Raw genomic sequence first — 144,179 nt, 5'->3', positions numbered from 1 at the left:
GGGCATCTTTGGAGAGAAGGATCTTTACTTCTAAGGACCATGGTTGCCTTGGGCTGGTACAGAAATCCAAAACATACTGTACAACATTTTTTAGCCTACTTCTTTAGTTAAGCTAAATTAGCCACATTGTATGAGTATCTTTAGCCCAGACTGTTCTGATTTCCGATGGCATGCTACCACCTGGATAAAACTTTCATCTAAATTGTAAGGACTAGATCTTGCCATTTTTATGGAGCACATGCATTCACTACTGGGAGGTCAAGGTTTTAGAAGGCCCAGAGGGAGAAATTAGGCCACTAGCTTAATGGCAATGGTTCCCTGTTGTACCTTGGTATTAACACCTGAAATATGTGTGCTATATTTTTGCAGATTATCCCCGAGAATGGAGAGTGGGAACACTTGAAAAATGTACAGTGTTTGGCCCTGTTACCAAATCTGGACATGTGTGGCCATATTAACTACAAGGAGCTCTAATGTGCATATGTTTAAAGGCCTCATTCATGAACAGACCATAACACAGATACATCTTGATTCCTTAACTGAAATTCATAATCATATTTCTGTAAATGTTACTAGTGTGTTTTTAAGTAATTTTAATTCAGTGTTTCTTTATTCCCCATGTAACCCTACTGAGTAAGGAGTGCCACCATCTTGGATTTGAGATACGGACTTGTTAGGCCAACATAGGATCAAAGGGTCTACTGGACATCAAACAGTAAAATCAAAGGCACTATCTGTTTGATTCATTTCGGTCCATATGTGTTGATGTTTTTGGTTTTGGAGTTGTCTTATAATGCATAATATACTGTAAAGGTATTGAGCTTGTCAAAGTAGAATAATAGACAGATAATATATATAGACAAAGAGATATATTTTATTGGATAGAGATAGATAGGGAGATAATATTAGATAGAGAGATAGATAGATAGATAGATAGATAGATAGATAGATAGATAGATAGATAGATAGATAGATAGATAGATAGATAGATAGATAGAGGAAAATATGGACTTGGAAGAGAGAGAATGTATTGATAGATAGCATTATTTGGTGCCCCCTAGTATTGGCTCCATAACAAATTGGCAAAAGAGCATATAGTATTCTGCATTGTTTAGCCCATACAGCCAAATAAAGCAAATAAACTAAATGTGCTGTGGGCTTGTGGTCCTGAATGTTTAAAATGCAAGGACATTGTAATGGGTCGACCTAGTGCTGCAAGTTAAATATTGGTATTTGCACCTGTGTCCATATAGGTTGAGGCATAACAAAAGAGGCAGCAGAGACAGTGGTTGCTGGGGGCCCAGTGGGAGTTACTTACTGATGCTCAGTTTAGGAATATGAGATTAAGACATTTCAGTTCCAGATGGGGTAAACTCTCATTATCACAGTGCATATGGAATATCTGTATCGTTCATGATACATTACTTTTAATAGGATCTGCCATTTTCTCCCTATCACAATCCAATCCACTTGTTTTCCATGAAATTTGACACTTTCATTGGCAGATACCAAACATTCCTTCCTTGCATTCCTACACTTATGCATGAATAGGATCTACTTTTTGGCTTATCTGGCATTCCCCATGCTTTCATTCTCCATGTCAAATCACTGTGCATAGAACAGTCCCTGTATGAATAACTACAATATGAAAACAAAATTGGGCTTCTGTATATGTTATATGTTATCTCTCAGAGATTCTCTTTCCAGATACAGTACGGCAGCTCCCACTCATAGGTGTAAATTGCATATATGCAGAGATGGCATGTTCAGTGAGTGCACAGCCAATTTGTCTCAGAGGTGTTAAGAAGAAAAATATAAATCCTACTTAAAGATGGGGCCAGTGTCAAAACTAGAAGATACTATACACCACAGCTGGAAATAAGATATTTTTCATAATATATATCTGAACTATCAATCAATGCCCCACTTGGCCCCTATACTTCTGGGCCCCCAGCAGTAGCTGGATCTGCTTCCTTTATGGTTACTCCCCTGAATATGGTATATGACAAGGTAAAACCTTATCTGGATCTTCAGATACAAGTTATGAATCACCTTTAATAGTAGGACTCTAGTACAGGTATGGGATCTGTTATCCAGAATGCTCAGGACCTGGGGGTTTCCGGATAACGGATCTTTCTGTAATTTTGGTCTTCATGCCTTAAGTCTACTAGAAATTCATTTAAACATTGAATAAACCCAATAGGCTTGTTTTGCTTCCAATAAGGATTAATTATATCTTAGTTGAGATCAAGTACAAGCTACTGTTTTATTACTACAGAGAAAAAGGAAATCATTTTTAAAAATTTGGATTATTTGGATAAAATGGAGTCTATGGGAGACAGACATTCCGTAATTCGGAGCTTTCTGGATATCGGGTTTCCAGATAAGGGATCCTATACTTGTATTGGTATAATATAGGTTGTATTTTGAGAACCCGAGACTGAGCCATATTATCCAATAAAGTTATAGCTAGCCCCAGTGGGTCATCAAATTGGTTGCGTTTGATGGTGATGCAATGTCATTGGTGTAACATAGGATGCCTTTTGAGAACCCAAGCCATATTGCCTATTCCAGTTATAGCTAGCTCTACAGGGTCATCAAACACCAGTTGTTGATTGCCCATAATGGGGATGTCATGCAACTGGTATAATGTAGGGCTTCTTTTGAAAAGCCCAGACTAAATCATCCAGACAATTAACTATATGGACAGTTCTGTTTGCACATCACCCTGTTTGCCTTTTCTGGGGGTCACAGTGCCTGGGCTAAATGGCTGACTTATTGGTTCTAGATCACGTATGTTCTTTTATTTCTACAGCCTGGGACTGTGGATTGTAAGGCAGGTTTACAGGCTCCACAAATAGCAAGATGTGTATTGAGCACTTTTCACAGTGTGGTGTTCCAATCGCTGGATTTTCGCTTCTCTGCTTGTCATGCAAACAAGCCATCAGGAATGTGAAAAAGGCCCTTGTGTAGTTTGTGTATTGGGGGCTACTGGCTGCATTTATCTTGTCAGACAGGAGATTAAATAGGCTGAACAAACTGAAATATGGCAGGGAAACAGCTTGGGGATATATTTGTGTTTAGATCTGGCTGCTGCTGCTGCATTCCTCTTTATCAGCTCGCTGTCTTTTCCTGAGATATCCTCTCCACTGTCCTGTCATCGCTGCTCCTGGGACACACTGAAAAGTCTGGCCTGGGATTCAAAATAATCCCTGGCAATTCAATACCAAAATAATAATAATAACATATAGCTGATTGTAAATGTACCCAACATCACAGGGGCTCATTAAAATAAGAAAAATCTCCTTTTTCTTTCTTGGGCCCAGAACATTCCTTTTCTATATAATTGTATTTATACATAAGGGTGTGAGCTGACATATAGTTTCCCTTACAAAATACAATATGGGGGCATATCATACTGTATCCACAAAACACTCATTACTCATCTCCATTTATACACATGGGAGGAGGTTATTGTAATGCCCCTTATTCTAAATAAAAACAAATCTGTCATAGAAATGATAGCAATAGCACTCCTTGTGGTCACACATAAGTGTATGATGTGGCAGCTGGTGGTGAATGCTTCAGAGATGACTTTATATAATTATTATTCTATAATATAGTGTAGACCTATACTACAACACTCCATCATTGAAAATAAATGTATATATATATAATGTAAGGATATTTTAAGTCTCTGACGAGTTCCATTAACTTATAAAAGCACAATGAGTGCTTTTACACAGGCTATGGAATGCAGAGTTGACTTTATTATATATATATGAAAACGGGACAAATTAACATTTCAGTGATTTTTGTGACAAAAATGACATCACTATTATAACTGATGACATCACTAAGCAGGATATAAGGATACTATTTACAGAATATTCATGGCTCTTGTGTATCTTATATAGAGAGAGAGAGAGAGAGAGAGGAGAGAGAGAAAGAGTGCACTGACAAATCCCCTTAATTATTATATGAGAACAGAAAGAGGAATGTTTGTTGACATTTTATAACATTAACAAATGCCCACGCAGTGGCTATTGAAGATCTAAGGCATCTGCCTGTCTGTTTGGTCTCATTAGGGCTGATTCTCTAATGTGTATTAATGTTGATCTGACACTAATGTAAGGGAACACCCGGTGCATTGAATAGACACAGACACCTTTACAAGCAGCACCAGCAGGGGTCACACCTCACATGCATGGTGCTATTCCCAACATCCCCTTTAATGTAATACAGTATAATTCCACACTTCTGCATTTCAACCCAACTTTCAAATTCTGCTAATATATTCTCATAACATAGTGATGCTATCACAGGTTTTTAGCAGTTTCCATTTGAGCTTCAAATACTATGTAAAAATAGAGAAAGATGTATGTTTCTTTCTATTTTTATTATAGGGGCTGCTGTATTGTTCACCTATAGTATGTATATTTGCATTTATACATAAATACTGTATGGTGGAATCAACTTAAGTAGTACAATATGAACATAGCTTGTTATTAGTATAAAACTGTACTTAGTGGATGCAGCCCAGTCTATTTGCATAGTCATAAACTTATGACTGTAAGGGACCCAGTTGTGCCTTGATTTAAGAGCAATTTTAACTTAAGTTTTCAACATACTGTAAACCTTTCCAAAGTTAGTCTTAAGCTGGCCATAGACGCAAACTTGCGACCGTACAAATCATTGTACGCAGGACTGGACTGGGATTCAAAATAGGCCCTGCCATTCCTAGTACACAGAGGCCCAAACAGACCCCAACAGCCCACTTAATAGTCACTTTCTATGGCATCTTACAGCAGCCCCTCTGGCATTTGCCAGAACCCACAGATTGCCAGTCCGGGCCTGATTGTACGATCGGACTTTCCCATCTCCCGACCTGCCACTAACCATTCCGATCAAATAAAGCACAAGACCAAAGCCAGTGACAGTCTCCCACTGAAAATCGTACGATCGGCAATACATGCAGAGAAATTACCTGCAGCCGATAGAAATCTTTTAACCTGTCCGATCAACCAAACGACCGATCTCCGCTGGACGAAAAATGTCGGGACTCTCCACACACGGTCCGAAAATTGTACGAATCCTCGATTCGTACGATCAGATCTTTGCGTCTATGGCCAGCTTAAGGGTAGAACTACACAGGTGTTTCAACATCCGTTACCTTCCATTCCGACGCGAGGAAGCGCAGGTGTCATGTCAGATGTGCCGAATCTAAGCTAAGTAATAGAAATGTCGGACATTGTTGCAGCGTGCATCCGACACGACTGCCGGATGAAGACGCAACATGCAGCATTCACATGCAATAGTCATGTCAGATGCACGCTGTGACAACGTCCAACATTCCTATTACCTTAGATTTGGCGCATCCGACGTGATTATATAAACTAACTCTCAGTGGCACAACAAGAGTTGGGGTGGGGATCTTAGAATTATAGTATAACAACAATTAAAGGGTAATAGTTCTACTGTGTCTAAATAATGGGGTCCTATAGAGTCTGCTTTGTATAAGACGCTGCCTGGCAAGTTATGCCAGTTCTCATTTCGACACCTGAATTGCATTTAATGCTCTTGAATAACAAAGATTTTCTAATGGGGTATTCACTCATTTATCCCTACTTGGCATTTCAAAAAGATATGCAAATAGCTTCACTCACAGCACTGTCTCACATTTGCAGTCCTGACATGGCAAGTGAAAATGTACAAACCATAAGATTTAATGAAGCAAGGTTCCAGGATGTCCACCTGTAGTGTGGGGAATGGCTGCTATATAGTTGTGTTCAGCATAATAGCAGTCTGACATCACTAACCTGATCAATCACTGTTTTTAGTAGAAATTATATTTCTACTAGTGATAGGCAAATTCATTCGCAGTGAATTTCCGCACTTCGCCACTTGCAAATTTTTTATAGAAACTGCTGCAAAAATTTGCCATGGAAAAATTCACTGCAACAGGACAAGTTGCGTGTATAAAAATTGTCATAAGTAAAAAAAAAATTGACGCCCATTGACTTTTTGGACAAAAGTCGCGCATTTAAAAATTGTCTTGCACATAAAAATTTTTTGTGTCAAAATGATTTTGACGCTCATTTACTAAAATGCATTTGGACAAAAAAATTGCGTGTGTGAAAATTGTCACGTGTGTAAAAAATGCCGCACGTCAAAATTATTTTGACGCTCATTGACTTTAATGCGATTCGCAAATTTTTCGCTGTTTTCCAATTTTTTTCAGAGTTTTGCGAATTTTTCGCCAAAATCGAAACAGGATAGATTCGCGCATCACTAATTTCTACATGGCAAATAATTTACTAGTAAGTGTAGTAGATTAATAGAAATCCAACAGTTATGACATGCTGCTTATTCTGTGTCACGGAATCATTAATTGACGTTTGTTCCAAATAATAGCAGTGTTCAAAACAATAATAGCTTGTTCCAAATAATAATAGCTTGTTCCAAATAATAGCAGTGTGGAGTTCAATTAGTGAGCTCGTTCATTCTGTGATAAAACAGGTGTCAATTCTGGCCCTTATTTAAGGAAGGAAGGAGCAAATGTGCTGCTGCTTATAGTGTATTTCTCTCTCCATGGGGTATATTTATCAAAGAGTGAAGTTAATAGTGAAGTTCCGCCACTAGAGTGAAATGCCGCCACTCCCCATTCATTTCTATGGTATTTTTAAAGGCGTATTCATCAAAGGGTGAACTATCACTTTCACCCATTGATAAATACGCCTTTCAAAATCCCATAGAAATGAATTGAGAGCTGCGGAATTTCACTCTAGTGGCGGAACTTCACTCTTTGATAAATTTACCCCCATCACTGAGGAAGGGACATGTGTTCCCGAAACGTTTGATCGTGATTGCAGTGTCTGAAAGCACTATGGAATAATTTTGGGATCACCCCTGTTGCTGCATTTAAAGGTATTGGCATCCTTTCTTATTGCATTAATTACTGGCGTGTGGCTTTGCCAGGGCCATTACCTAACTCCCCATAAACACAGAACTCTTTGAATTGTGCAACATTTTATGGACTGATGAAAACAAGATTGTTCTTTTTGGGTCTAGGGGCCGCAGACAGTTTGTCAGACGACCCCCAAACACTGAATTCAAGTCACATTACAGAGTGAAGCCGGGGACACAAGTATCATGATATGGGGATGTTTCTCATACTATGGTGTTGGGCCTATTTATCACATACCAGGGATCATGGATCAGTTTCAATACATCAAAATACTTGAAGAGGTCATGTTGCCTTATGCCGAAGAAGAAATGCCCTTGAAATGGGGGTTTCAACAAGACAACGACTCCAAACACACCAGTAAATGAGCAACATCTTGGTTTCAGACCAACAAGATTAACTTTATGCAGTGAAAAAGGTTGGCACAAACTGGATCACTCTCCACGATGTAGTTAAAAAATGTATTTATTTAGAACAACAACATCCCAAATGCCTTACGCGTTTCGTGCCTTTTGGGCACTTAATCATAGGCTAGCATATGATTAAGTGCCCAAAAGGCACGAAACGCGTAAGGCATTTGGTATGTTGTTGTTCTAAATAAATACATTTTTAACTACATCGTGGAGAGTGATCCAGTTTGTGCCAACCTTTTTCATTTGATATTCTGTCACAGTGCCTTCCTGAGCTGAAGGCTTAAGGTGTGAGCACCTGGATCCCCCAATGCATTGGGTAAGTTAAACCCTCAAAAAATTTACAATTTGGAGCTTGAAGCACTATACAAATTATTTATGTATAACTTTATGCAGTGGCCCAATCCCCAGACCTTAATCCAATAGAAAACTTGTGGGTGACATAAAAATGGTGTTTCTGAGGCAAAATTAAGAAATGCAGAAGAATGGAGTTGGTGGACTCCATGTAACACAGATGTGCAGCAGTTCTCAGAAACACTGGTTATACAACTAAATATTAGTTCAGTGATTCAAAGGAAAGCAAAATCTTAAAACATGTTTCAGTTTATACAGTGAATGTTTGAGTTTGTAAAGAAGAATGCAGACATTGCTATTTTCAGCCTAATATTCATTTTCTTCACTTTCCGTAAAGGAATAACAAAAATTTGATAAATTTTTCTTCATGTTTTGATTTGGAATAGAATTTGAAGTGTTCCCAATGCATTTGTGTGTATGGAAATAAAAGCTATTTTAAGGATTTTGAGCTTTATTCACTTTTTTAAAACACACTGATATTATTCTGAGCACAACTGTATGCACTTTCTGTAATGGTAGCCCCCCCCTACCAACACTCTACATAGTTAAGTCCTGTTAACAAGCCATTGGCAGCTGCTTGAACTAAACTACGTACAGAATTTGGGGGGGGGGGGGTTCAGGTACAACAATATTGATTTTAGGTACCCCCCCCCCAAAGAACAGAGATCAAAAATACTCCATTTGAACATTATTTTTTAAAAAGAGTCATAAACATATTTCAAGCAGTGAAGGCAAAATTACTGTCATAACAAATAAGAATCTACCATATCCAAAGCTTTTAGATGAAACCAAATATCTGGTCCTCCACAAATGAAAAAAAATCCTTATTTTGTATATTAAATGTAAATAAATAAAAGTTATTTTTTGTAAACTTTTCCTTTTGAGCAACTCTGAAAGTAAAAATGATTCTGACAGGAAAGTGGCCTAGTCATGATTACAAGATGGCTGACAGGAAATTGCACAAGGTTTCACTACTTGCTCAGGGCCTGTATATTTTATATAAGAGCTGGGGGAGGGGCTCAAGGGAGAACAAATGCTGTCTCTTTTTGGGGTCCAACTGGAAGAATGAATAATATAGATGTGAGAATTGACTCAGCAAAGCTGTTTGATTTATTTGTACTTGGTGACATTTGTGGATATATGTGCAGAACAATAAACTATACTTGTCTATAGTTTATATTTGGTGCTTTTAGTTTAACATTGTAAACTAGCAACATGGATTCATAATATGTAGTTGTGAATAAGCGATAGAATAGTGATATACTAATTCATATGTAATGTCAACTCCAGTGTTTGCTGCAGGAGAAATAATAATCTGGCAATGAGGCTATTACAGCGTCGGACTGGGATCCCAGGGGCCCACCAGAAAACCTTAGACTGTGGGCCCACTTTCCAAACTATTATTCCTGCTCTCTTCACTCAACTTCTTTATTCTAATAGTCTTTTATCTCTACATATTATACTCTATTCTTCCATTATGAAGCCCGTTAAAGAAACAGGAAATTACCATAACATAGGCCAAATGGTTAGAAGCACCTGGGCCCACTGACACCTGGGCCCACCGGGAGTTTTCCTGGTATTCCTGTGGGCCAGTCTGAGACTGAGCTATTATACCTATTGCTACTATAGGCACAATCTCTCCCTACTATACCTGCTATCCCACAGTCACACTCCCTTCCCAGAGACTAGTATCCCACTGTTACTATAGGCACCATCTCTCCCTACTATACTTGCTATCCCACAGTCACAGTCCCTTCCCAGAGACTATTATCCACTGTTACTATAGGCACCATCTCTCCCTACTATACCTGCTATCTCACAGTCACAGTCCCTTCCCAGAGACTATTATCCCACTGTTACTATAGGCACCATCTCTCCCTACTATACCTGCTATCCCACAGTCACACTCCCTTCCCAGAGACTATTATCCCACTGTTACTATAGGCACCATCTCTCCCTACTATACCTGCTATCCCACAGCCACACTCCCTTCCCAGAGACTATTATCCACTGTTACTATAGGCACCATCTCTCCCTACTATACCTGCTATCCCACAGTCACACTCCCTTCCCAGAGACAATTATCCCACTGTTACTATAGGCACCATCTCTCTCTACTAACCTGCTATCCCACAGTCACACTCCCTTCCCAGAGACTATTATCCACTGTTACTATAGGCACCATCTCTCCCTACTATACCTGCTATCCCACAGTCACACTCCCTTCCCAGAGACTATTATCCCACTGTTACTATAGGCACCATCTCTCCCTACTATACCTGCTATCCCACAGTCACACTCCCTTCCCAGAGACTATTATCCATTGTTACTATAGGCACCATCTCTCCCTACTATATCTGCTATCCCACAGTCACACTCCCTTCCCAGAGACTATTATCCACTGTTACTATAGGCACCATCTCTCCCTACTATACCTGCTATCCCACAGTCACACTCCCTTCCCAGAGACTATTATCCCACCGCTACTATGGGCACCATCTCTCCCTACTTTATGCACCATTTCTCCGTAAGTAACTGAGACAGTGCTAAAGTTGCACACAGTAGTATAACCTGACATTACTAAGCCCCAAAGCAGGTCTGGACTGAGAATTAAAATAAGCCCTGGCATTTTAGGTACACATAGGCCTTAATCAACCCACACAAGCCCACTAAATACTGACTTTCTATGGCACCTTATAGCAGCCCCTCTGGCATTTGCCAGAACCCACAGATTGCCAGTCCGGCAGATGGCTTTACACTCTTGCTTTTCTTTTTGTTACATCTCCAGTTGTAATATTGGTCTACAAGTTGTAAATTGCAAGCACCTTTATAGCCAGTTGCTGTGATTTACTGTATATTCAGTAGCAAAGAGAGATGGAACAGAAGTGCACAGAACGATGTGGATTGTAACTGTAATCTAGTTACACGGAGGAAGTGAGCAGCCAGTGGAATAATCTGTTTACTTGTCAGGAGTCCAGGCTGTTGAACTGTGAAATCCAGATCTCAGTCTGTGCTGAGTCTAGTCATTAAGGAGGCTTATTTATGTGCACTGTGGGGGGCAACTAGCGACATGGGGACAACGGCCCTTATGGAATATGTTCGTGTTTACAGGTGTACAGAAGGTTAGAGAGCTACTAATTATATATTGTACTGTACTGGTACGTGGTATGTCTCTGTTCCTACAGGAGAGGTTTGCAGACTTTTTGTACTCGGGCCCCTCTTTGTTCTCTAAAATTTGTAGTAGCCTAAGCTAGATAGATGTCTAACAGAACAGAACTTTGCTACTTTTCAGCTCTCTAACTCTGAGTTAGTCAGCGACTTTAAGGGGGGGGCCACAAGGGACATAACTGTTCAGTAAGTTTGTAATTGATCCTCAGCATTCAGCTCCGATTCAAAAGCAACAGATATGACCCATGTAGCCCCCTTCAAGTCTCTGATTGGTTACTGCCTGGTCACCAAGGTAACCAGTCAGTGGAAACCAAGAGAGCTGAAAAGCAGGAAGTAGTATTCTGTTCTGTTATGTTAAACATCCCGTCACTCCAGCCTTTATACAATACATTTTTGGCTAACTAACTATATTAGAAACATTTTTTTATTTTGCACAGCCTATTTATTTACCCAGTTTTAATTTTTATAGTGAGCAATTCTTTAAAAGGTGCCTTTAAGTACTGGCGAATTTTAAGGAACTTAAGGCTCTATCAAAGTAGAACTTGGTCAGATTCTTTAAAACTTGCTATATCTGAACTGTCTACCTCAAATAAAATGGTTCAATTAGTTTTAATTTTGTTAAAACTTTTTCTCTTGTTTCTACAGTAATTTCACTTATGCCGCAGACTTGTGGAAATCTCTCTGCTTGCTATATTAGGCAAACTTTAGTGGCACAAGCGGTGTTGGACTTGGATGCCAGGGGCCACCTTAGATTGTGGGTCCATTTTCCACTTATTATTCCTCCTCTTCTCATTCAACCTCTTTATTCTCCTAGTTTTATATCTACTTATTATACTCTATTCTTCCATTATTAAGCCTCTTTTTTCCCCATAAAGAAATAGGGAATGGCAGTGAAATAGGCCAAATGGTTAAAAGCAAGAGTCCCACTGATATCTGGGCCCACCGGGAGTTTTACTGGTATCCCACTAGGCCAGTCGAACACTGGGCACAGGTGCTAGAGTACTAAGCATAAAATGCCACCTCTTCATACTTAATTCAAGAAGTACATGTACTCATGGTCTTGCTGTTCTTTGCACCTTTGTTATTTAAGAAAAATCTGGGATCTTACAACCTTCTTTGGTTTCAATGGTTAGTGCCATCAGGCAAAGAACAATGTTCAATGTTTTTAGTGCAGATATATAGACAGATATATCGACTGGAACATACTGATGTCCTGTTGTATTCACTGTTATCTGAAATAGACTATACCGAGTGCAAACCAAGCAGGCATACGTTTTGCATTGGCTGAAGGAATACTTGTAATGGTGTTTGCTTTCCTGTGTGTCCCAGGTCATACCTGCAAACAAGATGCACATACTAATGAGTGTTTTCTTGAAGAATTAAGGGAGGAAGGAAGAGCTTAGACCTGAGACTAGTTCAAATGTAATGCCAGGACAAGCAGGGGGAACTGGGGTTTGAAATAAACATAAATATCTCCTTAACCTTCCTGGTGCTGGAATGAACTGTATAGGGTACACATAGTAGTGTGGGGGGCACCCCTGTGGGACAGAAGCCTATGTCAATAGTTACCGAAATGCAAGTTAGGGCTCCTATTCACACACGCACCTAGGTTATTTCCCGTGGCTCGGCAGGGAAGCGTCCCAATACAGAGAAAGGCCACCTGCATCCCAATGAATGACCCAGGTCTAGTGCAACCCTTGCTCCTCAATTTATAAATGGCTAATCCCCCTGCTGTGGGAAAGTAACAGGAACACATGGGGGCTGCTGCTCACAAACTTAGGGAAACAATACCATTTTTTGCACCTGCTGCTCCACTCTAGTTTTTATAGATGATAATAATGCCCCCATATCTCAGCCTGCTTTGTGAGTGTGCAGGTAAGTAGCAGCTATGCACAAATGTTAGCTCCAGTCGAGTATAGCAGAACTACCCTGCAGGTTGTTTCTATGACTGAAGCTTTATTCCAGGTGTGCCCTGCAATATGCATTGTTTAGTTTTTTCTAGTGTTCTTATTGTGCCTTCTCCAAGACTGCAACTGATAACTATAACTGAGTGTCAGGTTCACCTTTAAGTTACCCTTTAGGAAGTTATAGAATGGCTAATTCTGAGCAACTTTTCAGTTGGCCTTCATCTTTTATAGCTTTTTAATTATTTTGCCTTTTTCTTCTGACTCTTTACAACCTCATCTTACTATTCGGGTTCTCTCCTATTCATATTTCAGTTTCTTATTCAAATCAATGCATGGTTGCATGTATTAAAAAAGAATCCCCAAGGGCCTTAGGAATTGAACAGCAAATTGAGTATAATTAAGAGGAAATTGTTATATTCATAATCTTTTAATTCTTTTACAATACAAGTCTAGCCAGAAAAATAGGGTTGTCTATTTTTCTCTATTATATAGTTCAACTATACCCAGAGTGGTTTTATATAGGGGACACTTACCCTGGCAATCAAGAAACTGATCAACCCTAAGGGTGGTGGCAGACGGGGAGATAAGTCGCCCAACGACAAATCTCCTCTACTGCGGGCGACTAATCTTCCCACATTACCTTCCTGCTGGCAAGAATACCAATCACCGGCAGGATCGCTTTGGATTTCCAAAATCACCCGAAGTTTTTCCAAATCACGCCTCAACTTTGGGTGACTTCTGAAATGATATCCCTCTGTGTAGATTGAATGATTTTTGTTGAGAGCATAAGGCAACAGTAGAAAATAATTCACTGCCTTTTTATTTCTTTGTAACCCCAAAAGACCAAAATGAATATGATCTTCAATCCAAAATTCCCGGCAAGCTATAATAGCATTTAGCAGACATGAGACTGTGGGATGTCCATACCTATTTTTTCCCTTTCTCCTGGTGTATCTAATTGATATAGATAAGGCCTGCGCTGGTAAATAATAAGAAGGCAGTGTTAATTAACCTCATGATGCCTGTTTACGTAACACAATGTTATCAGCACTGAAGTGATTAACTAAAAAAATCAGAGCAGATCATTTGCACGGGGGCGATAACAAGCCTTAAATAAACCAAACGAGAGGAACAGTAATTGCCCCTATGCAGTTAATCCCAATGAGTGGTGACTTAAACAATCAACACGTGCCTCTTTAAACAAGATCCAAGTATACAGAGTCCTTCATATAGAGGTGCTGCAGGGGGGTGCTCTGACTGGGAAGCACTTAGATAAATTCATACACAACTTGCATACTAATAGACTGCATACAAAACCATTTGCTGTATGCTCAATGGCCTGTGCAATGCTGGATTTTGTGGGCAAGCTTTCCTAGGCCTAGTTGTCCTAGTGCCTGCCCATATACCCTCCTCCCCGCAACTACGCATGCACGCCTGCACCGGAGCAGTGCTCCCCAGAAAGTGGCTGGGCGGCATGCCTCCCCTAATATTTTGCTGCCCTAGTCCCGGGCCTTTGTAGCCTCACCACAAATCCGGGCCTGGGCCTGTGTGTTCATAAGAAGCCCGTTCCAGAGAAGAACAAAGAAGCCCTTTCCAGAGAAGAATGAAGAAGCCTGTTCCAGAGAAGAACGAGAAAGCCCATTCCAGAGAAGAATGAATAAGCCCGTTCCAGAGAAGAACGAAGAAGCCCGTTCCACAGAAGAACGAGGAAGCCTGTTCCAGAGAAGAATGAAGAAGCCAGTTCCAGAGAAGAATGAAGAAGCCAGTTCCAGAGAAGAACGAGGAAGCCCGTTCCAGAGAAGAACAAGGAAGCCCGTTCCAGAGAAGAACGAAGAAGCCTGTTCCAAAGAAGATCAAAAAAGCCCATTCCAGAAAAGAACGAGGAAGCCTGTTCCAAAGAATAACAAAGAAGTCTGTTCCAGAGAAGAACAAGGAAGCCCGTTCCAAAGAAGAACGAAGAAGCCCGTTCCAGAGAAGAATGAAGAAGCCCATTCCAGAGAAGAACGAGGAAGCCCGTTCCAGAGAAGAACGTAGAAACCTGTTCCTCAGAAGAACAAAGAAGCCCATTCCAAAGAAGATTGAAGAAGCCTGTTCCAGAAAAGAACAAAGAAGACCGCTTAAGAAAAGAAAGTTGTGATGGAAAAGAACAAAGAAGCAGCAATGGAGAAGAATGAAGAAGCTGGTTCCAGAGAAGAACGAAGAAGCCCATTCCAGAGAAGAATGAAGAAGCCGCAACAGTAGGGACCCAGGCCACCAGTGTTTTTTAACTTTGGGGGGGAGACCTGGCTTCGGGAAGGGCGGGGCCCAGAAAATATTGTTGTATTGGGCCCCGTGATTTCTGATGGCAGTCCTGCATGCATGATTTGGGGAGCTGAGGGCAAACCACAGGGGAGCTCAGGGCGAAAAGCTATTTTTTCTTATAGGACCTGTACTCACACAGACGCATGTACATGCCAAATGCATCATGTTGCATGCATTGGTGTCGGTACAGCCCTGTAAGAATGAATAGATTGCACTTTGTCCTGCAGTGGATCACATTAAAGCTGACCGTAGGGAAGCACAGTTACAAACGCTCCTTAGTATGAGCCCTACTAGAGTTGTGTGCTCATAGGCTGGATGCACACTAATTGGTTGCATACATACTCATTTTCTGCATGCATGCTCATTTGCTGGGTGTATACTCATTGACTGCATGCATGCTTATAGATTGATTGCATACTTATTGGCTGCATTCATACTCACTGGCTGCTGTGTAACGGCATAAATATGATGCATTAACCACATCATTGTGCTCCGGAAGAATCGTCGAAGTCAAAACACCACATGTGCCATAGCTAGGGTTGCCACCTTTTCTGAAAAAAATACCGTCCTTCCTATATATTTATATTTTTTCCCTATTGATAACATTAGAATCAACCATAATTTTTACCTGCTAGGCCAGTAAAATACCAGCCAGGTGGCAACCCTAACCATAGCCCTTATATCTGCAGAGGGCCGAGTGACATAGATCACCAAACTCCAGGATGTTACTAGAGTGGGACTTGATTACCCATAACCCACACTGTAAACCTATACCCAGACTGTATAATCCTGAGTACCCACCACCAACTTAAACTAAATTACATTTTACCTTTAAACCCCAAAGGTTTTTGAAAGGTATTCTGTCATGATTTTTTTATGGTGTAGGTTTTATTTCTAAATTACACTGCAAACGATCCATTCGCTCAACCATGTCAAATTTAATTCCTAACCCAACAAGTGTATATTTGTTGTTGTAATATTGGTGTGTAGGTGCATCTCAGGTCATTTTGCCTGGTCATGTACTTTCAGAAAGAGCCTGCACTTTAGGGTGTAACTGCTTTCTGGCAGGCTGTTGTTTCTCCTACTCAATGTAACTGAAGGTGTTGCAATGGGACCTGGATTTTACTATTGAGTCCTGTTCTTAGATCTACCAGTGAGCTATTACCTGGTTACCTTCCCATTGTTCTGTTGTTAGGCTGCAGGGGGGGAGAAGAAAGGGCGTGATATCACTCCAACTTGCAGTACAGCAGTAAAGAGTGATTGAAGTTTATCAGAGCACAAGTCACATAACTGGGGGCAGCTGGGAAACTGACAATATGTCTAGCCCCGTGTCAAATTTTAAAATTAGATATAAAAAAAATCTGTTTGCTCTTTTGAAAAATGTATTTCAGTGCAGAATTCTGCTGGAGCAGCACTATTAACTGATTCATTTTGAAAAAAAAAAACATGTTTTCCCATGACAGTATCCCTTTAATGTCTGTTTTCCTCATTTAATTTGCTGGTCCACTATTTTTTTATCTTACTGCTTAAATATCCCCTTCGCTCTATGCTCTCAGTCATCCCTCCATATATGCACTGGTCATTGCACTTTATAATCTGCTCCAGCCCACCATCTCTCCATTTCTCTACCCCTTGTTGAACGATGATTTTTTTTTGATACGCGCAAAAAACGCATTCACTAATAGATTTCATTATATTCTATAATATTCTATTATATTTAACTGTGAGTGCATTTGTTTAGACACAGTGTGCTGCATCTTCTTGAGCTTGACGCACGTTCAGCAATCAATAGAATAGAGAGTTGCATTTGGAGCGGGGAAAAAAAAGCTTAGCTGAGTCAAAAAAAAGCGTTTAAACACGTTTTTTTGCGCTTAGCATGCGTTTGAAAAATGCATAAGCAAACACCCACGTGTGAATCTGGCCATAGACGTGCAGATATAACTTCAATATCGGACGAATGATCGTACGTCACAATCTCCCGACCTGCCACTAACCATTCAGATGAAATAAAATAGTAAAAGAACAGATCAGCGGATGTTCTGCCCCTGACAGCAATCGTATAAAAGGTGTGTCCGACAAAAGCTGGTGACAGTCCCCCATTGATATTGTCAGCTAGGCAATGCAGATATATTTTTTGCATAATGCAACTTGTTACTGAAGCAATTGGAGACTTCAGCACCACCTCACAGCAGCCTTATGGGGTGAAACAGCACCACCTAGAGCACTTACTGGTGTACTACATTCATACAGAACAGTGCTGTCCAACTGTTTCTATATGGTGGGATAGTTATTCACTACATGACCTGCTCAGAAGCAAAATTATAATAAAAAAAAAAAAAATAGGCCAAATCTGCCCCATGGATCTGGGGACATCTAGCCAGACAGCTCTTACATGTCTCTCTTGTCTGTGCCAGGAAAGCCTTCTGTGCAACCAGAATCAGAATTTTCCATATTTATGGGCTTTAAATAAGTGTTTATTGGATATTCTCCCATGATTTTGGGCAACTTATTCTCCCATGATTTTGGGCAACTTTGAATTAGACCACATTGCTGGGGGAGGCCATGATTTCTGCCTTACACATGGACTAATACGCTTAGTTAAGCAGTGTAGTTAACCTGGTGTATTTTATGCAACAGGACAGGGGTCCCCAACCTTTTTTTGGCCCGGGGACCAAAAAAAGAGGCAATTTTTTCCCAAGGACCGGGGGGGGGGGCAGGTCGGGAGGGTCGTTGTTCAATTTGGGTGCACCGGCATCAAATTCGGCGCACCGCGTTCATTATTCGGCGGCCCAGTTCTGGGCCACAGCCCAGTGGTTGGGGACCCCTGCAACAGGAGACAGCCCAGGGCAAAGTCAGCAACTTTATATACAGTAGAGCCCCAATGTGTTTAAGCGATGTAAAATTTTGGAAAATGGAAAATAAAGGAAATGTGTTATGCATTATGTATTGATGGGACCAGAACCAGTGTAAAATTAGGTTTGCCAGGCTATTGGTTAGCCATGAGCTATTTCATATTTGGTGAGTGGGTCATTATGAAACAAGCATGTAGTACAAAGAGATCTTGGGCATCCTGGTGACCACACAAATCTCCTAGAAGCCAGTATGCATACTTGTAGGCCTCCCTTTGGATTGTACACCTGCGCACATCATACTGAAGATTATTTTTAAAGGGGAAGTAAAGCTTACAAAGAAATAGGCTGTACATAATGTGTTAGGTTTCTTTAACAGCCTGACGCCCACACAGCTGTTTACAAGGGTAGATCTGTGCCTCTGCTCAGCTAAAATGATCTCAAATGCATTAATATGGCAACCAAAACCTGAAAAATGTGCAAGGAAACGACTTTTTGAATGGATAGAAGAATAGCCAAAATGGCAAAGACTCAGCCAATGATCCGCTCCAGGAATATGAAAGAAGGAGTAAAGTTACCTGTGATACTGTTACAATCAGAAGGTGACTATGTGAAGCTGAGCTATCGGCAAGAAGCCTCCGCAAAGTCTCATTGTTAAAAAAAAAAAATAAGACGTGCTGAAGAGTCATTCTATTACTAAATTCAGAAAAAGCAAAGAGGATTCTGGAATAAATAATGAATCAGTTACTATAGGCTAAAAAAACTTTATTCAGCATTGCTGTAAAAAAAAAAAACGGGGTGATCTTCAATCACCCCAGGAGGGCATTAAAGTCTTTAGAATCACTTCATTTCTTTTTTCCTTTGGCAGGTTTAGCAAACAATGATGGATCGATCTGGTCTCTGGCAAGTCCACGAACAGAAAAGAGCCTTGCTGCCCGCTCTTGCAGGGTTCCACCACATTTCAGGCCAAGGGCCACCAGCTCCAGTTTTAGCTTCTCCAATCCCAGGGCTTCAAGCTCTGCCACAGTCTTATACGCCACGAGGTCTATAGGCGAAGGCTCCTGTAGAGAGAGAAGTGCAAATATCACTTACAAACATCCTATTGTGATGTTCAGAACGGCTTGCTTCTTGTGATCAAAAGGGTCAATTATCTTTAATTCAACTTTTAAATATGTTACAGAATGACCAATTTAAGCAATTTTTCAGTTATAGTTTTTTAATGATTTTTTTTCTTCTGACTCTTTCCAGCGTTTAAAGGACAACTAAACCCTAAAAATTAATATGATTAAAAATGTCATTTTATTAACTGAACTTAATGCACCAGCCTAAAGTTTCAGCTTGTCAATATCAGCAATGATCCAGGACTTCAAACTTGTCACCATCTTGGAAAGTGTCTGTGACACTCACATGCTCAGTGGGCTCTGAGCAGCGGTTGAGAAGCTAAGCTTAGGGCTCGTCACTAATTATCCAGCAGAAAATGAGCTTCCCTGGCTGTAATATAAGCTGATGCTACAGGTTTGCTGATTATTAAATTCTGATGCTAATTGCACTGGTTTCTGTGCTGCCATGTAGTAATTATCTGTATTAATTACTAATCAGCCTTATATTGTGACATTTCTATTCTATGTGTACTGTATATTGTGAGTGGGTCCCTAAACTCAGTAAGTGACAGCAGCACAGAGCATGTGCAGTGATTCAGCAGAAAAGAAGATGGGGAGCTACTGGGGCATCTTTGGAGACACTGTGGTTGCCTTGGGCTGGTACAGAGGCCTAAAACATAACGTACAACATTTCTAGCTACTTCTTTAGTTTAACTTTCCTTGTCCTTTAATATCTATCAAAAATGACAATGTATATAGTGCATGCAGGCTCTTCTGTGTTTCATGAGTGCACTGCACACACCACACTACAGTTACTTACTGTGTTTGATGACTGCTGAAGTTCAGACTTGGGTTCCAGAAGAGTGGGAGATGCAAATTTGTGCCCATCATCAAGTATCTGTTCATTCTGTCCTGTATTGGCTGCGCTGGTTACACTCTTACATTTACTGTTAGTGACAGTTGTTGGGTTTTCTTCTGATCCATCTGAGATGTTCGGCGTTTCTGCATTTTGTTCGGACTCTGCAGGACAGGTTTGTGGCTCCTGAATGTGTTCAGTGCCCTTTGAGCTGGATTGCAACTGTGGAACATGGAGTGATCCAGCAGAACTGGAGGGGCCCTCCAGGATGTTGTCTGATTCACTGCCACTGGTTTGCCCTTTGAGCATTTGGTGTGATCCAGCAGAACTGGCTTCCTCTAATCCATCTGAGCTGCTAGAAGACTCAGGGCTACCAAGTCTCTCATTAATGTTCTCATGGTGTTTAGAGCCAGAGGACGATGAGCAAGGAGATTCATCAAGGTCACTATCACTGCCAGAATCAGAGCTAGAAGAGGCTTCTAATCCTTCCAGTCCTGTCCTATAAAAAGTTCATAGACGGCATGTTAGATCCAAAATGACCTAGAGAACTTGCTTTTAGTAGCCTGTAATGGTTCAGACATCTTAACTTTTTTCTCCCCACAACCGCAGGTGAATGACAAACTTCTATACCTATCCCTATTTAAAGGGGTGGTTCACCTTTAAAGAGATACTGTCATGGGAAAAACATTTTTTTCCCAAAATGAATCAGTTAATAGTGCTGCTCCAGCAGAATTCTGCACTGAAATCCATTTCTCAAAAGAGCAAACAGATTTTTTTATATTCAATTTTGAAATCTGACATGGGGCTAGACATATTGTCAATTTCCCAGCTGTCCCTGGTCATGTGACTTGTGCTCTGATAAACTTCAATCACTCTTTACTGCTGTACTGCAAGTTGGAGTGATATCACCCCCTCCCTTTTTCCCCCCAGCAGCCAAACAAAAGAACAATGGGAAGATAACCAGATAGCAGCTCCCTAACACAAGATAACAGCTGCCTGGTAGATCTAAGAACAGCACTCAATAGTAAAAACCCATGTCCCACTGAGACACATTCAGTTACATTGAGAAGGAAAAACAGCAGCCTGTCAGAAAGCATTTTTCTCCTAAAGTGCAGGCACAAGTCACATGACTGGGGGCAGCTGGGAAACTGACAATATGTCTAGCCCCATGTCAAATTTCAAAATTAAATACAAAAAAAAAATCTGTTTGCTCTTTTGAGAAATGGATTTCAGTGCAGAATTCTGCTGGAGTAGCACTATTAACTGATGTGTTTTGAAAAAAACATGTTTTCCGATGACAGGATCCCTTTAAGTTAACTTTTAATATGTTATAGAATGGCCAGCTTTTCAATTGGTCTTCATTATTTTTAGTTTTTGAATTATTTGTATTCGTCTGCTGACTCTTTCCAGCTGACCCCATCTAAACACAGTTGCTGTCTAAGGCTACAAATGACTAGTTATTGCTACTTTATATTACTCATCTTTCTATTCAGGCCTCCCCTATTCATATGCCAGTGTCCTATTCAAATCAGTGCATGGTTGCTAGGGTAATTTGGACCCTAGCAACCAGATTACTGAAATTACAAACTGAAGAGCTGCTACATAAAAAGCTAAATAACAAAAACTTTCAACAATAAAAAATTAAAACCAATTGCAAATAGTTTTAGAACATCACTCTCTGCATCATACTAAAAGTTAATTTGAAGGTGAACAACCCCTATAAACACTGCCTCACCTCATGTTTACTGTAAGGGGGCCTAAACAATCTTAAAACCCTGCCCTCGATGGATTTAGACAGTTGCTTATTCTTCCATATTCTAATAGCACTAGATTCCCAAAATGAACCGCTGTTTAGCTGATTTGGGAGTTTGCACCTATGTCTTGAATTAGGCACCAGTTACTACAGTGTACAATACTGTAGCTTAATATATACATGAGAAGGTATATACAAATACAACTTGAAATCTAGACAGTACAAGGGACATAGTACCTACCAAAAGCATTTCTTTTTGCTAGATGTTCCTTTGCTAGCATACATGTCCTTCTTTCGTTTCCGGGTATCATCTGACTCAGCAGAAACCACGTCGCTAGAAGAGGCCTGTAGCCCTAAACATACAAAAAAACAACACAGATTTCAGTTATAAGTAACCTACCAGCAGAAACACGTTAAATTGGCAAGTCTGCACTTGGATCACACCTGCCCACTTTGTTGTACAATACTTGTGGCTTAAGCACAACAAATACTACTTATCACTAACAGTAAAGGTTGAAAAAGCAACTTATTCCTAGTAAAAGAAAGTGGTCTATGCAGCCATTAGTCTTAGCATTGGACAGAAGTATCTTTCTTGTTGGTATAGCTTCTGGAAATTTCAGGAGTTTGCTGCTGCGATTGCCTATACACATAATGGCCCTACTATAAGAAGGGATGCACCGAATCCAGGATTTGGTTCGGGATTCAGCTTTTTCAGCAAGATTCGGCCGAACCAAATTAGGGGTGGGGAGTGTAATCGCGTGACTTTTTGTCACAAAACAAGAAAGTAAAAAATGTTTCCCCCTTTCCACCCCTAATTTGCATATGCAAATTATGATTCACAAAGGATTCAGGGGTTCGGCCGAATCCAAAATATTGGATTGGGTGCATCCCTAACTATAAGTAAAGCCACATGGGGCGTCTAGTGTCACCTACCTTTAATGACAGCTTCTTCCAGTCTCTCGGACATGTCATGGCATTGTTTGTGGTATTCTGGATCAGTGAAGTAATGCTTTGGTTCTGCCAGCTTACGCTGTAACCTTTCCAGGCGTCGTTGCTCTTTTTCTGCTTCACGATCTGCTTGTTTCTTTGTCCATTCTGCCATCCTGCAGTCAGAATAGGATAGAATTATCATCCTGCCATAATATACCAGTTATTCACCATGGGCATTTACCCACCAAAAAGCCAATCCATTCCTAGGGAAGGTGGTTTCTCAGGTAGATCAGCACTTTTCTACACAGTGTACTTTCTCCCAGACATGAACTATATCCCATAAATGTATGTGGCATCCTTAGGTGTCCACCAATTTACCCAGAGAGAAGATTATTTACAGTATAAACACAGAACAGAATGGACAATCTTCGAAATAATGTCTGACTCGGTTTATGACCGCCACAGGCATCATGCAAAAATTATCAGTGGTCAAAATATAGGTGCCCTGTCTGTATAGAGAATCCATAAAAAAAAGCCAATGCATGTTCTCCCACAAACTAAGACTAAAAAGAGCAAGGATATGCTGGGAGAATGTCCCTTTAAGAGGTTAAAGGTCATCTACAGCACCATCAAAAAATAATCAGTTGAAGCTTCAGTTTGGAAAATTGCTAGCAACTTCATACTGGTCTACAGAATTGACGACTGAGGTTTGGTACCTCTTTCTACTTGATCACTGGTGTGTGCCTTTACATTTCAACTACTTTCAATCAGTGGCGAGCATGTACCCATTGTTGGAGTTTCACAGATACAAACGCCAGCTGGTCAGTTCTGGGGGTGCTACAAGGTAATGTGAATACACCCACAAGAGATTCGATCTCAGAGCAGCAAACATGACAGGAGGAAGCAGATCCACTTACTGAGCCTGAAATATGCACCACCTAAACTGTGGTCAGTCTGGAACTCTGCTTCATATGTGGTGGGACTGCCCACTGTCACAGCTCATTTGGAAATCTGTGTTTACTATTATAACGGTTGGTCTTGAATTAGACATCCCCTACGAACCACAAGTGTCGTTGCTACTGATGTTCCTGGACCATGTGCCTAAGTTTACGAAAAAGTTACTTTTTCACCTATTTAACACTACCACTAGCTTGATTGCCAAATTTTGGAGACCTGGAGCACCAATTTCAATTGACCACATATTATCAGCAATGGATGTAAGAGCAGATATGGAATTAATGGCGGCGCATAATGAAAATCGAGTCTCCACTTATGATACCATTTGGCAACCGTGGGTAACTTACAGAGGAAAAAGTACTCAATAGGCTTGGAGAACCCACAGTCTGGACACTTTTCTATTTGCTTTTTTATGGCCCTCTCTCTCATCTCTCAACTTGTATCAAAACAAGAATCTCACTTAAAGCTGAAGCAGATTCCACTACATGGTGTGGTTGATCCTTTTCCCTTCCCCCCCCCCTTTTTTTTGGGAAACCTTCTGTATGTTTGTTTGTTTTTTTTATTTCTCGTACTTACAGTTTTGCTGTATTTGGGATATGTGTTATTGCACATGTTTATTCCTGATACTGCTGTTTAACAGAATGTTTCGTTCAGCTACTATGGTGACCTTGATTATGGTGTGAAAGGTACAACGTCTGTACAATATTATATTCTGTGTTGTTGTAAACATATTTGACTGATATCAATAAAGAAGTTAAAAAAAAAAATATGCACCACCTCTGCTGTGCAGCCAAGAGCACTTTGGGCAACCAAGGTAGATTTTAAAGTAATGGCACCCAAAGGTTTTTCTCTGCCGGCCAATTTCAACTGGTAGAGAAATGACGGTAACCGCCGTGCTTAAGAAAGAATGCAGAGAGAAGTTGAGAATAAAGTACTTACGCTTTCTCATGGTTCACGTCTCGAAGTCGCCTCCCACTGAGATCACGACAAGCTTCACGGTTTGTGGTCTTTTCAATCTGAGCACCAAGTGCTCTGAGCATAGAACCAAAGCCTACAACCCAAAAACACAACTGCAATTACATTTTGACAAGCAAAGGCAGCGTTCAAATTTGCAGTCATATGCCGGCTGGAAGCAGCACAAGTAAAAGTTACCAGCAACTTGCTACTCATTCTGGAACATATCACAATATTATTTTCCATATTTGTGCCCTAGTTACCCTCCGTCAGACGCTCAGGAACAATATAAACAAATTTATTCTTAAGCTGGACATACATCTAGATTTGATTTGCCTGACCATTTGGGCAGATATTATGTGGTCATGCACATACATCATTACTCACATGTTATCTGTCTAGTCCATCTGCTCCTGCAAATTTGATGCTCAAAAGAATATTAATAAGCTTTTACTTACCCCCTTTTCCCCCACACAGTCGGGGCTCGATGCTGTAGGTGTGTCCATCCTGCAGTTTCTCTTCAAGGTCAGCCAGGCGTCCATTACACTTGACATAAAAGTCAGTCAGTGGTATGGCCTAGAAAGAGACCATAATTAGTTTCAGTTAATGGACTAATAGAAATAGTATAAGTTGCCTGGGTGCAGTATCAATCATATCAATACACATTCAGCAAGTAGGATCCGCACTCTCAGGTCTTAAAAAAAATATAAACATTTTATTGTTACATATGAGACTGACTTCTCAAAGTGTCTAATCAATTGTGAAAATATATATATATATATATATATATATATATATATATATATATATATATATATATATATATATATATATATATATATATAAAAAAGTTGGCGGGAAAATAAGACACAATAAAGCTGACGTATTAACATCATCACCGAAATGCGACTATGTTTTACATATCACTCATTAAAAACATATCAGTGTGAAAAAATATATGCATAACGTAACATCAATTGCAGCTACTGATATTCTCCACATTTAAACATTACACACATTCAACTGTTAAAAACACGATAATTTGCAAGTTTGTTTCACTACAGTAGTTTAGCTGTCATCCACTGCTACCCTATAACAATAATAAACTATGTTGCAAAAATGTATTTGCATATGCAAATTTGGATTCGGTTCGGTATTCGGCCAAATATTTCGCTAAGGATTTGGGGGTTCGGCCGAATCCAAAATAGTGGATTCGGTGGATCCCTACTTGTCAACTCTAATAACAAGGTTAGAGATATCTATATATCTATCTATATATCTATATATATCTATATATATATATATCTATCTATATCTATCTGTATATCTATCTATCTATATATGTATATCTATATATCTATATATCTATATAATACACAAAAGCCATGAATATCCTGTAAATTATATCTTTATAAACGGTGAGTTCTGATGTCATCAGTTATAAACGGTGAGTTCTGATGTCATTTCTGTCACATGACTCACTGAAACTTGTGTATTATAATAAATAAAGTACCCCCAGTTGTAAAATATGAGGATATTAGAAGTTACCTCGGAGTTCCATGACCTGTATAAAAACACTCGGCCTTCGGCCTCGTACTTTTATATGGTCATGAAACTCCTTGGTAACTTATAATATCCTTATATTTTACAAAAGGGGGTACTTTATTCACTATATATATATATATATATATATATATATATATACACACACACACACAAAGACTGGGGTAACAGTCACCCTGCTATAGTTCCAGGGGTACCCAGGGTACAATGACCACTCACCCCAAATCTCCCCCTAACTGACCTTCAGGTTGGGCCCCCTTAGCTCATAACAAGGTTACAGATATATAGAAACATTGGGGTAACAGTCACCCTGCTATAGTTCCAGGGGTACCCAGGGTACAAATAAGCACTCACCCCAAATCTCCCCCTAACTGACCTTCAGGCTGGGCCCCCTTAGCTCATAACAAGGTTACAGAAAAACAAACACGTCAGTGTGGGGCCTTGCAGGCAGCTAACACAACACATTCTCCTCTTTTACTTAGAAGTACCTGACAAACACTTACCGTCCCCTCCTGGTAAAGCAAATCCAACGCCACGGCCCCCGGAGCCACCCTGACCAACTGCAATCTGCCACTGAGCGCATCCCTCACCCACACCGACGCCATATTGTGCTGCGAAGAATTCAGTCTATAGCTCCGCCCAAGATCCTATCCAGAAACCAGGAAGGGCTTGACGTAAAGCGTTCTCAGAATCCCTCAATCGCCATCTTTGTTACTGGACAAATATTGACCACGTCCAAAACAAAAAGAACATTGGTTAGACATTTTATAATTTAAAGAAAGTAAGCAGGGGTAAACGATAACACTGTATCTGGCCACGTGAAAATATTTAAAATTCAGAGTTACCAAATCTGGTCAAGGCAACATACATTTACGAACCTGGTTAGTATCAGTAAAAAGTTTGAACGATTTAGAGACAGCTATTTCTTCATTTGTTTCCGAAAGAAACGTCCAACATGAGGGCTAGTCGCTTCCTGCCCGTATTAAAGATGGCCGTCCAGCTTCCTGAAAGTTGTTTTACTCTGCGTACGTTATCTGGTCCCGCTCTGGTTGTGACGTTTGAGTAGCTGATTGGTTCTGAGCCGTGGTGGGGAGGGGCAGCGTCTGTTATTGTAATGAGAGGGAAAGAAGGGCTGGAGGGATGTAATGAATGCCCTGGTGCATTGTGGCCGACTAGCTGAAACCGGCCTGTTAATGGCCGTTGTGAGGGTGGGTTCTGTGAGGAGAGAGAGGCTGGAGTGAGGTCATGTCAGGGCAGAGCTGGGCAGGAGAATGCAGGAAATAGGGGGGAGTCTCCTGTCAGGGCTGAGTGTTCAGAGGGCTGGTTATTATAGGGAGGGAGAATGTAGTGTAAGTGCGTGTGGGGGAGGAGAGGGAATGAGAACTTTAGCCAGAGGGAGAGCAGCTGGGGTAGGAAAGAGACAGACAGGAGGAGGGATGAGTGAGGTGCAGGTGCTGCTGTGTGGGGAGAGAGAGGCATATTCCTGGCTGCAATACTAAAAACTCTCCAGAAAGGGCATGTTCTCACTAGTCACCAATAAATATTATTCTGTTGTGTGTGTGGCACCCATTGTGCACACTGTTAAAGCCCAGACTGAATTTATACACACTTAAAGGAACAATAACACAGAAAAATTAAGTGTTTTTGAAGTAATGATAATATACTGTTGCCCATGCACTGGTAAAACTGGTGTGCTTGGTTCAGAAACACTACCATAGTTTATATAAACAAGCTGCTGTGTAGCCATGGGGGCAGCCATTCAAGCACAGGATACACAGTAGATAACAGATAAGTACTACTATAGTTTATATAAACAAGCTGCTGTGTAGCCATGGGGGCAGCCATTCAAGCACAGGATTCACAGTAGATAACAGATAAGTACTACTATAGTTTATATAAACAAGCTACTGTGTAGTCATGGGGGCAGCCATTCAAGCACAGGATTCACAGTAGATAACAGATAAGTACTACTATAGTTTATATAAACAAGCTACTGTGTAGTCATGGGGGCAGCCATTCAAGCACAGGATACACAGTAGATAACAGATAAGTACTACTATAGTTTATATAAACAAGCTGCTGTGTAGCCATGGGGGCAGCCATTCAAGCACAGGATACACAGTAGATAACAGATAAGTACTACTATAGTTTATATAAACAAGCTGCTGTGTAGCCATGGGGGCAGCCATTCAAACACAGGATACACAGTAGATAACAGATAAGTACTACTATAGTTTATATAAACAAACTGCTGTGTAGCCATGGGGGCAGCCATTCAAGCACAGGATACACAGTAGATAACAGATAAGTACTACTATAGTTTATATAAACAAGCTGCTGTATAGCCATGGGGGCAGCCATTCAAACACAGGATACACAGTAGATAACAGATAAGTACTACTATAGTTTATATAAACAAGCTGCTGTGTAGCCATGGGGGCAGCCATTCAAGCACAGGATACACAGTAGATAGATAAGTACTACTATAGTTTATATAAACAAGCTGCTGTGTAGCCATGGGGGCAGCCATTCAAGCACAGGATACACAGTAGATAGATAAGTACTACTACTATAGTTTATATAAACTAACTGCTGTGTAGCCATGGGGGCAGCCATTCAAAGTTGAAAAAGGAGAACAGCATAGGATACACAGCAGGTTTGCAATATACAATTCAGTACTTATCTGTAATTTACTATGTGTCCTGTAGTGATGTGCGGGTCGGGCGGGTTCGTGGTCGACCTCGCAATGCTCCTCGCGCTGGTGGGCGGGTGCGGGTGCGGGTTGAGCTCTTCTCCTACTCTCCCCACCCGCCACCTTCAAATGCTGGCATCCAACTTCCGGGTTCCGGTTTTATAGTATTGCGTCTGCTCGCCCCGCCCCTTTTGTGACGTCATAGCGAGCGGTCGTCGCGGGTCTATAAAAGGACCCCCGGAAGCGGGTGCAGGCTTGGGCGGTTATTAGCAGGGCGGGTTAGGGTCGGGTGCAGGTCAGGGAAACCAGTGGCGTAACTAGTTGTTACTGGGCCCCATAGCAAATTCAATTTAGGGCCCCAAAATATTTATAAGTTGGCCTATTTTACCAAGATATATTAAAATTGCTAATTAATTACGGTCTCACTGGGCCCCCTACACTCCTGGGCCCCCCTGCATCCGCAGGGTCTGCTTCCTCTATAGTTACGCCCCTGAGGGAAACCCTGACCCGCACATCACTAGTGTCCTGTGCTTGAATGGCTGCCCCCATTTCTACACAGCAGCTTGTTTATATAAACTATAGTAGTAATTATCTGTTATCTACTGTGTATCCTGTGCTTGAATGGCTGCCCCCATTTCTACACAGCAGCTTGTTTATATAAACTATAGTAGTAATTATCTGTTATCTACTGTGTATCCTGTGCTTGAATGACTGCCCCCATTTCTACACAGCAGCTTGTTTATATAAACTATAGTAGTGTTTTTTGAAGCAACCACACCAGTTTTACCATTGGAGGGCAACACTATATTATATTGTCATTCCTTTAAACTACATTCATGTTTTGGTGTTACCGTTCCTTTAAAATACATTCAAAGGCATAACTATAGGTGGGGTAGATGGTTGGCATATTTTTTTTTAGGAGATATGGTGGCCCTACCCCTGGATATTGTTCAACTGCCAAGAGGGTGTGTGTTATGGGATGCTGGGAGTTGTAAATCTTGAGGAAAGCTGTTGGTGGCAATGCCCCAGCTGGAATTTACACTTTAATTTTAACCTGAGACCCCACAAATTTTAAGGAGGGCATGTAAAAGCCAATAAACACTGCTTACATGGCCAGACTAATCTGGCAATTTACTGGCCTTGTATGGAGCCCTCCTTATTATGCCCTGCCTGATATCTGGCTGAAAATCGGCCACGTCTGTCAGGCAAGTTTGATAATCCAGATGGCGATGGAGCATCGATCCCACATTGATTTGTTCCTTTTCTCGGCAGGTCTCCCTTGGCCTTCCTTATGATCTGATTGCAGAAAGATTATTACACGTTATAGATGATAATTCACACTGAGTGTAAATACGCTCACAGTCCTGTGATTATGAATGCAAATAGGGAAGGCAATAACACTGTAAAGTTCTATTAATGGATGAATTTTAACTGCCCAGGTATAAAGCGGCATGGTGACCCTCATATACAGAGAGGGAAAGAGAGAGAGAGGTGCAAATTTGGAACAATGTCGTAGCCATAGCAACCAATCATGGATCCTTTCGTAGTCTGACAGCGCTAGATGCTTACTGATTACGGCAGTTGTTAGAAGTAACTAAAAATCATTTTAGAGACTGCCATTTGTTCTGCACATAACTGAATGTTCCCCGTGCTACCCCTAGCAGCCACAGGGAGCTTGTCATTCACTTGGTTCTGATTATCAGTATTCTAATGTGCCCTGCCGCTACATTTACTTACGGCTTTCTTTTCTGTTTGTTTGTGTGTGTCTCCCATTCGGAAAAGCTCACACTTTTAAATGCAGTGGCACATGGGGCAAAAAAACACTGTTTTTTTTAATTATCTTGAAACTACCCTCATTGACTTTAAAGCAGAAGGAAAGGTTAAAACTAAGTAAACCTTATCAGAAAGGTCCACCTAAATACACCAGTAAACCCTCAAAGTAATGCTGCTGCTGAGTCCTCTGTCAAAAGAAACACATTATTTCTTTCCTTCTATTGTGTACTCATGGGCTTCTGTATCAGACTTCCTGTTTTCAGCATAAACCTCGAGGGCTAGGGCTTGAGCATGCTCAGTTTGCTCCTCTCCCTCTCTGCTGTAATCTGAGCCCAGAGCTATAAGTGAGCAGGGAGAGATTCAGGCAGGAAGTGATGTCACACCAAGCTAATACTGCAGCTGCTATCCTAAACAAACATAGATCTTCTAGAGCTTTTTACTCAGGTATGGTAAAACATTCTACAGAATAAATATAGCATTCTAGCTTGCACTTGTTTCCATGTTGAAACCTGCCGTACAGGTCCACCAGCAATCTTGTCCTTCTCCAGGGTTGGTAATGGGTCAGCCGAATGTTTAGCCCAAAGACTTCCTGACTCTTGCATTGTGCGAGGTAAGTGTAAAGGTTACAGCTATGGAGAATTCATGGGTTTCTGTTTCTAATGTCAGGGAGGGCTGGCCACCTTAGGAGACAGTCAATCCCAGCTTGAGGGTCCAGTGGCCCCTCCTCGAGGGGGGGGGGTAATTTAACGATAGGTTACCCTGGTAGTCTAGTGGCCGGCAGGGACGCCCTTCACATGCCTCTTTCCCTTTCCAGCGCTGGCTCTCCTATGGCGCGCTCGGCACACATTTTCTGGTTTTACTCACCGGCGTGACCATTCCTTGAACTCTGCCTGCACCGACCCGGCCTGTCTGACTATTCTTCAACTCTGCTTGTGCTGACCCGGCCTGCCTGACCATGCTTTACCATTTGGCCTGTCTTCTGAGCTGTGTTGCCTTCCATCCTATCTCCTTGGTTAAAAGATCATGCCCCTTTGCTCGTCCAGAACCCTTTGCTTGGCTCCTCTCTTATTAAGACCTGGCAGCATCCAATTAGCGGAGAGCTCCTCCCGAAGTGAAAGGCGGCTGTTAAAGGCAGAAACAAGAGCCAAGACCAGGGAGCCTATCACTGGTTCTGGATTTAGGGTGCCAAACGTAACAATAAGCCCCCTGATCAAGTGGTGCACATGTAGTCTTCTCCCTCTCTTTCTGTGAACTGACTTATCCATTCATGCAAGGGGGAATCACGTGACTGTGCCGTTAATCCCTCCTGCCATTAAGAAGAGCTGCCAGCAGAGCATAATGTATGTTAGTAGATCAGGGCTGGCTACAAGCCATGCTCGCTGCAAGTCATTTGGAACTGCAGTGAAACTGACAGATCAGAACACATGAAGATATCTCGGCAAAGATGACTGCATTTTGTTCCCCATGATTTGATGTGTTTCACGCATGCTGTGCCCATGTGTGTTTTATTCCCTGGCACCTAGGTGGCAGAAAAAATGGTGGGGCTTCGTAAACAATAGTGGTGTTATTTATTGGCTCTTCTGTCTGGTACACAAAAGTCACCTATTCTTGTGCCAGGGGCACCTGCAAAGAATAAATCTGGCCCTTCATGACCTGTGCTCACCCCATGTTTGCAGATCTTGTGGCACAGGCCTGAGGGGAAAGAAAGTCACTGTTGTATTAAGTGTTTTCTGTATCCTTACTGGGCCCAATGCCAAAGCTTTGTGGTCTTCTTCCCCGATCATTATACCATTGAAGAGCCATAGTTTAGACAAAATTGAAAAAAAGTGATACAGCTGCCATACTGTTTAGAACTATGGTTAGCATCTTGCCATTCTACATCCACTCTCCCCTAAGGGAAATGTCACACCTGGAGATTCGGGGAAATTTAGTCACCCGGCGACTAATCGCCTCTTCTTTGGGGTGTTCTCCCCGAACTGCTTCCCCCGGTCTTCCGCCTGCTACAATGAAAAAACCGCCTGCGGCATGGCACTCGCTGCGCTTCGTTTTCCGAAGTCGCCCGAAGTCGCCCGAAGTTTCCAAGTTTGGATCAAACGATCGGATTACAAAGAAGCAAATGGACACCATTGGGTCGTAGGACCGCATCAAATATCTGATCGGTCCTCGATCACAGGAAAAATCAAACCTGCCCGATCGATATCTGGACGATTTTTGGCCTGAATTTGATTGGGGGGGACATGTTGGAACCCCACACATGGATGCAAGATGCCAAATTGGTCTAAAGGAACAATATCAGCAGCTTTAAGTTGCCCATGTATGGCCACCTTTAGTCAAGGTTGGACTGGAGGCTTGGGGCCCACTGGGGCTACTGGTGCCGCGTATGTGTACTCTGGTATGCGTACGCGCGTCAGTGCGCTAGTGCGCACGCGTGAAATGTTCATTTTGCCGGGTATGTGTACGCATGCGTGAAATTTTTATTTTGCTGCGACCCCCGACATAGAGGGGTAGCGCACCACTGGGAAGCAGATCTGGGCTGGCGGGACCCACAAGAGCCTGGGCCCACCAGGTTTTTTCCTGGTGTCCTGCCGGCCAAGTCCTACACTGCCTTTAGTTCTTATCCTGTTGAACAGAGATAACAATTGGAAACTGCACAATGCTTTGCATTTTATGTTGCAACTTTGTATCTGAAAATGTTGATTAATTTCGCAAATTAAATTGATTATTTAAAGCACTTTTTGCTGCAAGAAATGTGGATTTGCAAAATGCCACATTAACAGCTTATTAGAAGACATTTATTTTGCAATAACCTTTATGACCTGGTTGTATATAAGTCAATGGGAGAAGTCCCGAAGATATCCTGATCTGTGCTGGGTTTCTTGCAATAATCTGAAGATTTTGAGGTTTTCGGGCGGAAAATCAAAAAAATTTATACGATTCAAATTTTCGTATGAGTTTTTTCCCGCACGGGAAATTTTCGGGAAAATGTATTGATTAAAAAAGGGGAAATAACCCGCACGGATTAGGTCGGGGTAGATTTCAGAAAATAATGAGAGATTTTGTCTGCACGTGATGCATGATTTCATCAAGCACATTTCGGCGCAAAAATTCGCTATATAAGGACGCCAGAGTATTCAGCCATTGCCCCATTATAGGTTCAACTGTTGTGTTCCTGGGTGTGACTATTGTTATTTTATTGACCTTGCCTGTACCTCCATTACAAAACTTCACTGCCTGAACCGACCTTTTCCTGGATTGACGGCTCTTCTTCTTGACCCCTTCTGTACCATCAACTGTATTTTTATCTGCAAAGCTTCCTCCTTGGTCTGCAACTGCAAACTGCGCCTTTGGGCCCTGACACATCTAGTTTAGCCATAAGGTTAATACACACAGTGGATATTGACCTATGAATAAACACAAGCCCATAATCCACTCCTATGATGAGAATCAGCCCCTTCCTTGTCTGCCCTCAGAACCATTGCGTTGGCCCAGGTGCAGGTACAGAAAGCCTTAATCTTCTTACCTACAGCAGGTCTTCTGGGCCATACTATGTGCAGGGTTCCTGGCTGCCTCCCCTATTTGGACCCCCTAATTAAAACACTATCTGTTGTTTTTAATATGAATTCTCTGAGGGAGTTGAGCGGAAATCTGTTCTTGGCAAGAGATACACAGGATCATATTACCATTCTCTGGTCCCTAAGGGTCTCTGAGCTAGGTTTAGAGGCATTACGGATTCTCTGAAAAAACATGGATAAGTATAGTTTATTGTTATAATTAGATGCGTTTTCATATATAGTTATAATACTTTATTTTAAAGAAAAAAATATATAGCTGACCTTACATAATCTCTATTCATGGATGCCTTTGCCTTAGATAATTTATCGTTTTTGGCATGTTGTTTTGTTAATGAAATTCAGGAAGTATATAATTATAAATGCACAATATGGACACAAGAAGCAGAATGAAGCAATAGCCAGTTAGGTAATCTTCAGGGATAGGCAGGTGGAAGCATTGATATTTGGCAGACTGATGGAATCTTGTGGTTTCCAGGATATTAATGAAACAATAAAAACCTTGTAACCCTGTCAGCAGCTCCTGTATAGGATTACAAATGGAGTCCTCAGTTGCTGCATAAGGGCAGAGACACACGGTCAGATTCAGGGAGATTAGTCGCCCGGCGACAAATCTCCTCTTCTTCAAATTGCCTAATCTCCCCGAACTGCCTTCCCCCGAAACTTCAGGCAACTTCAGAAAACGAAGCACTCCGAGTGCCATCCCACTTGGGATTTACATTCTAGCCACAAGGAAGGCAGGGGAAAGCAGTTCGGGGTCGGAGATTACTCACCCCGAAGAAGAGGAGATTTGTTGCCGGATGACTAATCTTCCCAAATCTGAGCGTGTGTCTCTGTCCTTAGGGTTATGGCACTGTAGATGTTTTGATATCAGTAAAAGGGAGAAATGACAGTAGAAAGTTTGTTTTGTATGATTTTTAGTATGTGGATGCTGGCCCGACTATCCAAGTGATAACAATGCTCAATAGTTATTGGCTGGTTCATGAACCAGGCAGGTTTGCAAGAAAAATAGATGAAATCTGAAAATATCTGAGTATTTTCTGAAAATTACTCCAACCAAATCCGCACAGGTGTTCCCCTTATTTATCAAAACATTTTTCCGCAATTCCCTGTTTGGGAAAAAATAGAAAAAAAATGTAATCGTACAAATTTTTTCCTGACTTTTTGCCAAAAACCAAAAAATCTTCGGATTTATTGCACAAAACCCAGAGCAGGTCTGGATATGTTCAGGACTTCTCCCGCTGAGTTGGAGTACTTTTTCATTTGGACTTTTAACACCCTCTGGGTTTAATAAATTCTGAAAAATTTTATTTTTACCACTAAAAATTTGAATTATATAGAAAAACTCAAATTTTTCAAGTTTTTGGCATTCGGACTCTAATTAATAACCGCCCATAGTATTCAGGCTTCCAAAGTTGTCCGCAACAGCTCTCCATTTACTGGCCTTGTCCCAGAAGCACACCAAAATTATTGCTGTGTGAAAATAGGTGATTTATTTAGCCATAAGCATTCATAAAAAAGGCAACGTTTCGGACCCCTCCAGGCCCTTATCAAGCCCAGTGTGTCTGTGGCTCTGCACGTAGTCAGTGTGCTCTTAGTTGGCTTCTATTGCATTATCTAGGACTAGTCTTGTGATATATTAGAGATAACTGTCCATCAAAAAATAGACTCTGATACAAAGCCCTACATGTAGAGAGACAGGTTGTGGGAGAATTAGTGACGGATAGCAATTATTTTAGAAAAGGTTAAGAATTTTTGAAGGGGTTGTTCATCTTCCAACTTTTTTTTCAGTTCACTTGTTTTTGGATAGTTCATCAGAAAGACACTTTTCAACTACTTATTTTCGATTTCTGATCGTTTGTCTGATATTGAATTTTTCCTGTTAACATTTTCACCTTCTTATGCCTTTCTGAAACAGCTCTGGGAGGGGGGTCACCAACTCTGTACCTGTTACAATTTGATAAATGTCTGATCTTTGTCCCTGCTGAGCTGAATCTCTGAGTTTTATTCAAGGCAGCTGATAGAATTGATACAATAGTTGCTGATATTCCAAAGATACTGCTGAGAAATGTATCAACTAATGGAGCAAATTGTAACAGTTCAGAGTCTGCACCTGAATTACTGAGCTGCCAAACTGAAACACCAGAGACACAAACATTAAACTTTAATTAAATTTGAGAGAAAGGGTTAAAAACATCTTTATTTAAGTCTTTATTTCTGGTTAACGATCTGAAAACAACTCAACTGAAAAAAATATTTGGAAGGTAAACAACCCCTTTAGGGGTTTAAGAAGTTTAAGATTTTTTTTCCATGGCATAAAGCTCAAACTGAAATTTTTTTTCATGATAGTTTCCCTTTAAAATCAAGTGATATGAATGATGTATAATCTCTTGTAAGGTGCTGTGGAAATGTGTTAGTGCTAAAAAATATCAGGAAACAAAAAATAATATACTTTAAATCTCTCTGTCACTTCATGCTGTAAGCTGTCATCAGTGTTCTAGTCCCACCAGTTGCGTTAATAAAATATACTTTCCTTTTCCCTGTAAGCTTCTATCAGTGGTTTAGTCCCACCCACTGCTTCTATTGCACACTCCTTGCCCTTCCCCGTCAGCTTCCATCAGAGTGTTCTAATCCAGCCCACTGCTTCAGTTACAGACCCTGCTCCCTTCTCTGTAAACTTCCATCAGAGTGTTCTAGCCCCACCCATTGCTTCAGTTGCACACTCCTTGCCCCTCCCCTGTCAGCTTCCATCAGAGTGTTCTAATCCAGCCCACTGCTTCAGTTACAGACCCTGCTCCCTTATTTGTAAACTTCCATCAGAGTGTTCTAGCCCCACCCATTGCTTCAGTTGCACACTCCCTGCCCCTCCCCTGTCAGCTTCCATCAGAGTGTTCTAGTCCAGCCCACTGCTTCAGTTACAGACCCTGTCCCCTTCTCTGTAAACTTCCATCAGAGTATTCTAGTCCTACCTATTGCTTCAGTTACACACTCCTTGCCCCTTCTCTGTCAGCTTCCATCAGAGTGTTCTAGTCCAGCCCACTGCTTCAGTTACAGACCCTGCCCCTTCTTTGTAAACTTCCATCAGAGTGTTCTAGCCCCACCCATTGCTTCTATTGCACACTCCCTGCCCCTCCCCTGTCAGCTTCCATCAGAGTGTTCTAGTCCAGCCCACTGCTTTAGTAACAGACCCTGCCCCCTTCTCTGTAAACTTCTACTCCAGTTCAATGCTTTGTTGTTGTTGTTATTATTATCATCCTTTATTTAGTCTTTACAGTGCTTCACAGAACCTGCTATGATGGTGACCATGCAACCTGCAGTCATACTGCTGTGGCAGTGGGTGAGCTGGAATGGAATTGCATGTGCAACCTGGTATGAGACAATTTAATTAAGATGAGAAAAAGTTGCCCAGCCAGTTAATAAGAGTCATACATTTGTTCTTCCTCCACCCATTCTGATGCAACGTTTCAGTGAGTAAATAAACAAGTGTTCCTAAAATTCTAGTATGGGCTGTTGGACTGTATTGTTACCTCTGAACTGGGAATTGTTATATGGTTGTATGTGGGGCAAGATGCAGCAGCTTGGATGATGATTTTAAAGGGATCCTGTCATCGGAAAACATGTTTTTTTTCAAAACACATCAGTTAATAGTGCTACTCCAGCAGAATTCTGCACTGAAATCCATTTCTCGAAAGAGAAAACAGATTTTTTATATTCAATTTTGAAATCTGACATGGGGCTAGACATTTTGTCAATTTCCCAGCTGCCCCAAGTCATGTGACGTGTGCCTGCACTTTAAGAGAGAAATGCTTTCTGGCAGGCTGCTGTTTTTCCTTCTCAATGTAACTGAATGTGTCTCAGTGGGACATGGGTTTTTACTATTGAGTGTTGTTCTTATATCTACCAGGCAGCTGTTATCTTGTGTTAGTGAGCTGTTATCTGGTTACCTTCCCATTGTTCTTTTGTTTGGCTGCTGGGGGGAAAAGGGAGGGGGGTGATATCACTCCAACTTGCAGTACAGCAGTAAAGAGTGATTGAAGTTTATCAGAGCACAAGTCACATGACTTGGGGCAGCTGGGAAATTGACAATATGTCTAGCCCCATGTCAGATTTCAAAATTGAATATAAAAAAATCTATTTGCTCTTTTGAGAAATGGATTTCAGTGCAGAATTCTGCTGGAGCAGCACTATTAACTGATTCATTTTGAAAAAATATTTTTTTCCCATGACAGTATCCCTTTAAGCAAACTCCCAGCCAAGAAGTAGGCAGGGCCCCTTGATTTCTAATGGCTTCCTGACTGACATCATGGAGATGTGAGGCCATAAAATAAAGCCTAGGGCCACAGGTGCAAGCACTATTGCTGGCCATACACCTAAAGATCAGCAAACAGCTGTGGTTAGAAAAGCATTTTCTAACCTGCCTGTTAGGTGGATGGCCAATTTTGGACAGTCAGTATAACAGGCCATTAGGAGGGTCCCATAAATGAGCCAATAAGCATCTGACTCTGTCTGAAGGGACAACTGCCCATGTGTTTTCATAATACATTAATGCTTAACTGGAAATGTATTCTTATTTAAATACATTTTATTTCACATTAGCACTGATTTGGTAAAGAAAAATCACAATTTGAACATGATTAATTCCCTTTAAGTTAACTGTTAGTATATTGTACAATGGCCAGTTCTAAGCAGCTTTTCACTTGGTCTTCATTATTTATGTTATATAGATTTTAATTATTTGCCTTTTTCTTCTGACTTTTTTCAGCTTTCAAAAGGGGATCCCTGATCCAATCTAAATACACATGCTCTGTAAGGTTAGAATCAGGGCTGGATTTACATAATGGGCGCCCCTAGGCCCACTGCCGTCCGTCTCCCCTGTCCCCTCCCCTTTATTCATGCAAATTTTCATCATCGGGAATTTAAGAAATGATTGTATCTCCAGCACACCCCAGTGTTCTTGAACCAATGAGGATGTGGTTGGGCAGCATGCTGCCCCCCTAAAATCCTGCCGCCCTAGGCCCGGGCCTTGATGGCCTTTCCACAAATCTGGGCCTGGCTATAATTTTATTTTTATTGCTACTTTTTATTACTCATCTTTCTATTCAGGTCCTATTAATATTCCAGTTTCTTATTTAAATGACTGCTAGGGTAATTTGAACCCTAGCAACCAGATTGCTGAAATCGTAAACTGGAGAGCTGCAGAATAAAAAAACTAAATTAACTAAACTTAAAAACCACAAATAATAAAAAATGGAAACTAATTGCAAATTGTCTCAAAATATCACTCTCTACATCATACTAACCCCTATAAGCATTCCACATGTTGCACAATTGCAACTCCCAGGATTTGTGCTCTACTCATGCTGGGATACTTTCTGTTTTTTAGAATCTGGAGTGCTAGGAGAAAACTCCTGGAATCCTTTGCTGGAAAACAGAACCATGATAGTCTGATATCTGTAGCCCAGAGTAACTTGCCCCCATTCTTTCTCAAGGTCGTTGTGCTATTAAAATAGGAGATATGCAGCGGCGCTGCCTTTATGTCTGAGAATAACACACCTCAATGCACTTTATGCAAGTTGCAGTTAGTTTAAGCATCCTTAATTAAAGCAATAAAGACATTAAAGTGAGGCTTCAGTTACCTGTCAGACGTAAATCTCAGCCTGCGTGTCATGACTTTCAATATCATTTTGTTGCACTTTCCTTGTACTTTTGAACAATAATTCAGTTAAGGCCAAGGATAATTATGAAAAGAAGACAAATGTTGCCCTGTAGCTACAGGATTCCCTGTATAGTGCAAGGTGGTCTTTCCACTAACTCCTTCTACATTCATATTCCAAAGTGTTGGATCAACATTTAGGCATCACCAGCAGGGCCGCTACCAGGGGGGCAATTGTTCCAGGCCTGATGACCTCTATATGTTGAGGGGGGCCAGCCGTGATGCGTTTCCTGGATTGGTCGGGGCCCCTTGAACTGCCTAAGTAATAGCTGATTTGCACCGGAGAAGGATCCTAGTTGTGCCAAAGGAGCTGAGTTGAGCCGAAGTAGGAGCCGAGTTACACTGAAGAAGGAGCCGAGGTGTGCCGAAGTTGGAGCCGTGTTGTGGCGAAGTAGGAGCCGTGTTGTGATGAAGAAAGAGCTGAGTTGCGGCAAAGTAAGAGCCGAGTTGGAGCCATGTAGCACCGAAGTAGAAGCCAAGCCATGCTGAACACCAATTTTTTTTTTTTAAACCTTTGGGAACTCATTTCTTTTAACATGGGGGGGCCCTGACCACAAATGTTTTTTATTTTTAACTTGGGGGGGCCTGGTGTTTTTTTTTTTTAACTTGGGGGGGGGCTGTGGCCACAAATGTTTTATTTTAACTTGGGGGGGCTGGTCACTAAGGTTTTTTTTTTACTTGTACCGGTCCCTGGTCACCAATGTTTTTTGGTGGGGGCCCACAAAATGTTGTTGTACGGAGCCCCGCAAATTGTGATGGTGGCCCTGATCACCAGTGGCACTTTATTTAAGTCAGTGCTGGTTTGCATGGGGCTTATAGTATATGTCAACCCAGGGCCACCATTAGAAATTACAGGGCCCCTTACAACAAAACAAGCCCCTGCCCAAACCACACATACATCAGAACTAAAAATGGTAACCCCCCCACACACGTTACAAAAAGCCATTGATGGTCAGGGCCCCCTTATTAGTTAAAAAAACAGTGGCGCCAGGGTCCCCCATAAAAGTTTTTTTTAAAAAATTGGGGGTCAGGGCCCCTCTAAAATTTAAAAAAAAAAGAATTGAAGACCAGCGCCCACCTATAAGTTAAAAAAAAAACGATTGGTGCCAGGGCCCCCCATAAGTTAAAAAAAAGTTGGTGCCAGGGCCCCCATGAATGTTTTTTTTTAAAAAAAACATTGGCGTCAGGGCCCCCCTTATGAGTTTCAAAAAACATTGGGACTCCAGAGAATATTTAAAAAAAAAAAAAAAACATTGATGGGGCTATAGAATAATACATTGGTGGCCAGGGATTTAAAAAAATAAAACACACACATTGGTGTTCAGTAGAACTGAACTCTTGACTTCAACTTTGGCTCCTTTTGTGTCTTTTTGCGACTTTGTGACTTCAAGTTCGGCTCTTTTTCTTGACTTCAGGTCTTTTGGTGGCTTCGGGACTTCAAGTTCGGCTCTTTTCGTGACTTCGGGTCTTTTGCAGCTTCGGGACTTTGGCTTTTCAGCTCTTTGGGACTTCGGCTGTTTGGGACTTCTATTTTGGATTAGCAACCGTTTTTCTAATATTGGTTTAAAGGGTATTTTTTCACATTTTTATTTTTTTCTGAAGCAGCTCTGGGAGGGGGATCACTGACTCTGTAACTGTTCTAAATTGATACATTTAGTCGAAATTATTTCTTATCTTTGTCCCTGCTGAGCAGAATCCCTGAGTTTCATTAAAGGCAGCTGGCAGTATTGATACAGTATTGATACAATAGTTGCTAATATTCCACAGATACTGCTGAGAAATGTATCAATTAAATGTAGTAAATTGTACTGTAACACTTGCTAAAAAACAATTCAGAATCTGCACTTGGATCCCTGAGCTGCCAGACTGAAAGACAGGACAGGAAAATAAAACTTTTTTTTTTTCTTCAAAAGTTTAAAGGAAAGTAATTGAAAAAATAATTTATTTCTTTTGAACAATCTGAAAACAATCGAACTGAAAAATATTGTTTGGAAAGTGAACAACTCCTTTAAGCAAATGCTGCTTTTAAAAGCACTAACATTGTTGCTTAGAATTATGTTTTCTTTTATTAAGCACATTTTTATTTGGGGTTTGACTTGCCCTTTAGTCAGGTAAGTCAAGGCATTTGAATTCCCATAGTCCTATCAGAACAAAATGAAGTACCAAATGCCCTTCCCCATCCCATGCCTTTGGCAGAGCTGAAGGTTCCCAAGTGATCCCAGTCTAACAGCACCAGTGCTTCTTATAGACTTTCACATTTCCCCTCAAAAAATAATTGGGAACCAGTTGCTGGCAGGTAAGGATGTTTTTTTATTTCATGTACTTGCGTACAACAATCACAAAACTCCAACACAACAGCCCAGTCTATTAATGCAGCAAGCCCAGGATGTATAGGGGCCCAGGATGTATAGGGGCCCAGGATGTATAGGGGCCCAGGATGTATAGGGGCCCAGGATGTGTAGGGGCCCAGGATGTATAGGGGCCCAGGATGTGTAGGGGCCCAGGATGTGTAGGGGCCCAGGATGTATAGGGGGCCCAGGATGTGTAGGGTCCCAGGATGTATAGGGGCCCCAGGATGTGTAGGGGCCCCAGGATGTGTAGGGGCCCAGGATGTGTAGGGGCCCAGGATGTGTAGGGGCCCAGGATGTATAGGGGCCCCAGGATGTATAGGGCCCAGGATGTATAGTGGCCCAGGATGTATAGGGGCCCCAGGATGTATAGGGCCCAGGATGTATAGGGGGCCCAGGATGTATAGGGGGCCCAGGATGTGTAGTGGCCCAGGATGTGTAGGGGCCCAGGATGTGTAGGGGGCCCAGGATGTATAGGGGGCCCAGGATGTATAGGGGCCCAGGATGTGTAGGGGGCCCAGGATGTATAGGGGGCCCAGGATGTATAGGGGCCCAGGATGTGTAGGGGCCATGAGGCCCTAAATAATAAATAATTTCAACATATACTGGTAAGAAAAGGACACACTTTTTGGTTATGTTGGGGGCCCTAAAACTAATTTGCTGGGGGGCCCAGTAACATTTAGTTATGCCACTGCCTCCAGTAACCCACAGCACAGACAGCCCAGAGTCCACAGCACAGATAACTGAGCAGCACCTCAAATAGACCAGCAGCCCAACACAGGCTTCTCAGCAGCACCCCAGTATGGACAGCTCAGCAGCACCTCAATACAAGCAGCCCAGCACCCCAGCAAGTCCAGCCACCCAGTCAGTCCCAGCAGAGACAACTCAGCTCCCCAGTACAGTTCCAGTGGAGGCATCCCAGCAGCACCCCCAGAGAGACAAGCCAGTACACCCCGATCACAAGCAGCAGCAGTGAGGAGAGTGAGTATGTGAGCGTGTCTTTGTGTTTGTACACAGAGCCCTGGGCCCACCCCCCATTGTTCCTGATTGGCTGAGGCGCAGAGAGGCGGTGCTTATGGGACCCGCCAGTGGCGGCCATTTTCCGATTGTGTGTGAAGCAGCAGCCAGTATTCTGTGTTTCCAGCCAGCCGGGACTCGGTAAGTTTTTATCTGGGGGCTCCTGGAGCCAAACCTACCGGAAACCCCCCAAACCCACCCGGGGGCCCCGCACAATTACCCAGGACTCTGCTCGGCCTCCATCTAGCGCCTCCCACAAACTTTCCTGGCCGGGAATAGTTGTAGAGCGCCGGGTATGTGTCTCCTGTTCTGCCTCACACACACCGAGCTGCCTTGTCTGACTCTGTCCTCTTCTTCCTACCCCGGGCCCCTTCACTCGGTCACATCCCGCCCAACTGCCTCCCCTCACCCCCGGGGGTAACACCAACCGGCCCCTCACACCCCGGGGCAACTACATGGCCGGACACGAGCGGCTTTGGGGAAGGGGAAAGTGGCCAAAAACGGCTGCAAATGCCCCGGGGCTGAGCCCTGCTCTCCAGTTGTTGCTTTTGCTTCACCATCTTGTTTCGGTCTCCATGTTCCTCCCCCGTGACTGCAGCAACTCTCTGACTGACTGACTGGCCGGGGCAATTGGGGCACCTGTGACTGGGGGCGCTGCTCGGAGCTCTCACTTACCCCTTATAGTGTTAGGGACCCCCTTACTTTTATTGGGGAGCCCCCTGTCCCCCCACGTGGGGTCACATTGCTGCAGTGTTAGTGGAAGTCCCAGGGAATATCAGTCTGGGGCAGGAGTGCAGAGTCAGGCTGTGATCACCCCTCCCCCCATCCCTAGTCTTGGTACTTACCTACTCCTCAACCCCCCAGATACCCCTTTCACTGTTTTGGGGTGTCCCACCTCCCACGTGGGCTGCAGTGTATAAAGAATAGAGATGAATGGACTGGGGGCAGGAATCCAATGTCAGCCTGTAATTAACCCCCTCATCCCTGGCCTTGGCACCTGCCTCTCCAAGCCCTGGTACCCCTTCACTTTATTGGGGAGCCCCCCACCCCCCCAATGCAAACACACACATGGGGCAAATAGCTGCCTTGTTACGGTACGTCATATTGTCTGTCAGACTGGGGCAGACTCGAGCTGTAATTACCCCTCTCATTCATGGCTAAGTACTTACCACTACCCCCAATAATCCTACAGTCCCCCCTTTACTGTACTGGGGTGTCACTGCCCCCCCCCCCACATGGAGCAGCAGCTGTAATGTTAGTGTTGGGGGCAGGAAGCCAGTGTCTGGGTCTACTTACCCTCATGTGACACTTTTGACTTATTCACGCTCACACTACTGACACCCCCAAAATATTGGGGTACCTGTTCCCTATGTGGGCTAAATGGCAGCATTGTTACTGTGTAAATTATAGTGGTGAGTGTCTGTTGGATTATTATAAACTACTGGGGCTCCCAGGGCTTCTCACTCACCTGTACCCCTCTGTCTGACCCCCTTATATTGGGGTAGATTGCCCCCCCGTTCCACAGGTGGGGTACAAAAGAACTTGACATTGAGTCTGTAGTGTGTGTCTAACAGTCTGTTGTGAGGCAAAGTCAGGCTACTCCTCCCCCTTATACTTTGGACTATACTTGTATGATGTCACAGCTACCCCCCTCACTACTATTGGGGTACAATACACCCCCAAACCCAACACATAGGGCAGGTGTCTGTATAACACAGGGATCCGTAGTCTGTAACAGTCAAGGGACAAGAGGGCAGTTTTTTGTCTGTCTATTCCCCTTTATTCTTGGCACTCCATGTGATGGGCACACGGGGGACCCCCAGTTTTAGTGCACCCCTAGTCTTTTCATGGAGCATCCTCTGTTTGGGGCAGAAGGCTGCACAGTGTGTCCTGTAGACATACACATATATATATTCATATTTAGCCCATAGTAGTGGGGTCAGTTAGGGGAAGAGTAAGCAAGCCCTGTGACTGTAGGGGGGCCCAGGAGGTAATGGGGCCCCAGGAACCCCTAATTCATATACAATTTCAATCAATATTGGTAAAAAAAAAAAGTAAACAAAGTAGACATTTTGGGTACCTAAAAAATAACTTGCTGTGGGGCCCATTTATTTCTAGTTACACCACTGGTTAGGGGCTACATGTGTACCTCTTAACTGCACTGTGACCCCACTTTTTGAAATGCTCCCCTCCAAAAAAAAAAAGAACCTTTTACGTTGCACTTTATTTACTGGGGTGCTGTATGATGATGTTCCAGGTATGAGTTTAACAGGACAGGTAGTGGGTGCTGCTTTTATTTCACTCCCAGATTATTCGATTTGGTTGTTTGGGGAAGGGGGGGGAGTACCAGGAGACCCCCCCCAATTCTGATGATGGTATCTCCCAGCGCTTCATTTCCCTTATACTAAAAGAGAGAGAGAAGTGCTGCTCGGTGTGAAGCTTTCTCCCATGACACTGAGGGTCCCTGTAGCGAGGAGCTGACTCCAGCCTGAGGCATGAGGGTCCTGCTTGTTTCAGGGGGAGGAGCGATGGGTGACCCCGTTCTTCTTCAGGGGGCGGGGCTACTGGGGAATCAGCGAGTGGAGGCGCAGGCAGCGAGCGGCACGGTTTGAAATCAGCGAGTGTAATTAGTGTGAATGGAATCTGCCAGCCTGTGCGATCCGATTAACTCTTCTCTTCCCTGTCTGTCCCCTCTCGTTACCCCTCACCCTCCGCCACCGGGCAGATCTAGAGGACACGTCCGATTAAAGGGAAATGGCCCGTACAAAGCAGACCGCCCGTAAGTCCACCGGAGGGAAGGCTCCCAGGAAGCAGCTGGCCACCAAGGCCGCCAGGAAGAGCGCGCCCTCTACTGGAGGGGTGAAGAAACCTCATCGTTACAGGTACCGGCGGCACAAGGGAGGGGGAGGGTGCACTTACGCGCATGCGCAGTGGAATAAACATGTTTTAATGAGATTTTCTAATGCAGGAGCAGCTATTCTCTGTTAACTCATTCACTGCCGCATGGAAATAGCACAGACAGACCTGTATTCCTACATGCTGATCATTATCTTGATTTTTTTTTATAATTTAATTTTATATTGGCATTTTATGTGCTCTGGGGTATTTTAAGCCTTTTTAAAGCTATTTGCCCCAAAGCAGTGAGCGCAGATTGCAGGGATTGGCCCTGCCCTGAGCAATGCAAAGCTGATAGGAATGTGTCTCAGTGCAAGTCTGTTGCTTCTGTTTCCATTGCATTATTTAAGTGCATTGCAAATCAGAGAGTTTTTACCCCCCTCCCTTCATTTAAAAAAGAAAATAAAAAAAATAAAAAAAGAATAAAACTGCTTGGTTCAGTTTGTGAGATGATTTTTTTCCCATTTGAGCAGCCAGTGAGTTTTAGATATTATGTTACAGTTTATGTCTGGGGAATGTATATACGCTTTGCTCCAAGGTCCCCTCAGTCCGACATATTTGGCACCGTTCCCACCGGCTCCAGGATCATTTTGTGCTTTACTGAGCCGCTCCCATAAACAAACACTAGAGGGCATCAGAGTAGCGTTATCTGTCTGCTGTTTAACTCTATTGCTGCTGGAACGGCAATGTGGGACCTGCAGCTGTTCAACTAGAAGACTCACAACCCTTTGTCATGGCATCTGGAAATGCTTTGATTCTGAATGTGCCTTTCCCAAAGAGAATATGATTTCTTTAGTTTCTTGAACGAAGTTGGTGAGATTAAGTAACATTTATTTCCCGTTATGGCCTTACTTTGGTCCAGCACACCATGTTCTAATAACTCAGTAGCCCAAATAGATCTGTATTAGCCTTGTATTGATTCACATGTGCTGCGATCATGAAGCATTGAAGGGCTTTAGTCCAGCCATGGAAACATCTAAATGTCAAATGGAAGGAGTTTAGATTTAACTATTGCTCTTGCCTGAATCTATTAAAGGGGTTCTTCACCTTTGAGATAACTTTTAGTATGATGTAGAGCGTGATATTCTGAGACAATTTGCAATTTGTTTTCATTTTTTATTATTTAAGGTTTTTGAGTTATTTAGCTTTTTATTTAGCAGCTCTTCAATTTGCATCTGGTAACTAGTCCAAATTACCCTAGCAACCATGCATTGATTTGAATAAGAGACTGGAATATGAATAGGAGAGGCCTGAATAGAAGGACCAGTAATACAAAGTAACAATACATTTGTAGCCTTGCAGAGCATTTGATTTTTAGAAGTGGTCAGCGACACCCATTTGAAAGCTGCAAAGAGTCAGAAGAAAAAGGCAAATAACTATAAAACTAAAAAAAAAAGAAATAATGAAAAACAATTGAAAAGTTGCTTAGAGTTGGCAATGCTATAACATAATAAAAGTTACCTTAAAGGTGAACCATCCCTTTAAGCCTAGCGTTGGATGAGTCACCTTCTTGCAATGTTTATATACCAGTGTGTCCTTTTGGGAGCCTGCTTGCCTGTATCCATACCAACTAGTGTTACCTTAATCATAGCAGCCTATGACTAAGGGAGTCCCTTAACTCCCTTAATTTCCACTAACTGTGCATGTATCTCATTTGATTCACTATCCTAAAAAGAAAGTTCAAAACAGAAAGTTTGTGTGTGCAAAATAAAAATGTTTCTAATATAGTTAATTAGCCACAAATGTAATGTATAAATAGAGATCATAAGGGCTCTTACTCACGAGCGTTTTTACCTGCGTTCCGTTTTTCGGCGTTCAGCTGCAGGGGAGCGCAGGAATAGACGCATTTCATTATTTCAAATGGGGCTGTACTCACACAGGCGCATGTAGGCGCCGAACGCAGGTTGAGACGCAACATGCTGCATTTTTCCTGCGTTCGGCGCCTACACGCGCCTGTGTGAGTACAGCCCCATTTGAAATAATGAAATGCGTCTATTCCTGCGCTCCCCTGCGGCTGAACGCCGAAAAACGGAACGCAGGGGAGCGCAGGTAAAAACGCTCGTGAGTAAGAGCCCTAATAGCCAGAACCCAACTTTTTGCTTTGCGACTCATGTTGGTTACTAATCGGTAACCATTCAGTGATTTGTGGGGGACATATGGGTCAGAACCATTTGCTTTTAAATCTGACCTACATGGTGAGGATCAGAATCCAACTAACTGAATGGTTATGTCCCACTTAAATTTGCTGGCTAAGTTAGAGAGATGTAAAGCAGGAAAGTTGGATTATGTTATATTAGGAATCTGGTCACTCCAACCTTTATATTTTTGGCAAATTATATTAGAAACATTTTTTTTATTTTGCACAGCCTATCTTTTTACCTATTATTATTATTATTTTTTTTTTTTTAACCTTGAATTGTTCCTTTAAGCCAGTGATCCCCATCCAGTAGCTCGTGAGCAGCATGTTACTCACCAACCCTTTGGCTGTTGCTCTCAGCGGCCTAAAAGCAGGTGCTTATTTTTAAATTCCAGGCTTGGTAGCAAGTTTTGGTTGTATAAAAACCAGGTGTTTCTCCTTTAGGCTGTCAGTCCACATAGGGGATACCAAACAGCCAATCCGTGCCCTTATTTGGCACCTCCAGGGACTTTTTTCATGTTTGTGTTGCTCTCCAACTCTTTTTACATTTTACTGTGGCTCACAGGTATAAAACGTTGGGGACCCCTGCTTTAAGCTAAGGGGAATTGCTCAAGTTTTAGTGATGTGATGTTAGCCTCAGTCCTAGGCTGTACTAAGGCATCATGGAGGAACTTCAAGTAGACATAGACCTAATGATATTATCTGGATTTAGGGTCTAGATCAGGGATCCCTAACCTATATTCAAATGTAAAAAGAGTTTGGAAGCAAAAAAAGTATGAAAAAAGTTCACAAGACTGCTAAATAAGGCCATTGATTGACTTTTTGGCAGCAGCATGTGGATTGGCATCCTCCAGAAGGCTCTGTTTAGTAGTGCACAAGCCATTTTATGCCTTAAAAAGTTGTCTACAAGTCAGGAATTCAAAAACAAACTCCTGCTTTGAGCTCCTGGGAGCAACATCTAATGCATTGGTAAGTAAGTGTTGCTCACAAGCCACTGGCTGGGGATCACTGGTGTAGATGAACCACTAGATATTATCGGATAACACAAACGATTGTAAGACTGATATAGAATATAGAACAATTATAAGTTTGCTTTGTTGGAAATGGGAACCCTCAGTACACTGGCATGTATAGATCCCATTTGGGAACAGTAAGGAACATCGTTCTTTGTTACTTGCACTGATTCACTATACATATAATTTGTTTGAGCCAAAACTGTACCTATGATGAGAATGCTGCCCCCCCCCTCCAAAAAAAAAAAGAACTCTCCGAAAACTGTATCTAATAGTAGTGCAAGGATCTACAATCTAGATCAATTATTTTAAAAATTTTCTAGGTGTGTTTATCAAAGATATAATTGTTAGTTTTTAAACTATTTAGTGGCATTCTAGTTCACAGTCCCAACCCCAGTGGCGCTTACAAGGTACTGCTCTCATTATCAGAAGCCTATCCGTAGTATGGGAGGAAACCTAATCCCATATAAATCCATATCATACGCTATATACGTCGGCAGCCATGAGATCTTTATAGTTTATATAAACAAATGGGAGCTAGTAGTTTTTAGTGCACTTTGACACCGCATTTTGATTGTGGTTTATGTATGCAGCTATATCAGTGAGACCCTTCTGCTCCTGTTTGTAGGTTTATGTTATAATTATCATAAAGACGCAATAATCTTTACCAGGTCGTCTGTTTTTTTTTCCCCCCAAGGCCGGGTACTGTGGCTCTGCGTGAAATCAGACGTTACCAGAAATCCACTGAGCTTCTGATTCGCAAGCTTCCCTTCCAGCGTCTGGTCCGTGAAATCGCTCAGGACTTCAAGACAGATTTGCGCTTTCAGAGCGCTGCTATTGGTGCTTTGCAGGTAACGTGTCTCATGTTCAGATTATTCCGTCTGCTACAGCACTGAATTTTTACCCTTTCTGCCATCATTCCTGATGGCAACATTTCTTCAACTTTGACAAGCATTTATGTATTGGTGTGTAAAGGCCTTAGAGCAGACATTCAGTATCATAGCTTCAGTGTTAGCTGGATTGGACGACAGACTCGTTTAGTCTTACTGCCTTTATAGGGAAGTGGATGGCAGAGTGTAGAATGTGTGCTAATTTTCAATTAAAAGTATAGATTTAAAGTTAAACTATTAAGATTAACTTAACTTGACGCACTTAAAGGAGTAATTTTGTGTAAGAAATAAGACCGTACCAGTGCATTACACTCATAATATTTAGATATAGAAGAATTGTGTTAAAAAAATGTTTCAGACTGAATATTGAATATTTCTGCAAAAAACCCTAATAATGCCTCCCTTCTCTTCCACTTCCTGATCCCTGAATTCCCAGGCTGCGCGGGGGAGCTGTCGGCTCTCTGCTCACTGCACTGCAGGACAGGAACCAATCAGCAGCTAGCAGGACCTGATAGGGAACTCAAGCCTGTTTGTGCTTGTGTGACAGGGCTGTGATTGGCTGTACCCCCTCCTTCTGTGCTTCTGGCAGAGACTGTTAGGACACGCCAACCCCTCATTTGAGACATGGACCAGAGAACATCTATAGGGAATTCCAATAAAGGGGCTATTATTAAAGATAATATAAATTTTTAGCAACACCATATATTATAATTGCCTACAAAATTAGGGGTTTTTCATTTATCCTAGCTGTCTTTATTAGTCACTATTGGTTTCCAACTATAAAAATGTTACATGTTGTTAACCAGGGTTTTCTTGGTTAAAAATTAAACATCCTATGTTACCCAGGTTTTAATTGCTGTTTGCCAAATAATCTGCATTAGCATTCCATTAACAAGTTGTAGTGGGACCTGCTACGAAAAGCTTACAATCTAAAAGGCATAAAAAAATGTCACTGTGCAGAAAATTTTAAATTTTTACTTTTACTCGTACATATTTCTATATCCTACTGTGTTCACTGGCAAAGTTTGTCAAGCTCAAATAACCACTTAAGGGTGGCATTTGGGAAAGGGGAGGGGAAATGTAATTTTATGTCATCCTTTTAGATTTTAAAATTGCTTGATATGATTTCTGCTGGCTGTTATGGCTCCGTACATAAAATAAAGTTCTCTGAACAGCAACGTTCTATTATAGTATCTGTACGACATTTGTAAAAAGCTGAATGGGAAATAATGTCCACTAGATGGCGTTTGAACTGAAAACTGTAGTAATTGATTTATAGTGAGAAATAGTGTCAGCCATGAATTTCTCTTAGGATACAGGGAGACCTCGACTTACATACAACTTACACACTTACAGACGGGGGCTGTTATAGTAACATACTGTGGTTTGCTTAACTTTTAATAGCATTTACGTTTAATAAACCACCGGCCCCAATCCCTTCTGCTGTGTGTTGTCTACTACAGAGCACAGAAAGGTAAAAATAAATACAATGTTAAGACAAGAAGAACTCAAGCTTGACTAAAGAAGTAGCTAGAAATGCTGTACATTTTGTTTTGGGTTTCTGTACCAGCCCAAGACAACCACAACCCTTTAGCAGTAAAGATCTGTGTCTCCAAAGATGCCCCAGTAGCTCCCCATCTTCTTTTCTGCTGATTCACTGCACATGCTCTGTGCTGCTGTCACTTACTGAGCTTAGGGACTCGCTCACAATATACAGTACACATAGAATAGAAATGTCACAGTATAAGGCTGATTACATTACTAATTAATACAGATAATTACTACATGGCAGCACAGAAACCAGTGCAATTAGCATCAGAATTTAATAATCAGCAAACCTGTAGCATCAGCTTATATTACAGCCAGGGAAGCTCATTTTCTGCTGGATAATTAGTGACGAGCCCTAAGCTTAGCTTCTCAACAGCCAATCAGAGCCCACTGAGCATGTGATTGTCACAGACACTTTCCAAGATGGTGACCCCCTGTGACAAGTTTAAAGTCCTGGATCATTGCTGCTATTGACAAGCTGAAACTTATATAAAATGACATTTTTAGCCCCATTAATTTTTAGGGTTTAGATCTCCTTTAATAAGTGTATATGTTTCAACGTACATACAAATTAGAACAAACCTAAAGACCCTATCTTGTACGTAACCTGGGGATTGCCTGTACTGATGCAGGCACTGGAAACTCTGGCTTCTTGTGACCAAATTATAACCGTTGCTTTTTCGTTTTTATCAAGCAGTAACATTGCAGGGGGTGCCAACTCGGCAAACCAATCTATCTTTAATTACTGAGAAAAGTGAGTATTTATGTTTAAGGATGAAGTATGCTTGTTTTACATTTGCTAATGTTCTCCTCCTTTCCTGTTTGTAGGAGGCCAGCGAGGCCTACCTGGTGGGTCTGTTTGAAGACACCAATCTGTGTGCTATCCATGCCAAACGTGTGACAATTATGCCAAAAGACATCCAGCTAGCACGTCGCATACGCGGAGAGCGCGCTTAAACTCACCCGTGAGAAAAACTTGTCATCTTCAAACCTTAATAAAAAAAAAAAAAGATTTAAATCTCTTCTTCCTGTTATTGGTAGTTACGAGCGTTAGATATTTTTTTTCATGGGGTTAAAAGGTACCTAAATATATGGTTGTGAATGGAGATTTAGGGGACGGAATCAGGTTTGGGGCAATTTTCTTCCATTTTCATTTGTGTGTGACTTTTCAGTATAAGTGCAAGGGCGTGTCATAATTAAAATGCAGTACAAACGAGGGGTGGGGGAAGGAATCATCCGGAGAACAAGATTCAACTGTTACTAATGAATTACAAATGAAATCTGTTCAATGTTTATGGACAATACCAGCATTTGGGGTTTTTTTTTTTTTTTTTTAAACAAGTAAATTTCTTATTGATGGCAACTAAATGGTGTTTGTAGCATTTTTACCACATAGACAATTCCATCCATTCACAGTACTTTTTTTTTTTTTTCTAACTGAGTTGTCCGACATGCAAGTTCATGTTTTTAATGTTGTCTGTCTTCTGTGCTGTTCCTGTAAGTTTGCTATTAAAATACATTAAACAACTCCTTGATTTTGGCTTTTATTTAAACCCCACAATTCGGCAGATTATAGGATAAGTAAACCAAAATGAAAAATGGTGCTATTATAAGCCCTTTTGCAATGTACATTCACTATTTATTTTTTAATTCTAAAATATTAAAGGATACATGTACTGTTAGGATGAATGAATTTTATTACAACAGCGACACCTGCTGGTCATTTTCCCACCAGTCTGACCACCGAGTAGTCAAGGAAGTTTTCAGGAGAAAGAAAGAGGCTGCTCTAATGTGCTTCTGGTTAGGAAAGATGTGAGATAATAAAAATTCAAATTAAAAAAAAAAAAAACAAGCAAAGAATAAGCTGTAGCCAATGTAAACAAAGTAATCAAGGAAGCAAAGCAGCAAAAATAATTAAGTCATCACAAGGATATTGTTCTTTCTCTATTCTTACTTACCCGTTTTTCTTTTCTTTCTGTTTCTACCTCAGTTGCATCTGAGGAAATGCTAACCTGTAAAATAATAGGAATTAAAATTTTAAAAAGGAAAAAAAAAAAAAGGAAAGATGTGAGAGATTTGTTTTTTTTTTCCTAAGCAGAAGAACATCAGAGCAGCCTCTTCCTTTCTCCTGACAACTTCCTTGACTACTTGGTGGTCAGACTGGTGGGAAACTGACCAGCAAGTGGCTCTGCTTTAACAAACTTATTTAATTAACGGTATATGTAACCATTAATATAATACACAAAAGCTATCAATATCTTGTAAATTATATCCTTATAAACGGTGAGTTCTGATGTAATTTCTGTCACACGACTCACTTAAATTTGTGTATTATAATAAAGTACCCCCAGTTGCAAAATATGAGGATATTAGAAGTTACCTCGGAGTTTCATGACCTTTATATGGTCATGAAACTCCTCGGTTACTTATAATATCCTTATATTTTACAAGAGAGGGTACTTTATTCACTATATCTTGGAATTTAAATAAATAAATAATGAATGTAATTGCAAAAGTGCTTCTAATAGCACCCTCGTTCATTTTACATTACTTATTTTTAATGTTTACTTATCCTTAATACCATTTGTCCATCTATGTAAATGGCCAGAGGGTTACATTTGAAGTTTTTCAAAAATTCAATTAAGAAATGTTTGTTAATGATTTCCAGCCTATTATCAGTAGCATGCTGGAATACATGGACATATCGCTGAGGACTGTCCTTTCCAATAGGTCATCATCCACCAGTATCAATCTATGTATCTTATATTTCTGAACAAAGTTGCCGAAACGATGGTTACCCTTTGCAGATATGTGGTCTAAGGGCAGTGACACACCAGGAGATTAATCGCTAGCGATAAATCGCTGCTTCTCTGGGCAACTAGTCTCCTGCACTCTCCAGTAAAAAGCTTTCCCATAGGCAATAATGTGAATTGCTGGTGGTAAAACCCATGTGCCCTTTTGCAGTTTACATTTGTTTTCTATTTCTGAGCTATTCGTTTTTTTTAGACTGCTGATACCAGGAGTTTTGCTTAAGTGAGAAGTCACCAACCCAAGGCTTAACTGAAGGTCAAAGTGTCCGTGACCCTCTCTATGTACTCTCTGTATTCAAGGAGATAAAAGCTTGTTATTAGCAGTCTACAACTGGTAATATCTCTGAAACCACTAAATATAGAAAACTAAATGGCAAGCTCTCATAAGTTTACAATATCTCATTTTCAGTTCAAGATTTAAATCGCCTTTAAGATAACTTTAATTATAGTATACATACTTTAGGGATTCAGCCGAATCCTTCATGAAAGATTCAGATGAATGCCTAAAAATCCTAATTTGCACATTTAAATTAGGGGTGGGAAAGGAAAACTTTTTTTTTTTTTCCTGTGATTTCCCTCCCTGCTTCTAATTTACATATGCACATTAGGATTCGGTTCAGCCCAGCACAATGATTCGGCTCGAATCTGAATCCTCCTGAAAAAGGCAGAATCCCAAACCGAATCCTGCATGCCTAAAATATTAAAAAAATTCCTATTCTTTGCAGCGTTTCCATTTGTTTTATTTTTATTCTGTATTGTAATTAAACTGGTTGCCTCTTTTTAGCTTTAGGTTAAAATGCCATCTGACTGTCACTGACCTCTCTCTAGTTGGGCACTCTTCTGTTCATGTTTGTCTGTCGTATAATCTTTGGCCTGGTAGCTATGGTAAATTATACCCTAGCAACAAGATATCTGAAATTACAAACTGCTAGAAAAATGTTACATCAAAAACCTGTAGATTGTTTAATATCTGTGTCTATTTTTCGAGATGAAAATATACAGTGTTGATAGAAACAATATCTTGGGCCCCCAATGTCCGCTAATTAGTGATGCACCGAATCCAGGATTTGGTTCTGGTTTCGGACAGGATTCGGCCTTTTTCAGCAGGTTTCGGCTGAATCCTTCTGCCTGGCGCAACTGAATGCTAATTTGCATATTCAAATTAGGGACGGGGTGGGAAATTGCTTGCCTTTTTCACAAAACAAGGAATTAAAAAATGTATTCCCCTTCTCATCCCTTACTTGCATATATGAGGATTTGGCTCGGTATTCGGCCGAATCTTTCCCAAAGGATTCGGGGGTTCAGCCGAATCTAAATTAATGGATTTTGGTGCATCCCTATCGCTTGCATTCATTTTATTGGTATTCTGAATGTACTAACAATTCAGCAGGAACGGCCCCATCAGTTTGCTCATAGGCTGTACAGTAAGATACCAATGTAGGTTGTCTCCTTTACTACCTCCATGTTGTCTATGGGAGTTTTGCATTCAAGCAGTATGACACCAGGTTATTATACCAATATTAATCCAGGAGTGACAAGTACAAGGTAAAAATAGATATGGGGAAGGCCAAAGGAGGAGACATTGTTTGGAGGTGTCAATCATCATGTTGCTAAATTACACAATCAGGATTTCGCACCATGGGGTAATGAATAGTCTTAACATTTTCTGCTTCTCTAGTAATCCATAGCAACCAATCACAGGGTAACATTTATGGGTCAGCTGTTTAAAGACACATAATTGGCTGCTGTGGGTTACTAGATGTGGGCAAATGTTGAACCTTTTATTCCATTACCTCACACATACTTAAATATTCAATGTTACACAAAATCCGATAGGTGATTGTAACTGGGCACAGCCAATACTTACTTAAAAATTTGGCTTTTTTTTGGTAGAATGATTTACACTCAAACAGTTGCCTCTTCACCTGCTACAGACTCCTTTCATTATCCCCATTTCCTTTTGTTCACTCAGTTCCAATGTTCCTATCCTCCTTGTCCCCTTACCCATCTCTGTGCCCTCTTGTCTCCCTCCTTTTTCAACATCTCTGTTCTCTTTCGTCTATCTTCCTGTCCATTTATCCAACTCTGTGCCCTTTCATCCTTCTCCCTGTCCCCATACCAATCTTTGTGCCTTCTCCTCTTCCTCCCCATCCCTCGCCCATCTCTGTGCCCTCTCATCTTTCGTCCTGTCCATTCACCCAACTATGTGCCCTCTCATCTCCCTTTATTTTAAACACCTCTGTGCTCTTTCGTCTACCTTCCTGTCCATTTACCCAACTCTGTGCCCTTTCATTCTTCTCCCTGTCCCCTCACCAAACTCTGTGCCCTCTCATCTTTCGTCCTGTCCATTCACCCAACGATGTGCCCTCACCAATCTCTGTGCCCTCTCATCTTTCTCCCTGTCCATTTACCCAACTCTGTGCCCTCTCATCTTTCTCCCTGTCCATTTACCCAACTCTGTGCCCTTTCATTCTTCTCCCTGTCCCTCACCCATCTCTGTGCCCTCTCATCTTTCTTCCTGTCCATTCACCCAACTCTGTGCCTTCTCCAATCTCTGTGCCCTCTTGTCTTTCTTTCTGTCCATTTACCCAACTCTGTGCCCTTTCATCCTTCTCCCTGCCCCCTCACCAATCTCTGTGCCTCTCCTCTTTCTCCCTGTCCCTCATCCATCTCTGTGCCCTCTCCTCTCACACTTCTCTCATCTCTTTCATTATCTGTGGGTTTTTTTCTACTTCTACTCTCTGCTTGAGAGAGAGAGAAAGTGTCATTTCTTTGGGCACTGGTTGATGTAGAGCTGAGGGCACAGACTACTTGACCCACATGTGGGCCTTTAGCTATGGCAGAAATGGCCTGAGACCGGGAACTCTTAATAAGGGACTGACCTCTGAAAATGATGGATTAAAATATGAGTCCCCCTATGTGAGGAGAAGCCAAGCCAGTAGTGTTACAGTGCGGTGTGTTTATTCCGGCCAAGCTTGTTTTCTGTGCGGTCCCGTTACAATTGCAGTTAATAGGGAACAAATAACAAGGAGCTGATAAATTGCAACAAAACTGCAACAATGGGACTGGGAACAAACAAGGTAACGACCAAATAATTACTTTTTATAGAGCACTGGACAAATCAACTTCATTACCATCCGGCCAACAAACATCTTATAACATTGACCTCTATTCGGGGGCGGGGACTTGTAGTGAGGGCGTCATCGGAGCGGACAGCGCGGGGAATGGATCGTCGCGTTCTGCGTGACGTCACTGCGGGTAAGTGCGGCTGCGCGACAGCTGATGTGTGAGGGTGGAGGAATTGAGTTCCCGCCTGTCGGGTCAATTTTACGCCGTAGCCCTGGGTGTGGAGGCCTTAGTGCCAGTCTGACATACGGGAGAGGAGTTTAGGGTGCGTAATAAAGGCTTTACCAATGTAAGATGCTACTTTATGCGCTAATATACACATTGGGCGGATTATAGGCCTAGTGATGCAAACCAACTGTTGCTATGGTCAGCTGCACTGGGACACATTTATATTGATAGTTTGCCTTAAAATAACTTAGTATTTTTACTTTGGCATCAGATGGTGCTCTAGTCTGTTTGCTGTATTAAAGCAACACTAACACCACAAAATAAAATTGCTTCTAAGGAATGACAGTATCTGTTGTGCTGCACTGGTAAAACTGCTGTGTTTGCTTCAGTATACTGTTTTATCCTGTGACACCTTTTCTGGAAAAAATACCGGCCTTCCTATATATTGATCTTTTATCCCTGTTAATAACATTGAGATCAGCCATCATTCTTACTGGCCTGGTGGCAACCCTACCAGTGCTTGAATGGCTGCCCCCATGGCTACACAGCAGCTTGTTTATATAAACTATAGTAGTACTTATCTGTTATCTACTGTGTATCCTGTGCTTGAATGGCTGCCCCCATGGCTACACAGCAGCTTGTTTATATAAACTATAGTAGTACTTATCTGTTATCTACTGTGTATCCTGTGCTTGAATGGCTACGCCCATGTCTACACTTCAGCTTGTTTATATAAACTATAGTAGTACTTACCTGTTATCTACTGTGTATCCTGTGCTTGAATGGCTGCCCCCATGGCTACACAGCAGCTTGTTTATATAAACTATAGTAGTACTTATCTGTTATCTACTGTGTATCCTGTGCTTGAATGGCTGCCCCCATGGCTACACAGCAGCTTGTTTATATAAACTATAGTAGTACTTATCTGTTATCTACTGTGTATCCTGTGCTTGAATGGCTGCCCCCAAGGCTACACAGCAGCTTGTTTATATAAACTATAGTAGTACTTATCTGTTGTCTACTGTGTATCCTGTGCGTGAATGGCTGCCCCCATGGCTACACAGCAGCTTGTTTATATAAACTATAGTAGTACTTATCTGTTATCTACTGTGTATCCTGTGCTTGAATGGCTGCCCCCAAGGCTACACAGCAGCTTGTTTATATAAACTATAGTAGTACTTATCTGTTGTCTACTGTGTATCCTGTGCGTGAATGGCTGCCCCCATGGCTACACAGCAGCTTGTTTATATAAACTATAGTAGTACTTATCTGTTATCTACTATGTATCCTGTGCTTGAATGGCTGCCCCATGGCTACACATCAGCTTGTTTATATAAACTATAGTAGTACTTATCTGTTATCTACTGTGTATCCTGTGCTTGAATGGCTGCCCCCATGGCTACACATCAGCTTGTTTATATAAACTATAGTAGTACTTATCTGTTATCTACTGTGTATCCTGTGCTTGAATGGCTGCCCCCATGGCTACACAGCAGCTTGTTTATATAAAGTATAGTTATATTTCAGAAGTAAACACACCATTTTTACCAGTGCAGGGCATCAGTATATTATATTGTCATTCCTTTAGAACACCTTTAAATTAACATTTAGTATGATGTAGGGAGTGATATTCTGAGGCAATTTGCAATTAGTTTTGCATTTTTTATTATTTGTGGTTTTTGAGTTATTTGGCTTTATATTCGTCAGCTCTCCAGTTTGCAGTGTATATTAGTCTGTTTGCTAGCGTCCAAATTTCCCTAGCAACCATGCATTGATTTGAATAAGAGACTGGAATATGAATGAGAGACCTGAATCATAAGATAAGTAATAAAAAGTAACTAACAATACATTTGTAGTTTTGCAGAACATTTGTATTTAGATGGGGTCAATGACCCATTTTGAAAGCTGCAAAGATTCAGAAGAAAAAGGCAAATAATTAAAAAAACTATATAAAAAAAATAAAAATAATGAAGACCAATTAAAGTTGCTTTGATTTGGTCATTCTATAACATACTGAAAGTTATCCTAAAGGTGAACCACCCTTTTAACATGAATCCCCTTAGGCTGCTATGACATGAGTAGCATGTCTGTATATTCCTACTGAATGGGATATGTAACCCCACAATGTTGTATTCCAGTTTGAACATAAACCTTAAAGGAGAACCATACCCCCAAAATAATGAAAACCCCTACCCTCCATAGTCCCCCCCCCTCGCTGTTGCCCCCACACAGGTGTTAATACCTGGAAATAGGGATGCACCGAATCCACTATTTGGGATTCGGCCGAATCCTTGGTGAAAGATTTGTCCGAATACCGAACCGAACCCTAATTTGCATATGCAAATTAGGGTCAGGAAAGGAAAACGTGGAAAAAAATCTTTGTTTGTGATTCCCCTACCCGCCCTAATTTACATATGCAAATTAGGGTTTGGCTAGGCAGAAGGATTCGGGCAAATCCAAATCCTGCTGAAAAAGGCCGAATCCCGAACTGAATCCTGGATTCGGTGCATCCCTACCTGGAAAAGTCTTTAATTGCCCCTCAATGCAGAGTCAGCGCAGTGGAGCTTACTAGGGATGCACCGAATCCAGGATTCGGTTCAGGATTCTGCCTTTTTCAGCAGTATTCATATTCGGCCGAATCCTTCTGTACGGCCGAACCGAATCCTAATTAACATATGCATATTAGGGGCGGGGAGGGAAATCTTGCGACTTTTTGTCACAAAACAAGGAAGTAAAAAATGTTTTCCCCTTCCCACCCCTAATTTGGATATTCAAATTAGGATTCGGTTCGGTATTCGGCCAAATATTTTGCGAAGGATAAAAAGTGGATTCAGTGCATCCCTAATTATTACCCCCTGTTTAATTTCCTTGCTTCAGTTTATATCATTCCACTTCTAGAAAAGTTGTTGAAAGAGTGTAGTAAATGATGACATCTCAGTTTTCTGTTTTTCCTTTTAATTCTTTTACTTCTTTAGAATATATCAGAGATGACCATGTACACCTCGGGCTTTCGTTCCAGGCAGAGTAACCTGCCGTTAAGGTATGTTGGCAACTTATTCAGTGAGTTTTGTGTTTTCCTGTCTGTGCATATATGGCCTGTTGTGGTTTTGTCTCAATCTTGTGAATCCTGAGGGATCACGGTTATCTGCCCCGATGGAAAATTTCCATTGGTCGGATAAATGGAAGTGTAGTGGAGGCACAGCCAAATGTGCCGATTGTACATTATACATATGTTTGACTCGCAGACTGATTAGTCAGAATATGTAATGATTGGCAGTGAATGGCCACTTAAGCCACTGCTTCGATTGATTCATTTTTAACAGGGCACTTAAAGGGATTCTGTTATGATGTTTATGTTGTAGTTTTTATTTCTAAATTACACTGTTTACACTGCAAACAATTCACTCTACATCTCAGGTCATTTTGACTGGTCATGTGCTTTTAGAAAGAGCCAGCACTTTAGGATGGAACTGCTTTCTGGCAGGCTGTTGTTTCTCCTACTCAATGTAACTGAATGTTTCTCAGTGGGACCTGGATTTTACTATTGAGTGTTGTTCCTATATCTATCAGGGAGCTGTTATTTTGTGTTAGGGAGCTGTTATCTGGTTACCTTCTTAATGTTCTGTTTTTAGGCTGCTGGGGGGAAAGGGAGGGGTGTGATATCACTCCAACTTGCAGTACAGAGTGACTGAAGTTTATCAGAGCATGACTGGGGGCAGCTGGGAAACTGACAATATGTCTAGCCCCATGTCAAATTTCAAAATTAAATATAAAAAAAAATCTGTTTGCTCTTTTGAGAAATAGATTTCAGTGCAGAATTTTGCTGAAGCAGCAATATTAACTGTGTTTTGAAAAAAAAAATCTTCACATGACAGTATCTCTTTAAATCTTTGGGTATAAGGTAGGCTTCTCCTGATCCTACTTCACATTTATAATAAGCGAGCTGGGGCATTCATTCAACTCAGATGAATAGGATGGACCCATAAGATCTAGGGATGCACCGAATCCACTTTTTTGGATTCGGCCGAACCCCCGAATCCTTCACGAAGCATTCGGCCGAATACCGAACCGAATCCGAACCCTAATTTGCATATGCAAATTAGGGGTGGGAAGGGGAAAACATTTTTTACTTCCTTGTTTTCTGACAAAAAGTCACGCAATTTCCCTCCCCGCCCCTAATTTGCATATGCAAATTAGGATTCGGTTCGGCCAGGCAGAAGGATTCGGCCGAATCCGAATCCTGCAGAAAAAGGCCGAATCCCAAACCGAATCCTGGATTCGGTGCATCCCTAATAAGATCGAATCGAATTCTGATTTCTCTGGAAAAAACTTGAATGTCAAGAAAGCTGCAAACAACTCCAAATTCATCCTTGGACGTCTCCCATTGACTTAAACAGCAATTCGGCAGGTTTTAGGCGGCGAAAAGTCGAATTCAAGTTCTTAAAGGGCCAGGGTATGATAAATCTCAAAAATTGAATTCAAATTTGAATTCTTTGAAAAACTCAAATTGAATTTGAATAACTTCCTAGTCAAATTTGAGAGTTTTGACTATTTAAAAAAAAAACAAAAAACTCGATAATTCTGCCCCCTTAATGTCACTTTTTGTATTTAAATAGTAAAACAGGGTTGAACATGTGGCTAGGGACAGTGCTAATCAGGGCTGTTATTTTCTCTTTATTTCACATGCAGGGCAGTACATATGATACTTCATTTTTCTGATATAGTGAATTGTTCTCAGTAAGGGTTTTTACATATGAGGGTTTCCCTTGTGGTGGAACACATACAAATCAACTTCAGGGGAATGGAGATCGTTATATTCAATAGGTTGTCTCACATGGGAATACGATGTGAAACTGAAAATACTTGATCATCTTCTAAACACAGGGTGCCTGGACCTCCTTGCCTCAGTTTGTGTCGAACTGCAGAAAGGCCACACCTTACTAAGCAGTTTTACCCCAGTATGAGACTACAGGTGGCAAAAAAGAAAAAATGGTTTCACAGTAGAAGGTAAGTTCTCTCTTTGGAGAGATGTAATTAATGGTAAGTGCACAAATCACATTTTCCTCAGCATGCCAGCGGGAAGATGATTTCAAAATATGCACCATATACAGAGAGGAAAAAAATTAAATAATAATATTAATGAATGCAATATTGTAATATATAATATAAATATATTATAATATAATGCAAGTTTTAATATGATGTACATCGGAAGGAAAAGCATCCATAAACAGTTAATGTTTTGAGGTGAAGTATAAGGCCAACTATTTAAGTGCAGCAAAAAACTGAGTCAAGGAGGTCAGTGGACCCTGTCTATGAGAAATAAGGTAAGAAATTCATAAAATTAAGGTACCTCCGTATTAGATAGCATTTACGCCTTTATGGCAGGGTGTTTGGATCCTCTCTCTTTTTTGATACATACAGTAATAGGTAGTAATTTAAACAAAGGGCATAATAAAGCGTAGTTTATGTTTTTAGCATGTCCATTTTTCAGCACCTGTCATCCAGGCAGAAAAAGCTGTATAATTGAAGTACTTAAACATGAAACCCCATGCTTTTTTTATTAAAACATTTAAACCTGTTATAAACTTGTTTAAAATTTTCAGTTGTCAAATATTGCCTGCCGCTCCTCTATGCCTGCTTTAAAGGGCATGTAAAGGCAAAAAAATAAAATCCCATTTTACTTTCTTTAATGAAAAAGAAACCTATCTCCAATATACTTTAATTAAAACGTGTACCATTTTTATAAGAAACCTGACTGTATGTAGTGAAATTCTCCCTTCATTTACTGCTGTGGATAGGAATTGTCAGACGGTCCCTAACTGCTGAGCAGGGAAACAATCATACTTATGAACAGCAGGGGGAGCCCCCTCCTTAATTCCCAGCCATGCAGAACTCAAGCAGCTTTGTTTGTTTCCCTGTAGAGCAGTTGGCTACTGTGTATGGGGATTTGTATTGGATTTTATTTTTGCCTTTACATCCCCTTTTAATGTTTCCAACTCCAGCTGCAGGGACAAAGATCACGGAGCCAGATTTAAACAGATAAACTCGGATTCTATTTGGAGGATAATTTTGCTGCAGCCACTGGTTCTGCAGAGTTGGAGAAAGTTTGTATTAAACAATACAAAAACTATAAAATCCACATTAGATTACATGACAACACAGGACCCAGTGCAGTCTGTATATTCTGATTATTAATCAGTCTTGCTATATCGGCTTCTGGTAGATGTTATTTGACTTGTGCTGTTTTGATAATTTATGACGATCCCTAAGCAGCCCAGACCACACTGAGCATGTGCACAGTCTTGGTCTTGCAAAGATGTATAACAAAGTTACAAGGCGGTGACTCCCTGTGGCCAACTTTGAAAGCATAAATCATTTGTTTGATTAGGCTTGTGGTACAGTAAGTTCACGTTTATGTTTAGTATACAATATACAGCATTTCTATTTTAGACTTTACTTCCATTTTTAAAAATGCTACTAATTTTACTGACTCTTTAGAACATTTTTTTTTCTTATTTGAAAAGTGTCCAGCTTTCAACTGATGGAAAACGAAGAGTAAAATGTGAATATTTAGAATGCGAAAGGTATGTGTTTAACTTTAATAATAAAACTTAACAAGACTACGGTATATGTTCTTTTGAATAGAGAATGTTAGAAATAAGGGCGTTTTCTGTTCTAGTTCTAGACAGTAACACTGGAAAAGGTAAAGAAGCATTATGAAATATAGCTAAAGCTGCAACTGAGTTTTTTTTCGTGCATTTTAGTCTGTTCAGTCATCTCGTTTTAAAAGTGTCTCTCAGAAGAACCACTGGCCTGCAACCTATTTTCACCCCCAATTATGTTAGTTCCTGTAGCATAGCATTTCTGTTTCTGACTTTTGTGGGACACGGGCCTCATGGAAACAAGGATCCTGCTGCTGCAGAGAGAAAACCATAAAGTGCCCCCTCCCCAGCAACTTCCTTTAATTCTAAGTTTCTAGTTGTGTCTTTAGAAGGAGAATTAGTGCTGGTGACCAGAAAGCAGTGGTCAAGTATTCAGCATAAAGGGGCACCTTTATGTGGTTAGTCCCCAACCCTGCAGAACATTCTCTTTCCCTTAAGGTTGTTTTTTTTTTTTCCCCCTTCTGTCCTAAACCTGCAGTCTTTGTGCTCCACAGAGGGGTCTGCTAAAACTGAGTCTCTGGCTTTACAAATTCAGTCTGTATGGAAGCTTCTTTCTTATATGCATAGGGTTTTTTACCATTCAGTGTGTCAGATATTAAGAAGGGCTTTGTTAAAGTATGAAAAAAGTATCCACACGCCACTTAAAATATTGCCAGGTATTCAATCTGTTATTCGGAAACTTGTTATCCAGAAAGGTCCGAATTATGGGAAGGCCACCTCCCATATCCATATCCCATACCATGTCCATTATAATCAAATAAATCAAATGTTTTAATATTATATCCTTTATCTCTGTAATGATGAAACCATACCTTTTACATGATCCCGACTAAGATATAATTAACCCTTGTTGGAAACAAAAGAATCTTATTGGGTTTAATAAATGTTTAAATGATTTTTTTTATTAGATTTAAAGTGGACCTGTCACTCAGACATAAAAATCTGTATAATAAAAGTCCTTTTCAAATTAAACATGAAATCCAAATTCTTTTTTTATTAAAGCATTCATAACTGTTATAAACTCATTTTAAAATCTCAGCTGTCAATCAAATATTGTCTGCCCCCTCCTCTATGCCTTAGGCATAGGCAGACAATTACTTTCACTTTCCATTCAGCACTTCCTAGATGTCACTGCTCTCCACACATTTCCCCTTTTTCTTCCCCGTTTAATTGTGTATCCAGTGCATGGGGATGGACATCGGGTCCCCCGTTCTGGTGCACAAACAAGAATTTGAGATGATACAAGACTTGTCTTAAAGGAGAAGGAAAGGTTAAAACTAAGTAAGCCTTATCAGAAAGGTCCATCTTAACATACCAGTAAACCCCCAAAGTAATGTTGCTCTGAGTCCCCTGTCAAAAGAAACACTGCATTTCTTTCCTTCTATTGTGTACACATGGGCTTCTGTATCAGACTTCCTGCCTTCAGCTTAAACCTCATTGCCCTGGGCAAGAGCATGCTCAGTTTGCTCCTCTCCCCCCACCCCTCCCTTCTCTACTGTAATCTGAGCCCAGAGCAGGGAGAGACTCAGGTAGGAAGTGATGTCACACCACATTAATACTGCAGCTCCTATCCTAAACAAACAGAGAGTTTCTAGAGCTTTTTACTCAGGTATGGTAAAACATTCTACAGAATAAATATAGCATTCTAGCTTGCACTATTGCAGCTAATCTATTGGCAATAAAATGCCGCCATAGCTTTCCTTCTCCTTTAAAGGAGAAGGAAAGGTTAAAGCGAAGTAAGCCTTATCAGAAAGGTCCATCTAAATATACCAGTAAACCCCCAAAGTAGTGCTGCTCTGAGTCCCCTGTCAAAAGAAACACTGCATTTCTTTCCTTCTATTGTGTACTCATGGGCTTCTGTATCAGACTTCCTGCCTTCAGCTTAAACCTCATTGCCCTGGGCGTGAGCATGCTCAGTTTGCTCCTCTTCCCCACCCCCTCCCTTCTCTACTGTAATCTGAGCCCAGAGCAGGGACTCAGGCAGGAAATGATGTCACACCACATTAATACTGCAGCTCCTATCCTAAACAACAGATAGTTTCTAGAGCTTTTTACTCAGGTATGGTAAAACATTCTACAGAATAAATATAGCATTCTAGCTTGCACTATTGCAGCTAATCTATTGGCAATAAAATGCCTCCGTAGCTTTCCTTCTCCTTTAATAAGTGTCCACAAAATGGCTGCTGCCTGCTCGTTATAATTATGAATTCCCAGGGTTGGAAACAAGATTCAAATAATTTATATAGTGTAATTAAAGTTCATTTTGCTTGACTAACATGATAAAATAGGATTTGGAATAATTTTTTTGGGTGACGGGTCCCCTTTAAGGTATGGAGATCCAAATGACAGAAATACCCCATATCCTGAAAATCCCAGGTCCAGAGCATTCTGGATAACAGGTGCCAACCTGTATTGTGCTTTTCCTTTACACAAAGGTGGGAATATTTTTCTGTGGAAGCTTAGCTTTAATAATGTGTGTTTTGCATTTGTAGAGACCCATATGAAGGAGGATCACGCATGATTCCATCAAATGGACACCGTTATAGAGCAAGAAATGATAACACTCGAGTATGGTTTAAAATTACGGTGTGTATCCCTTTTACTGTCACTTAGGTAGGGCTGTAAGAACTTTAGCATAAGCTTATGTCATATGTTTCCAAGTCTGTAAAACTCTGTGATTCCTTTGTTCGGGCTTCTGATTCTTTGTGAGTATAGAATCTACGGAGCTTGTGTCAAATAAACGTTATCTTTGTAGCTCAAGTGGTCTCCGGTAAGTGAACATTTCCACAACAGTACTCATTCATGCCATCATTTTTTAGAAGCCTGTTGCTCATGTATAACCACTTGGGTTGGATTATAAACTTTGGGTCTCAACCTGTTCAACCAAGTAATCCTTTACTTTTTTAGATCAAGATTGGTGATTGATGTGAAGCAAATATTTGAAATCACTAGTAGTTTTCGAGTTTTTTTTTTCTCCATAAGCTCTGTCCATGTCTTCAGCATTCTGTGGCAAAAAAAAGAAGAAACTTCGGGGGGCTCTGAGAGAATAAAATAACATAGAAGTCCTTTTGATGCTAATAAACATCAGAATTGCTGTTGTGTATTGCACCAGCTGGAGGGCATACAATTATATCATTTTATTTGCCTTCCTCTTACCTCATATTCCTGGTTTATGGAATCCTGTAGTTATTTAATGCATCAGGCCACAAACTGGACCTTGGTATTGAATCCTTAAAGGAACAGTAACACCAAAAAAATGAAAGTGTTTTAAAGGAAAGACACTATACTGTACTGGTGCCCTGCAAAAGTGTACTGTTTGCTTCAGAAAAACAATTATAGCTATTATAAACAAGCTGCTGTGTTGCCATGGGGCAGCCATTCAAGCACAGGATACACAGTAGATAACAGATAAGTACTACTATAGTTTATATAAACAAGCTGCTGTGTTGCCATGGGGCAGCCATTCAAGCACAGGATACACAGTAGATAACAGATAAGTACTACTATAGTTTATATAAACAAGCTGCTGTGTAGCCATGGGGGCAGCCATTCAAGCACAGGATACACAGTAGATAACAGATAAGTACTAGTATAGTTTATATAAACAAGCTGTTGTGTAGCCATGGGGGCAGCCATTCAAGCACAGGATACACTGTAGATAACAGATAAGTGCTACTGTAGTTTATATAAACAAGCTGCTGTGTAGCCATGGGGGCAGCCATTTAAGCACAGGATACACAGTAGATAACAGATGAAGAACCCCATTGTATGCTAAAGAGCTTATCTGTTATCTGCTGTGTATCCTGTGCCTTTTCTCCCTTTTCAGCTTTGAATGGCTGCCCCCATGGCTAGACAGCAGCTTGTTTAAATAAACTGTAGTTGTGTTTCTGAAGCACATACACTAGTTTTACCAGTGCAGCACAACAGTACGTTATATCTTCATTACTTTAGGACACTTTCCTTTTTTAGTGTTACTGTTCCTTTAAGGGTGATGATGTGTATTTTAAAAGTCCTGCCTTTTTACTTTCTAATAAGGTTCTTGGGGTCAGTAAAAACAGGACTTCAGTATCAAAGATACAGGATTGAAACAGAGTATATTTATGTTACTGGTCCTTTTAATAGCTCTGTTCTTGTGACAGTACTTCCAACTAGTTCTTCATTTGGTTATTTACTCTGTTGAACTTTCAGTAGGAGAGAGGAGAGCACTCTGACGCAGATTAACTGCTTGTGATTAATATTTATTTAAGCTGCTATACACAACATGTTTCGGGCTGTAATTGCCCTTTCTCAAGTGTAACAAACACAGAATCACAGTGAACTTTTAAAACACACCCATTAACCCCTTCATTCCCATCATCCAATCAGGAGTGATAAAAAATGTTCAATTTTGTGTCCACAGGTGATCGAAGTAAAAACGAAATTATCTTCAAAGTGCTTGAATATTTTGTGCAGGAAATGTCCAATCAATTAAAAACATTGTATACAATGTTAAAAAGGGCACTATTTTTTAAAAATATATACCCTAACTCATTCAGTTTAAAAAACAAGAAATCACAATGCTTGAGGCTAGTGTTTAAACCATAAATTCTTACCCTATTTCTGTCGTTATTGTAGCATATTATTCTCAATTTTCATGGTCTGGTAAATGAGTGTATCTGACGGTCATGGTAAATGAGTGTATCTGACGGGCATAATATATCTTTAAGAGTGCAACCTCGTTTATAACAAAAAAGAGGAAAAGCACTAAATAGATAGCCATATTGTCTGTCAGATTGTAAAAGTGGCCAGTATCTTTTAATGACCTTCTCCATCTTGTTGCTATGTGAATCATAGGTAGAAACAAAGGTAAGTTTATTGTCTGTGTGTTCTTTCTTCCTAGGGCATAGAAGATTTGCCCGAGGAATAACATCTACTTCTTTTATAGCTTTGTTTATCACATCTGATTTATAACCTCTCTCTTTAAAACGTTTAGTTAATATCCCCTTCGCTTCATCATATTCTTTTAACTCGAGTAAATTGCCCTTTTGGGATTGCTCGTTTCACCTTCGGACTTACTCTGTTGTAAGCTGCAGTCTGCCAAAGAAAAAGGCATAATGAATATAATTTGATGCATTAAAATGTACATGAATGCTAACAAATGTTTATTATGGTAGATCCCTTACGGAAAAGACTATGACAAAGACTGGCTTTTGAATGCTATTCGTGAGGAGTGTGGCTTTTTTTTCAGGGCTGAGCAGGTAAGTGAATATGCAAGTCCTGCAACTGTATACGCAGAATGTTTAAAGCTTGGTGAAAAGACATTCCCAATATCCTTCAAGTCTACAAAGATCACTGGAGCTTATAATGACTTTGTGTGCTTTTTAAAGGGACTGTTCACCTTTTGATTAACTTTAACATGATGTAGAAAGTAACATTCTTAGACAATTTGTGGATTTTGAGTTATCTTTTTATTCAGCTGCTCTTAAGTTTTAGAAATTTCAGCAATCTGGTTGCTACGGTCCAAATTAACATAGCAACCAGGCATTGTGATATGAATAAGAGACTGAAATATGAATAGGAAAGGCCTTGAATAGAAAGATGAGCAATACAACGTTAGCAGTAATTATAAATGTGTAGCCTTACAGAGCATTTGTTTTAGATGGGCTCAGACCCCTATTTAAAAGCTGGAAACATTCAGAAGAAGAAGTCTATATGCAAAACAATAAATAAGTGAAGGCTGATTCAAAAGTTGATTTGAATTAGCCTTATTATAACTTATTTAAAGCTCACTATAGACGTTAAGATTTTTCACTCCTTAACGGCTGATTTTAGCGCAATGCGATAAATTCGTCCAATTATCGTGAGGTTAGGTGGCACCAAACGATAGTGAATCTAGCGATTTTTCATCCGACATTGGTCAGAAAACCGATCGTGCAGATTAGAGGATTTTCATCGGTCACAGTGAAATGTATCCATTGTCCAGTTGTTTAAAGGGCCAAGCAGGCAGCTACCCTCAGTTTTCCTGACTTCAACTAGACGACATCGCTTGAAATGATCTTTTTAGTTGATGGACAAATTGTACATTTAAATGATTTTCAAGATATGCTTGATCTTACCATAACGAAAAGATCTATGACCACCTTTAGGTTAGTGTAAAGGTGAACCACCCCTTTAAAGGTTCGTGTCTCCATTTTTTCCCCAACTCTCTGGCTCAATGCAGTAAGCCATTCTATTGACAGCATGTCTCTCTCTCTGGTATTTGGACTTTGTAATTAGCCCTACACAAAAGGGACCTTTCAAACAATGGGGTCCAGTGACTTGACTTAAAATTAACTTGGACCCTTGAGTGCCTAAATGGTAAATATGACCTGGTTTACGTGTGATTTAATGTGCATTGCGGGTCACTCATGGGCACCTGCAAAGGAAGCAGACCCCCCCCCATGGCTACGGCATCTGCTTTTTCTGTAGTTAAAGGAAAATCTATACCCCCAAAATGAATACTTAAGCAACAGAGTTTATATCAAATTGAATGACATATTAAAGAATCTTACCAAACTGGAATATATATTTACATAAATATTGCCCTTTTACATCTCTTGCCTTGAACCACCATTTTGTGACTCTATCTGTGCTGCCTCAGAGATCACCTGACCAGAAATACTACAACACTAACTGTAACAGGAAGAAGTGAGGAAGCAAAAGGCACAACTCTGTCTGTTAATTGGCTCATGTGACCTTACATGTGGTTTGTATGTGTGCACAGTGAATCTTACGATCTCAGGGGGCGGCCCTTATTTTTTAAAATGGCAATTTTCTATTTATGATTACCCAATGGCACATACTACTAAAAAAGTATATTATTATGATAATGGTTCATTTACATGAAGCAGGGTTTTACACATGAGCTGTTTTACTCAGTATATTTTAATAGAGACCTACATTGTTTGGGGGGTATAGTTTTCCTTTAAGCTACCATTAACCATTTCCTCGTGAAGCGACTTTGGAACACAAAGCGCTCAGAGTGCCATCCCACCAACAATTTACATTCTAGCCGGTGGGAAGGCAGTTTAGGGAGATTATTCGCCCGAAGAAGAGGAGATTTGTCGCTGGGCGACTAATCTCCCCGAATCTGAGCGTGTGTCTCTGCCCTAAATAAAAATGTTTTCTTTTCTTCATAGTTCCACTACGTGAAAAAGAAGGCAGTGTTCTTTGTGGACAAGTTCTCCACCGCTAAGGCACTGCTTAATGCTTCCAGAAAAATCTATGCAGATCAGTTCTTCAAGGTAAGATAAGCAACAGGCATGTGAAAGCCAAGGCTATTGTGTGCTTGCCTTGACCTTATATGAATCACTAAAAAACAGGGCTATATACACACAAGTATAGGAATTGTAATCACTGCAATTTTTACAGGAGTTATTCTAATGAGCCTTCATGGGGTATTTGACAATATATGAAATTTCATTCTGGCGAAGAACCTCTTCTTCATGCATAAACATGTAAAGGTTTACATAATAAAGGGAACTGATTTTTTCCCAGGTTTATCAACCAATGAAATGTGCGCTCATACACAGCTGACCAATAAATGCTACCTGCCAAATCGTTGATATGGTATAATATCCCTATTGAGAAAAAATGGCTTTTGTATGGCCAATCTCTAGTTCATGCTCCCATTCCCTCTGCTTTCCCAGTGTCACGGTTTCCATCCTGTCGCTTTGCACATGGAGGATATGAAACTTCCAGCAGCACTTGTGTATAGTGATGAAACATTTGCCAGCCTTTGGTTTTAAGACTGAAGATAGACTATTTTGTACAAGTGTACCAATCTGGGAAGTGATTGGAAAATGTTCTCAGAATATTTGGACTAGCCCACACATTTATAGGGCTGTGTGTGAATGTAAGCGCACCTCGACAAACAAGAAGATCTTTTAATGCATGGCCAGCTTAAGGAGTTCATATAGCAGATGAAGGGGGTTATGTAACAAAAGGCACTAAGTTTGCCCAGGTGCAGTAACCCATAGCAACCAATCAGCAGGAAGGATTCAGCAGCAAACTTAGTGCTTTTAATTACATATGGGGGGGAAGTGTTTTGTTGTCTCGTTTAAAACAATCCTCTTCATTAATAAGCGTGTCTACTTTTCTTAACAGATCGTCATAAATGTAACTCCCTCTGTGTATGGAAATTATGGAAACCGAACTCTGTGCCCTAGGGACATGAAAACGGGGTCTTTGTGTTTCACGGACGATCATTACAATATCCAAGTAAGACACTTGCTTCTTGATTTGACTTGATCAATATGGTTTAATGGCCTACAACATTTTCTATTAACAAACCTACAAATATGCAGGGCAGTGTTATAGTGGGGATTTATTTCAACAAACTGTAAAAGGTTAATACATAATTCTTAGCTGCAGAGCAGCCAGTCCACATGCAAGGCCCTGCTAGCTTACAGAAGTACTTCCTTCAATATAAATGATGTCCCCTTCATACCAGCTAGTGAAAAAACTTGCTTTATTTCTAATAAGAGCCTTTAGGTTGCATTTGAAATATAATGTCCCATGCCTTTGTTATTATGTGATAGTTTCTAGCTATTTGCTTCATATATTTCAGGGATGTCAAGCAACTACCAGCATCTTGCCTTTAGATAGGGGCCTGAAAAAAGTAATACTTATAATTGCATCTTTCCATATATGCAAGCAGAAGGGCAGAAATATTATTATTGTTCATAAGCTCTGTATTAACTGCAGCTGGAACATTAGCACATTAGGAAGCAAATCAGGACACACAAATAGTCAAAGAGCTTATTCACTGATGCTCTCCAACAAGGAAAGAAACCTGCCCTGCCCGCCACCCTCCCAGTAAAAATAGAAGTCTCATCTGGGCCACACAGTGATTTTCCTTTGGAAAACTGATCCGCAGGCAGTCGCACTGAAGGCAGTTTGCAAGAGCAAAAAGCCCCTAAAGCAAAGCTGCGTGTATAAAGTGCTGCAGAATGAAAGCTGGAACCAATACAGACTCAATAGCACTGGCAGATTTCATTAGGGCTCAGAATCACTAACGTTTGCGCCCATTTAACCTGCAGCTTTCCTGGTACTTATATAAATAAATACTGATCACATGCATTCGGTGCTGTAGGTATAAAACATAAATACTAAAACAGTACATGTATTATTCTCTTTATGGCACAGACAATATCTGAAATTGTCTGGGCTGCCAGTAGCTCTGTGGTTAGGCAAGTTAAAGCTTTAGAACAAGGGTTTCAGAGCTGCTGTCCTCAAGTTGTTATGGGGTGCTAGGACATGTGGTTTAGAACAACTAGGAGACCTCAAGTTTCACATGCGTTTCCTTAAAGTGGCATCTAATTCATCTGTAACACTCGTTATGCACTTGGTTAATTTTGCTTTGATCTGTTTTACATTTATTTTCTTGAAGGTACAGTAAAATATAATAGGTGGCATTCATTAGGAATCTGACATTATTTGAACACTGAGCTTTATATACAAACCTAGTTGTTGAGCTTTCAAGTCACACTGTCATTTTAGCTTACAGATAGCAAACCGGATTTTGCTGACAGAGGGAGCTGGGAACTTCACTTGCCTCCTGTCATGACCAAGGCCCAGGGCATAATAGGTTTATAGCACTGATATTTATATGAAAAGTAGAAGCCTTTCAGTGGCTGTTAGTATAGACTTGAAGTTTACTTTTAAAGGAGAAGGAAAGCCATTGAAGCAGTTTATTGCCACAATAGTGCAAGCTAGAACACTATATTTATTCTGCAGAATGCTTTAACATACCTAAGGAAGCAAAATGGCAGCTGCCATATTAGCTTGGTGTGACATTGCTTCCTGCCTGAGTCTCCCCCTGCTCACTCATAGCTCTGGGCTCAGTTTACAGCAGGGATGGGAGGAGGGAGACAGAGAGAAGCAAACTGAGCATGCTCAAGCCCTAGCCCTGGAGGTTTAAGCTGAAAACAGGAAGTCTGATACAGAAGCCCATGAGTACACAATAGAAGGAAAGAAATGCTGTGTTTCTTTTGACAGAGGACTCAGAGCAACATTACTTTGGGGGTTTACTGGTATATTTAGATGGACCTTTCTGTTAAGGCTTACTTAGTTTCAACCTTTCCTTCTCCTTTAATACTGCAGCTCCTATCTTAAACAAACAGAGAGTTTCTAGAGCTGTTTACTCAGGTATGGTAAAACATTCTACAGAATAAATATATCATTCTAGCTTGCACTATTGCAGCTAATCTATTGGCAATAAAATGCCTCCGTAGCTTTCCTTCTCCTTTAATGAGGTACATGGCAATGTTCCCTCTAATATTTTCTAGGCTCTGCTCCTTTTTGCGTGCTTATTAATAAATGTGTTAACGTTGCACAAACGTTCCCTGGTTTTAAAGTTCTGTGCAAATGTAATTGCTGTTGGAAGCAGTCTGTTCATTGCCCTGGTAGTTCTGACATTGGAAACAATGTAGCAGAAAGCTTTAAAGTTTCAAGAGACAGAACCAGCAGTGCAGACAAATAACAGTTGTTCGTTTACTGATTTTACTTTACACACTGCACTTCCTTATCATGCACAGATCTATTGCAAATGACCAGTAAACAAATTATTGTGACTCTTGCTTCTATGCCCTTGTATTGCAGGTGTGCCTCCAGAAACGATACGACGATAGAACAGCAAGTCTTGATCTAAGCAACCTTTCTGTTGATCCAGGTACCCAGATGCTTCACTTTCTTCCCAATTCTTCCACTGGATTTGTTCCTAAATCTTCATAGCATTTGGTCAGTTGATAAGTAGCTATTGGTGTGCAGTGTGGAAACTAGGGATTCACTGAATCTACTATTTTGGATTTGGCCAAACCCCAGAATCTTTTGTGAAAGATTCAGCCAAATGTCAAACCGAATCCGCATATGCAAATCAGTGTTTTGTGCTAAAAAGTCACATGATTTTATGGATTCGGTTCGGCCAAGCACAAGGATTTGGCCGAATATGAATCCTGGGGAATACAGCCAAATACTGGATTTGGTGCATCCCTGTTTGTGCCGAAGGCAGTGATATTGTGTCATTAAAGGAACAATAACACCAAAAAATTAAAAGTGTTTTAAAGTAATGAAAATGTACCGGTAATGTTCTGTTGCCCTCCACTGGTAAAATGGATGTGTTTGCTTCAGAAACACTACTATAGTGTATACAAACAATCTGCTGTGTTGTAATGGATGTAATTGAAATACAGCTACATGGCACCATTTAAATAGTGTATAGCAGATAAACTCTGTAGAACACCATTATATTCTACAGAGCTTATCTGCTATTTGATACTGTATGTAACTGGTTCCATTTCAACCTTGAATGGCTGCTTCATGGCTACACAGCAGCTTGTTTATGTAAACTATAGTAGTAATTTTATGTTTTCTACTGTGTATCCTGTGCTTGAATGGCTGCCCCCATGGCTACACAGCAGCTTGTTTATATAAACTATAGTAGTACTTATCTGTTATCTACTGTGTATCCTGTGCTTGAATGGCTGCCCTCATGGCTACACAGCAGCTTGTTTATATAAACTATAGTAGTACTTATCTGTTATCTACTGTGTATCCTGTGCTTGAATGACTGCCCCCATGACTACACAGCAGCTTGTTTATATAAACTATAGTAGTACTTATCTGTTATCTACTGTGTATCCTGTGCTTGAATGGCTGCCCTCATGGCTACACAGCAGCTTGTTTATATAAACTATAGTAGTGTTTCTGAAGCAAACACAGCAGTTTTACCAGTTGAGTGCAACTGTCCCAAATGCGACAACTTGTAAACCAAGCCAGAAACATAACCCCTAGACCCAAAGTCGAATTCTAGAATTCATTATGCTTCTCACCTGTATGTTCACCTCTAGATCATGGGTTAGATATTCTATTGGTATGTATCTGAAGTTTGCAAGATCAGGCCTTTACTCCTGATTGTTGTACCAGGTCCTCCTGTTCTTCATGTCTATGGTGGTGGCAGCACAATGTAATGTGAACCCACTATGCAGAGCAATGTGCTGCAAGGATACTGCGGAGGATGAGCCTGTATAATATACTGGAAAGGCCTGGGGGAGCTGTACATCGTATTGTAGGGCTATTGCTAACCTGTACTGAGTGGAGTGCTCTGATCCAGAGAGATATCATATTTATAAATTGTTTTACTTTATATCACAATCTGCATAATAAATACAATGCTTAAAACTATTTTGTAACTCTACTGCCATCTTGTGGTGAGAATTAAGAATACTCCAGATACTGAAGAAATAACATACTGCTTCATAAGTAAAAATATTTATTATTCCCAGGGAAAGGGGGGTCACATGCACAGTTACAAATTACTAATCTGTTCATAGAAAGCATTTTTTAAACCTCACTTTGCCATATTCTGATTGACTTGTTTGCCTGTATCGGTGCAGTTTCTTTTGAAATTGTTGGCAGACATTCTATCCAGCACTGTATATGTATTCATGGACCATGAAGGTCAGTATTTAAAGGACAAGGAAAGTCTAAAATAGAATAAGGCTAGAAATGCTGTATTTTGTATACGAAATATAAACATGAATTTACTGCACCACAAGCCCAATCAAACAAATAATTTATGCTTTCAAAGTTGGCCACAGGGGGCTGTAATCTTGTAACTTTGTTAAACATCTTTGCCTGACCCTGACCCTGTACATGCTCAGGGTGGTCTGGGCTGCTTAGCGATCGTCATAAACAAAGCTGCTTGAGTTCTGCATGGCTGGGAATTAAGGCGGGGGCTCCCCCTGCTGTTCATAAGTATGATTGTTTCCCTGCTCAGCAGCTAGGGACCGTCTGACAATTCCTATCCACAGCAGTAAATGAAGGGAGAATTTCTCTGCATACAGTCAGGTTTCTTATAAAAACAGTACACATTTTTTAATTAAAGTATATTGGAGATAGGTTTCTTTTTCATTAAAGAAAGTAAAAATGGGATTTTATTTTTTTGCCTTTCCTTGTCCTTTAAAGGGGTTGTTCAACTTCCGGACACTTTTTTCCGTTTAGTTGTTTTCAGATTGTTCCGCAGAAATACCTTTTTTTCAATTACTTTCCATTATTTATTTTTTACTGTTTTTTCTAAAATCTGTCCCTGTCTCTGGTGTTTTGAGTCTGGCAGCTCAGTAATTCAGGCGCAGACTCTAAACTGTTACAATTTTGCAATATTCAGCTGATCCATTTCTCAGCAGCATCTCTGGAGTATTAGCAACTATTGTATCAATTCTAACAGCTGCCTGTAATGAAACCCAGAGATTCTGCTCAGCAGGGACAAATATAAGAAATGTATCAACTAAATGTAACAATTTAGAACAGTTTACAGGGTCGGCGACTCCCCCCCCCTCCCGGAGCTGCTTTCGAAGGTGAAAAATGACACTTTACACTTCAATATTAGAAAAATGATGACACATAGAAAATAGAAAGTAATCGGAAAAAGTAATTATTTCTGGTGATCTATCTGAAAACAACTAGTTGTTTGAATGTGAACAATTTAAGCACAATTTAGCATCTGTGTCTGTAAGTTTTATTTACTAATATATCAGAGTTAAAGCCTTTTGTCTGTAAGAAAGTAGTATATACCCCAATTATTTCTTACATGGAGGTATCACGGTACACAATGTCCAGGAGACTGCAGTGTACCCAGAAACCCTCCAAAACTTTGAGTGGCTTTAAAGGGAACCTGTCATCCAAAAAAAAATATTCAAAATCCTATTTTATCACATTAGTCAAGCAAAATGAACTTTAATTACACTATATAAATTATTTGAATCTTGTTTCCTTCAGTCTGGGAATTCATAATTATAACAAGCAGGCAGGAGCCATTTTGTGGACACTGTTATTAAGGCAAGTCTTGTATCATCTCAGAATCTTGTTTGTGCACCAGAATGGGGGACCTGATGTCCACCCCCATGCCCTGGTTACACAATTAAATGGTGAAGAGAATGGGGAATGTGTGGAGAGCAGTGACATGTAGGAAGTGCTGAATGGAAAGTGAAAGTAACTGCCTAAGACATAGAGGAGGGGCAGACAATATTTGATTGACAGCTGAGATTTTTAAATGAGCTCACAACAGCTATGAATGCTTTAATAAAAAATAGAAATTGGATTTCATGTTTAATTTGAAAAGAACTTTTATTATACAGATTTTTGTGTCTGGGTGACAAGTCCACTTTAATGTTTTTATATGTATGTAATAGATGTGCTATTCTATAATTAAACACACTTGGAGCGACCTTGGGTTTTGTTAATGTTTCACATTTTCTTTCTAGATTTGCAGTCCACAGATCAATGTTTGTGCTTGAACAAGGCATCTGATGCTGGACTGATACTGCAGATGATAGCAGAGCATTTCCCAGAGGTATAGCACATGTGTTTGTCTATAGTATTTCATAGGTCATACAAAAACAAATGCACCAAAACGGTCTAACCTAAAATTTCTGATGTCTATTCACAACTGCTGTATACTTGGGCGTGTTATAGTGTTTATATTCAGCTGCTGTATACTGGGGGGGTGTTTACATACAGCTGCTCTATACTGGGGAGTGATTACATACAGCTGCTGTATACTGGGGAGTGATTACATACAGCTGCTGTATACTGGGGGGGTGTTTACATACAGCTGCTGTATACTGGGGAGTGTTTACGTACAGCTGCTGTATACTGGGGAGTGTTTACGTACAGCTGCTGTATACTGGGGAGTGATTACATACAGCTGCTGTATACTGGGGAGTGATTACATACAGCTGCTGTATACTGGGGAGTGTTTACATACAGCTGCTGTATACTGGGGGGGTGTTTACATACAGCTGCTGTATACTGGGGAGTGATTACATACAGCTACTGTATACTGGGGAGTGTTTACATACAGCTGCTGTATACTGGGGGGGTGTTTACATACAGCTGCTGTATACTGGGGAGTGATTACATACAGCTACTGTATACTGGGGAGTGTTTACATACAGCTGCTGTATACTGGGGGGGTGTTTACATACAGCTGCTGTATACTGGGGAGTGTTTACATACAGCTGCTGTATACTGGGGAGTGATTACATACAGCTGCTGTATACTGGGGAGTGATTACATACAGCTGCTGTATACTCGTGAGTGATTACATACAGCTACTGTATACTGGGGAGTGTTTACATACAGCTGCTGTATACTGGGGAGTGTTTACATACAGCTGCTGTATACTGGGGAGTGTTAACATACAGCTGCTGTATACTGAGGAGTGATTACATACAGCTGCTGTATACTGGGGAGTGTTTACATACAGCTGATGTATACTGGGGAGTGTTTACATACAGCTGATGTATACTGGGGAGTGTTTACGTACAGCTGCTGTATATTGGGGAGTGTTTACATACAGCTACTGTATACTGGGGAGTGTTTACATACATACAGCTGCTGTATACTGGGGAGTGATTACATACAGCTGCTGTATACTGGGGAGTGTTTACATACATACAGCTGCTGTATACTGGGGAGTGTTGTGGTGTACATACAGTTGCACAGCTGGTGTATACTAGTTATGGATGTGGCATACACAGAGCTGCTGTATACTGGGAAGGGGATTTTCTGCACACACAGCTGCTTTATATATGGAGGAATATGGCATACGGCCTTTTATGTGGCAGCAGTTGGCCATATTTCCATGAGTAAGACGATAATCTGAGACTGGCTCTCCCTATTTCCATGAATGACCGTTATCCATGAACACCATTGCTGGGTACATATTGCAGCCCACAGAAACCTTGAATAGCGGGCAGGCACCACTCCGGAACACCAAAGTCAATCAGTCAGTAGAATCCAGGAGCCCAAATTATTAAATAGTACAAAAAGTCTTTATTTTACATTATGTATAAAGGGTAAAAGCCTGACGTGTTTCGTGTCCCCCAAGGACACTTAATCATGTTCCAGAATGTTGCCTGCCCGCTATTCAAGGTTTCTGCTCCCCTTTGCTGAAGGTGTGGGGCATGAGCACCCGGACCCATCGTGGACCCATCATTCCTATGGTTTTAATTTACATATTACAGCCATTTACTTCATGTTGTATGTTTTATGCTTAGAAGCCAGTTGATCCAACGTGGACATTTTGTCAGACTTTGTGTTGATGTCACACCGTTAAGACTGCCAGTGCAACATGGCACCACATTCATATCTGATCTGTAAATCTGATCCAACCCTATTTAGAACAGTAATTAGTTGGAATACATCTGGCAGAACAAGTGGACAATTTGTTGGTCTCTAACTCTCTCCTATTTTGTAGGTTCTGTCTTTGGATCTTAGTTACAACAACCTCTCCAGTCTTATTGACTTTGCTGGCCTCTCTACTTTTTCCTCGCAGCTACAGAGTATGAATCTCTCCTATAACCAGGTATTGTGGATAATAAATGTACAATGTACTTAAGGAATAACATTTTAATAAATGGATAAAAAGATTATGCAGTAATGTAAACAATCAATATCTCCTCAGGGATAGAATCTGATACATGAACCATTAGTTCACATTCAGATTTACTTATCTCTTTATCCCAAACTACTTTAGTAAAACAACCTTTATATTAATTACTTTTCATCTATGGAATATACTCTGTGTTCCCTGTATAACTCAGCCTGCAGCTTTGTGCTTTATATGGTCACAGAACAACCCCTCCGTGACTTCTAATATCCTTATTATTTACACTAGGGGGTACATTATCCCTTATAATACAGGAGTGATACTCTGTGTTCCCTGTATAACTCAGCCTGCAGCTTTGTGCTTTATATGGTCACAGAACAACCCCTCCGTGACTTCTAATATCCTTATTATTTACACTAGGGGGTAGATTATCCCTTATAATACAGGAGTGATACTCAGAGTTCCCTGTATAACTCAGCCTGCAGCCTTGTGCCTTTATATGGTCACAGAACAACCCCTCAGTGACTTCTAATATCCTTATCATTTACAGTAGGGGGTACATTATCCCTTATAATACATGAGTGATACTCAGAGTTCCCTGTATAACTCAGCCTGCAGCCTTGTGCCTTTATATGGTCACAGAACCCCTCAGTGATTTTTAATATCCTTATTAATTACAATAGGGGGTACATTATCCTTTATAATACATGAGTGATACTCATCGTTATAATGTGCTCAGCACTGTTGTTCAGACAGCTCCAAGGCAGTATTAACAGAGTTGTTTTATTAGCAGTGTGGGTAAACTACATGTTTTGGGCCAAGCCCTTTCTCAAGTGTACATAGTGCAAGGCATTATGATTAGATACCTTCATAAAGAACCAAGCAATTTTCGTGAGTTTCAGCGCATTCGTAGTCACAGAAAATTGCTCCAACCGCGCAAGCGCCGCTTCATTGGTCTCATTCCGAAGATTACTGAAGAGAAGAAGGCGCCCATGAACTCCGCTGGACAACATCTGCACCGGAGATTTCCGAAGAAGTAAAGACTTAGGGGCATTTGCCTGGGTAACGTAGGCTGGAGGGAGGGGGGTCTTTGTAGGGTAGGGTTTTTTTTAAGTTTAGGGTTTGCTTCTCTTTGAAGGAATACTGCTGTGTAATGAGTGGCTAAAAACTTGTTGTCATGACTTGTATACTACTCGAGTTTCTTTAATTTTTATTTATTTCAAAAGCTGAAAATAAAGAATATACAAAACAAAAAATATCAAAATTGGTTCATATAGTCCATTAAAGTCCATTCAGCGCAATTGTGTAGTCTTTCTTTTATTGTGCATACAACCACGTGTCCTTTTAGTCCAAATCAAGGAAATTGCAACTTTGGCCTATCCCTGATGCATCAACATCAATAACAGAAGTAATGCCAAGTATAGCCTACTAAGGGCAGAGACATACACTGAGATTCGGGGAGATTAGTCGCCCAGCAACAAATCTCTTCTTCGGGTGACTAATCTCCCCAAACTGCCTTCCTGCCGGCTAGAATGTAAATCGCCGGCGGGATGGCAATTGGAGCACTTCCTTCGGGCTACTTCAAAAAACTAAGGACTCCGACTGCCATCCCGCCGGTGATTTACATTCTCCCCGAGTCTGAGCGTATGTCTCTGCCCTTAGGGCTGTAAAAAAACATGTAGACCAAGTAAGCTACATTGTGTAATCCAGCAAATTAACCGTAACCGTAAAACTGTTACCTTACACAGCAGGAGTTCCGTCATGTTTTTCAAGGACTAGCAGGAAGAAAAAGTAAGACCGCTGCAATCTACAGGCATACGATCTGACTGAGCACGATTGAACCATAACCGTTTTGTTCCTCAGCTCTGTTGTTGTTTTGAATGCAGTAGCCATATTTGTTTCGTAGATTTGCCAGGCTCAGGATATCAATGTTCTACACAACCTGGAGTTGAAGGAGCTCTGGCTGGAGGGAAATCCTTTCCTTGCGTCTTTGGAGAGCACCAGCACTTACTACAGGTTAGATCATGGCTTTTATGATGAAGTGCCTTCTGCAACATGACTCTTTATTATTACAAACAATGTTTTTATATATAAAGTGACGGTTTCTTTCTAGTTCAGCCCCAATAATGGACCTGGGTTATTTGTTGTGAATGTTAAAGGGGTATTATGTTTTTTTCCATTGATTGGTTACCAGGCAACAACCAATCAGTGACTTGAGGAGGGGGGGGAGGCACGTGGGTCATAACTGTTTGCTTTTAAATCCGAGCGGCATGCTAAGGATCAATTGGAAACTCACTGAACAGTTATGTCCCATGTGGCCCCCCCTTAGAGTCATTGACTAACTCAGAGTTAGAGAACTGAAAAGCAGGAAGTAGTTTTCTGGCTATTATGTTAGACATCCAGTCACTCCAGCCTTCATACATTACATTTTTGGCTAACTAACTATATAAGAATTTTTATTTTGCACAGCCTATCTATTTAGCCAGTTTTTATTTTTATGCGGAACTGTTCCTTTAAGGTTGTTTTTAATATTATAGGGGTCAGGTAGCCAGACAATATACATTGGCATTGCAGCAGAAGTAACAACTCTTTCAGTCAAAAATAAATCTTTTAGAAGTCCCAACAGTAGGTATTCCCCTGTACTAAGCACAATTCAGCAGGAGCAGTCCCCTAAGTTTGCTTATAGCCTGTACAGAGAGATACCATAAAACTATGACAGCATAGGTATTCCCCTGTACTAAGCATAATTCAGCAGGAACAGCACCTAAGTTTGCTCATAGCCTGTACAGAGAGGTACCATAGGTATTCCTCTGTACTAAGCACAATTCAGTACAGACTCTAAAGGGGGCCATACACGGTCCGATAAAAGCTGCAGACAGACCGAGTCGGCAACTTATTGTCCCATGTATGGGGCCCTCCAACAGGCTTCCCCGATCGATATCTGGCCGAAAGTCGGGCAGATGTTGATCAGACGAGGCTAAAAATCCCATCGGATCGCAGCCGCATCTGTTCATTGATGCCGTCCAGCAATCCAATTCAGCAGGAACAGTCCCCTATGTTTGCTCATAGTCTGTACAGAGAGATCCCATATATCAGGTATTGTCCATTTCTAATCATCACAACAGCAAATTCTTGGTGTCACTTTCTGCTGATCTATCACAAATATTCTTTATCTTTAATTATCTAGGATAATAATGAATCATTTCCCTTCAGTACAAATACTGGTAAGTGCTGCACCTCTATAATATACACAATGTAATGAAATGTAGATAATGTAATAACAACAGTTCACATTAACGCTCATGACTGAACTGTATAAGATCTGTACCCATTCCTTTAATGTAGGATGGACATTTCTTCAAGGTGGGCTGCTTTTTTGGCAAGGTCCCTAGAAGTCTCCCCTCCGTTAAGGTATTTGCCTTATTGCCTTTTTCTTTTTATACTTACTAAAGCACTACATGTTAAAAATATTGGCGAGAGACACAGAGGCAATGTGAGCCGATTGGGCATTAGGTGGGGCAGGATGATATGGATATTTGGTTGCAGAGGGATAATGGGAGAATAGGAAAGTGATGGGGGCAGTGGTAGTGTATTGAGCAGCAACCCCTCCACAAGCAAAAATATAAAATAAGCAGATGATGACCAATTGAAACATTTCTTAGACTATGTCCATTTATAACACTACTGAAAGCAAAGCTGCACTCCCCCTTTATATCTCCCGGTACCTTTCCTATGTTGTCTGTGGGACACAGGGACCGTGGGTTATATCATCCACTACTAGGAGTCAGGACACTAGAGCAGAAGCTGACTCCTCCCCCAAATGCTATACACCCCCCCCCGAGTAATACTAGAGGACTTCAGTTTTTCTAGTGTCCTCAAGGAGACAGGACATCTATCATCTTCTCACACAAGATACAAGAGAACGACACTACAATGCTGCGGCCAGACTTCAGTCTTGGCAACAGGGGCTGCCCTGAAGTATTCTCATGACAGAGAATATTTTTTCTTAGGCTGCCCCCTCCGTGGGATTGCTGCACTTCGGCTAGTCAGTCTCCATAGAGAGCAAGCCACACAGTGCCAGAGTCTCTGCTTCTAACTGAGCCCAGCTGACAAGTGCATGCCTGTCCCGAATCGAGGAACCGTGAGTTAGTCCTGCGCGGTCCATTTTTTGGAACCTGCAATCCGCAACCCGGACCCTCATTCTTACCTGCTTGGACCCGTAACCCGACCAGCAAGTACCTTATCCACAACCCGGACCCGCGACCCGTTGACTATCAAGAATCAGGAAGTGCTGTCATTGTAAACCGGAAGTGACATCATCGGAAGTAGGCGTGATCAGAAAAAAGGAGTCAAAACCTGCGGCCCGACCCACAAATTCACAGAACCACCAACCTAAAAAGGCACAATACATTCATCTGACTAGCACATTTCAAGATGGAATCTCTTCACTCCATGATTGCGACAATGAACTCAAACGAGTTTCTGGCTGCTCTAGACATTCACTTGGTATACGAGTCCAGTCCGACAATGCCACCACAGTGGTTTACCTAAATCATCAAGTGGGCACACCCGACAAGCTCTGCAGGAAGTGGGGAGCATTCTATTGGGGCCGGAGAAAAAACACGCTTCTGTCAGCGGTATTCATACCGGGGCTGGAAAACTGGCAAGCTTAGACCCTTAGTCCTACCTCAGCCGGCAGACCTTAGACCCGGGGGAGTGGTCACTACACAAGGAAGTCTGTTGGGCCATTACCGAAAGGGGGCCCCCCAGACATTGACCTTATGGCAACACGCCAACTCCAACAGATAACTCCCATAGTTCATGGCTTGTTACAGGGACCCTCTCGCGGTCAACGCTCTAACCACTCCGTGGAACTTACGACTCGGATACGTTTTCCCTCCGTTACCTCTTCTTCCCAGGGTAATACGGAAGATACTCAGTGAAAAGTGCACGGTGGTTCTCGTAGCACCTTGCTGGCCACTCTGAGCATGGTTCTCAGAGCTTTTCAATATAGCAGGGAACAACTGGTGGACACTGCTGTCTCGCCCAGACATTCTAGCCCAAGGTCCCATTCTCCACCCCAATCCTGGGACGCTCAATTTGACGGCATGGCTCTTGAGACACTACTTCTCAAACATAACCGGTTCTCCACAACGGTCATCAAAACTCTGATGGCTGCAAGGAAGCCGGTATCGTCAGCAACATATCACCGAGTATGGCGCTGCTATAGAGACTGCTGTTTTCAACAAAAGATTCAGTTCCCTACCTTTATGGTCCTTCACCGCCTACAGTCTCTTCAGGAAGGTCTGGACAAGGGTCATTCCCCATTGTAACTAAAATCAGATATCTTCTCTCTCCATCTAGTTCCAAAAAAACTTGCGGCCTTACCAGACATTCGTACCTTTTATACGGGGAGCAGTTCATACGGTTCCCCCATAACTTCAACCACTACCGCCATGGAATCTCAACCTTGTTCTTAGGGCTCTACAAGCCCCACTCTGACGACAATACCTTTACCATGGGTAAAGTGAAAAGTGTTTTTTCCTGTTTGCGATCATTTCTGCGTGCAGGGTGTCCGAGCTGGGCGCTCTATCCTACCAAGCTCTTTTTCTGGTGTTCCACTCTGATCGGGGCAGTCCTGCTCACGGTTCCCTCGTTTCTACCCAAGGTAGTATTTGATTTTCACATCAACCAGGACCTCACCATTCCATCATTCTGCCCGCACCCACGTGCAAGCACAATTTTACCTGGACCGTACGAAGGATATTCGTATATCTTCCTCACTGTTCATGCTACATTCCGGAGCACACCAGAGTACTCCTGCTTCAAAAATCACAATTTCCAGGTGGATCCGGGAGGCTATTCGCAGAGCTTATGTGGCCAGGGGGCAGTCCCCTCCATTAAAAATCAGAGCTCACTCTACTAGATGTATCAGTACTTCATGGGCTTTCAGAAACCAGGCCTCGGCTGAACAAGTTTCTAAAGCAGCCACATAGGCATCCTTAAATGCCTTCACAAGATTTTATAAATGTGAGGTCTTTGCGGCATTAGAGACATACTTTGGCAGGAAAGTGCTACAGGCCGCAGTGCCTTAAAGTCAATGGCTTCACTTCCTCCCACCCACTTTGTTGGGACAGCTTTGGTATGTTCCACGGCCCCTGTGTCCCACAGACAACTGTAAGAGAAAAATTTTGTGATACTCACCGTTAAATCCCTTTCTCTTTAGAGGTCTGTGGGACACAGGGCTTCCCGCCCAGGAAGTGGTCATTCTGAACTCCTCTTACCCTGGTAACACAGTTGCTTGTACAAAGTTACAGTTCTAGTTGAAGTTCACCATCTTGGCTATTCAAAACTGAAGTCCTCCAGTATTACTCCGGGTATAGCATGAGGGGCAGGAGTCCGCTTCTGCTCTAGTGTCCTGCCTCCTAGTAGTGGATACTATACCCCATGGCCCCTGTGTCCCTCAGACCTCTGAAGAAAAAGGGATTTAATGGTGAGTATCACAAAATCCTCTTTTCTGGATTGTTTCCCCGACATTTTATGTTTCTTGTCTAACGAAGATCATCATTTAATACAAATCTGTGTTGTTTCTAGGGCAGTTTCTTTGTAAATGAAGATGTCCGAGCATTTCTGGTGCCATTTATGAACAGGTGAGCCATTTTTTTGGACATATAGTGCAGTGCATATAGTGCAGTCCTATTGGTCCAGACAAGCAATCTGTATTTTCTGGCAAATTCCAGAGGGGTCGCAGTAAGAAATCGTAGACAGTCACTATTAACTGGGGCTGTTTCAGTCTCTCTGTACCTGATGGGCCTTTCTGAATAAGTCTAAAGCCGGTACATACTGTAGTCATGATCATGGCACTGTGCCCCACAAATACCATGTACCCTTTAACCCACCTTTGCAGGGTAGTTACTAAGATGTGTATATCAAAATTCCATAGAATCATTGGAACCCACCTATTCACTGTTGCCACGGTTATAAGCCACAATTATACAGAGTAAAAATGATGCCCTTCTTTCCCTTCTTGAACAGACCTTCGGTTATTTCACCTATAAGTGCCTTAAAGCTTTGATTACAACATTATTGCATACATATGGGATGAGACATAATATGCAGTGTGTGTGTGCGTGCGTGTGTCTTCCTTGAGACCTTTGTCAAGGTAACAACAGAGTGGAAAAAATTCAAACCTTAAACCCCTCCCCTTGAAAATGGCGCCAACATGTGTGTAATTAGTTGCTAAACAGTGTTAAGAATTCTACTTCTTCATTATACATTTAACGCAGGGACTACGTTTTACCTGCAACTTACTCACTGCTTTGAAGGTTGAAACTCCCAAACATGGTTGCCCTTTTATTAGCCACCACTGGCATCAACTGATTATAGCTGGAAAGCTATAGTGGGGACCAATTAAAGGGCAACCATGTTTCTTTTGTTTGTCCAATTAAATCAGTTTCTGTAACTGAGCCTGTTGAGTGCGGTATTTTTTTTATTTTGTACACATTTTACCTGCACCTAGGTATAAATATATATATACTTTTTTTTTTTTTTTTTTTTTTCACATATTTCAGGTATTTTACTATATATGATTCTGCTCACCGCCAGCAGCTGCTGCCTCTCTACCACGAGAACTCCTGCTGCTCTTTCAGTTTGCCGAATATTTCCCTTCCACACATTTGGTAAGTGACTGCGGCTTTCCTTTAGAAATATGTGTTGGGGCTGCCTTGTTGCCTGCCAGGACTGAGCCATTCTTCATTCACTGCATGTCTACAAACATGGCCTAATACCCCAGAAAGCTGCTGCTTCTTATTCCTTGCATCCTTGAAACAATGACTGTTCCCTTCCAGCCAAGATTCCAGTTCAGTGCCAGGCCAGCCCGGCCAGTTGTAGCTCCCCACATGCGTGTGCGCACATGTGCTATAAAAACTGTGTGCTCACATGCACAAACAAAAGTGCATGAAAGGGACAGTGCGCTTGTGCAAAAAGGCCGCACACGCCTGCCAGACTGGGGACCGGACTAGGAGGTAGGAGAGGCAGAGAAGGTGCGTGCCTGGCACAATACCTTGCACATTTGCATATCTTTATAAATTTTCTCTCAGTTACAATAAATCAAACACATGAAGGAAATCTTGAGATTGCGTAGATTGTCCTTAAAAATTACTCTTCTGAAATCTGTTTATTTGTTTTGTATAACATGCAAAGCTTTCAGGGACTGTTTCTTGTTTCTGTTTAGTGTTGAACAAGCGAAGGACTACCTGAAAGAGAACAGGAACTTATTGCGAGTTAGAAAAGCAGGTTTGTTTATCTCCAGGCAGTATTCAATGTTCTCTTCCTCTGTGGTTCTCCCAACTACTCATGTAGCACACCGTTCCATATCTTTATGCACGCTATGTAATATACAGAATTACTGATGGTTGTTAAAATCTATGTGTTTGGGGACACAATCAATATGCACCCTGTTATAAGCAATCAGAGAGGTGGGGCTGCACAGCTACAGGTACAAGCACCTACAAAATAGTAGTCACATGTACTCCCTACCGGCTCTCCTATGACATCACATCCTTACCATTAATTGTAGAGGGGTTATTATTGCTCCTACATTTCTAGTCCCCAGGAGGAGAAGCAGGAGCACCAAACTGACACAACAAGAGCTGGGGATTCAGGGGTGTTTGAGTGGATCTGGGTTTAGTCATTAAGGCGTATAACTGCTGAGCTCCCCAGCAATTGCATTGAGTCTGCCCTCTTTACCAGTGGTTATGCTGCATAATCACCGTTGCAACCTTAACATTGATTTAGAATTACAACCCACTTATTCGCCTTGTTTTAATTACTATATTTAATTGGAGCTCGCTTTTGTAATGTGATTATTGATACCCATCATAAACAGCATGGGAACCCAAAGGTTACGAATCCCTGTCCTTTTGTTGTGCCATTGCTATTAAGCTTTACTCTCCCACTTGGGAGCTTTATTTCCCCTTTGTGTTCTGGTTTCTAAATTTGGTTCTGTTTATTGTAGCATTAAGGCAGCAGCTGATGAAGTACAACCGATTGCAAGTGGTGGGATTCCTGTGCAACCTTCCTAGTACAGAGCATGACCTGAGCTCCTTCACTCTGGATGTCTGGTTTCAGACTGTAGGTACCCTCACAAGGGATGTATATGTAGTGGATTATATGTGTATAGAATGTAATATATATCAGTAAGTGAGTGGGCAATACTATCATACCCACTTGTTCTGCTATAAGGGTTGCCACCTTTTCTGGAAAAAAATATCGGCCTTCCTATATATTTATCTTTTTTCCCTATTAATAACCATAATTTTTACTAGCCAGGCAGGTAAAATACCGGCCAGGTGGCAACCCTAGCTGCTATATGGGCAAAGAGCCTCATGTCCCTATATCTACATGCAGCTAGCCACCACTCTCATTGAATTCTTTGGCACGTTGGGCATTCTTTAGTTTTATTAGACTGATTAGAAGTGATTCTAAGTAACGTCCAGTCTCATTAGCAGAACTTAATGCCAATTTTATTGCTTCACTATTAAAGCGTCATTTTGTTTTTTCCAGCCTTCCCTAATAGGGTTTTCTGTAGATGGAATATTCAAAGAAGGTAAGTTATAGGATTCCTATTGAATGTACTAAACTCTGTTATATTGAAATTAAAAATATAGCAACTTCTCATGCCTAGTTATATAGGACTGAGATCGTCCTGGATATTATTTGCACTGACAGGCCAGTTTTCTTTTTTATCCTCAGCCTATGAACAATTCTGTTTCCAGAATTAAACTGTCCCTCCCTTCATGTCTTCCTCTTCTGCCTATATTACCCTATGTATTAAAGCTACCCCACCATTAGTCAGAATGACACCCACAAACCCAAAAACAGCCTGTGGAGAACTGATGCATATTTATCTTTCTGATACATTATATACATTACTGTAACCCACAGACACACAGAAATGGAAGAAACTGTGTCGATCATTCAGAAGGTCTTTCCTCATTGTGCCGGCAACGGAAGCCTGGTGAGATACACAGGTTTGCCCATTAATGGGTGGGTAGGATCAGTTGTAGAGGCCATATTCTGTCATTCTCTTTACTTTCTTCCAGAGATTAGACACCTCTCTTTTGGGCCCCCCTTCCTTTATGGACCTTAGGGTCAGACTTTCTATAATAAGACCCAATGTGTTGTCCAACATTAAATCTGTCAGTGAAAAATGACTTATTTGTGATCATTGCAGTGTGCAACAAAATCTCACTTCCGGTTTGTTGTAAAAAGGCGATATGGCGACCTGCATTTACGTGCGCGCTCCAATGTCCTGCGAGCCGGCTTCTTTCTAAAACCAGAAGTTACTGGGGCAGCTGATGTTCAGCCGGTGACTTTTTATTTGCTTGTCTCCTCTGTTGAGTTTGGTAGTTGCTCACTCCCCCCTTCCCTCTCCTTTTCCAGCAACTGCGTTCCCCACACGGCTCACACAGAGCAAAATGGGCTCAGCTGCAGCACCACATATCAACTCACTGGAAGTAACTGGGGCAACTGCTGTTCAGTCTCTCTGCTCTCTCTCTCTGCTTGGTGCACAGAATGGCTCCATGGAACAGTCTGTGTGGAACTTTGCCCGCTATGTGATATGTGTGTGTGCAGGCAGAGTGTGGGGAACAAGGTGGCTGGGAAAGGAAAGGGAAGGGGTGAGCAGCTACCAAGCTCAACAGAGAAGGAGACAAGTAAATAAAAAGTCATTGGCTGAACAGGAGCTGCCCCAGTAACTTCCAGTTTTAGAAAGAAGTCAGCTAGCAGGACATTGGAGCGCGTGCGTAAGTGCAGGTCGCCACATCGCCTTTTTTACAAACAAGCGGAAATGAGATTTTGTTGCACTATTTATGTATTAAATATTAAGAGAGTTAAAACTTTGTCCAGGATAGCAGTATTATTGGAGGGGGAGGAATGGATTTTTTACTTTTTTACTTTAGTAAATTTTTAGTGTTACTTGTCTAATTTAATATTGTTAATATTCTGTTTAATATCTTGGAATGAAAAATAAATAATGAATGTACATTGCAAACGTTCTTAGAATAGCACCTTCATTTATTTTTTATTCACTTATTTTTAAGGTTTACTTATACTTAAAAATAGAACCAAAACTCATTTACTTGTTACTGTATGTGGTTCTGTACAGTGAGCAATACTATATGGCAACTGCATATGAGAATGCTGGTGGGTATATTCCCTTGGGGAGACATACCTCATACGTGTTAATGGTGCCAGTTTGATTTTCTCTCATGTCTCTTCCAGTGCTCAGATTTTGAATGACCAGTTAGTCATTATAAACTCCTATGTGGATCTGCATGAAGACAAAAATGGAGCAGAGTCCCCTGACATTGACACCCCTAGCAACAATTTGGCGCTGTATGATAGTAATATGGCAGTACTCACGAATTTTTCTGAATCTACTGGAATGAAGATGGAGTGGGCACTGAAGTGAGTCTGCTTTTCACTGCAAGTCACTTTCCTCCCTCCCTGACTGATATTTTCATATATTAACTATGTCATAGATGCAGCAACTCCCTTAGTAAATGGTCTCTCGCTGCCTAAAGAAATATGTCTCTAGTGTGGCAGGTAATGTGGCAGCTCCCAGTCATTACTTTAATTTTGACAGATGTGGACACACACACACAAATATATGCAGAATAATGATAATGTAGCACAACCTCAGCCATAACAACATGCAAAAATACATTTTTATTGGCACATTTCCTTTACATTAGTAAAGTACCTTCCAATTAACAATTAATCTGATGTAAAAAGTGGTATCCTCACATATATATAACAGCTGCTCTGCTGGTAAACTTAAAGGTGGTTGCTAGGAAAATACTTACTAGTGATGTGCGGGTCGGGCTTTTCCCGACCCACACCAGCCACCTGCCCTCCCACCATCCGCACCCACCTGAACACGACTTCCGGGTCTCTTTTATAGACCCGCCCGCCGATGACGTCACAAAAGGGGCGGGGTGAGAGGTGCATGTTTATAAAAACTCGGAAGCCGGCATTTGGAAGGTCTCGTGTGAGATCGGTGGGTCCCACGGGTATCGGGTCGGCCCCCACATCACTACCACTTACCATAGCAACCAGGTAGTGGTTTGAGAGGCAGGCTTGGAATAGTCAGTCTGGGGGTGTGAGTTAATCATTTGACGGCCTGGCAGTTTGTTAAATTGCCATTTATTTTATTCTAGATGCCTTGAAGACAATAACTGGAATGTGGAACAAGCGCAAAATATTTTCAATCTCTTGAAGGTAATTTTGTTTTAGTTCTCTTACAGCTGATGCCTTTTTGTTATTAAACTTGTGTCATAGATAAACATCAACCTAGAATTGTAGCATATAAAGCTCTGGCAAAATGGGCCACTGATAACGTCACCAGAGTTGTATCTCAGTTGTGAATTTTCTTACTGTATATACTCGTGTATAAGCCGTCCCGAGTATAAGCCGAGGTACCAAATTTTACCTCAAAAAACTGGGAAAGCTTATTGACTCGAGTATAAGCCGAGGGTGAGAAATGTAGCAGCTTCTGGTAAGTTTCAATCAAAAAATTGAGGGTTTCTGCTCCCATTGGAGGTGCCGGCGTCTCGTTTTTGGATGCCGGCGACCATTCTTGGCGACCGTTTTTGCGCTTGACCCGAGTATAAGCCGAGGTAGAGTTTTTCAGCATATTTTGGGGGCTGAAAAACTCTGCTTATACTCGAGTATATACGGTACTTAACTGTATTTTGTTTTCCATAGGAAAGGGGAACAATCCCTGAAGATGCCTTCCAAGTATCCCTTTAAGTCTGCAGCCCTTGTGCATTTATCCATGCAGAGACCTCGGAAACTGTTAACTTATTAACATTGGTTCTGTGTGGACAAGATCCTCAGGTTTGTGAGTCCCTGCAACTCACAAGTCATTTGTTGGTGGGAAGTGGTGCAAAATAATTGCATTTCCCCCGTTCTTGTTGCTAAGGCAGTGTCTAGGCACGAGATGTTTCCTTTGAGCCCTTCAGCACTGCCGGTTCCCTTGTTTGAAAAATATAAACTGTTGGTTTTTATTCTATTTGTAAAAGTTAAGACCTAAATATTATTTTGTTTGTCTTAAATACAATCGTTGGAGTTGGCGTGGGAGTGTTTCATTACTGTGCTCACTTATCATAAAGGATTAGGATTGGACTAGCCATTCTCAGCCTCGTTATGTCCCAGGACTACTACCACTACCACTACCACTACCACTACTACCACTACTACTAATCTGAAATGTGACTACTGATAGTACTGATCTTTTAGTGCTTCCATTTTATCGAAAAGCCATCTTACTGGAGACTGGAATTTCCAGTTGAGGAACATTGGCCTAGAGCCCTGTTTCTTGGGGCAGAGACGCTGCGATTCGGAGAGATTAGTCCCCCGGCGACAAATCTCTTCTTCAGGCGACTAATCTCCCCGAACTGCCTTCCAGCCGGCTATAATGTAAATTGCCCACGGGATGGCACTCGGAGCGCTTCCTTTTCTGAGATTAGTAGCCCCGAAGAAGAGATTTGTTGCCGGGGGACCAATCTCCCCGAATCGCAGTGTGTCTCTGCCCCTAGAAACAGGGCTCTAAGCCAATGTTCCTCAACTGGAAATTCCAGTCTCCAGTAAAATGGCTTTTCGATAAAATGGAAGCACTAAAAGATCAGTCCGGCCGACTAATCTCCCCGAATCGCAGCGTCTCTGCCCTTAACCTTTGCTCCCCAATTCTTGCAGCAACTCCCAGCATTCCTTAACATAAAGAGGAGTTGTAGAGCAGAAATATCTGAAGTTCAAGGTTCACAACCATTGGTGCTATCTTTAGCTATCAAGCTCGATGGCCATGTCTGTGACCCCTGGACTGGCCATTTAGCTTTGCGGTGTCTTTGTATAATTAAATTCATGTTTGACAGCTGTCTACAGGCTCCCTGGGGCAAACAGGACATTAAATTAGGATCATGAACACAAGTAGGTCAATGCAGTAAATCTCAAAGTGAAAAACTCACCAGTTTGGAGAAGGGGCCCAGGTGCACCGCCCTTAACCTTTAGCTGAACGAACGGATAACCGTATCGAAAAATTGAGCAGGCACTTCTAAGGACCAATCTTCCAGGCAGACTTTTTCAATTAAAAAGTATTTTATTTATTCCAGTGCACTAGGATACCACCTAACGCATTTCGTATCGATCGGATACTTAATCATAGGCTCTATATATAATAGGACAATACTGTATATCAGCATGCACAGTACTTCAATTATATATGTACTTACTGCTTTCACAATCTCTTGTCTCAGAGCCCCATCCTAATTGATATCTAGTGAATCATTCTTACCACAGTGCTGTAAAAGGGGCTTGAAATTCTTTTGCTTGCTGCTGAAGAAATGACCAACTAGAGCTGATTTATATGCTCGTTCCTTATGAAAGCGCCAGTAACACGTGGGCCTTGCTGGAATTCCAGCGGCAGTTTCCATGGCTAAATAATGTTAGAGGTTCTGAAGCAAGGGCACAATCTTTACATGACATTTTATTTATTACATACAGGACCCTTACATTTGTATGAGATCCAGTAACCAGAGTGGCCCAGAAGTACTGAATCTTTTCTATAAGCCTTTGAGAAAAAGAAAACAAATGGGTCCTCTTTGGGGTAGCAGTTAGCGTTGCCACCTTTTCTGGAAAAAAATACCTTCCTACATCCTTGCCGTTGTTTCCGATTAGTATCAAGCATCATTTTTGCCGGCCAGGTTGGTAAAATACCGGCCAGCCAGGTGGCAACCCTAGTAGCGGATCTGGTTCCTGACCATACCAGGCCTCCCACTGATCTCCAATGTATGCAACAAGGAGAGACGGAGGCACTCTGATTTATCCATTATCAAAGATGGTGATATAGGCACAGTGATTTCTCTCAACGGACCCTTTTAGGTCCTTATTTAATAATAGTAATGATGCAGTTGTTCAGTGATATTGCTCCATGTATGGACACCATACAAACTGTCAGTTCATGCAGGCAACAATAGTAGCGTAGGAGTGAAAAGGCCAATTATGTTAGATTGTGTGAGAGCACATCTCTTATTTATATACACACACACATCATTGGCCTAATTGAACTGAATTGTTCTTTCAGACTCAGTGAAGTAACTAGAGTACGCAGGCCCCCCTGCAAAAAAATCTTCAGAGGGGCCCAGCGCACACCAATCCCCATCCTCCCTCCCACTTCCCACCTGGACTCCGCCCACTATCTGCCCTATGCAAATGCAGTCTGCTTCCCCACTGCAGGTAATAGAGCGGCTTGGTATGGGGGGTGGGTTCTTGTTGGCTATAGAGGAAGAAGACCCCCTTTTCCACGGGCCCCTTGTAACTACGGGGTCTGCTTCCTCTATAGTTACCCCACTGTTCAGACTCTAGAAAACAAATTATGCTCTCGGGGTTATGGGCGAGTTCTGGCTCTTTCTGCCACTTTCATATCCACCTCCTCTCTTGTTGCTATAGAAATATCCATTCTGCAGGAAGAGAGAACCTTCTGCTTCTAGATGCTTGGAGAGGAGGGCCTCCAGAGGTCTATCAGTGTGACTGCAAAGGGAGAAGACAAAGACAGGTCAATTGATCCAAGAGGTGTGAGTTGGGGGTTATTGAATGTTCTCTTATTTGTTAGAAGAAGTGGTCAGGTTAATAAAATCTGGGGAACCTAAACAGGTCACAAGGTAAATATTTATCTCAAACCTAAAAACATTATTTGTGTCATCTTTAGTGACTGCAGTCTCTTGTTGTAACGTAGAATCAGTACTTCAATCAAGATCAGTTCATTTGACCACACAAACAGATTTAAGCCTAATGTGACCATCAACTTGCTTGGCCAAATCACCATGTTCCTATCATTCCACCAATGATTGGATTATATTGAGAGACCTGTTGAGAGAGGGCTGCGTAAATATGGCTGCAGCCTGTCTGATGGGGTTTTTTAAAGACCTGCCCAATCATACAGATAGCAGTCTGGGGGGCTTTCAGGAGGACCCTATGAACAGGCCAGTACATCACTGGTTTATAGTTTGTACAGAAAAAACAGGGCTATCCGGCACTCAGAGGAATCCACAGGGACAAAAAGCAGTTAAAAAATGTATTTTTATTGGTACAAAAATGTACATACTAGTATGAGAAAGTATGAGAAACATCCCCATATCATGATACTTGTGCCACCGGCTTCTCTCTGTACTGTGACTTGAATTCAGTGTTTGGGGGTCGTCTGACAAACTGTGGCCCCTAGACCCAAAAAGAACAATCTTGTTTTCTTTCATCAGTCCGCATAATGTGTTTTTTGGCAAATCATAAGATCTTCAGCACGTCTTTTTCAACAATGGGAATGTTGGGTTTCTATTACTCTACTACACCTACTAGTAAATTATTTGCCATGTAAAAATATAATTTCTACCAAAAACAGTGATGTCAGACTGTTATTATTCTGAACACCTCTGTAGATAGGCCCAAGTTATTGAGGAAAGCCTTAATGTTCTTCATGGTTCTGCAACAATCTTAGGTGGCTCAAACTATTGAGTTCTTTGGGGTCAACCATTGCTCAGTGTTGTAAGTAAAATGTTTGTTGCTGTCTGCTACATTCCTATCCACTACATTTCTATCCGCTACATTCCTGTCCAGTAGAATTCTATCCACTTCATTCCTATCCAGTTGAATTCTAAACACTTCATTCCTATCCAGTAGAATTCTATCCACTACATTTCTATCCAGTAGAATTATATCCACTACATTCCTATCTAGGGCAATTCTATCCAGTGCAATTCTATCCACTACTTTCCTATCCAGTAGAATTCGATCCAATAGCTTCCTATCCATTAGAATTATATCCACTACATTCCTATCCAGTAGGTTCCTATCCACTACATTCCTATCTAGGGCAATTCTGTCCAGTGCAATTCTATCCACTACTTTCCTATCCAGTAGAATTCGATCCACTACCTTCCTATCCAGTAGAATTCTATCCACTTCATTCCTATCCAGTAGAATTCTATCCACTACATTTCTATCCAGTAGAATTATATCCACTACATTCCTATCTAGGGCAATTCTATCCAGTGCAATTCTATCCACTAGTTTCCTATCCAGTAGAATTCAATCCACTACCTTCCTATTCAGTAGAATTCGATCCACTACCTTCCTATCCACTACATTCCTATCTAGGGCAATGCTATCCACTACATTTCTATCCAGTAGAATTATATTCATTGCCTTGAATTGCACTGTATAGGAAGGTAGTGGATAGAATTTTATCCACTACCTTCCTATCCAGTGCAATTCTATCCAGTAGGATTCAATCCACTACTTTCCTAACCAGTAGAATTCTATTCACTACCTTCCTATCCAGTAAAACTATATTCAATACCTTCCTATCCAGTAGAATTCGATCCACTACCTTCCTATCCAGTAGAATTCTATTCAATACCTTGCTATCCAGTAGTAATCGGTCCACTACCTTCCTATCCTGTAGAATACTATTCACTATCTTCCCATCCAGTAAAATGTGATCCACTACTTTCCTATCCAGTAGAATTCTTTTCAATACCTTCCTACCCATTAGAATACTATCCACTACCTTCTTATCCCGTAGCATTTTATCCACTACCTTCCTATCCAGTAGAATTCTATCCACCACATTCCTATCCAGTAGAATTTTATCCACTAACTTCCTTTCCAGTAGAATCTTATCCACTACATTCCAAACCAGTAGGTTCCTATTCAGTAGAATTCGATCCACTACCTTCCTATCCAGTAGAATTGTATCCGCTACATTGCTATCCAGTAGGTTTATATCCAATACTAGGGATGGGGCAAATTTTTTCACCTTGTTTCGCCGAAAAAATGAGGCCCATAGACTTTTATGGCGTTGTGCGTCAAAATAAAAAGACGCGCGTCAAAAAAATTTTTGGCGAAACGTAACGGGTCATTCGCCCATCCCTATCCAATACGCTTAGGGGCACATTTACGGAGGGTCGAATTTTAAAGTGGTAAAACTTCGGAATTCAACCATCGAATTGTATAAATTTGATAGTCAAAGTTTTTTTTTTTTAAGTGAATCTAGTCATTTTCGATCAAATTCAAATTGTTTTAATCGATCGATCGAACGATTTTCAAAAAAAAAAAACCTTCTAAAAACGTAGCCAAATACTGGCTATAGGTTCTAGGAGGTCCCCATATGCTAACATAGCAATTCGGCAGGTTTAAGGTGGCGAAGTGTCGAAGTTTTTTAAGTACTTCGGTTTTTGAATGGTCGAATATTCAAAGTTTTTTTCAATTTGAATCGAATTTTGGCCTATTCGATGGTCGAAGTACCCAAAAATTACTTTGAAATTCAAAAATTCACTTCAAATTCACTCCGACCCTTAGTAAATGGGCCCCTTAGTGATGAGGTAAATTTTTCACTGCGAAAAAAGATGCCTATAGATTCCAATGGGTGAAAAAATAGTTGCGCCATCACTGTGTTCCTTTCCAGGAGGTTTCTATCCAGTAAGTTCATATCCAATGCGTTAGATTCCTTTGTTTTTAAAGGGATCCTGTCATCGGAGAACATGTTTTTTTCAAAACACATCAGTTAATAGTGCTACTCCAGCAGAATTCTGCACTGAAATCCATTTCTCAAAAGAGCAAACAGATTTTTTTATATTCAATTTTGAAATCTGACATGGGGCTAGACATATTGTCAATTTCCCAGCTGCCCCAGTCATGTGACTTGTGCCTGCACTTTAGGAGAGAAATGCTTTCTGGCAGGCTGCTGTTTTTCCTTCTCATTGTAACTGAATGTGTCTCAGTGGGACATGGGTTTTTACTATTGACTGCTGTTCTTAGATCTACCAGGCAGCTGTTATCTTGTGTTAGGGAGCTGTTATCTTGTTACCTTCCCATTGTTCTTTTGTTTGGCTGCTGGGGGGGAAAAGGGAGGGGGGTGATATCACTCCAACTTGCAGTACAGCAGTAAAGAGTGATTGAAGTTTATCAGAGCACAAGTCACATGACTTGGGGCAGCTGGGAAATTGACAATATGTCTAGCCCCATGTCAGATTTCAAAATTGAATATAAAAAAGTCTGTTTGCTCTTTTGAGAAATGGATTTCAGTGCAGAATTCTACTGGAGCAGCACTATTAACTGATTCATTTTGAAAAAAATATTTTTTCCCATGACAGTATCACTTAAAACTGTTTTCGTCTTGATAAAACAGCTCAGTGTACAACATTGCTGAAAGGTTGTCCAGAACAACGGCATCCCTTATTTGTAAGCTGTGGAAGGCTTGGCTTGTAACTTAAATAGGGCATAAATCTTCCAACTTTCTCCTCCATCCAATATTGCTGGACATCAGAACTGTATGTAGGATTAAAGGAGAACTAAACCCTAAAAATGAATATGACTACAACTGCCATATTATATGTACTGAATCAGCCTAAAGGTTCAGCATGTATATAGTAGTATTCGATCAAGGCCTTCAAAGTTGCGAAAGGAGATCTGAATCTTGGATTTTGTCAGAAGCTAAACTTAGGGGTTATGGGAAATCATCAAGCAGAATGGGAGTTTCATCTGTCGTAGAGGCTAATTAAGAATAAATTCTGATGCAGACTGTACTGGTTTCTAGGCTGCCATCTAAGGTGAATATGAATTCATATTAATCAGCCTTGTATTGTATATACAGTATATCATATATGATGAGTGGGCCCCTAAGAGCAGGTAAGTGACACAGCTGTGGAGCTACTGGGGCATCTTTGGAGACACAGATCTTTACTGCTTAAGGGCTGTGGCTGCCTTGGGCTGGTACAGAAGTACAAAACATAATGTACAACATTTCTAGCCTAATTGTTAGGGATCGTCATAAATAAATCAAAACAGCACAAGTCATATAATATCTGCCAGAAGCTGATACAGCAAGACTGATTAATAATCAGAATATACAGACTGCACTGGGTCCTGTGTTGTCATGTAATCTAATGTGGATTTTATAGTTTTTGTTTTGTTTAATACAAACTTTCTCCAACTCTGCAGAACCAGTGGCTGTGGCAAAATAATCCTCCAAATAGAATCCCAGTTTATCTGTTTAAATCTGGCTCCATGATCTTTGTCCCTGCAGCTGGAGTTGGAAACAGTAAAGGGGATGTAAAGGCAAAAATAAAATCCAATACAAATTTCTACACAGTCACCGACTGATCTACAGGGAAACAAACAAAGCTGCTTGAGTTCTGCATGGCTGGGAAGTAAGGCGGGGGCTCCCCCTGCTGTTCATTAGTATGATTGTTTCCTTGCTCAGCAGTTAGGGACCGTCTGACAATTCCTATCCACAGCAGTAAATGAAGGGAGAATTTCACTGCATACAGTCAGGTTTCTTATAAAAACTGTACACATTTTCTAATTAAAGTATATTGGAGATAGGTTTCTTTTTCATTAAAGAAAGTAAATATTGGATTTTGTTGTTTTGCCTTTAAGCTTTAGTTCCACTTTAAACCATGATGGTAGCATATGCAAATTAGGGTTTGTGGTTTGGCCAAATCCTTCATGAAAGATTCGGGATTCGGTGGAATCCCAAAATAGTGGATTTGGTGCATCCCTAATTAGGGCAGTGACTTGGATTCAGCTAAATCAGAATCCTGAGGAAGAAAGGCTTGGATTCGGCTAAACCAAATACGGTTCATGTCTTATCACAAGACTTTCCTTTTCTCAGGAACTTCATTTTCATCCATCGGAGGGGGGAGGCATTATATTAGCAGTGTAAAAACTGCTAGTATGTGGAAAACTAGAAAAACAAATGTGTAAATTGCAAAAGTGCTCAGAAGGGCAATATTTCTGTATAATCATCTTTTGTTGAGGTTTTGCATTTCCTTACAGTTGTGTTCCAGCAGAATGAAGGTTTTCAGGCATTTTCTCACCGATTGACCAAACTGTTAAACCTGCAACCCAAAACATCAGTGTATTTCTGACAGACAGCTGCTTGGCATGGAACGGTCAACAAATGCCACCAAGTATTGAGTTTCCCTTATCAACTAAATGCACAGACAGACCAACGACACGTGGAAATGATTTGATAAAAGGAGAGAAATTTGTTTTAATAAGAACAAAGGAAATCTCTGTAAGAACTGAACAATGTACAATGTGAGACGCGGCCGCCCCTCGGCGACACCACAAACACACACATCAAACAGAAACGAAAAAGAAGAAATCGGACATTTCGTTACCATTATATTATTCTGAGATTCAATCGCACTTGTGCTGCGTCACCCGACAGCTTGAAGGCAATGAGAGAAGTCACACGAACAAGGACGAGAAGTGAAGCCGATGATGAACACAAGGGACGTGGGCCTGCGTTACAAACATTCCGACATGTAAGGGCAGAGTCAGACGTGGAGATTAGTCGCCCGGCAACAAATCGCCTCTTCTTCGGGCGACTAATCTCCCCAAACTGCCTTCCCGCCGGCTAGAATGTAAGTCACTGGTGGGATGGCACCAGCGGTTTTCCGAAGTCGCCTGAAGTTTTCTCGTCAGGCAACTTCGGAAGACGAATTACTCGATTACATTCTAGTCAGCAGGAAGGCTTTTAAGGGAGATTAGTCGCCCGAAGAACAGGCGATTAGTCACCGGGCAACTAAATCTCCCCAAATGTTCCCGTGTATCTCCGCCCTAAAAGTGCTTTCTCCTTAGTGACGTATTGAAATTATTCTTTGTAGCTCCGCCCTGTTCTAATGCGTTTATACAAGTAGCGTTTTTTGTCTGAATAGTAGGACGCTCCTCGACAGGTCAAGACCGCGCTTAAAGCAGCGGAGCTGCTGGCTGCGAATTGAAAAGCCTGACATGGATACAACCGAGACTGAGGGGCACATTTACTAAGGGTCGAAGTGAATTTTAGAATTTCAAAAACTTCGAATTTCCAAGTAATTTTTGGATACTTCGACCATCGGATAGGCCAAATTCGACTTTGTTTCGTAGTGAAAAAATTCGACTTCGAAAATCGAAGTACGGTCTCTTTAAAAAAGTTCGACTTTGACACTTCACCAACTTAAACCTGCCGAATTGCTGTTTAGCCTATGGGGGACCTCCTAGAACCTATCTTGAGTGTTTGGGCAAGTTTTGAGAAATCAAAGGATTTTTGGTAAAATCGGACGATCTTAAAAATCCTTCGGCTTCGAATGTCAAACTACCCAATTCAATGGTCGAATTTCGAAGTTTTTTGCACTTCAAAATTCGACCCTTGTTAAATCTGCCCCTGAATGTCGAACTTGCAGTCCAAGGGGGTATATTTATCAAAGAGTGAAGTTATAGATCGTCACAATCCTCTAGAGTGAAATTCTGCCACTTTTCATTCATTTCGATGGGATTTTTAAAAGAGGTTTTATCAATGGCTGAAAAGCATCCTTTGATAAATACGCCTTTCAAATTCCCATAGAAATGAATGGAGAGTGGAGGAATTTCACTCTAGAGGATTTTGACAATCTCTAACTTCACTCAGGGTCGGACTGGAGGGTCTGGGGCCCCCTCTGGACCCCATATTGCGACGCCGCACATGCGCAAAAGGAGCTGCGGACATCGCTGCACGGTGCCACAAATTGTTTTGTTTTTTGTAGGGCCAGGAGATCAGGAGAGGGGGTCTGGCCCAGCGGGTCCCACCTGGTTTTTTCCCGGTGTCCCGCCGGGCCAGTCCGACCCCGACTTCACTCTTTGATAAATATACCACCAATACTTCAACTGCAACTCGTAACATGCAGACAGCTGTAGTGCAACCCAGGGAGCTGTTATTGGTCGATCTCTGCTCAAACATTTATTTCCCAAGCAAAAAAACCAAATAAAGAGAACATTTATATATATATATATGTACAAATCCATGCATCGAGCAGATCGAGATATTGAAAACCTTTAAGAAACTGCTACTTTTCTACATCCCCCCTTGGGTGAGTGGCGCACACTGTGTTGCAACCAGCAGGGGTTCATATATATATATATTTATTGTGTAACAACATAAAGGTCGGATTTATTCAGTCCATGTGACACCCATGAGGCCTGCGCTCTCGGCCTGTCTGGTAAAGAAGCAAATGGAGAGGACGGGTGTAACCAACACTGCCGGCTAAGGGGGGATTAAGGGAAAATCACAGAGAGAAAAGAAAGTGGACAAGTGCAACATAAATCAGCCAATCAGACAACTTTCTTCTAGGGATGCACTGAATCCAGGCGTCGGCGAACTCTAATTTGCATATGCAAATTGGTGGCGGGAAGGAAAGTAAAACATTTTTCCCACCCCTAATTTGCATATGCAAAGACTCAGATAAATCTTTCACGAAGGATTCGGTGGTACGGGCAAATCCAAAACAGCGGATTCGGTGCAGCCCTACATTCATTGCCATGGTGATTGCGTGTGTTTATTATAAATAACTGGCACGTTTTTCCATTATTCTCCCCCATCATTAATAACACCAATAGCCTATACAGTCACTTTGGCTTCCTCTGATCAGTGTCGGACTGGGACACCAGGGGCCACCCAAAAACCTTTGACCAGGGCCCACCAAAAGTTTTTAGACCAGGGGCCCACCCTCAGTACTATTTTCTTCCTCTCCTCAGTCAACCTCTATTCTCATGGTCTCTTTTCTTTACAAACTAATACTATAATCTATGTTTCCAAATATTTAGCCACTTTGTTCTCATAGAAATAGGGAATGACCACGAAATAGGCCACACATTTAGCAGCATGAGGGCCACTGACACCTGGGCCCGTCGGGAGTTTTCCTGGTATCCCAGTGGGCCAGTCCGACACTGCCTCCGATCACGACCCAACCCATAACAAATAAAAATGAAATATTTACTAGTAACTTCTGCATTGGGCCACTAGGTGGAGCATGAAAGGGAAAGATCTCAGTAGAGATGCCTGACGGCTACAAATCCTTGCTGAAAGGCAACGCTGCAAAGGCTCCAGTCATTTAAATCAGTCCTATCGGCCTCTATCAAAAATACATTCACCAACTAAATGATTTTTCCCAAATGATATCATTTTCACATCTTCTTATAACATGTCTCTCTATATTACTCTCTGCACAACCCAGCAACTGCCAGCTGATGCCATAACTTGATGTTGCCAGTTATCTCTAGCCAGTACCAGGGGTGGGGGAAGGGCGAATTTTGGCATGGGAATGGCTATTCCTAAATAAACAGGGCCACACTGCAATGTGTGTAGTGAACTCAGGGTCCCATCATTGAGAGCCAAACTGCAGTGTGATTGAAAGTCCAATGGCGAATCCCGGATTCTGATGTTCGACCTTTATGTGTGTGACAGCTGCAAAGCTGGGTGACTCTTGAAAGGCAACTGCCAGACTAAAACTGCCAGAAGGCTGTGAAAAGAAGTTCTAGTTCAGCTGTGCCCCACACTGCTGGGTGGTATCTGCTTACAACAACAGGCTTCTTTAGCTGCAAGATCTTCAGAGCATTCCCAACTTCCATACAGATCTTCTCCTGGCAGGGACATTTGATTTCAACACCAATGACATATGCAGCAACATCGCCCTCTTTTATCTGCTTGGCACCAATATGGGAGATAAACACGTGAGTCTGGTGTTTCCAGTGTCTAATGCCCATTACTGCTGGTGTAAAGTGCAGCGGCCCTTTAAGAAGCAGGATCCCTGGCCACTTGGATGATACCATGTTAGCTGGGGGGGAGCAGATTGAGCAGGAAGCTGAGCCTGACCTTTACGATTGGTTGTGGATATTGGGGAGGTTTAATCACAATTTGCTAAACAACATGGAACCCTTAGGCTTCTTACCATACAGAAAGCTGGGATAGTGCCGTGTTTACAGCCTGAACACCAGTTACTCCTTATAGTTAAACGGTGGCAAGCAGGCTTGGTGTTGGGCTAATGACATCACACCAGGGGGCTGCCAGAAGGAGAGACAACACTGATTAAAAAGGTCCAGATCCACAGCACAGCAGCCACCCCTTATCTAGTATAGTACACTCTGTAGTACACAGACTTGGCCCTCCACAAGGAGTAGGAATTGTCGAATTTGAGCAGATAAACCCCTCTGCCCGGGTACTGGTGGCTCCCTGCGTAAACTTCTTCGTGACAATCCCTTCTGTACACGGGCACAATCTCATCCAGCTGAGGCTTGTTGCCTTCCTTTTTGGCCTTTTCTTCGCCGTTTGTCTTTTCTGTAAGTAAAAAACCAGTGATTAACAATATAGTAGAACAGGACAGACCCACAGGTTATTACCAATCTGAAAGGCACATTCATTTTATATATCATTATTGGTGTAGAAAGTAGGGATGCGCCAAATCCAGGATTCAGTTTGGGATTCGGCCAGTATTTTGGCTTTTATAGCAAGATTTGGATTTGCTGCTTAGGGAGGGGTCATATTTGACCAGTCCCTCTCCTTCTCTAATCATATTAATAATACTGCCAAAACCTGATGTTTCTTCCTCTGCAGTATTGCCAAGATACGCCTGTTTCTTTCACTAACAACAGCCAAAACACTAACCCATGCCCTTATCTTATCCCATTTAGACTATTATAGTCTACTACTAACCGCTCTCCTGTCTCCCATCTCTCTCCCCTCCAATAAACCTTAAACTCTGTTACCAGGATCCTTCTGCTTTGTCCTAAAAGGGAACCTGCTCAACCCCAACTAAAATCCCTAGTGTGGCTGCCTGTTAATGTTAAGCAAAGGACAGTATATAAAACCTTTCTACTAACATTCAGAGCCATCACTTCTCTGCTCCTCACTACATTTCTTCTCTTGTCTCACTGTATATTCCTGGTTATCTTCTCCTCTCCCCTCAGAGCCCCTTCTCTTCACACCATCCACAACCACTGCCACCTCTCGTCAAAACCTTCTATCTTGTTGCTCCTTCCCTCTGGAATTCCATCCCTGAATTCCTCTGTAAGGAACCCTCTCTCAATCTCCTCAAGAAAAAACTAAGAGCCTACCTTTTGGATCACTAGAACATTAGCCTAGTCCTATACCTACTGACTATGTCTTACCTTGTGCACTTTTTCTTCTCCAATTTGTTCCTGTATGTTGGGCTCCCATACACTTAGACTGTAAGCTCTACGGGGCAGGGACCGCCTTCCCACTGTGTATCCTACCACATAGCACATATTTGTCCTGATATGATTCTGTATATATTATGTGATTTGTCTCCCCCGTGTATACTTTTATATAAATTGTACTTTTGGGCACTGTGCAGTACTGCGGCACCATAACAGCGCTTTACATATAAAGTTACACATACATTTGGCCTATCCTTGTGCCTGACTGAACTAAATCCTAATTTGCATATGTAAATTAGCGATGGGAAGGGAAATCAAGTGACTTTTTGTCACAAAACGAAGTAAAATATTTTTTCCACAGTTTTCCTTTCCCTCCCCTAATTTGCATGATTTGGTATTCGGCCGAAAGATTTGGCCAAATCCCTAGTAGAAAGTAAAGTGAAGTCACATTATTACCTTCATCTTCCTCCTCATCCTCGCTGGACTCACTGACGTGCACACTGACTGCCGTATTCGTAGAGTCTGTCCATTCAAAATAAACCCCGAAACCAATGTCATAATTATCTGTAGCAAACTCCCAGAAGAGATAGGAACCTTCCTCGTGGGTGGGGACTCTGACTGTCACCACCTCCCCGCGCCCCACTGTTATCACCGAGTCGGCGTCCTGACGGATTTTCTCTTTGAAGTCCTTGATCTGAGGGCGTGTCCACATGGAGGGTGCGGCTACTACTGGCGAGGACTCTGCAGAGGAGGAACATTATTTCAAAAATGCATTTAAAGTTGCAGACAATACAGGAAGCCCAAGCACAGATATATATAATTCACAGAAATAACTGCACATAAACATCATAACCCCCATAATCATAAATCTGAGTACATTCTATGCATTTACTGTACCATAATATTGCTATCATCCATTACAAGACCCAACCAGTAACACGTTTCCTTATAAACTGCACTAAGTGATCACACTTGTTAAAATATAAAGTTATCAGAAGTCACCAAGGAACTCTGAGATCTGTAAACCTGCAGCCATGTGCCTTTATATGGTCACAGAACTTCTTGGTGACTTCTGATATCCTTATAATTTAAAGTAGGGGATACATTATCCCTTATAATACATGAGTGATACTCAGAGTTCCCTGTATAACTCAGCCTGCAGCCTTGTGCCTTTATATGGTCACAGAACCCCTCAGTGACTTCTGATATCCTTATCATTTACAGTAGGGGGTACATTATCCCTTATAATACATGAGTGATACTCAGAGTTCCCTGTATAACTCAGCCTGCAACCTTGTGCCTTTATATGGTCACAGAACAACCCCTCAGTGACTTCTAATATCCTTATCATTTACAGTAGGGGCTACATTATCCCTTATAATACATGAGTGATACTCAGAGTTCCCTGTATAACTCAGCCTGCAGTCTTGTGCCTTTATATGGTCACAGAACAACCCCTCAGTGACTTCTAATATCCTTATCATTTACAGTAGGGGGTACATTATCCCTTATAATACATGAGTGATACTCAGAGTTCCCTGTATAACTCAGCCTGCAACCTTGTGCCTTTATATGGTCACAGACCTCCTCAGTGACTTTGAATATTTAGTAGAGCAGAGGGCCCAATATCTAATACTCTATTTAGAACAATGGGATTGCATCTGTGAACAGTACTTAAAGGGATTCTGTCATGGGAAAAAATTTTTTTATCAAAACGCATCAGTTAATAGTGCTGCTCCAGCAGAATTCTACACTGAAATCCATTTCTCAAAAGAGCAAACAGATTTTTTTTATATTCAATTTTGAATTCTGACATGGGGCTAGACATTTTGTCAATTTCCCAGCTGCCCCAAGTCATGTGACTTGTGCCTGTACTTTAGGAGAGAAATGCTTTCTGGCAGGCTGCTGTTTTTCCTTCTCAATGTAACTGAATGTGTCTCAGTGGGACATGGGTTTTTACTATTGAGTGCTGTTCTTAGATCTACCAGGCAGCTGTTATCTTGTGTTAGGGAGCTGCTATCTGGTTACCTTCCCATTGTTCTTTTGTTTGGCTGCTGGGGGGAAAAAGGGAGGGGGTGATATCACTCTAACTTGCAGTACAGCAGTAAAGAGTGATTAAAGTTTATCAGAGCACAAGTCACATGACTTGGGGCAGCTGGGAAATTGACAATATGACAGGTCCTCTTTAAAGCATGGATAGAGGTTTCTACTTCTTTGGTTCAAGCGTCAGGTTTCACATCCCTATTGATACAAAACTTCTATATAGACATTTATTTGTCTCGTTCTTACAGATCAGGACCTGACTGTATTGCAGACATGCTTAATCAGACAAAAGCACATCATTTGGCTCACCTTTTGGCCCATTCTCCAGAAGACCTTCTAAGGGGTCAGACTCCAGTTCTGTGTCATTGCTGTCTATGTGACAGTGACTCTGGCCATTAACTGAAGGGGTATCGCCAGAGGCTGTTGAGCTTACAGAGAGCATCTTCGAGGGGGAGTTCAATGGAGAGCATGATCCGGCTACTGCTGCCTCCTGTTGCTTCTGTATTGCAGCCTATCAGATAAATGGAATATAGTATAGAGTCCTGCAGCGGGTCGGGTACCCGGGGGTTACCCGCAAAAACCTGTGGTACCCTGTAGTAGAGTCCTGCGCGGAGCCAATTTGTTAAACCTGAACCTGACCCGCTTACCTACCCGCTTGGACCCGCAAGTACCTTATCTGCAACCCGAATCCGCTGACCATCAAGATACAGGAAGTGCTGTCGTAAACTGGAAGTGACCATTAGAAGTAGGCGTGATCAGAAAAAAAGGAGTAAAATTCACTATTGAGAAGACCCACGACCTGACCCTCAAAGCTGGAGAACCGTCGACCTACGTCTATACAGGCTCCCGTAACTTGCAACTCGCAGGGTACCGCAGGTTTTTGCAGGTAACCCGCGGGTACCTGACCCGCTGCAGGACTCTACACTGCGGGTTGCAGGTAGAAGTTTTCGGGAACTGGTATAGATGTGGGTCAGCGGTTCCCCGGTCGCTGGTCGGGTGTCTTATCAATAGCGAGTTTTACTCCTTTTTTTTCTGATCACGCCTACTTCTAATGATGTCACTTCCGGTTTAAAACGATGGCAGTTCCTGTTTTAGTCCTTTTTTTTCTGATCACGCTTACTTCTAATGATGTAACTTCTGGTTTATAATGACAGCACTTCCTGTTTCTTGATGGTGAGCGGGCCGCGCATCGGGTTGCACATAAGGTACTTGCGGGTCGGTTGGGGGTCCAAGCAGGTAAGTATGCAGGTTGCGTGTCCGGGTTGGGTTTAACAAATTGGTTCTGCGTAGGACTCTAATATAGTATACCCACCAATAAGAACAGATCTCTTGTAACAATATAGCAGGTAATATCTTGTAATAATAAAGTGGGCTATAAGATATACAGACATTATTTTAATCCCATAAAGAATGCATTTATATCATTGGTTAATAATTCATGTACCAGTCACTTTGAGGGGATATAAATGTGGCAAAGAACCTATTCTAGGGCCTAAAGGGCACTCACTGTACCCAGCACTGGAAATGTTCTAAAGCCTAAGTGCACACTCAGTATGGCTAGTAAAGACTGTTCTGTACATACTTAGGGTCAATGCTAGCCACTGTTTATGTGTACTTAGTCTCTAGAACAGTTGTGAATTCATAAAAATTATGGGGATTGAATGTATCAATCACCGTGACACATACAAGACCAGGCTCTAAACATTTAGTCACAGCGAGTGAATGTTCATAGCTGGGCTTTTATGTACAAATGACAGTGAGTGGATGCTCAGATTGCAGCCATTCCTTTAGTTCTGACTAGTATAGCAAATATTTCAGAGCATGTAGTCAACCAATCAGGGGGCTGTCAGGGCTTGGAGTTTTGTATTCACTGGTGAAAGCGAGTGCACGCTCAGGTTCTAGAATTATTCATGTATTACACACTGGGAACTCACAAAAGGTTCACAACTTGGTTGATACTAGTGATACTGAGTGTACACTCTCTCTCTAGCACTAACATTTGACACCTTGCAAATGATGTACACAGGGGACCAAGCTTGGTTATTACAGTGAGTGCACACTCATGGCTTTGCGATTAGACCTGTATAACACACACACACGAGGGGCCTGGCTAATATTAGTCACAGTGAGTGCACTTGTGACTGTGGGACTGAACCTGTATAAGTTACAGAGCCTGCACCCTTAACAAGGAGCCTGTGTAATGACACTCATGCTGTAGAACTGTACCTGCTGCTGAGCAAGTTGCACTTGATAGAGTTGTTGCATGTACTGCTGGTAATGCTGCTCCTGGAGCTGACGGATAAGGATCTGTTGCTGCTCAAAGTTGCCAGGGTACTGCTGGGCCGCATACTGTTGGAACTGCACTGCTGTCTGTGAGTTCAGCGCTGCCATAATCTGCTGCCTGTAGGGACAACAAGCCAATAGGGAGTTTTCTAACTTACTTCTGTTTATTGCTCTCTGGAGGCACCGGCAGAACAAAAACAGTACCACAAATACCTTGTAAGACTCTACGGCATCCCCAGTAATGTAGGACTCCCCAACAGGAGTAACACTAACCAGACTCAACAAGACTGTCTTTTACAATCAGGCAATACATAAAAGTCTATAGCTACAGACTGCCCCATGGATTTCATATTAGCGCAGCTATGGTTCTCTTTCATTAAAGGGATTCTGTCATGATTTTTATGATGTCGTTTTTATTTCTAAATTACACTGTTTACAAAAAATTCACTCTACAATATATTTCATTCCTGAACCAGCAAGTGTATTTTTTAGTTGTAATATTGGTGTGTAGGTGCATCTCAGGTCATTTTGCCTGGTCATGTGATTTCAGAAAGAGCCAGCACTTTAGGATGGAACTGCTTTCTGGCAGGCTGTTGTTTCTCCTACTCAATGTAACTGAATGTGTCTCAGTGGGACCTGGATTTTTCTATTGAGTGTTGTTCATAGATCTACCAGGCAGCTGTTAGCTTGTGTTAGGGAGCTGCTATCTGGTGGCATCTATTTCTTTACCTGAAAGGGAAGTGTGGCTAGCCACAATGGATGTGGAAAGCCTCTACACCTCCATCCCACATGATGGGGGTGTGGAGGCGGTGCACATCTGTTTGGAACAAGATGAGACCCTTGATGGAGCCCAAAAGAGATTCACCTTAAGTTGCCTGGAAATGGTATTAAGATGGAATTACTTTTTGTTCAGAGACGAATTCTTTTTGCAATTGAAAGGGACGGCCATGGGATCAAACGTGGCTCCTTCATATGCGAATATATTTATGGGTAAATTTGAAGAAAAATTCATCTATACGAATCAACTTTTCAAAAAACATTGTATAAAATGGCTACGCTATATAGATGATGTATTCATAATATGGGAGGGGCCACGTTTGTCCCTAGAACAATTCCATAGGGAAATTAACTCAGCATGCTCACATATCAAGTTTACTGTCCATGTAAATTCACAGGAGATTGCTTTTCTTGATACCAGAGTATACATGTGTGATAACATACTCCATACTGATTTATTCACCAAAGAAACAGATAAGAATACTCTGCTTCATTTCTCTTCTTTCCATCCACCACAGATCAAAAAATCACTTCCTAAGTCACAGTTCACACGAGTGAAACGGATAGTCTCAGACGAGAAACTGTCAAAAGTAAGGATGGATGAAATGTCTGAGAAATTTCTTTCTAGACATTATCCTAGGATGGTGGTGGATGGACAAAGAGGGGAAGTCGAGAATGTTGATAGGGAACAGCTCTTAAGAAAAAGAGAGAGAGAAAATCATGCCAGAATACCATTTATTTCAACTTATAACACGTTGAGTGATAATATAGGGAAAATTATTAGAAAACATTGGGGTATTTTAAAAACTAATCTGGGGGGCGTCCCTGCTTTCCAGAATCCACCTGTTATGTCTTATAAAAGGGCCCGTACTATAGGCTCCATGTTGGTGAAGGCAGATTTGGGCTCAGGGAAAGAGAGTAGACAGACGGTATTACGTCCGGTTAAGAAGGGCACATTTGCCTGTTGCTCATGCAATTGCTGTAGCAATATACAAAAGGGAGAGGTGATTCACCACCCTAGAAGTGGTATCCCTATTCCTATCTCTGGCCATTATTCCTGTACTACCACATTTGTGGTTTATGCGATAAAGTGCCCATGTGGCTTAGCTTATGTGGGTCAAACCTCACGCATGGCCAGAGATAGGATCAGAGAACACAAATCAACTATAAAATGTAAAAGAGTGGATCAGCCGGTCGCCAAACACTTTATAGAATTGGGACATACGATATCACAATTAAAATTTCAGATCTTGGATGCTGTCCCGAAGTCGAGAAGGGGAGGTGACAGGGTCAAAAAATTGCTATATAAAGAGGCATGGTGGATCAGGAAATTAGATACCCTAGCACCGAATGGACTTAATCTGGAATATGATCTATCTCCTGTTTTTAGATAATTTATATTATTTCTTTTAATCTGGTTTTAATGTTCTCCTTTTTCTACAGTTTATCTGAGGATACATTGTGTGTCTTTGACTGAAATGGGACTACTAATTGACGTATTGTCAGATAAGTGAAACATTGTGTTACAATTTTGATACTTAGATGCAGCCCCTAGAGGGTGCTGTGATGTTGGTGTATATAAAGGAGACTTTGTATAATGATATGCTAGCTTGACAAAGAGCCGTGCGAGGCTCGAAACGTTGCTATGCTGCCCTGCTGTATGTGATTAAAGGCTTTTTTATCCTATCCTGGAGTGCTGCCCATCTCTTCTCTAGCTGCTATCTGGTTACCTTCCCATTGTTCGTTGTTTGGCTGCTGGGGGGGAGGGAGGGGGAGATATCACTACAACTTGCAGTACAGCAGTAAAGAGTGATTGAAGTTTATCAGAGCACAAGTCACATAACTGGGGGCAGCTGGGAAACTGACAATAGGTCTAGCACCATGTCCAATTTCAAAATTAAATACAAAAAAAAAAAATCTGTTTGCTCTTTTGGGAAATGGATTTCAGTGCAGAATTCTGCTGGAGCAGCACTATTAACTGATGCGTTTTGAATAAAACATTTTTTTCCTATGACAGTATCCCTTTAAGGATAAGGACACTGGCACTTTGTACCATGGCTGCTTTACCTGCCAATACTAAAGTGCCTGGAAATTACCCATGTGTCCCTAAGGCTAGCGGTACAAACATGGCATCCCATCACTAAAATACCATTAATTAAAAAAAAGAATACACTTTGCTAAACAAAGCCCCCGGCAGCGCAGCTTTCTGTTTAGTGTAGCGGCTGCTTCGTTTGAGTTCCAGCATCTTGCTACTGTCTCTTTGTATGTAAATACTGTGTTCTTAGCTATTTTTATCCATTGGGCAGTCTCAAGTTTCCCTTTAGTCTGCTCCACCCAACAAAACAGTGTGAGGTCACTGAAAGACATCATTATATCTGTTTGAGCTACAACCTGTGGCTCACTAGCAGCTGAGAAACTACATCATGGGAAGGAAACAATGATCTGAAAGTGTGTAAAGGGGATTTCACCACCAGCATAGGAACTGGATCTTAACTGTAAGGGCAGTGGAACTGCAGTAATGAGTGATCTGCTGTTGGGTGTCTGGAACACATAAAGAATCTATTGTAACTGCTCTTGGCCAATAAAGTGACAGCTGATTGGTTGTTATACCTATGTTTGTGCATAACCCTGCTGGGACTGCACTGTAGAACTGTTACATGGGCCTAAACGTTAAAACACATAATGGAAATATTTACTTCTGCTGCTCCATACGGAATCGTTCATCTTCAGCCCGTAACCTTTCCTCTTCCTCGCGCCTCAGTCTTTCCTCCTCTTCTTTCCTTCGCCTTTCCTCCTCTCTCTGCAAGCGCTCTCGCTCCTCTTCCATTTTCCTCCGGTGCTCCTCCTCCTCCCTCCTGTTGTAAAGGCAGCTTTAATCAGATGGCACCTCTATGCCGTGTATCCCCCTCTATGTATTTCTACTGAAACACCCTCAATCCCTCAGGAAACAATTTTGATATACAAAACAACCCTGCCCCATATATTATCAGCCTTGTCGCTTTCAGGGAATTGGGTAATTGAGCAGCTAATTACTCAGGCAGGGGATGTGTAATTACTTGTGTAGTGTAAACTCTGTTGAATACAAAGGGTTTCGATTTCTGTGTAAGAACTAAACCCATTATATGTTACAGAGATTATTTGTTATTTGCTATGTAACCAATGTCATTTAGTCCTATTTCAACTCCATTGGCTGCCCCAAGGCTACACAGCAGCTTGTTTGTAAACATTATAGCAGTGTTTCGAAAGCAAACCGCAGTTATACAGCACATTATATTTTACTTACCCTTTCATTTTCTGATGCTACTGTGTTAGCTGGAAGCAGCGACTACAGGTAAATGAAGTCTGTGCATTTACTGCAGGAGCAAAGGCTACAGTAAAACACAGCTTTTTAAATTAGTATTTAGTAGGGATGCACTGAATCCAGGATTTGGTTCTTTTCAGCAGGATTCTGGATCGGATGAATCCTTGTCCCTGGCCAAAACGAATCCTTAAAATCATGTGACTTATCGTCACAAAACACGGAAGTAAAAACATTTTTTACCCTCATGCGCAGCTCTCTTTTTCCCTCCCCCTCATTGATTTGCATATGCAAATTAGGGTTCGGATTCGGTTCAGTACTAGGCTGAATCTGTCATGAAGGATTCGGGCGAATCCAAAATAGTGGATTTGTTGCATGCCTAGTATTTAGACCCAGAGATGAGTGGGAGCCATATAATACCTCCCACTCAGACTCCCTCCTGTTATTCTAAGGGGTAGTGCACTCTACTGGGGGTATATATACTGGGTATATGCAGCGCCACACACATTAAGCCCCTCTCTTCCTTGGGACAAGCACTGAAATGTTCTGTGCATAACATAAGCTATATTCGTATACAGTCAATATGGCTGCCCCTGTCAATAACCATAAATTCCAACTTCTTTGTGGGTATAAGTGATGACATTGCCATTTGTAAAGTTTCAATGATTTAGATGTAAGGAGAACAGGAGCAAAGGGAATAGGAATATTCCAGTTACAGGAAGCAGCAGTATGAATTAGGTTAAGCACTAATGAGAAGTCGCTCAATAATTCCCCCAACATGAATTTGCGCTGAGCAAGGGGTTCAGTTACACAACTAATGCCTTCAGTTCTACTTCTAAATAAATAAAATAATTCTCCAGATTTACCTCACTGTGGTTTGCTCAACATATCGGCATCCCCAAGATTTTAACCTTTAATCCTCCTTTTAAAAAAAATGGTGTGTGTAATGGAAAAGCCCAGCCTGACTACCTCTCCCACACTGGAGACTGTATATTAAACTCTATATTAACATTTCGATTTTTGAGGGGTTTCTGATTAGTGGTGTGCAGGTCGAGAAATTCCCAACCCGCATCCGACCCTAACTCGCCCCCTGTTCCCCCTCTATTTATAGACCTGCACCTGCTCAACAGTGACATCACAAAAGGGACGGGGGAGGTCACGAGTCTATAAATTTAGGTGCTGGTAGGCAGTGCAAGTGACCCAAAGATTTTGTGCAGGAGCCAGCCCGAACATGCCCAACCCGCGGGTAAACCTGCTGGTCTCGTGGGTAAACCTGCTGGTCCTGCGGGTAAGCCTGCTGGTCCTGCGGGTAAACCTGCTGGTCTCGCAAGGTTTCTGATGTGGAAAGGTAAAGAATCAGCCAATCACAGAGCCTGTTACAGGGGGTAAACCTGCTGGTCCTGCAGGTTTGTGGAAAGGTAAAGAATCAGCCAATCACAGAGCCTGTTACAGGGGGTAAACCTGCTGGTCCCTGAGGTTTTTGATGTGGAAAGGTAAAGAATCAGCCAATCACAGAGCCTGTTACAGAGGGTAAACCTGCTGGTCCCTGAGGTTTTTGATGTGGAAAGTTAAAGAATCAGCCAATCACAGAGCCTGTTACAGGAGGTAAACCTGCTGGTCCCTAAAGTTTTTGATGTGAAAAGGTAAAGAATCAGCCAATCACAGAGGGTAAACCTGCTGGTCCCTGAGGTTTTTGATGTGGAATGGTAAAGAATCAGCCAATCACAGAGCCCGTTACAGGAGGTAAACCTGCTGGTCCCTGAGGGTTTTGATGTGAAAAGGTAAAGAATCAGCCAATCACAGAGCCAGTTACAGGGGGTAAACCTGCTGGTCCCTGAGGTTTTTGATGTGGAAAGGTAAAGAAGCAGCCAATCACAGAGCCTGTTACAGGTTACCTCCTCCTCTCCTGCTCCTCCCGCTCGATCTTGTGGGATGTGACGTAGGTGGAGAAAAGTTGACAGCATCTATTGAGCAGCGACACAAATTCTGTCATGGCCTCCTGTCTGTCCATGTTGCCCAGAGCAGCCCATTCTTTCCTGCAGGGAGCAGAGAGACACAGCAGAACTATGAAGTCAGGAGTATGAAGATTGGCTAAACAAGCTACGTCAGTTATCTCTGCTCTTTGGCTTTACCTTCGGTCATTTCCCAGTACGTCAAAGAATCCAATTTCGGGACAAGTGTCCGGGTTATACGGACCCAGGAGGACCTGTTTGTGCAGCGCCACCAGCCTCAGCTTCTCTTCATATGTGGGGTTAAAAGCCTTCCCTTCCTTCTCTGCATAAAGAACAGATAATTGTGGGAAAATCAGTGTTAAATGACTGAAATGGACACTGATCTGACTCACAGAAGGACAATCACATGCAGGTCATTATGCTGAATGAATCAACATAAAATATTCCTTTCTATAAAGAGCTACCCCTTACCCTTATTGCTGTTTTTGTCTTAGGTTTACAGATGAGAAGGTGCTCATTATACAGGAATTTTAAAGGAATACGGTCACGGGAAAACATGTTTTTTCCAAAACACATCAGTTAATAGTGCTGCTCCAGCAGAACTCTGCACTGAAATCCAATTCTCAAAAGAGCAAACAGATTTTTTTATATTCAATTTTGAAATCTGACATGGGGCTAGACATATTGTCAGTTTCCCAGTCATGTGACTTGTGCCTGCACTATAGGATGGAACGACTTTCAGGCAGGCTGTTATTTCTCCTACTTAATGTAACTGAATCAGTCTCAGGGGGACTTGGCTTTTACTATTGAGTGTTGTTTTTAGATCTCCCAGGGAGCTGTTATCTTGTGTTAGGGAGCTGTTAACTGGTTACCTTCCCATTGTTCTGTTGTTTGGCTGCTGGGGGGGAAAGGGAGGGGTGATATCACTCCAACTTGCAGTACAGCAGTAAAGAGTGACTAAAGTTTTTCAGAGCACAAGTCACATGACTAGGGGCAGCTGGGAAACAGACAATATGTCTAGCCCCATGTCAGATTTCAAAATTAAATATAAAAAAATCAGTTTGCTCTTTTGAGAAATGGGTTTCAGTGCAGAATTCTGCTGGAGCAGCACTATTAACTGATGCTTTCTGGAAAAAAAAACATGTTTTCCCATGACAGTATCCCTTTAAACTTGCAGCAATTTCTCCAAACGACGGATTTCCCCAGCCGAAATTCTAATGAGGTGACTTGCACTGCTAATTAGCACCCTTAGGCCTCTAGACACCCATGTATTGTGATAAAGCCTAAAAACAAATATCAGAAACACTAAATATAGTTTCTACTACAACACTGTAGGATGAGTGTCAGGTGTGATTGTGTCTATGTGTGTTTATATACTGATTTTAGGAGATGCTTCTGCCTGCCTCAGCCATAAAGTAGGGCAGGACTACTGCTTACAATGGGACAGAATGCTTTGTTATACAGATAGCTAGAATCTCCGCCATAAAGCAGGACAGGACTGCTGCATACAATGGGGATCAGATGTGTGTAGTCACTGGGACAGAATGCTCTGTTATACAGATAGCTAGAATCTCAGCCATAAAGCAGGACAGGACTGCTGCTTACAATGGGGTTCAGATAGGATCTGTGCAGCCACTGGGACAGAATGTTCTGTTATACAGATAGCTAGAATCTCAGCTGCCATAAAGCAGGACAGGACTGCTGCATACAATGGGGATCAGATAGGATCTGTGCAGCCACTGGGACAGAATGTTCTGTTATACAGATAGCTAGAATCTCAGCTGCCATAAAGCAGGACAGGACTGCTGCTTACAATGGGGATCAGATAGGATCTGTGCAGCCACTGGGACAGAATGCTCTGTTATACAGATAGCTAGAATCTCAGCTGCCATAAAGCAGGACAGGACTGCTGCTTACAATGGGGATCAGATAGGATCTGTGCAGCCACTGGGACAGAATGCTCTGTTATACAGATAGCTAGAATCTCAGCTGCCATAAAGCAGGACAGGACTGTTGCTTACAATGGGGATCAGATAGGATCTGTGCAGCCACTGAGATAGAATGCTCTGTTATATAGATAGCTAGAATAATGTAATTATAATGTATAACTGTATACATATAAACATTTAGTTGCTAGGGCTCAAATACTATTTTAACCACACTGCAGTTGGGAAGTCAGAGTGGCAGATGAATAACAGGGGGAATTCATACTAGGGATACCAAATCCAGGAATCGGTTTGGGATTCGGCCTTTTTCAGCAGGATTCGGCCGAATCCTTCTGCATGGCCGAACCAAATCCTAATTTGCATATGTAAATTAGGGACGGGGAGGCAAATCATGTGACTTTTTGTCACAAAACAAGGAAGTAAAAAATGTTTCCCCTTCCCACCCCTAATTTGCATATGCAAATTAGGTTTTGGTTTGGTATTCGGCCCGAATCTTTCAAAAAAAAAAAAACCAATAATACCAAAATGAAAGCCTTACAGTCATTCCGTTTGGTTGCTAGGGTCAGTGACCCTGATAGCATTTTCTTTCTCAAGCCTGAAATGACCAATCAATAAAGTCTATGCAAAAACATACCAAGAGTTTATTTATAGGTGATCTCCTCCATTATATTTAATTATTACACTTTTATTTAATGTTGTCTGTTCTTGTTGCTGAGTGCCAGTGCTTCTTAATGGAGAGAAGCATTGAATGGAAAGGATCTGTTAATGCAAATCTGGCACTTTGACAGGGAGGAGAGGAAATGCAAACAGGAGTGAGGGGGAAGTGGCTGAACTTACGTGAGACGATGAATTTACAATACACTGCGCCTGCCCCAGAGAAAGGCAACGTACCACAACTGCTGTGGAACAATTAGTCCCAGTGGCCAACACCTGGGTGGCACATGCCAGCGATCCACAAAAGGGAAGGAAATACAAAAAAGCCTTCGCTGATACCCTGTGCCACTAGCAGACTAACAGCAGTAATAATCCTCTGAGTGCAGGAGTAACATGGGATACATTGTGAGAGTGGAAGAGATCCCCTAATTCTGAGGCCATTGGTTTCACTGATTAATCTGAGCCAGTCTGACAGACTCCAGGGGGGAGTCAATGCCAGGCTGAGGATAGAGGGGAGTCAATACCAGGCTGAGGGTGCCAGGGGTAGTCAATGCCAGGCTGAGGGTGCCAGGGGGAGTCAATGCCAGGCTGAGGGTGCCAGGGGGAGTCAATGCCAAGCTGAGGGTGCCAGGGGGAGTCAATGCAAGGCTGAGGGTGCCAGGGGGAGTCAATACCAGGCTGAGGGTAGAGGGGGAGTCAATGCCAGGCTGAGGGTAGAGGGGTAGTCAATGCCAGGCTGAGGGTGCCAGGGGGAGTCAATGCCAGGCTGAGGGTGCCAGGGGGAGTCAATGCCAAGCTGAGGGTGCCAGGGGGAGTCAATGCCAAGCTGAGGGTGCCAGGGGGAGTCAATGCAAGGCTGAGGGTGCCAGGGGGAGTCAATACCAGGCTGAGGGTAGAGGGGGAGTCAATGCCAGGCTGAGGGAAGAGGGGGAGTCAATGCCAGGCTGAGGGAAGAGGGGGAGTCAATGCCAGGCTGAGGGTGCCAGGGGGAGTCAATACCAGGCTGAGGGTAGAGGGGGAGTCAATGCCAGGCTGAGGGTGCCAGGGGGAGTCAATACCAGGCTGAGGGAAGAGGGGGAGTCAATGCCAGGCTGAGGGGGAGACAATACCAGGCTGAGGGTAGAGGGGGGAATCAATGGAAGCGGAACTGATATAAACAGGGGGCAGAGATTAGACAGGACACCTGGTCAATAGGGACATTACCTTTAAAGAACCTGAGGGCGAGGCCATAAATTTCCTCCAGGCTAAAGCCCCAGCGCTGCTCCATACTTAGGGCCGCCGCCTCTGTCTGTGCCCGCAGCTCCTGGCTCAAGTCGTCCTCTTGCTCCGCGAGACTGACATCCCCAACCCCGGGACGGCTCAGTTCTTCCGAGTCGGGACTCAGGGTCAAGCCGTCTATGGACACCTCTAGCCGCTCTGCGCCGCTCACCACCGCCATCCTACTGCCCTCACAGCGCCGGCCACGTCCCGACTTCCGGCTCCACCAGCTCGGGCACGCGGGGCCGCGCACGTCGCCTCCGCCAGGGGGAGGGGGTGAGCGAGCGCGCGTTCCACCATTGGCCTAAACGCGTCCAGTGTGAGAGGCGCGCGCGTAGGGGCGGGACTTATGTATCCAATGATGATTCATTGTAGATTGGCGGATAGTCTCCGGAGCTACTCAGTATCAGTATGATCGGCAGCCGTCGGTGGGGGCTGGTTCATTAATAGTATGTGCCATTAGGGGGGAAACTGGAGGGAGAATGTGTATTTGTGGTTACTATTTTTCCTACATATCTCAGGCACCCCCTCCCCATCTAGATATGAACTCCTGCCTCCAGTCCCTGCACTGCCTGGGGATCCGTCCATTTGTCATACAAATACAAGGCACTACGTTTTCCCAGGAGCAGTAACCCATAGCAACCAATAAGCTGCTTGCATTTAAACATGTGACTTGCAAACTCTGCCTGCTGATTGGTTGCTATGGGTTGCTAAACCTGCAAACTCAGGGCCTTGTATTGCCTTACAGAAATATAAAATATATAGTGAATAAAGTACCCCCTTTTGTAAAATATAAGGATATTCTAAGTTACCGAGGAGTTTCATGACCATATAAAAACACGAGGCCAAAGGTAACTTCTAATATCCTCATATTTTGCAACTGGGGGTACTTTATTTATTATAAAACACAAATTTAATCGTACGATCGAGCGATTTAACTTCAATCGTTTGATGGCCAAATTCGGTGAAAAATACTTTGAATTCGAATTCGAAGTATTTTAATTTGATGGTCGAATTTCAAAGTATTTTACACTTGAAATTCGACCCTTGATAAATCTGCCCCTAAGGGTAGAGACACATGCTGCTATTAAATGTGCAGGAAGGAGGGGCTCAGCCTCCGGCCAGTATTTACTCCACTGCCTGAGACTATTTATTAGGAATGCACCGAATCCACAATTTTGGATTCGGCCGAACCACCGAAGCCTTCGCAAAAGATTCGGCCGAATACCGAACCAAATCCTAATTTGCATATGCAAATTAGGGGGTGGAAGGGGAAAAAATGTTACTTCCTTGTTTTGTGACAAAAAGTCACGCGATTTCCCTCCCTGCCCCTAATTTGCATATTCAAATTCGGATTTGGTTCGGCGGGGCAGAAGGATCGGCCAAATCTGAATCCTGCTGAAAAAGGTTGAATCCTGGCCAAATCCCGAACCAAATCCTGGATTCGGTGCATCCCTACTATTTATTACATTACATTGCACCCATCGAGTTTAAATCCAGTGATTAAAATTCTATCACAGATGGCAGCTATAGATTTGGGTGAAAATTACTTTTATATCTTTGTGGGTGCAGCAAAATCAGCATCGAACTGGGGCGTTGTTGGCCCACCAGGGCTGCGATACCAGATATTGGAATATTCTAACTCAGGACCCACATTTGAAAAATATTTTACCACCCCAACTTTGCATACAAGAAGGGATGGAGTTTAGGTTCTATGTTGTCCCCTAGTCTATTCACAGACTCAAAACCCACAAGACCCACTCACTGGTTAGACACTAAGGGTTGTTATAGATGTGGGGTATCCCGATGTGGGTTCTGCAAATTCATTAAACCATCGAGGGACTTTGTAGGAATCAATAACTCCAGACGCTACAAGTTTAATTTCTATGCAAATTGTGGTACAGGTATGGGGCCTGTTATCCAGAATGCTTGGGACCTGGGGTTTTCTGGATAACTGATCTTTTCGTAATTTAGTTCTTCATGCCTTAAGTCTACTAGAAATTAATTTAAACATTAAATAAACCCAATAGGCTGGTTTTACTTCCAATAAGGATGAATTATATCTTAGTTGTGATCAAGTACAAGCTACTGTTTTATTATTACAGAGAAAAAGGAAATCATTTTTAAAAATTTTAATTATTTGGATAAAATGGAGTCTATGGGAGACATCCAGAAAGCTCCGAATTATGGAATGGCTATCGGGTTTCCGGATAAGGGATCCTTTACCTGTACCAGCTATGTCATTTATTTGATTACCTGTACATGTGGACTCCAATATAAAGACAAGACCATTAGACCGGTCAGGAAATACACATCGGAACATCTAAGTTGTGTCTCAAGACAGGACACCAGTTCAGCTGTAGCCAAACATTTGTTGGAACATCATAGGGGCGAACAGTGAATATCTTTTCAAATAATTGACAGAATTGTGCTCAATATTCGGAAGGGAGACACGGAGGTGCCTCTCCTGAGAAGAGAGGCCTTCTGGATTTATAAACTAGACACCATAGTTCCCAAGGGCTTGAATAGGGATTGAGAGTTGAATTGTTTTATTGGCTAATGACCTGATTAAGAATATCTCATATTTTTGAGTTCTAATTTATTCATTGTTCATCTCCATCTCATATGGGATAATTGACTGTAAATGCATTAACCTTATTTTCTATTTATTATAAATTTTGCTTTGGTTTTTGTTTTTCAGTCTTCACATATTGAATATCGTTGTATATTAATTTATTATTCTTTCAAATGAATTTACAGTTTTTTAAATTAAATCATTTTTTCAAAAGCAATCATTTTGATCAATTTGAACCTCTTCATTTGATGATTTTTCGGATTATCTGATTTGGCTTCTTTGAATTAGATTACTTTATGAACTTTAAATCATCTGGTTTAATGTTTTCAATCATTATCATGGTACTGATTATTTAATTACCATAATCTCCAATTATGCAGATATATGAATTCAACTCATCAATTTAATATTTTATGAACTTTGCACACAATTTGTTTATCACGTTCGTTATTACGTTTGGTTTGATATACACTTCCTATTTATTATTTTCCATTTACATGTACTTGATATTGACTGCTGCTTTGATAATATATGTTGCTTTAATAAAATATGTTGTTTTACATTTAGAACCTATGACTTTAACCTATGACTTTTTTTATCAGGATAAAACCTAATGCAGGCAGCAGAGGGCGGCAGAGAATCACACAGTGTCTTCACAATAAACACAGGCAGTAACCTCAGATCAAACATTTGACTTGCAGAAACACCCTTTAGGCTAAGGCCACACTAGGCGATAGCGCCGCGATTTGACTCGCGGCGACTTTTCGCCGCGACTTTTAAGCCGCAATCGCTGGGGAAACTTTTGCGCTGGCGTCTATGGGGAATCGCCAGCGTAAAAACACACACGGCGATCTTTTTTCTATTGTCGCTCGAAATCGCCTAGCGAGGCAATTTCGAGCGACAGTAGAGAAAAGATCGCCGCGTGTGTTTTTACGCTGGCGATTTTTCGAGATTCCCCATAGACGCCAGCGCAAAAGTTTCCCCAGCGATTGCGGCTTAAAAGTCGCGGCGAAAAGTCGCCGCGAGTCAAATCGCGGCGCTATCGCCTAGTGTGGCCTTAGCCTTAGGCTAATAGCACATAGGTACATAGGACTAATCTCTGTCATATATTATGACCATTTATCAGATGTTTTTATTACATCTTCCAGCCTTTAGATTGGTCTGTGTATCCTGTTGTTTGGAGCCCTTATATCATAAAGGAGTTATCTGATTTTTTGATTATGTTTTTACGGGCACGCCATTTAGTTGTGGTTTAAAGGACAAGGAAAGCCTTATTATAAATTCACAGATATTGATAATTGTTTCTTCAGTGTCTCCAGGCCACAATTTTCCCAGCAGCAACTCTAATTTAATCATGCTGAATCTTAGCACTAGTCATGCTCATTACTACTCACCAGGGGCGGTTCGGTGGTCCTTGCCACTCTGAGGCGGCCTTTCTGACGCGGCCCCCCTCGCACCTGGCACCAGGGCTGCCATCAGGGGGGACAGTTGTACTGGGACAGTGGTTTATAAGTTTTAACAGGGCCCAGGCTGTGCTGCACTTCCCGGTTTAACCGGGCCCCCTTGAGTTGCCAAAGCAGGATTGAAAGGAGCTGAAAAATGCCAAATAGATCCAAAGAAGAGAAAACACTGAAGAGGAGAATGAAAAAGACCTGTAAGTTCCACTGAACACCAATGGTCTTTTTTTCAAACTACTGGCCACCAAAAAAATGTTTTTAACTTTTGAGAGGGGCTGGCCATCAGTGTTTTTATAACGTATGGCAGGCCCTGGCCACCAATGTTGCTTTCTCTTGAAGGGGGGCCCAGGCCTGGATCCACCATGTGGCAGCACACCCCCTCCTTTCGCTCGTGTGTGCATGCGTTGGAGCACTGGAGATTGCAGAAGTATGCATCCCCAGAGCTTTATATGTCGCGGCTGGGCAAGATGCCGCCCCTAAAATCTTGCTGCCCTTGTCCCGGGCCTTTGTGGCCTCGCCACAAATCTGGGACTGGGGGCCCTGACCACAACTTGTTTGTGGGAGGGTTTTTACTGTATTAAGCACTGAAGTCTTTGTCGCCTTTTTACTGTGGGGTGGGCGAGATCTGGGGTGGGGCCCAGAAAATTTTGTTGTACAGGCCCCATACACACACCATTTTGAGCAACAGAGCGGGTGCAGGAGGGGCCACATCGCTAGTGCGGAGAGAGTAATTGCAATCTCTGCACTAATTCCCCTGCTAACTTGTGGGCTGCTACCTCCTGAGGCGACTTTCTCAACTTGCCTCATGGCAGCAGCCACCCTGTTACTCACGCTTCTTTCTAACCTTGTGCCACCAGGACTGGATTAATGTACAGGCTACTCTACTCTTAAGTCTAGGGGGGCCAGTGTGGTCAAGGACCCATCTAGCTTTTTTGAAATTATTATTTCTGTATTCTTTTAATATTTATTTTTATTTGTGGTGCTGGGTTCAGTAGAGTGCACCTGCTGGGAGAAGAAGACAGGCAAGGCACCTGCGTGTGCCCAGATACATGCAGATTCAATTACATTACTGGTGCACACCAAACCTGACCTGCCTGGATCTGCACACATCCGGACCCAGCAGTATCCTAGATGGGGGGACCTGGTTGGATGTAGCCTAGGGGCCCCACATGTCATTAACCACTGCTGTCTGCCACTCAGACTTAGGATTTGGCATGTGTGGGAGAATGAGCCTGAATCCTGTCCAAAAGAACACTCCCCGCTCAGTGACATTGCTGCTCCATATTCTGCCCCATAGATGGTCTGATAAACTGCCAACTTGCAGCTTTCATTAGCCCATTTATGAACATTTGACTAATAACTGAAGAGCCACAAACTGTTAGCTCTGTAGGGCATGGCCCCCCTTTCTCCTGTGTATTTTGACATATGGTATTGAAAGGTCACCGTTCTCCCAATATTGTTTCCCTCAATGTAGGTAGAGGCTAACAGAGCATACAATCACCTTGGGTGAAACAATAGTTATTTCCTTTAAAAAATGTCCCTGTGAGCTCTAGGCTGTCTGCACCAGGAGCACACCTGGGCAAAATCTATGGCACGTTTGCCGGTGGCTTAGTGCTTGGGGAGCATTTTACTAGCCCACATCTCTCGTGGTGGAAACTCTTTTTGGGTAACAGTTTCCCTTTCATATTTGTAAATGTATATTTATGTTTCTTTATTGCACAGCAAATACAAGTAGCACTATATAAATAAAGCTTTAAATACATGGATACATTAGTTAGACTTAGATTGAAGCAAACCCACTACACAGCGAACTGAGCCAAGCTGATGCAGCCAACTGGCCTCCAGGCTAATCATATCCATGGTGCGACAAATTTTTCAGACCTTCCCAATTGATGACGGAGCCAATATCAGCCATGGAGGCCATAGTTTTGGTCTTATTTATGGACCAATATGTTGCCCACTCAAGAAAACAGTTGGCAGCCAAGACTGTCTGTTTAATTGGGCATATGATAGGTTGATATTGGCTGCCAACTTCACTCCTGACTGAGTAGGAAAATTATTGGTCCATAAATGAGGTTCTACCTCACTGCAGGTGCAAGAGACTAGTTTCAAAAAAGGGGAAAGAGGGGGAGGTGAATACCCAGTATTGATTATTGTAGATAGCAAGGTTAACTCACCAATAATGGCAGGGGGACCAGGTGCTCAAGCCCCAGACCTTCAGCTTGGGGAGGCAATATTGTACATTGATATTTAGTTGTAGACTGACAAAAACTGGACTTCACTCCAATACGTATAAAAAGTGGTTTATTTAACAAAAAAGAAACATCTCAAAAAGTAGCCTTATGCGTTTTGTGCCTTTTGGGCACTTAGTCATAGGCTCTGCCACAGAACCCCCCCTTGTCCCAAACCCCATCCCATGCAGCATGTCTCTGGCAGCCACCACTGCCTGGTGTTGACATTTGTCCACATATAAACTGTATATCCAGGTGCTGGTGGGCCCACAGGGATTTCACCTGGTGCAATGACGGACCAGTCCAATCCTGAATTTGGGTCAGTGGCCAAAGCAAACATTTTTAACTTATTCATTTGGAAATATGTGGAATTGGATAGCAAATAATTCCTATTAAAAAAAAATATCAAAGGCTAACCACAAACTTGCTTAGGCCAAGTAAGAATTCTCTGTCGCTCTGTATATTTGGTGCCTGCACTCCGGGAATAGTTACTGTTATTGCATCTCATACAAGTGAAGAAGGTCTGGAGATTCCTTCTCTGCTACTCCTGGATGGCGCCTGTCCAGAATCACACAAACCTAATTATGGGACATTAACAGTCATTACCGGGGCAGTCATAAATGCTTTACAGGGTATTTTGTTTCCAACACTGTCTGTGTGATCAGGCAGCATGCAGTCTAATGCATCCCGAGCTTTATGCTTCCCTACATTCACTCTGTCCAGTCTCACCAATGATCATGGAAGTCAGACCCTCAACCTCACTCTTGTCTACACGGTCAACTGAACACTCACAAACAATTGTCCTGACAGTCTCTTTTGGCTTTTTGCACATCATTACAAAGTGCCTAGTTCACAAGGCAGGAAGAGGTGGCACCTATTATCTTGGGATCCCCCTCAAACAAGGTAATAGCCAGTCTGTAAAAGCTTTGTTCCCTAAATGTTAAAATAATTCTCTGTTTGTTCAGTTATATTAACTCTGCTTAGTAGCCTATTATTTGGGGATCTCAGGGAATAGTTATAATGACTAGACACTAGGGCTGACCATTATGTGAATGCCAGACCATTGGCCAGTCTGTACGGTCTGTGAAAGTCTCTACTGCACCCCACAGGCAATGTGCTTCCCAAACACAATAATGGGAAACATTCTGATCACCACTGTATTCATTGAATGATTTGTATGGCATTTTTATAGGTGCCAGTTTGCATACAATTCCCACCCTAAAGAATAGCAGATGCCAACTCAGTGTTCTGTTATCCGTGTCACATGTTAAAGGATGCTTATATTTAAAGTGAATACTACCCCTTCTGTATTTATATATGTTAATCTATGCATTGATAAATGATGGTTCTCTCTATGGGTCTTCATTTTAGTGGTGAGATTAGTGTAATTATATCAATAATATCAACCCCTTATAAATATCAACCCATAACAGCACCCAAAGTGGCTGCCCCAGTCTTGGCTGCATGCTGTTCTGTACTTCAAAAGAAGAGAAGGGTCTTCTATGTGTATTCCCTGTAAGTGTCCAACAAAGCAAAGTGTGCCAAGCCCCCCTGTTGTTCTTCTACGAGGGTAAGAATAAGGGAAAGCTGTAGAGTTGTTTTAGACCCATTGATAAAACGATTTCAGGTCAGTCCACATTGTATTGTCTTTCTTCTCTTTGAAGGGCAAATGTTTCCATGAAGTGAAATGTGTGTCTTAGGGGCATATGAATAAATGTGAGAAAATGCTGTCTACTAGTTCCTGGGCTTTTTAGTTCTGCCTTTGTTTTGCTGGAGAAACTTTGCATATTATATTGTTGGGATTTTCAGACTGCTTACGTCCAAGAACCCCCCATTGTGGTCCAAAATTTGGTCAATGCCCTTCCCTCCCAGACAAATTGAGACAATGGAATAACACCCTGTTATAGTTCCAGGGGTACCCAAGGCACAGATAAAGACTCACCCCAAATCTGCCCCTAACTGGCCTTCAGACTGGGCCCCCTTCGCTCATAACAAGGTTACAGATATATAGAAACATTGGGGTAACAGTCACCCTGCTATAGTTCCAGGGGTACCCAGGGCACAAATAAGCACTCACCCCAAATCTCCCCCTAACTGGCCTTCAGGCTGGGCCCCCTTAGCTTATAACAAGGTTACAGATATATAGAAACATTGGGGTAACAGTCACCCTGTTATAGTTCTAGGGGTACCCAGGGCACAAATAAGCACTCACCCCAAATCTCCCCCTAACTGGCCTTCAGGCTGGGGCCCCTTAGTGTATAACAAGGTTACAGATATATAGAAACATTGGGGTAACAGTCACCCTGCTATAGTTCCAGGGGTACCCAGGGTACAAATAAGCACTCACCCCAAATCTCCCCCTAACTGACCTTCAGACTGGGCCCCCTTAGCTCATAACAAGGTTACAGATTTACAGAAACATTGGGGTAACAGTCACCCTGCTATAGTTCCAGGGGTACCCAGGACACAAATAAACACTCACCCCAAATCTCCCCCTAACTGGCCTTCAGACTGAGCCCCTTAGCTCATAACAAGGTTACAGATATATAGAAACATTCGGGGTCACTCTGCTATAGGATGTAAAGGGTGTAAAAGCACATAAGACTATTATTCCTCATGAGAACAGCATAGATCAATGTATTTATTAGATGAGTAAAACACTACTCTGAGTGCATTTAGTAATATTTGGTGTATGTGTATCAGGCCACACATTTTTTGGCTCCAGTCAGTTTGACGTTACATGCAGATGGTCATTGCATCACACAGTGTAGAAAGTCTGCCCCACCTTTCAGCAGATCAGGTGCAATGGGGGCAGACACTTAGACATTATTGGGGTAATGTAATTAAAGGCACTAAGTTTGCCGAGGGGCAGTAACCTATAGCAACCAATCAGCAGGTAGAATTTCCTGGTCACATGTTTAAAAGCAAACATCTTATTGGTTGCTACTGGTTACTGATCCTGGGCAAACTTAGTGCATTGTATTACATGTGGGGGTTAGACTTTTGTTCTGTTTTTGCCTCTGGACGTCACATCAGCTATAAAAGAGAAAGTGAATAGGATGTAAACACTGCCTGGGGTTCATCTCTGCACTTGGTCCAGGAAGTGACATCAGGAACAGGATATGACTAAGCCAAGTGTACGCCATTGCTAAACATGGGTCTGCATATTCCACAAAGATTGGGCCCATACAATAAACTGACAGTCTGCTGAAACTCATGCCGTGATGAGTTGTCTGATATCATGAACTGTTCTTTGTAATTAGTCCTTGAGTGTATCTCAGCCCATTCAGACTCATGGCATCTGATTGAGCAGTTATATAGAGAAAACAACAATATTTTATTACTGCACTTTTGTATAAAGGGCCATGGCACTTTTCAACCCAGCACAGTTTGTCCTCCTAGTGCCCGTTATTATTTGAATAGGAAAAGCTCTGGTACAACTGCTTTTTCATCTATAAACATTGCAGGCATTTAAAAGTATAAATAAATAGGTAGAAGGCAGTATGCGACACTTTTCAGCCCACCCAAATGTACTGAGCTGAGAGGAACTTAAAAATAAATATATATCAGAACCCTCATAATCATAATGTCAGCTAATTATAATAAAGCTGGGGGACTCAACTCTTTCATCACTCTGGCCTGACCCTTCTAATCAGAGGCAGCACCCAGTCCTGTCAAAGGGGTTGGTTACCTTTAAATAACTTTTAGTGTCGATTTTATTTGTGTTTTTTTTCCATTTCTTTCATTCAGCAGCTTTACAGTTTGCAATTTCAGCAGTCTGGTTGCTAGGGTCCAAATTACCCTTGGAACCGTGCCCTGGTTTGAATAATACAGTAGAATATGAGTAGGAGAAGGCTTGAATAGAAAGATGAGTAATATAAGGTACAATACATTTGTAGTCTTGCAGCGCATTTTTTTTTTAGACGGGGTCAGTGGCCCCCATTTGAAAACTGAAAAGAGTCAGAAGAAGAAGGTAAACAATGATATTAAAAGGAAAAATGAAGGCCAGCTGAAAAGTTAGCCATTCTATAATTTACTTAAAGTTAACTTAAAAGTGAACCACTCCTTTAAAAACCCAACAATATGCAAAATTTTATATTGGGACTTTAAAAGAAAGTCTCACCAAATAAAGTGACACCATATTATTTTAATTTAAAACCACTTCAGTGGACAAGAGAAGATTACTACTGTAAAGGAGACCATAAACGGGCCGATAAAAGCTGCCGGCAGACTGCGTCGGCAGCTTATTGGCCCGTGTATGGGGCCCCCCGACGGTCTTCACCGATCGAGATCTGGCCGAAAGTCGGCCAGATCTCGATCGAATGGGACAAAAAAATCCCGTCGGATCGCGGCCGCATCTATTCGTTGATGCGGTCCCGCAATCCGACCGCCCGTTAGGCATCGTTAGTATCCGATCGTTGGGCCCTAGGTGGGCATATCGGAGGGCGATCCGCTCATTTGGCGACATCGCCAAACGAGCGGATCTCTCCATGTATGGCCACCTTAAGGGTCAGGGCTAGATCTAGGGAGCCAGACATGTACCTTGCGTGCTGCCTATCTCAGTCCAACCAGACGAGTCTTGCTCTGTGCACCTGTGCATTTGCACGCATGACACACTCATGCACACACGCGCAGTGAATGGGGGCGACGTGGCCGGCCAGGTTGCCTGGGGTGCCCAGCCGGCCTGGCTCGGCCATGGTAAGGGCCATGGCATACAACAGGGGCAATTTTAACAGTTGCAGTTGAGCTAATACATACTTGGGTCCAAGCACCTTCCCTGTACTATACAATGGATGCAGGGGAAGTCTCAGGAAGGTGCTGGTAGCTCCAGGGTCACCATAGCACCCAGGGTCAATTCAGCAGAATTGAACCTAAACAATTGGTTGCTTATGTCATTTTGATTGCAAGTGCCAAGCAATGAAACCATCTGGACACAGAAAATGTTCTGTTCAATTATGACAGGAGGGTACCATTATACATTGCGTGTGAATGCTGGTCAATGGTACAATTAGCTTTACCAAGAAGTAGTGGATACTCTATTGTGGATGTATATTTAACAGGTTTAATTAACTGAAAAATAAACATACTCAGTATCTACCCTGACGTAGTATGTCTCTTTTATTAGCAGGCATTACAGGACGGCTGAAAAGGCTCATAAGATTAACTGGTCAATTGTGTGCTAAGGAGCGGATCACAAGTTACTGAGAAACCAGTAAATGAGTCTTTAACACCTCTGATTGTTCCACAGTCTAGTGCTCGGCAATGTTTGCATATGGAGCAAATGAGATCCCCAAGCCCCCCAGACTCACACCAAGTGAGGGTGTTATTCCATTGTGATTATCAGCATGGACCACAAACAAGAATAAAAGAGATAAAGTCATTGGAAGAATAGGATTGTGCCAGACAGTGAAGAGCTACATGAGGCCAAAACAAGGGGAACATTACAGTGGGCAAGGGTACAGGGACAAAAAGGTGCTGGGTGATCAGAGACATTAATTAGCTCACTCAATCATTGGTGCTTCATTACAGAGCATCCCTTAAGATGGCCATAGACGCAAAGATCTGATCATACGAATTGAGGATTCATACTTTTTTCGGAACGTGTGTGGAGAGTTCCGTAATTTTTCGTCCAGCGGAGATCGGTCGTTTCGTCAATCGGACAGGTTAAAAGATTTCTGTCGGCTGCCGATAATATCTCTGCGTGTATTGCCGATCATACGCTTTTCAGTGGGAGACTGTCACTAGCTTTTGTCAGACATAACTTTCGTACGATTGCTGTCAGGGGCAGAACATCGGCTGATCTGTTCTTTTCTACTTTATTCGATCGGAATGGTTAGTGGCAGGTCGGGAGATGGGAAAGTCCGATCGTACAATGATTCGTACGATCAGATCTGTGCGTCTATGGCCGACGCAATGTCCGACAAAAGCTACTGACAGTCTCCCACTGAAAATCGTACAATCGGTAATATACGCAGAGATATTATCGACAGCAGTCAGAAATCTTTTAACCTGTCCGATCGACCAAACGACCGATCTCCGCCAGACAAAAAATGACGGGACTCTCCACACACGGTCCGAAAATCGTATGAATCCTCAATTCGTACGATCAGATCTTTGCGTCTATGGCCAGCTCTGTAATTAAGCACCAATGATTGAGACACCAGTGATTGTGTATGTATGTATGTATAACTTTATTTGTAAAGGGCTGTTAAGGAGCCGCAGCGCTGTACAATGCATACAAATACAACATATATAAAAGTATATGCCGGGAAGACAAATCACACAATAAATATACACAGAATTCATATCAGATTATTAATGTCTTTAATAGGCACACAAGAGACATTAATCCTTGAAAGCTAGGACTGGAGATGTACACGGTTATGTGGATGGGGGTCGGCTACTGTCAAAGTTGGTGCAGTACTGTAAAGGTTCCAACACCAAAGCTGCTTTGTTGTCCAATGGGTGCTCAGTCTCCTCAGTAAAGTGCCCAGTGTGCCACCGCTCTAAGGTAGCTTGGGTTTTCTTCAGGGGAAGTCTAGAGTCTCAGGTTTCTTTGCTTAATAGATGGAACAGGTCTAGTGTTCTTGAAATGTCCATACATGTAATGAGCATTTGGTCCAAATAGCCTGGATTGGGCTGATCTGAATTTATCACTTGACCCTGGGGCAGTGATTTGCAGCATAGGCAGAATTATGGGTTTTTTAATTGAACCATTGGCTTTTCCACTATAGGCCAATGTGTTGTATAATGGAACCATCACTTACTGCATGGCTGCCATATTTTTAATAGGAAAAGTTAATAATCACATGCTTATTTGGCTTACAAAGATCCTGTTGGGCAAATCGCCCTAAAATGCCCCATATGCCACTACCCTGCATATTAAATTCTTTGACCTCATACTTCTTTCAGACATCACCGAGCTATGTCACAATGAGGCTCCCTCGACATATAATACAGACACCCCAAGCCCTGTGTTATTCATACTATCATTGTCCCAGACCCTCTGGTTTCCTGAATCAATACACAAAATAAGCCTTTTTGTTCTAAGCCCACAACAAACAAAGCAGCCAAGCAGATATGTGTTTTCAGGGTGGTGCCATTAGCGGTCCATTAATTACCAGTCAAGTCTAGCTTGAGGGTGGGTATTTCTCAGAATGTCTTAGTGTTCACTTCATTTATTTAATGAGGGGTCTGATCTTCACTAGAGTGGCCTCAAATAACAGGAGCGCATGTTACATTATCATAGGGAGATGTTTTGTTTTAGTGATTGTTAAAAAAAAAAGTAAAAAATTGTGATTACAGTGGTATTAAAATACTGTTTATGGGCTAACTGATTCATGAGAGAATCTCCTGGTGGAACCAGGCTCTGGTACTGGGCCCAATCCTAGACAGATTCCCACCAGCCCTTTCTTATTCCCAAACATGGGCCTACATATAAAACTATACTTTTTGCCACTGTCTATATCTAATTGCTGCAAGAGTAAGAGGTTCAGTAGTGGGCACCCAGGACACCCAGTCCTACACTGTAAAGCTACTGTGGTATAAAAATTAAAAATTACATCATCCTTAGTAGATTATGCCATTGTGAAATTGTGTATTATTTCAACTTGTCAACCAATATATTATATCATGGCTTTTTTCCCATAAACAATAACAATTGTTAAAACTCAACAGGCAGACGGCTCTATGCCTATGACTCCCGAAACGCGTTAAGTTTTTTACAGCAGTAACCCCAATAAACCTTACCCCAGAAGTGCCGTCTGCCTGTTTAGTTTTGCTGTATCCACAGTGGGGACACTGTCGACAGAGCACCTGGATTTAAGGGAAGAACGGTGAGCTGTAGCGGTCTTTTTTTGTTTTATTTATAGAATAACAATTGTTACCCTACTTAGGGGTTATTCAATTAAATTTCCTTGACTTTGATAGCAGATTATGAAGATAAAGCAGTTTAGATTATACTAATTAAACATAGACTAGTGTTGCTCCAATGTCTGCCACATTCAAGAGGGGAAGGATATATTCACAGTTACCCCAGTCCACAGGTGCAAATCCATGAAAAAAAAACATTAAAATTGTGTATGCCCATAAGCCTATAATGTCCCAACAGGCACGAAACGCGTTAGGCCGCTGTCTACTATGTCTTAATAAATATTTTGTACTTTTTTTACTGCCTTAACTGTTTTTTGGAGGGACTCACAATTGTAAAGGTCCCCATAGACGCGACGGTTCTTCTTTGGTGAACGACGATTTCAGCGCAGTCCAACCAATCCGTGCGGTTAATGGGATTTGAAAGATCATACAGCTTACAATTTTTCGTCCGATATCTGTCAGAAAATTGATAGGCCAGGTTTAAAAATCTTTATCCCAGTTCAATCTATCTTTGTTTGCAGGTCCAAGCAGGCAGCTACTCTTCAGTTTTGCTGGCAATATCACCTGAAATGGTCTTTTTAGTTGATGGACACATTGTAAATTTAAACGATCGTTTTGAGATAATCGTGGTCTCACAATAACGATTGGATCTTTTAAAAATCTTTACATCTATGACCAGCTTTATGGTTTTTGACATTCAAGACCCAATCAATTCCCAGTAGAACCAATCAATGAATCTACTACTCTTTTTAATATTTAATAAAGGAAAACTAAAGATCCCTTTTTATAGATTTAGACAGGACAGACATCTGATGAAGGGGAAGTAGCCCAGGCACATCCTGTGGAAGAGAGGGATACAACTTTATTCGAATTCGATAAATAAAGAGTAACAAGGACGTGTACAGGAGGTATACACATAACCCACAAAGGCCACATAGCTGCTGTCTCGCAGAGGAAATAACAAGCCTACTGTCTCTTTGGGATGTGGGCAGGGGATATGCAAAGCTGAGCCATTGCCACCTTCCCTGAATATTGTCTGTGTATCCGCTGAGGTCAAAGGATTTGTAGTGCATCAGGCTGGTCTTTTGATCATGTGGAAAGGTAAATACGGACGGGCTTTGATCCTTGAACCCAGGCTGGACTAATACATTTACACCTGTATGTGAGGTGCGAGTGTGAATATACTGAGATACAAGTGTAAAGCATCACTAGTCTTGTGACCGTATAAGTCGTGTAGGGCTATGGCACACAGAAAACTGGTCCACGTGCCATAGGACATATGGAATTTAGGCACTAAACAAAGTTGTTTAATAAATGGTTCTTGCTTTCTTTTTGATACCGAGGCCTTGTCTAACTTACATATTGAACCTCCAGGCTTTGTCCCTAGTAAAAGTGATAACCAGAAACAGGGCAAAATTGGACCAATCTACCCAGATTTTTAAAGTGTGGGACAGAATTTTGCAAAGTGCACAGGTCTATCTGCTCCAGAATGGCCATTGACCCAGACAAAGCAGATCAGTGCATACTTTCTAAAGGTTTCCTTGGGCAATGACCCCTAGTAATCTCTCACCACTGTGGAGGGTTTATGCTGTGGGAACTTGTTAACTGCCATTGGGGCTCACTAATGGTTTATGATAAAAACACAAATGAATATATTTAGCTAGTCTGAAGTCTTGGCTGTGACAGTAGAAGAGGAGACTGGTTGGTAAATAGGCACCATGTTGCAGTCAGATCTGTCTCTGCATTGGAGCACAAACTCACTGAAGAGAACTGAACAGTGATTGCTCTTATCAAGGCTTAATAGCTCATGCATGGGCTGCTCAGCAACCCTAGCGATTGGTGCTTAAAGTTCTGGTTGTTTGGACCTTGTCTCCAGGTTTAGAAAACACAAGGGGTTTGATCACCATAATCAAGCTCACGTTGAGGACATGTGTAATTTAGTTTTCAAGAGGCCCTCAGACTGCCTTCAGGATGTGAGGGAAACAAGGGAAAAGACCTCCCCCAGTCTAGAAAACAGGCCCTGGTGCTGTACTATGTGCCTGAATGTTGACTGCATGAGACAGGGGGCAACAAAGGACTTCCTGTTTGGCTAAAATGAGTCAAATGCTACACTGTCACCCCCCCAAAGATCATACTGGTTCCTCTATTACATTGAAAGCCAAAACAGTTACCCCCGTTTTGTAAAGTATGAAGTAATAACTTTGCATGGAATACCACTAATATAATCTACATATACGGGGGCTGCCATATTAGTTGCATCAAATAACATATATCCAAAGCTTCCTTTATCTGATTAGTCAAGCAAAATGATAGCCACTTTTTATAGATAGATATTTGAATAGCCATGAGTTTCTGCTCCACCGTACAAAATATTTTATTAGACAGCAGATTACAACTGTAACCTACAAAAAATACTATAGACCACATTTGCAAAAAAATCTCTTTGGGTGTTTAACATTCCTTCTTTTTATACTTGTATTTATATATAGGGCTGCTTACAGCCATATTGTTCCCCTTGTATGAGAGTATAGTTCATTATGTGAATATAATTATTATCTATATGGACAGTAGATGCCATACCATCCTATGACACTACAGCATGAGGGTATAGCTTATCAGAACATTCCGTCTCTGTATATTTGTTTTTATACCTATAGAAGGGAGGTGCTCCATTTCTTAGTGATTTATTGTGCAGTTCTTTCAAGGTCTACCAATATGCTAGTTCCTCTGATGCTTTGTTCATTTGTTGAGCAAATGAAATGAATGAAAAGCAGTTCCAGACACATCGGAACCATACTGATTTACAATATCAAAGGGATTCTGTCATGATTTTTATGGTGTAGATTTTATTTCTAAATTACACTGTTTACACTGCAAATAATTCACTCTACCATATAAAATATAATTCCTGAACCAGCAAGTGTATTTTTTTAAAATGTATAATAATGTTGTGTAGGTGCCATCTCAGGCCATTTTGCCTGGTCATGTGCGTTCAGAAAAAACAGCACTTTAGGATGGAACTGCTTTCTGGCAGGATGTTGTTTCTCCTACTCAATGTAACTGAATGTGTCTCAGTGGGACTTGGCTTTTTACTATTGAGTGTTGTTCTTAGATCTACATCCTGTGTTAGGGAGCTGCTATCTGGTAACCTTCCCATTGGAGGGGGTGATAACACTCCAGCTTGCAGTACAGCACTGATGTTTATCAGTGCACAAGTCACATGACTGGGGGCAGCTGGGAAACTGACAATTTGTCTAGCCCCAAGTCAGATTTCATAATTAAATATAAAAAAAATCTGTTTGCTCTTTTGAGAAACAGATTTCAGTGCAGAATTCTGCTGGAGCAGCACTATTAACTGATGCGTTTTGAAAAAAACTTGGTTTCCCATGACAGTATTCCTTTAAATACAAATAAATATGAGGCAATCAGAAAGCAAAACAGCAATGATCTGATAAAGCAAATTTTACTTTATAAGTTTCATCATAATATAAAGAAATATCTGGTAGCTAAAATCTTCACATCAAACATCACAGTGCTTGCCAAAGAGGTGCCCAATCTAACAATAGGTTACAATAACACATTGTGTAAAGAGCCAAGTGTCCAAGTGCCTTAATGTGTGTAAGGGGTGAGTCATATTACAAGCTATGGCCCTAAAATAGTTCCCCACACCCCCTTCACTTTCTATTGTTCAGGCGCAGAATAGAGTTCTTATAATATTCTCTTCCCACTCTGAGATTGACTCTGTAGATGTGTCACTCACTCCTGAGTCTGAGGCAGGATATCCATGTCCATAGGGGCTACATTGTGCCCTGGGCAGTGCCTCCTGTGTAGAGTAGGCATCGGTACCCTCCTGGTTGCTCCAGCCTGTAGCATCTGGGATCTGTGGGATGATGGTGTTCATATCGGGGGTGACGGTCTTCTTGGGTTGGAAGTTGCTAAAATCCATCATGATGTTAGAATGCATGGAAACTTGGTTATGTCTTCCACCGAGGTCTCTCTCAGTCTCCTTGCCAGGGCTCATACCCTGGGTATAGTGGCCTGTAAGGGGCTTACTAGGTTGGTAACTGTGCGGGTAGGTACTAGATGCTGTCGGATGTACTGGGAGCCTTTGGTTGGTGGCTGCCCATGAGGATTCAGGGCAAGACAGGAGGTCCTGGGACAAGTGGAAATAATTCTGCTGAATGGGTTGGACTGGCTGTTGAAAACCCATCCGGTGCAGCTGAGACACATTCCCTGAATGTGGAGCTGATGCTGATGAATACTTGCTCTGATTGGTTCCTTGCATGGTGACATTTGGGTGGAAGCCATAGTGTAGAGTGGCCAATGGCTGCTGGTAGGACAACATACGCTGCTGTGCTACAGGGCTTGTGCAATTGGCTGTGGGTGCTGGGTTGTACATTGGGGTGCTGTTATAGTAATCTCCCACACCAGCCGGCTTGGTGGATCTGGATCCTTGGCGTCTGGCTTTTGATCTCCTGTTCTGGAACCAAACCTGAATGGTATAAAAGGGCAAACAATGAGCTCATTGCATAGCAATAAATGGAAACAGTCAGAATATTTCTTTAGTAACTCTGTAGGGTTTAACACATGCAGCCTCAGGTGTACAGATCAGCAGTGGAGAGAAAGGGCCAAAAATTACAAGTACCCACCTGAACTCGAGACTCGGGCAAGCCCATTTGCCTGGCCATTTCCTCCCGCTGGTGGATGTCTGGGTACATATTAGTTTGGAAGTTCTGCTCCAGTCTGGCCAGATCTGAGGGACTGTAGACAGTTCTCCTCCTGCGATTGGACATCAGTGTGGGGGAAACTTTCTGCTGATTGGCGGCTTCCTTGTGCTGTTCCCCAGCCTTCATGTCTGCTAATGGAATATAATAGTGATTAGTGTTGTGACAGATCAATGGCTTGATTGGGTCTCTAACAGGCCGATATACATTTCCCATTCAATGGATATATTGTACAAGATACGTAGGGCCAGGGTGTGAGCTCATTTCATCAGGTACAAGTACTGACTTGTAGGAAGGAGAAATCTGTGAGGAAGAGCCTTGCTGTATTCTAGAGATTTCTAAATCATGGGACTTCAGATAATAAATCCCTCACCGATATCTTTATTTGATGAACAAGAATCTCTATTAGTGACTGATTCTCATTAGTCAAATTGGGCCTGATATCTAGATAATAAATGAAAGTAGAGCTCAAATCTAATGCTGCTATATTGAATCCGTGGCTTAAATCTTGTTATAAACTGAGACAATTTTTGCCTAAAGGGGGCTATAAACATGACATAATATAAATGGGAATTGTATAATAAAGACTTACCTTTTACATTAACTTGCTGTACTGGATTCTGTTGTACAGGAGGGAAACCCGTTCCCACGAGGGAGTCCAGGGCAGACCTGGAGCTCATGAGGTGGTCACTGGAGGAGAAGTAGGTGCTGTAGAGCTGCTCCATCCCTTGGGTATATCCAAGCATCCCAATGCCACAGCCACACTTCCAAATCTGCCTCTTCCCACAGTGATGTGTCCTCCTCTGGGCCTGAATGCTGAATGGGGACCCTCCTTCTGGGGCTTTATAGGGGGCTGGAGATCTCAGACGGGGATTGGGGGAAACGTGTGAATATCTCCAGAAGGTGTGAAGATGAAGATGAAGGTCTAGGTGTCAGGTAGTGCAGTAGAAGTAGGCTGGAGGCTTCCTGCTGGGGCACAAGGATTAGGCAATACACATACTGTACAAACCCTATTCACATACAGAGTGGGACAGAGTTCTGCACAGGAACCCAAGGCTTGTCTGTCTTGTCTGACTATCATTATCCACCTGTCATTACAAAAACACACACAGAACAGACAAGAATGTTCCAGCCTGCATCAGCCATGCAATAAAAGTTTGGTTGAAAGGGCTCTGCCCACTAGAGCATAACATTACCCACTTGAGGTAAACTGGTGACTTTTTTCACACTTCGGCCATGGCCAATGGGCCTGGGTGGGTGACAAATCTGCAAGTCAACATTTGCATCACTTCCATTATTGTCTGCTTTTCTGTCTATCTGTCTGTACCTTCTACCTTGCATCTATCTATCCATCTATCTATCTATCTATCTATCTATCTATCTATTATCTATCTATCTATCTATCTATCTATCTATCTATCTATCTATCTATCTATCTATCTATCTATCTATCTATCATCTATCTATCTATCTATCTATCTATTATCTATCTATCTATCTATCTCTCTATCTATCATCTATCTATCTATCTATCTATCTATCTATCTATCTATCTATCTATCTATCTATCTATCTATCATCTATCTATCTATCTATCTATCTATCTATCTATCTATCTATCTATTATCTATCTATCTATCTATCTATCTATCTATCTATCTATCTATCTATCTATTATCTATCTATCTATCTATCTATCTATCTATCATCTATCTATCTATCTATCTATCTATCTTTCTTTCTTTCTTTCTTTCTTTCTATCTATCTATCTATCAATCTAGTTATCTGCCTATATCGCTTTCTCTCTCTCTCTCTCTCTCTCTCTCTCTCTCTCTCTCTCTCTCTGTCTGTCTGTCTGTCTGTCTGTCTATCTATCATAGTTACATAGTTAAATTGGGTTGAAAAAAGACAGTCCATCAAGTTCAACCCCTCCAAATGAAAACCCAGCATCCATACATACACCCCTCCCTACTTTTACATAAATTCTATATACCCATACCTATACTAACTATAGAGCTTAGTATCACAATAGCCTTTGATATTATGTTTGTCCAAAAAATCATCTATCTATCTATCATCTATCTATCTATCTATCTATCTATCTATCTATCTATCTATCTATCTATCTATCTATTATCTCTCTCTCTCTCTCTCTCTCTCTCTCTCTCTCTCTCTCTCTCTCTCTCTCTCTCTCTGCCTGGGGTTTACCCAATAAGAGATATTTCTTTAGTTTGGATCACCACACCAATCTTACGTACTTACGTACGTACAATCTTACGTACTTATCTGTTATCTACTGTGTATCTTGTGCTTGAATGGCTGCCCTCATGGCTACACAGCAGCTTGTTTATATAAACTATAGTAGTACTTATCTGTTATCTACTGTGTATACTGTGCTTGAATTGCTGCCCCCATGGCTACACAGCAGCTTGTTTATATAAACTATAGTAGTACTTATCTGTTATCTACTGTGTATCCTATTCTTGAATGGCTGCCCCCATGGCTACACAGCAGCTTGTTTATATAAACTATAGTAGTACTTATCTGTTATCTACTGTGTATCCTGTGCTTGGAATGGCTGCCCCCATGGCTACACAGCAGCTTGTTTATATAAACTATAGTAGTACTTATCTGTTATCTACTGTGTATCCTGTGCTTGAATGGCTGGGCCCCCATGGCTACACAGCAGCTTGTTTATATAAACTATAGTAGTACTTATCTGTTATCTACTGTGTATCCTGTGCTTGAATGGCTGCCCCCATGGCTACACAGCTGCTTTTTTTATGAACTCTAGTAGAGTTTCTGAAGCAAACATGTCAGTTTTACCAGTGTAGTTTATAAAAAACTTTCATTTTTTGGTGTTACCATTCCTTTAATCATGGTTTCTAAAAACGAATGACAATATTATGTACTGTTGCCCACAACCTTCCTTTTTTGTATTTTTTAAACATTAAATAACCCCAAGTGGATTGTTTGAGATCAATAGGGTTTTATGTAATAAGAGTTACTTTTTTATTATTACAGATGAATAGGAAATCATATTAAGATTGGAATGATTTGCTTAAAACGGACTGCAAAGGAGATAGAGGACTTTCTGGACATTCGGCTTTCTAATACCTGTATATAAGTTATATTTACTAGAGATCCTCTAGAGTGAAATTCCCCCTCCCGTGTGTTGCCCACCCTCCCTCCTCCCCCTGGCCTACCCGTCCCGCTGGGCAAATGCCCCTAACTTGTTACTTACCCTTCTGCGCAGGTCCACACAGGAGGGGGGGAGGTTTTTTGCGCTAACTAATTTTCCTTCCCCTTTAAGAGCGAATTCCGGGGGAGTGGCGGCATTCCGGTTAGATAAAAAAGTTGATTTATTCCAACAGGTCACTGACCCACATCACCTGACGTGCTAGGGAGCTATTCCCGAAACGTGTCAGGTGATGTGGGTCAGTGACCCGTTGGAATAAACCACTTTTTTTATCTAACCGGAGTGCCGCCTTTTCATCTTTTGAGCTACTATAATTCCAGTGGGGACGCTGATGTCAGAGCACCCGGATGATTTCAATGAATTAATGGAGCTACACTAACAAGAACACACAGGGGGTGAGTTTGGAGCGACCTATTTTCTTCTATTTGCACTACATTTTTTTTTTATGCCGATTGAAAAATCTTGTCAAAGAAATAAAGAGCACTCTGTAATTGATTATTTTTCCACCGAATTAGTGAAGAATTTTACAAGTTATTTAACTGTAAACTAAAAATCATAACCAGGGTCACACTGGGGGTCCTGGGGCCCACTGGGTTTTTTCCAGGCCCAGTCCAACCCTGATCATAACATATTTTGACAATGGATTAAAAAAACTGTAGGATATTTTTGTTTTGAAGTCTTGTAATACGATCTCTGAATATAAGGGCAGTGCAGAGTCATTGAGCTATGTTTATTACAGGGGGCTGCCTAGCTTGACAGGGAGGCTGGTTTATTAATATTCAAGTATGATTTTTTTTTTCTAAACCAATAGCACATTTGCTAAAGTTCTCAAATCAGAACAAACTCCATTACATTGTGGGTCCATTTACTAACAACCTGATTTCATTTTTTTCCTAAGAAACTCTAAGTAATTTGTAGTTTTCCTAAATTTCTCAAAAGCTCTAAGAATTCAATATTTAAGGGAGGTATGTACTAAAACTCCACTTTTTCTCATTTTATAAAAATAAAATGTGACCAAACTCCCAAACCCAAATCCCCTTAAGTTACC

The 144,179-nt window shown here is 41.7% G+C and overlaps 5 protein-coding genes across 14 annotated transcripts; 2 read left to right on the top strand and 3 right to left on the bottom strand.

The window, feature by feature from the left end:
• Nucleotides 1-18,700: 18,700 nt before the first annotated feature.
• sde2.S (SDE2 telomere maintenance homolog (S. pombe) S homeolog) lies at nucleotides 18,701-27,351 on the bottom strand. 2 transcript variants are annotated; one of them, NM_001091389.1, is given in 8 exon segments: nucleotides 18,701-19,014; nucleotides 19,874-20,408; nucleotides 21,904-22,015; nucleotides 22,596-22,765; nucleotides 24,489-24,600; nucleotides 24,962-25,079; nucleotides 26,570-26,780; nucleotides 26,945-27,040. In NM_001091389.1, coding segments are annotated over 7 exon segments (1,365 nt in total). In that variant the 5' UTR covers nucleotides 26,672-26,780; nucleotides 26,945-27,040; the 3' UTR covers nucleotides 18,701-18,798.
• A 15,816-nt stretch (nucleotides 27,352-43,167) lies between these two features.
• On the top strand, nucleotides 43,168-53,189 carry h3-5.L (H3.5 histone L homeolog). 2 transcript variants are annotated; one of them, XM_018264225.2, is made up of 4 exons: nucleotides 43,168-43,319; nucleotides 45,904-46,060; nucleotides 49,921-50,074; nucleotides 52,490-53,189. In XM_018264225.2, the coding sequence occupies exons 2-4, from the start codon at nucleotides 45,933-45,935 to the stop codon at nucleotides 52,616-52,618; spliced, it is 411 nt and encodes a 136-aa protein (XP_018119714.1). In that variant the 5' UTR covers nucleotides 43,168-43,319; nucleotides 45,904-45,932; the 3' UTR covers nucleotides 52,619-53,189.
• Nucleotides 53,190-57,574: 4,385 nt separating this feature from the next.
• Nucleotides 57,575-93,974, top strand: LOC108717690 (nuclear RNA export factor 1). Of its 6 annotated transcripts, none has more exons than XM_018264943.2 (23): nucleotides 57,575-57,729; nucleotides 60,741-60,805; nucleotides 62,650-62,772; nucleotides 64,293-64,352; nucleotides 66,923-67,016; nucleotides 69,584-69,667; nucleotides 71,588-71,692; nucleotides 72,555-72,668; nucleotides 75,051-75,120; nucleotides 78,710-78,798; nucleotides 80,707-80,814; nucleotides 82,745-82,854; nucleotides 84,026-84,062; nucleotides 84,184-84,249; nucleotides 87,433-87,488; nucleotides 88,410-88,517; nucleotides 89,072-89,133; nucleotides 89,855-89,970; nucleotides 90,403-90,445; nucleotides 90,784-90,856; nucleotides 92,122-92,307; nucleotides 93,060-93,120; nucleotides 93,607-93,974. In XM_018264943.2, exons 2-23 carry the CDS (start codon nucleotides 60,753-60,755, stop codon nucleotides 93,649-93,651), a joined length of 1,863 nt encoding a protein of 620 aa, XP_018120432.1. In that variant the 5' UTR covers nucleotides 57,575-57,729; nucleotides 60,741-60,752; the 3' UTR covers nucleotides 93,652-93,974. The 6 variants fall into 6 exon arrangements, with proteins under 6 accessions (XP_018120432.1, XP_018120435.1, XP_018120433.1 ...); XM_018264944.2 differs by having other exon boundaries at nucleotides 57,726-57,862; XM_018264945.2 differs by lacking the exon at nucleotides 57,575-57,729 and adding an exon at nucleotides 57,741-57,886.
• A 9,664-nt stretch (nucleotides 93,975-103,638) lies between these two features.
• acbd3.S (acyl-CoA binding domain containing 3 S homeolog) lies at nucleotides 103,639-121,387 on the bottom strand. Of its 2 annotated transcripts, XM_041564232.1 has the most exons (9): nucleotides 121,020-121,387; nucleotides 117,397-117,538; nucleotides 117,160-117,300; nucleotides 114,663-114,821; nucleotides 111,133-111,307; nucleotides 109,216-109,417; nucleotides 107,320-107,604; nucleotides 106,855-106,955; nucleotides 103,639-106,024 (listed from the first exon to the last, which is right to left on the bottom strand). In XM_041564232.1, the coding sequence occupies exons 1-9, from the start codon at nucleotides 121,252-121,254 to the stop codon at nucleotides 105,776-105,778; spliced, it is 1,689 nt and encodes a 562-aa protein (XP_041420166.1). In that variant the 5' UTR covers nucleotides 121,255-121,387; the 3' UTR covers nucleotides 103,639-105,775. The 2 variants fall into 2 exon arrangements, with proteins under 2 accessions (XP_041420166.1, XP_018120430.1); XM_018264941.2 differs by lacking the exon at nucleotides 106,855-106,955 and having other exon boundaries at nucleotides 121,020-121,383.
• A 17,268-nt stretch (nucleotides 121,388-138,655) lies between these two features.
• Nucleotides 138,656-140,765, bottom strand: bix1.3.S (Brachyury-inducible homeobox 1, gene 3 S homeolog). 2 transcript variants are annotated; one of them, XM_018264260.2, is made up of 3 exons: nucleotides 140,525-140,765; nucleotides 139,858-140,066; nucleotides 138,656-139,700 (listed from the first exon to the last, which is right to left on the bottom strand). In XM_018264260.2, exons 1-3 carry the CDS (start codon nucleotides 140,676-140,678, stop codon nucleotides 138,897-138,899), a joined length of 1,167 nt encoding a protein of 388 aa, XP_018119749.1. In that variant the 5' UTR covers nucleotides 140,679-140,765; the 3' UTR covers nucleotides 138,656-138,896.
• Nucleotides 140,766-144,179: the final 3,414 nt, after the last annotated feature.

This window comes from Xenopus laevis, chromosome 5S, assembly GCF_017654675.1.
Source record: "Xenopus laevis strain J_2021 chromosome 5S, Xenopus_laevis_v10.1, whole genome shotgun sequence".
In the NCBI taxonomy this organism is placed as follows: Eukaryota; Metazoa; Chordata; class Amphibia; order Anura; family Pipidae; genus Xenopus; species Xenopus laevis.
Note: the sequence above shows the minus strand (reverse complement) of the source record. Positions and strands in the feature narration are given on the sequence as shown.

Coding starts and splice junctions, on each gene's coding strand:
- sde2.S (XM_018264336.2), bottom strand. CDS start 26,671: ATGGCGTCGGTGTGGGTGAGGGATGCGCTCAGTGGCAGATTGCAGTTG. Junction 22,766..24,488: donor GACGTGAACCATGAGAAAGC/GTAAGTACTTTA, acceptor TTCTGACTGCAG/GATGGCAGAATGGACAAAGA. Junction 20,409..21,903: donor AGCAAAAAGAAATGCTTTTG/GTAGGTACTATG, acceptor AACTTTTTATAG/GACAGGACTGGAAGGATTAG.
- h3-5.L (XM_018264225.2), top strand. CDS start 45,933: ATGGCCCGTACAAAGCAGACCGCCCGTAAGTCCACCGGAGGGAAGGCT. Junction 46,061..49,920: donor AAGAAACCTCATCGTTACAG/GTACCGGCGGCA, acceptor TTTCCCCCCAAG/GCCGGGTACTGTGGCTCTGC. Junction 50,075..52,489: donor CTGCTATTGGTGCTTTGCAG/GTAACGTGTCTC, acceptor TCCTGTTTGTAG/GAGGCCAGCGAGGCCTACCT.
- LOC108717690 (XM_018264943.2), top strand. CDS start 60,753: ATGACCATGTACACCTCGGGCTTTCGTTCCAGGCAGAGTAACCTGCCG. Junction 84,063..84,183: donor TCCCTTCAGTACAAATACTG/GTAAGTGCTGCA, acceptor CCTTTAATGTAG/GATGGACATTTCTTCAAGGT. Junction 89,971..90,402: donor TGGATGTCTGGTTTCAGACT/GTAGGTACCCTC, acceptor TGTTTTTTCCAG/CCTTCCCTAATAGGGTTTTC.
- acbd3.S (XM_041564232.1), bottom strand. CDS start 121,254: ATGGCGGTGGTGAGCGGCGCAGAGCGGCTAGAGGTGTCCATAGACGGC. Junction 117,301..117,396: donor GTACTGGGAAATGACCGAAG/GTAAAGCCAAAG, acceptor TGCTCCCTGCAG/GAAAGAATGGGCTGCTCTGG. Junction 114,822..117,159: donor GAGGAGCAGGAGAGGAGGAG/GTAACCTGTAAC, acceptor CCTTTACAACAG/GAGGGAGGAGGAGGAGCACC.
- bix1.3.S (XM_018264260.2), bottom strand. CDS start 140,678: ATGCTTGGATATACCCAAGGGATGGAGCAGCTCTACAGCACCTACTTC. Junction 140,067..140,524: donor ACAGCAAGTTAATGTAAAAG/GTAAGTCTTTAT, acceptor ATATTCCATTAG/CAGACATGAAGGCTGGGGAA. Junction 139,701..139,857: donor TGCCCGAGTCTCGAGTTCAG/GTGGGTACTTGT, acceptor TATACCATTCAG/GTTTGGTTCCAGAACAGGAG.